The sequence below is a fragment of the Aristolochia californica genome, unplaced genomic scaffold (genome assembly GCF_029961685.1).
Source record: "Aristolochia californica isolate CCGP_79_NKW_82.1479 unplaced genomic scaffold, dmAriCali1.0.hap1 SCAF_15, whole genome shotgun sequence".
Classification (NCBI taxonomy): Eukaryota; Viridiplantae; Streptophyta; class Magnoliopsida; order Piperales; family Aristolochiaceae; genus Aristolochia; species Aristolochia californica.
In genome coordinates this window covers 3,638,758-3,782,936 of record NW_027181826.1, presented here as the reverse complement: position 1 = coordinate 3,782,936, position 144,179 = coordinate 3,638,758, and the positions used below count along the sequence as shown (strand labels likewise).

Genomic DNA, 144,179 nt, shown 5'->3' with positions numbered 1-144,179 from the left:
ACATGAGCCCAGGTCGGTCCGTGGTTCAATCATGTGCCCAACTCGGTTCACAAAGATATAAAAACAAAATTGCCTCTCTTCAAAGTCTACGGCCAACTCCCTCATCTCTCCGTCAAATCCATGACATTGATCTCGAAGGGTCAAAACGTGGAGTAGTCGGTCTCTCTGGTCAAACCTCAATGGTCTCTAAATATTTTTCTCATCTTCTCCTCTTTCATATCCAAATCCACATGATTGCCATTAAACTCTCCTCCACAACCTAACTCCTCTAGAAAAGCCAACTTCTTCCCCTTCTTGAGAGTCAAAATCTCTTTAGTTATGTGAACGGAACCCTCGAGCAACCACCTGAGTTTGTCGCCGTGGATTCTACCACCCCTATGGCCAAATATTTGGCATGGAAAGCAATGGATCAACGCTTTTTCAGCCTTCTCCTTTCCTCCCTCACCTAGAAGGCAATGGCCAAAACTATTGGCCTCTCCACTGCAGTAGAGGTCAGGCTCGTCCTAGAAAATGCCTTTAGTCACTAGTTAAAGGCTCACGAAATTCGTCTCAAGGACGACCTCTAGTAGTTGAAGTGCAGAAATGAATCCGTTGCAGCCTACTCCCGCCTTTTCAAGGGTCTCTGTAACTAGCTTCACGCGATCGACAAACCTATCGATAGCACCGACAAACTCCACTGGTTTCTCAACTCAGCATCAATTTCTCCCCCTTCTCCGTCACCCAAATGGCCCTCACGCCTCTTCCCTATTTCTCCAACCTCATCTCCAAAGTCAAGAGCTTTGAGCTCTTCCTGAAATCTCTTGAGAGCTTTGTTTCTCCCGTTGCTGCTTTCATTGCCGCATCTCGTGGTTCAAACTGGTCAACCTGCCATGGCTTTGGTCACACCCATGGTCATACCAATGGTTCTGGGCACCATTATGTCAACCAAGGTAGAACTCATTCTGGTCAAGGGTGTCGCCCTCCTCACTGCCAAATATGTCATCTTAATGGTCACTATGTTGATCGATGCAACCAGTGTTATGCCCGCAGTGTGTCCGGTGAGTCACATGCCCATCTTGTTGAGGCTTTCACTAGATTGTGCTCTCTCAATGGATCTAACCCCTCTGATTAGTTCTTAGACACGGGGGTTTCCACTCATATGTACAATGACCCATCCATCCTGGATCAATCCACTCTGTACACGGGTAAGGACTTTGTAATTTTTGGGAATTGTTCCTCCTTATGTATCTCACGTGTTAAGATGTGGAACCTAATTAACACCTTACACTCTATCACGAATCAACCTTCACGGTAAGGTTGTCGTGGGGATTGGAAGGGGGTAGGGACCCCCCTCATGGGGATTCGGGGGCGGAGCCCGGGTGGGTCCACGATATATTGATTGTTGTGTTATTGAGGGTATTTTGGAGATTTCACACTTATAATCCGCTTGCCCTACTTTTTTATTTATATATGGGGGCACCATTGTTAAGGTTTTATCACCTTGACGAGGATGAGGATAATTCATCTGAGGAGCATCTTGAGTTACGGCCCAAGAGAGAGGTTAGAGAAAACACTTATAAGTGTGTGCAATTTCTCTTGTAAACTATTTCATCTTCATAGTGGATTACTATAGCGACGGAAGACAGGACGTACTCTCACCTCAATGTGAACCTGTATAAAACTTGTTTGTTCTCATGCTTGTTTTTTTCCTTCTTCCACGTTTATTATTATTGCTCTCGTTAATTTGGAATTAGGGCGTCTAATTCCTAACAAGTGGTATCAGAGCTTTGGTTCGTGATTGGGAGCAATGGTTGGCGGAGAAGGATTGGCACTGGGAATCAACAAGTTTGATGGTATAGATTTTACGTTCTAGAGGATGTAGATCGAAGATTATCTGTACAGTAAAAAGTTGTACACACCACTTCTGGATATGAAACCAGAAGGTATGAAAGATGATGAGTGGAATTTCCTCAATAGACAAAAGTTGGGAGTAGTCCGATTAACATTGTCGAAAAACGTTGCTCACAATGTGGCGTCAGAGAAAACCACAATGGGGATGATGAAGATTCTGTCCGACATGTATTAGAAGCCTTCCACAAATAATATGGTACATCTCATGTAAAAACTCTTCAATTTAAAGATGATAGAAAATACATCAAAGGTATCACATTTGAATGAGTTTCAGACGATTGTTAATCAATTGACTTCCATTCATATTAAAATTGATGATGAGGTTTGTGCTTTAATTCTTTTGGCTTCCTGCCAACTTGTTGGGAGCCTATGAGGGTTGTGGTTAGCAACTTTGTAGGCAACGAGAAGTTGATTTTTAATGATATTCGAGATTCCATTCTTGTGAAGGAAGTTCGTAGAAAGGACTCCGGAGAACCGTTGACATCTATTTCTACCTAAGGGTTGATACTAGGGGCAGGAACTTCGAGAGGAATTCCAACAAGGGCAATGGTAGAAGGAAGTCAAGGAATGGAAGAAGCAAGTCCAAATTCGGAAGGAATGTGGACTGTTAGAATTGTGGCAAGTCTGGTCACATAAAGAAGAATTGCAAAGCACCGAAGAAGGATGAAAAAAAAGGCGATAACCAAAGAGTTACAAGATGTTTTACTCTTGTCAGTTGATAGCCCTTTTGACTCTTGGGTGTTAGATTCAGGAGCTTCTTTTCACACAATCATACATCGTGAGATCATAGAGAATTATGTTATTGGAGATCATGAGAAAGTGTATCTTACTGATGGAGAACCTTTGGATATTGTCGGTATAGGTAATGTCAGTTTGAGGATGTCAAACGGGTCTGTGTGGAAAATTCACGAGATGAGACATGTACCAAAACTTATGTGTAATCTGATCTCAGTAGGGCAGCTTGATGATGAAGGTCATAATGTAACTTTTAATGGTGTTGCCTGGAAAGTAACAGATCCATGGTTGTTGCACGAGGACTTGAAACTAGAATTTTGTACATCACTTCCAGTTGCAGTTGTTGATGCTGTTACTGATTTTGATTTGTGGCATTATAGGTTTGGTCACATGAGTGAGAAGGGAATGAAAGTGCTTCAGTCCAAAGGGAAGCTACCAGGGTTGAAAACTGTAAACAACTGTTTGTATGAAGGCTGTATTTTTGGTAAGCAGAAAAGGGTTAGATTTTCTAAGGCTGAAAAGGGGCAAAGGACAGCAAAATTGGAGCTGGTTCACAATGATGTGTGGGGCCTCAACTGTTACCTCCCTTGGTGATTCTAACTAATATGTGACATTTATTGATGATGCAAGCAGAAAGGTATGGGTTTATTTCCCAAAAACTAAATCTGATGTCTTTGATACAAATTTGAAGGTGAAGTGCTTGCAATTAGATAATGGAGAAGAATACATAGATGATGATTTCAAGTGAAATTGTGCTAATAATGGAATCAAGATGAAGAAGATTATTCCTGAAAAACCTCAACAGAATGGTGTGGCTAAAAGGATGAACAAGACTTTGAACGAGCGTGCTAGGAGCATGAGATTACATGCGGGATTGCCAAAGATGTTCTGGTCTAAGGCTATTAACACCGCTGCCTATTTGATCAACAGAGGTACCTCAACACCATTGGATTACAAAATGCAAGAAAAGGTTTGGAACAACAAAGAGCTAAACCTTTCTTTCTTGAAAGTTTTTGGCCGTGTTTCTTATATTCATATTGATTCTACTTTTAGAAGTAAATTTGATGCTAAATATAAGACATGTTTCTTTATTGGCTATGATGGTACTGAGTTTGGTTCTCACTTTTGAGATGACCAAAGTCATAAGGTTATTAGGAGCAATGACGTGATCTTCAATGAAGGTGCCATATATAAAGAATGGTTGAGAACAGAGTTTGAGAGCACAAGTGATGAAGCCAAGAAATCTGAAGTGATTCAGTTCAGAGATCTACCAGTTATTGAGATAGAGAATATTGCTCAGGAAGACCTGGAAAATATACCCCCCAGAAGTAAATCAGAACATTCCTGTGACTGAACTCAAGAGATTTGCCAAAACTAACAAACCACCACAAAGGTACTCTCTTTTACTGAATTATATTTTATTGACTGATAAAGGTGAACCAGAGAGTTATGTGGAAGTCGTTCAAGTTGATAAATTAATCAAGTGGGAGTTGGCCATGAGGGATGAGATGGATTCACTGTTATCTAATAAGACATGGCAGTTGATCGAGTTACCAAAAGGGAAGAATGCCTTGCAGAATAAATGGGTGTACTGAATAAAAGACGAACATGATGGCAATAAGTAGTACAAGGCAAGACTGGTAGTAAAGGGCTTTCAGTAAAATGAAGGCATTGACTACACTCAGATTTTCTCTCCAGTAGTAAAATTGACTACTATTAGAATAATGCTTGGACTAGTGGCAAATGCAGATTTTCTCTCCAGTAGTAAAATAGACTACTATTAGAACAATGCTTGGACTAGTGGCAAATGAAGACTTGCACTTAGAGAATTTGGATGTCAAGACAGCTTTTCTTAATGGTGATTTGGAGGAAGAAATTTACATGATGCAGCCACAGGGTTTCAAAGCACAAGGAAAGAAGAAAATTGTATGCAAACTTCAAAAGAGCGTGTATGGTCTTAAACAAGCTCCAAGATAATAGTATAAGACATTTGACACCTTTACAAGTAGTAATGGTTTATTGAAGTGCCAAGCAGATCATTGTTGTTATGTAAAGAAGCTTGATAACTCCTACATTATTCTACTGCTATATGTTGATGACATGTTGATAGAAGGTGCTTGTAAATAGGAAATAGATAAGTTAAAAACGGAGTTGTCCAATGAGTTTGTAATAAAGGATTTGGGTGCTATAAAACAAATCCTTGGGATGAGGATTACTAGAGATACTGATGTCTTGAAACTATCACAAGAAGAATATGTGAAGGTGTTGAGCAGATTCAACATGAATGATACAAAACCAATGAATACTCCTTTGGCTAGTCACTTTAGGCTATCTAAGGAGTAGTCACCTTCTACAGAGCAGGAGCGAGCTCACATGGCCAATGTGCCTTATGCTTCTGCTATTGGAAATCTCATTATGCCATGGTGTGCACTAGACCAAACATAGCTCATGCAGTGGGAGTTGTGAGAAGATATATGAGTAATCCGGAAAAACAACATTGGGAAGCAGTGAAGTAGATTCTCAGGTATTTGAGAGGCACCGCAGACTCAGCCTTATGATTTAGAAAGTCATACTTGGGAGTACAAGGTTATGAAGATGCTGACATGGCTGGAGACATTGATGGAAGGAAGAGTACCACTGGATATGTATACAAGTTGGGTGGTACAGTAGTTAGTTGGGTCTCTAAGTTGCAAAAGATAGTTACTCTCACTACTGAGGCAGAATACGTCACCGTGACTGAAGCCAGCAAAGAGATGGTATGACTGCAATATTTTTGGGAAGAATTAGGTCTCAAGCTTGGGAAGAATGTGGTATAATGTGACAGTCAGAGTGCATTTCATTTAGCAAAGAATCTTATTTATCATGCCAAAAAAAGCACATATAGATGCGTTATCACTTCATCAGATCGACTCTGGAGGATGGAGTCTTAGCACTTGAGAAGATTCAAGGAAGTCATAATTCAGTTGATATGTTAACAAAGACTGCTACGATTGAGAAACTAAAGTTGTGTGCAACTTTAGTTGGACTTCTCTCTAAGGATTGAGAAGTTGTTATCGTTGCAGAGGAGATATTGATGATGGATTAGTCTCCAAGTGGGAGATTGTTAAGTTGTAAAGCCTAATTAACACCTTACACTCTATCACAATGTTATTATTGCTCTCATTAGTTTGGAATTAAGACATCTAATTCCTAACATCACACACTTGTATTCTCTCTCCTACCCCAAATATTTGATTGTTAAATGTTTTAGTTGCCCCTCATCTCACCAAAAATCTTCTCTTCATCCGTAAATTAGTGTATGATTTTCTGTTATCCGTTATATTTACTAATAATTGTTTCATTGTTCAAAATCGTCTCACAGGAATGGTGGTGGAAACCGGTAAGAGAGATGGGGGCTTATATGTGTTGGGGAGTGGCAACCCTGCCCTTATTTTTGTCCTTAAAAATAAATCTTTACATGCTTCCTATGATTTATGGAATGCTCGCCTTAGACATGTAAATCATTCTGTTATTTTTTCTTTACATAAACAATGACATCTTTATCTTACATCTTTATTGCCCTCTCCATCATTATGTTGTACATGTCAACTTGTGAAAAATCATCATATGTCATATCCACATCATGAACATAGGTAGTCTCATGTATTAGATCTTCTTCAATGTGACATATGGGGCCTTTCACCTGTCAAATCCCATTTAGAATTTGCTTATTATGTTATCTTCATTGATGATTTTTCACCTTTCACTAGGCTTTATGCTTTGAAATTCAACTCTGATTTTTATGTTGTTTTTACAAAAATTCAAAAACTTGTGGAAAATCAATATTCTACTCGTATTAAAATTTTCCAAAGTGATGGCGGGGGCAAATTTACTAGCACTTGTATTCATAATCTCCATTTTGGTATTCATCATCAACTTTCTTGTTCATATGCCCCTACCCAAAATGGGCGTGCTGAACACAAACATCGTCATGTGATTGAGACTGGCCTGACACTTCTTTTTCACTCGCATCTCTCTCCTTGTTTCTGGGTTCAAGCCTTCAGTACTGCAGCTTACATCATCAATGGTTTGCCCACATCACTTCATGAAGGTAAATCATCATTTGAACTTTATATGGTTACTTTCTGAACTATGAAAATTTTCATCCCTTTGGTTGTCGTGTTTATCCTTGCTTACTTGATTATATGTCTAATGAAATTTTACCTCGCAGTATTCCCTGTATTTTTTAGGTTATAGTTCCTCTTATAAAGGGTTTCGCTACCTTAGTCCCATCACTTTTTGGATCTACATCACCCGCCATGCTCAATTTGATGAACAAAAATTCCATTTCATCAAAACATCTCAGGCTCAACCCCCTTCCTCTCTCCATTTTTCCAACTTTCTGGAACCTAGTCCATACAGAACCCCCTCCTTCCTCTACACACCATTCTCCGCCCATTACTCGATCCAAATTTACTCCATGTGCTATTTGTATTGATCCAGGTAATGAGTTCATGCAGGTCATTGATTCTTTTGCAGGGCCCTCCTCATTGCCCCAAGCTTCTACACTGTCATTGGGTTCTCACACTATGCTTACACGACCTAAAGCTGGTATTTTTAAAAATCGTCATCCGTTCAACCTCGGTATCGTAGGATCCTCCAGAGTTCTCTCCACTCTCCTTGTCTCTATTGCGCCTAAAGGATTCAAATCTGCTGCTAAGAATCTTGTTTGGCTTGCTGCCATGGATGAAGAAGTTCAAGCTTTGCAAAATAATTGAACCTGGATTTTAGTCCTTCGACCTGCCAACACCAACATTGTGGGCTCCTAATAGGTGTTTCAGATCAAATATCTACATAATGGATCCATTGACCATCTCAAAGCACACCTCATTGCCAAGGGCTACACTCATGTACTTGGCCTTGATTACACTAACACCTTTGGTTCTGTTGTAAAGGCTACCAATGTCTGAATTGTGCTCTCTATTGTTGTGACCAACAAATGGCCTCTTCACCAACTTGGCATCAAGAATGTGTTCTTTAACGGTACTCTCACTAAAAATATTTATATGGAACAACCTCTTGGGTACATTGACCATCTTTTTCCACATCGCGTTTTTTAGTTTTAGAAAGCTCTCTATGGTGTCAAGCAAGCTCCTTGTGCCTGGTTCCAGCGCTTCAGGTCTTTTATAACTCAACTTGGTTTCTCCTGCAACCGTGCTAATACTTCTCTATTTGTCTTTCATAAGCACTCAGATATTATATAGTTGCTCCTTTATGTTGATGATAACATTGTTACTAGCAATTACTCCTTTCTTATAGCCTACTTCACTCGTAAGCTCAATTCTGAGTTTTCCACTAAGGATTTGGGTTTCCTCAGTTACTTTCTTGGCCTTGAGGCTTTGCCAAATATCAATGGACTATTTATCAGTCAGCTCAAATATGCATGGGATATCCCAACTCAAGCTCAGTTACTTGATAGCAAACCTGTCCATACGCCTATGGTCATTTCCTCGCATTTGTTTGTTGATGGTTCGCTACTTTTGAATCCCACTCTTTAGAGGTCTCTTGTTAAAGCACTTCAATACTTAATCATTTTTGGATCCCACTCTTTAGAGGTCTCTTGTTGGCTTACTATTTATGGTCATTTCCTTGCATCTGTCTGCTGATGGTTCGCCAATTCTTGCGTGCTCTCATTGAAGATCATTTTCTTGCTATTAAGCATATACTTCGCTATGTCAAAGGCACCATTCACTTTGGCCTTAGCTTTTGCCCATCTGCTACTCTTGATGCTCTAGTTACTTACTCTGATGCTGACTGGGCAGGTTGTCCTGACACTCATCGTTCTACCTCTGGTTACTCCATTTATCTTCGAGACAATTTGATTTCTTCGAGTTAAAAAAAAACTATTGTATCAAGTTCCAATTGTGAATATGAATATCGTGCTCTTGCACACTTCAACTGAACTTCTTTGGCTTAGGCATCTCCTTTGTGATCTACATGTTCTTATTCCACAACAACCTCTTCTTTTATGTGACAATAAAAAGTGCAATCTTCCTGAGCTCCAATCCAGTTTCTCACAAGCAAGCCAAGCATGTTGAATTAGATTATCATTTCCTTTGAGAACTTGTTGTTGTTGACAAACTTCACACGCAGTATGTGCCACCTCGCCTGTAGGTTGACGACATTTTCACCAAAAGTATTTAACGCCCTCTTTTGAATTTTTTTGCTCCAAGTTTCACATTTGTTCCAATATGATGCTTAGCTCAAAGGGATCTGTGAAGGATACCTCGCAACAACAGCTAAAGACCAGTTCCCATTACCGAAAATAGAGGCTGAAGACCAGATCGCGCAAGATGTAGAAAACTATTGTAAAATTTTGTATAAATAAATGAGTCTCCTTGAGCATGGTTTGAAAATTTTAGCCAAGCCCTCATACAGCTGGATTTCACAGATGTTCGGTAGATTACTTCATATTTATTAAAGACACACCTAAAGGCAAGGTAATTTTGGCAGTATATGTTGATGATATTATTTTAACCGGAAGCGATCCCGAGGACATCCAGGAAACCAAAGAAAAAATATGTGCAGAATTCAAGACAAAATATCTTGGAGTACTTAAATATTTTTTGAGTATTGAAGTACTATAGTTCGAACATGGGATTGTACTATCTCATAGGAGGTATGTCCTTGATCTACTGGAGGAGACAGGAATGATGGGGTGTAGACCAACAGAAACTCCTATGGACTCAAATACAAAGTTATGTGCAGGTACTGGAGAAGATGTGGATAATGGAAAATATCAAAGGCTTGTGGGAAAACTTATTTATCTCTGTGTAACAAGCCAAATATTTCATATATAGTAAGTGTAGTGAGTCAATATATGCACAAACGACAACTCAGTCACTGGCAAGCACTAGAAAGGATATTGCTATATTTGAAAGGAGCTCCAGGAAGAGAGCTTCTCTATAAGAATCATGGTCAATTCAACATCAAAGGATTCTCAGATGTAGATTGGGATATTGTACGAAGGTTGGAGAAATTTTGGTTACATGAAGCAAGAAGTAGAATGTGGTTGCACAGTCAAGTGCAAAAGCAGAATACAGAGCCATGGCACACACTTAGTGAGCTTTTATGGATCATATCTCTTTTCACTGAAGTGGGATTCTATAAAGAAGCTCCTATGGATCTATATAGCAATAATCAGGCAGTCATACATATCACGTCAAATCCAGTCTTCCATGAGAGAACGAAGCACATTGAAGTAAATTGCCACTTCATATGAGAAAAATTCCAAACTTGTATATTTTCTCTCAAACATATATCTTCACAAAGCCAAGTTGCAGACATTCTCACCAAACCAGTCACTCATAAAATTTTGTTTACCATCTGCAACAAGCTGGGCATTTACAATATTTTCTCACCCCCAGCTTGAGGGGGAGTGTTACATATGGGACCCATCATGGTTGCACGAGTTGGTAGGACCCACCATGAGGATGTGAGAAGCCAAGAGGAGTCATCACACAAGTTGGCATGATTTAGAAGATAAGAAGCATGAGCTGGAATGATTTGGAAGATTTGAAGATCAAGTGAGACCCACAAAGATACCATGAGTTGGTATCTTTATCACATGAGCTGGAAGATCAAGTGGGACGCACAAAGATAAACCACGAGCTGGCATATTCAGCCTATGGTCACGTCCTTATAGAAGAGTTAGAGTTTGAGTTATGTTAGACTTCTAATTATGTTGAGTTATCTTATCATAATAGACTTATATTTAAGAGTTAGAGTTAGAATGAAGTTTAATTATATATGGACTCTACCACTTTCTTCTACTATAAATAGAGGAGTTTGTACTCGGAATTAAACCATCAAAGTGAAGTAGTTCTCCACTTTTCTCTCGTGTAAAATTTTCTTTTTACTTAAAGGTTTTCTTCCCATTTTCTTCTTCTCTTGTCTCTACCCGAGAGCATTCTTTTTTCTTTTCTTTTTTTCCTTTTTCCTTTTCTCCCTCTCTCACTTTCCTTGAGATGTTAGTAAAGGGATCCTAAATTCAACAGTTTTTTTATGATTAACTTGATTTAAGGGAGTTTGTTAGAATCCTAGACAAACTTAATTGCAAAATATGGGTTTGCTAGAGGTGATGGGTGGTCAAGAGAGAGAATCCTATTAGAAGATTAGTTTCTATTTAATGAAAGTTTAGTTGCTTAAGTTTAGGAGTTCGGTTTTAGTTTGCTTATAAAACATGTAAGGCCAACATATATAAGTTTGTACGTGTTAAGTTTTTGAATAAAAGAAAAAACAAGGAAACTATAATTGTACTTAGATTCCAAAAAGGAATTTCTCTTCCTCTATTTTCAAGCTCTTAGGTTTTTATCTTTCACTTTTTTATAATAAAAAAAATTATTTTTTAATATTTCAACACATTTAAGCTCTTGTAAAAAAATTATAATACTTCTCTCAAGTTTTAAAAGGTGAAAAATTTTCAATCAATATTTCCTGTCAAGATCAGGCTAGGAAAATAATTTTTTATTCCTAAAATATAGAAGCCATGAAAAATTAAATCAAGAAAGAGAAACAAAAGAAAATAAGTAAAAACGAATAGTTTTGATAAAAAAAAAATCTTCATTATATTGTCTTCTTATGACGGCAAAACACCATAAACTGTCCCTAATTTCATATTCAGCAGTTTCTTCTTGAACTTTGAAACGTTCATTTAGCAAGGACTACAAGTAGGGGTGGCATCGAGCCGAGCCGAGCCCGAACCTGCCTATGTTCGAGCCGAGCTTGATTTAAATATTTCGAGCCGAGCTTCGAGCCGAGCCTCGTCTCGAGCCTAAAATTGTTATCGAGCTCGAGCCCAAAAATCTTAACCGAGCTCGAGCCGAGCTTCGAGCCGAACTCGAGCCTCAACATACATTTAAAAAATTTCAAAAAATATATATCAAATTAATTATATATAAAATTATACATACATTTTACATAAAATTGGACATGACCTCTACAAAAAATTAAGCATAACCTATATATATATAATACATGTATAAGATTGAGGCATAATCTCTTCTTAAAATTGAATATAATTTATGTATATAATACCTATATAAAATTCGGCATGACCTCTACTTAAAATTGGACATAATCAATATACATAATACTCCATAAACACTCCATAAATACTCCATAAATACTCCATAAACACTCCATAAATACTCCATAAAATTATCTATACATTCCATAAACACTTCATAAAATAGTCTAAACACTTCATACACTGCATAATAAACTTCATACAATAATCAAACACAACAAAATTAAATGAAATATCACTATCAATTTACAATCACCCAAATAAAAACTATAAATCCATTATAAAATTACAAACTATAATTGTTTCTCTTAATGCTAGAAAATAATATACATCCCTGCATGAGCAAAATCTCCACCTACGACAAAAACAAAAAAATAAAATTAGTTATTGTCAGATAAAAAAATACTCTTCCATTACTAGCTACTTAATGTCGTTAAAAATATTAAAATTACCATGATGAGAGAAACATGAAAAATCATGTAGCTGGTAGCATTATCTCTACACTCTTCTTCTCAGGCTGTAATCATAAAACAAAATTTTAATAAATAAAACTAAAAAATATACTAAAAAATATCATAATAAAGAATTGATCAAAGAAATTCACCTTTTGATTTTTCTTTACACCGTGAAGAACCCGAATCCAATCACTGCCACAAATCAAAGCTTGAACTGTATTTGGTGCCAAGGAAGAACGATATGAGTCTATTACTCTACCACCATCACTAAATGTAGACTCTGAAGCTACTGTGGATATAGGAATTACAAGGATGTCTGCTGCCATCTTAGATAATACTCGAAATTTCATATGATTCACTTTCCACCATTCTAAAACATCAAAATCATATTGTGAAGTTTCCTCACAACTATATACACCTTCTTCAAGATAAATTTCCAATTCTGACCTTGGTAAATTAACTGCATCCTTTTGTTTCATATAACTCATCAACTTTGACCAACCTGAACTTGATGAAGGCCTACGACTTGTGGAAACACCCATAAAGCTACTAGTACTTGAAACAATCTCTTCATTTCTAATATCCACATTATATAAGGATACATATTCATCGTAGATCTCATATAAGGTGCGTCGAACTAAATTTATATTCATTGTAGCTTCCTCCATAGAATATATCACTGGAAGACACATTTCGATCAACTTTAATTTGATCCTTGGATCCAAAACTGAAGCAACAGCCATCAATAAATTGCATTCACCCCAATACTTCTCAAATTTCTCTTTCATTCTACTAACCATTGTCCTAATGAAAACATTTTCATTTGTAGAATGAAAATGCAGAACTTCTTTCACCCTATATACCTCACTAAGGTACAAATTAGAAGTAGGGTAGTCACTCCCATAAATTATATTAGTAACTGCATTAAAAACTTCTAAAATCTCACACACCATGTCAACTTTTTCCCATTCATCAAAACTTGGCAAACAATCATATGTTGGTTCTCTAACTTTAAATCTAGAGAATGCTTCTTTGAATTTTAATGCAGAAGACAACATGTCATAAGTAGAGTTCCAAAGAGTTGGACAATCAATAACCAACCTTTTTTCACCAAGTTCTAATTGTTGTACAATTTCAAAAAAAGTGCGAAGTCTAGCCTCAGACAGATTTATGAATTTGACACTTTCACGCACATTATCAATGATATCTTTAATCTGAACAAGACCATCTTGGACTAATAAGTTCAAAATATGAGCACAACAACGCACATGAAACAACTTTCCACCACAGACCAAATTTTTTTTCCTTGAAAAATCTTGTTTCAAAACTCTGATACAAACATCATTATATGCAGCATTATCAACTGAAATATTAAAAACTTTATTTTCAATCTCCCACTCTTTCAAACACTTGTAAATAGCATCTGCTATATCAACGCCACGACGAGGAGGAACATGCACAAAACTCAAGACTCGTTTTTGTAGCTTCCAATTACTGTCAATAAAATGCCTAGTAATAACCATGTATTCAATTTTTTGATTTTGAGACTTCCAAAGATCCGTGGTAAGACTAATCTTGTTAATCTCTTTTAACAAAATTTTCAATTTCTTTTTCTCTGCCTCATACACCTCCATACACTCCTTCTTAATAGTCTTCCAGGATATTTTCTCATAATTCATATTTGCCATCTTCATTACAAAATTAAATCCCTCCTCTTCTACTATCATGAATGGATGCTCATGCATAAGAATCCAATGAGCAATGAGTACTCTCATTTTAGCTTGATCAAAATTTCCTCCAAAATTCATAAAAGGAAGTCCAGATGGACTCTGATCAACATTAGACCCCGCTCCCATTGGTTGAAAGTTTAAGGTTTTTTGTTTTCTCATTGCCACTTTTCTACTAGTGCAACGTTTCAAATGTCGACTTATATGTGTGGTCACTCCACTACTAATAACACTCAAATTGATTTTACAATGAACACACTGAGCCTTTTTTGTACCATTAAGTGATACTTCTTTGAATTCCAACCACACATGAGACTTTTTTTGTCTTTTGGAGGTATGAGTAGAATCACCTTCATCCTCATTTATGGTAATTTCATCTGGGCCCACTTCTATGACAGAGGGTAGTGACTCTGGTGGAGTTGAGTCACTATTTATAGTTACACTAGAACTAGTGTTAATTATTGATGTCAATTGAGGAGGTGTTGACATTCTTACTTCTACAAAAAAACAAAATTACAAATTAAAAACATAAAAAAAAGAAAGTTATCCGAACAACAAAGATCCTACACATAATTTAAGATACTTGTTTATTCTTAGAGGAAGGTATGTGACATTGTGACAATCGGGAACGACCCTTGTCTTTCAATGCAGCGGGGTCTCTTTGAGCCAATAGCCCTGCACCCAATAGTTTCCAGTCCAATATACCGATCCCTTTTTTATATATAAATTTAAAAACTTCTAAGATAAGGAAATAAGCACACCAACATTCTCTTCTAATATTCTGATGAAATTAAACCTCAATACCAAGAAATTAATGATAAAAATGAAAAAAAATAAAATTCAACCTCAATACCCCACTATACCAAGAACAGCAGTAGATATAAGTTCAATGAGAATTAAGAAAGAAGGACGAAAACTAAATTTTTTTATTCTTTTTTATAATAAAGAGAATTTGGATGCAATTAAGAAAGCTCCTGATTCCATTAACTATAATAGAGTATTATTGAACAGAATATGTTATTAACACTCAAAATCATGAAATAAAATTCCATTGCTAAAATATATCAAGTAACAATTTGAATACCATTGCTGTTTATTGCTGAAATATATGATAAACGTACAAAATTTTATAAGAGGTCAGACACCTAAAAATAAGAAGGCAAAAAAGAAACAAGATCCCACAACATAAAAATATTTGAAAGTCTAGAATAATAACTTCATTTATGAAGAACAATAGAATTTGAGCAAAAAAATCGTTGACAACCAACCAACTATTTTCCAAACATTATAGCAATTGAGCTTAGTAAGTCATTCTGAGATATACAAAAACATAACAAATGACAAGGTGGGGGATTTTTCTCCCCCACCCTTCCTTTCCTTCTTGAATGTTAGCTCAGTATGAAGTTTCCTGGCTCTCAGCCAGCTAGAATGCAATTGATGGCACACTCAAGCAAAAAAATAAATTAAGAGAATAAAATAGGTCAACCTTATACAATCTGTATAAAATGATCTTCTTACATTCTACCCTTAAATCAAGAACTCAACATTTCAAAAAATCAAACAGTATCAACACTCAAAATCATGAAATAAAATTCATACCAGTTTTCTTACAATGATTTCTTCCCGAGTGTATTTGAACTGTCAGCTGAAAATATCGGAAAACAAAAAAAAAAACAGAGCTGAGTTTGCTTACAGAAACAGTGTGCCGTTCGGATATCCAAAAAAACTTTCCAATAATGAAGGAGCACTACTGAGAAACGAAGCTGAGAAACGAAGCTTAGAAACAAAGAGAGAGTTAGAGATTTTTTAGGTTAGCTCGGCGACGAAAAAAAAACAGAAAGATTAAATAAAAATCTTTCCTCCTTCCGTCGGACCGTCGATTTCGTCTCGTCGGTGAGGAAAAGCTTGGATGAAGAAATCGAAGAGGAAGACGAGAAAGAAATCTTTGAGGAAGGAAGACAGAAATCGTAGAGGAATAAATCAAGGAATCGAAGAGGGAGAGGGAGAACGAGGGATTTGAAGACCAAATCCCCCATTTCCCCTGAATACCTGCCGATGGACAGCGATTTCCGCAAGAAATCACGCTGAAACGGCATGGAAATGGCAGACGGAGGTATGGATTTCGCAGAGAAATTTCCCGAATCGAAGAGGTCTCCGTCTCTCGATCCCCGATCCCGAATCGCTCGTTATATTAACGAGTCGGCTCGCGAGCCGACGAGCCGAACCGGGCTCTGCTCGAGCTCGACTCGTTAATGTAAACGAGCCCATCCCTGAGTTCGAGCTCGGCTCGAGCTCGAAATATAACGTTTCGAATTGAGCCGAAACCGAGCTGAACTCGAGCGGCTCGCGAGCCGGCTCCGTTCGAAGCCACCCTTAACTACAAGCATATTATATCTTATTTTGAAGTCTTCTGTCTCTTTTCCGAGATTCCCTTTTCTTCCCTTACCTTGAATTTGCGTACCCTCGTTCCAACCTCCCACCATTCGCTGGACTGAAGTTTGAATTGACGAGCACCACTAGGCTGAAGTTTGAATTCACGAGTCGCACTATCCTCTCGCCTACCAGAGACGCTTCAACGAAGAAGAAAACTGCTTTCTACTCGTTCAGTCAGATCTTCTTATCACGACTTTTTTACTCGCGACTGTGTCTGAGCTAAATAGTGTACATCGTTTTTCACACGTCCACACTGGTCGGTGGAAACCCTTTTGGCAACTAAGCGAAAAGATATGCTCCATTGTTGAACAGCACCAAAAAGGAGATTTTGACCTGTTATTAGTTTGCTAACAACTTCGAGGAAGAAAATATGTGGAGGACTCCTCTTGTCGTTTGGTCGAGCAAGTTATTTTCCTACCAATCTACATCTCTGAGATTTCCTGAGAAACAAACAGTATAGTTCATTCGCGTGGAACTGCATAATAAATGATCCTAATTCCTTTCTCATGCTGGGGCGCAGTTCAAGACACCCTGAGTCAAATCTATACTGGCTGTCAAAAAATTTAATTCTCTTCTGGTACTGGAGTAGAAGATGGAACACAAAAATCAAGAACTTTGTTCTTTACTTACCAATATTTAATCCTTTTGACAAAAAGTATTGTCGAGACTGCCTGATTTCAACAAGCTTGCAAGTGATTCATTTGTGTATAGAACAATCAAACTCTTCAAAAAATTGTCTACTATATGACCACTCTGAAGTCGTTAGAATCTCTGAAACAGAATCCTCCGACATACTTTGGCTTGCTTAAATTTATTTTTCCTCACATAAAAAGCCATCGTGGGAAGAAGAAGACTATTCTGATGCGCCGTATCTCTGAGGAAGAAGATACGGAAATACTCAATTCAGAGTGTGAATGCCATGTTCAATATTTAAGTCGCAGCTTCATCTTTGACGAGATCACGACTTATGCAAGTTTAAGGCTAGCAAGGTGTTTAAAGATTTACCTCCATTGCCATCTTTGTTTATTCACTCGCGTAACTATTTTATTTGCTTTTCTTATCTGGATTTGGAGTTAGATACTCGAACATACACACGGATGGAAGACGATCCAGGTATAAAATTTATTCATCATCAGAATGATTCGGATGCTTTAAATGTGGGATCTGTATCTGCAAATCTGACCCTTCAACAGCCTTAAAACTAACGTTATCTTTTCTTTCTTCTGAGGTTTAATGGCGAAGGGACCTCACACGACTGATTCATTTATGATAAGCAGTTAAAGGGTATAATTGTTTTAAAAAAATGAAGAGGATGAACAAGGTGATCTCATCTCGGCGGGTGAACGATGTTTGCCTGGGCCATGCAGCTCTTTCCCATAGTCCCGAAAATGCTTCAGAGAGAGGTTTTACAGAAAATAGGTTAAAAAACTTGCCTGGGTTTCCCATGCTACAAATGGAATTAAGATTATTGATTCATACGAGCCCTGCACGGCCCATGCAGACTTGACCGGTTATTTTCAGGCCAGATTAACTTAAACTAGTTATTAAACTGTTCTAAACAGCTCTAAACACAGACGCGGTTTTATACCAATTTTTTGGTTTCTGCATATAGAAAATGAAGGATACTCTACACAAATATGTTGAATTTATTAGGATAGGCATTGACCCAATTTCAGATGGTATAAATAAGAGGTTTATATGCCTTGGATCCAACTTTGTGGATTCATCAGCATCTCTATTTACCGAAACACCTGAAATTAACAAAAAGATGAAGACCGCGTAGATCAGGGTGTGGAAGCAAAGACATGCCGTCTCTTCACACTTTTTCCTCTCCTCCACTTGTGTTTTTCTTCTGCAAATGGTAGGAAATCAACACCAGCCCCCACCATCGCTTTCGACAATGCGTGCTTTTGAAAAAGAACACGAAAGCGTCGGTCAAAGCACTCAATCGGGAAATAGAAAAAGTTTCTTCTCACGGTCGTTCCCCAACTGGAATTTCTGTATAAATATGTGGCCTGCCTAGGCCTCGATGTAACAGAGGCAGCTCAGACGATCTACAAGAGTTTTCTTTCTGGAGCGAATAGAAAACAGAGAGAGAAAGATGAGCTGCGGGAAGAGCTCAGCTTCGATGAAGCGTTGGTTGATTTTTCTCGTTTTCGTAACGTGGGCTTGTCTTCCTTTGGTGTGTGCGCGGCCTTTAATGGTGAGAGATGAGATCGGGTGCAGGTCAGATGGTTTTGACGGTAGTATCAGAGTCCAGCCAATAGCCATATCTCCCAACGACAAGAACAATCCATTTTTTCAGAGTTTTCTCCTTAATAAGGCCTCGGGGCCGAGCAAGAAAGGTCCTGGACACTAGCCATTTCCAAGCCTCTGATTGAAAGATGTATTTTTGACTCGCTTCCTTTTGCTTTTCTTCATTTTTTATTCGGGTTTCCTTGTAAATGAGGAACTAGTTGGGAGCAACTACCTGGAAGTTTTTTTTTTTTTTTTTCTGCTTTAAATTCATATATACAGGGTTTTGTGTTCATCTGTATTCGAAAATTGGTGTGATGAATATGAATGAGACCTCGACTTGATCAACTCAGCCTTCCCTTTGGTTTAGTAATGAAATGCGATTCTCCAGAATCACTCTGTAAGCTTTTCTCCAGATACGCAATGCCGAGAAAGCAATCCCAGTTATGGAAATTATGAAGATGATTTTAATATGGAAAATATCTTATAGAAACCTTTCGGAAATGTGCTTCTGGTTTCTCTTATTTACTTCATTTGCAGAGCCTTAGGAAATCTAGTTAACATCTTATGACACCGTCCAGTCTTCTTTCACGATCAATGGATCGTTTAAGTGAAAAACCAGGGCAAAGAGATATATTTCTTATCCTGACAAAGGCATCTTTCATGACGTGAGAGTAGTTTCCAACTGCCCAAGTCTTTTGGAACTAAACTATATTCATATAAAACTCTAGTCAGCTAATCAAGCTTATGTAATGGCATAAGTGAACCCACCTAATTCATATTCTAAACAGGTTAAAAACTCTGGGATTGAATATTGTATTTGGATCTCCACTGACAATTCTTGCCAGAATTTCCAATTTGGCCATCTTGGAATAGATAGAAATTGGATTTATTTATAAAATTAAGCCAAAGTTGAAAAGGATAGCTTGAGTTGGCTTGGAGATAAATTCATTTTAAACAGTTTTTTGAGCATTATGGTGTTAAGATTTACTCTGAGATTTCTTCCCTTAAGGAGAAATCATGTAAATATTCTGTAAATCCGGTGATTGTGTAATCCAGTTAATCACTCATAATTCTCCCATGTATATTCTGTAAAATAGCTATTTAAGTTGATAATGTGAATGAGAAAATATGACTGAAATTGAAGTATTATTTTTGACTTGGTATCAGAGCCGGTGAATCCTTCTCCTTCTCCTTCTCGTCGCCAAAGAACAGAGCAAAAGCCATGTCCCGTAGTCTCTCCCGTAGCTAAAGAACAGAGTTGCAACTCTGTCGCCAAAAAAAAATAGAGCAGGTCTGCTCCGTGAACGAAGAAGACGTTGTTTGTTTTTCTCTTCAACCATCGCTGTAACACAAAATCGCCACCACCCAAACTCCTAAAATCCACCGACGAACCGTTGTCGAACCACCTTCCAGCAATCGGCACCAACGTCACCAACGCGGAAGACGAAGACCCACACCAACGTCTCGAGCTCAATTTATCTCCGTCGTCGCCCCCACTCCGACGGACCGTCCGGACTACGCCGACGACTGAAGCCGAGCCATCGCTCAGCCTTCTAGCATACCACCAGCCCGAACGTCGTCGGCGAAGAAGAAGTTGCACCGTTGACGAAGAAGACGAAGGTACAAAAAAGAAAAATCGCTTCCGTTAACTTAGGTCCCGCATTTTATTTTTCTTGTGGGTCGCGACAACTTCTTGAACTGGATAGGAAATAGAGACCTGGACCACTTTTCAGACCGGACAGAAAAAAAATTCTTCAGAAAGCAGACTGGACCTGTATTTTTTAGGTGATCATCACCAATCTATCGATCTTCTTGCATCATGTCGAATGAATCAAAACCAGAGCATATTTGTACTCACTGTGGTGAGACTGGGCATACAAAGTCAACATGTTATGAACTTATTGAGTATCCAAAATGGTGGGATCCTACTAAAGCGCTTCGCAAACGGAACACTAAACTAAATAATCATGCTTCCGCTGCAGTAGCAGAACCTTCCACCTCTGCTACATCCGGTAAGGTTTTTAAAACTTCCACTCCTAGTAGAAATAGTGAATGGATAATTGATTCTGGTGCTACTGATCATATGACCTTTGACAATCATCATGCTGAAATTATGAAACCATCTTAACAACATATCGTATCTACAGCAAATGGTACTCCCTCTCTCGTTATTGGAGAAGGTTCCATCACCCTCACTGAAAATCTAAATCTTGATTTTGTATTAGTTGTTCCAACCCTCAATCATAATTTATTATTAGTGGCTCAAATAACTCACACTTTGTATTGTATTGTGATTTTTTTGCCTAACCATTGTGTGCTCAAGGACATTCAAACTCGGAAGACAATTGGTTATGGTACTAGAAGGGGGAAACTCTATTACCTTGACCTGAAGCCAGAGAGTTCTCATCAGTCAGCTCAAACATTCTTCGTGAATATATCTGCAGAAAATGAGATTTGGTTATGGCATAAAAGGTTGGGTCACTCATCTTTTGGTTATTTAAAGAAATTATTTTCAAAACTATTTGCTAGATTATCTGTTTCAGATTTTATGTGTGGGGTATGTGAATTGGCTAAAAGCCATCGTGTTCCATTTCAAATAAGCATGTATAGGAGTCCAACACCCTTTTATGATTATCCACTCTGATGTATGGGGTCCAGCAAATATAGCCTCTCTGAGTGATAAATGGTGGTTTATTTCATTTATTGATGATCACACCCGGACGACTTGGATTGGCTTAATGAAATCAAAAAGTGAAGTTAGTTCACTGTTCAAAAAATTTCACAAAATGATAGCCACTCAATACCATTCTACAATACAAACTCTCTGTAGTGACAATGATGGAGAATTTGTTAATCAAGGTTTGAAATAATATCTAGATGATCATGGTATTAGTTATCAAACTACTTGTCCGTACACCCCTCAGCAAAATGGGGTTGCAGAACGAAAGAATCGCCACCTTCTTGAGGTTGTTCATACTTCCTTGTTTGAAGCTCATATGTCGACTAGTTATTGAGGTGAAGCCATCACTACTGCATCTTATTTTATCAACCGAATAGCCTCGAGTGTGTTACAATTTAAGAGTCCCTTGAGTGTACTTCATGAAACTATAGGTTCACCTGTCGTGCCGAATCTGCCACCTAGAGTTTTTGGGTGTGTAGCCTTTGTTCATCTCCATAAGTCATTGAAAAATAAATTGGAACCCCAACCTCTCAAGTGTGTCTTTGTTGGTTATGCTCAACATCAAAAAGGTTATCGTTGTTATCATCCTCCCTCTCGCAAATTGTATGTCACTCTTGATGTGGTATTTCATGAAGATCACATATATTATTCTACTCCGAATCTTCAATTCAGGGAGAGAACAGGATTGAATTGTAGACCCTTAATCATCATTTGGATATCTTGGATACTACAAGTGGTAAGTATTCAGATTACAGTAGTGAACATCAAAATGATACAAATGAGCATGATTCACAGGATGGAGACAGACAAGACCAGATGGAAGTGATGCAATCAGAGTCTCAGCTGACATCTTCCCCCCTTCATAATGTACGAATGGATCAATTGCCTCATGAGTCCGAGTCCATGTTTGAGCCTCAGGTAAGTTTCGAAACTCAATTAAGAGTGCTACCTCATCTAACCATAAGAGGTAAACCTAGAGTCAATTATGAACCTCTTCTCACTTTAAATCTCAGTATCCCATGCATAATTTTGTGTCTTATCATAGATTATCAAAGGCATATGAAGTATTTGTGAATCAATTATCTGTTATACCTATTCCTAATAGTGTGCAGGAAGCCTTGAAAAATCCTAAGTGGAAAGAAGCCATGAATGAAGAAATGAGGTCCCTCCAAAAGAATTCAACATGGGAAGTGGTTGACCTACCTATAGGAAAGACACCAGTCAGATGCAGATGGGTATTCACCATCAAATATAAAGCCGATGGCACCATTGAAAGGTTCAAAGCAAGGCTTGTCACCGAAGGATATACTCGAACCCACAGGATCGATTATATGGAGACATTCGTACCAGTGGCCAAAATCAATACTGTTCGAATTCAACTATCTCTGGCTGTAAATCTTGACTGGCCCTTATATCGGTTTGATGTTAAAAATGCAGTTTTGCACGGAGATCTCCAAGAAAAAATATATATGGAATTGCCTCCTGGATGTATTATGCAAAACAAAGAATGCAAACAAGTATGTAAACTGAGGAAATCCCTATATGGTTTGAAGCAGTCCCTGAGGGCGTGGTTTGGAAGGTTCACAAATTTTATGAAATCTATCGGATACAAGCAAAACAACTCAGATCATACTCTCTTCCTGAAATATAACAAGGAGGCCATCACAGCTCTTATTGTGTATGGTGATGATATGATAGTAATTGGGAATGATCCAAAAGAAAAGAAAACATTGCAAAGTCATTTTGCTAGAGAGTTTGAAATGAAAGATCTTGGCTACTTAAAATATTTTCTTGGTATTGAAGTGTCAAGATTTAAGGAGGGAATTTGTTTTATCTCAACGAAAATATGCTTTGGATTTATTGAAGGAAACTAGTATGACAGCATGTAGTCCAATCAGTACTCCTATGGAAGAAAATTTAAAACTGGGAACACATTCAGATCAAGTCCCTGCTAACAAGGAACTTTATCAGAGACTAGTTGGGAGGTCAATGTATCTTACACATACAGACTAGACTTAGATTATGTACTAATTGTGGTTAGTCAATTTAGGCACTCTCCAAGTGAAGAACATATGAATGTTGTCTACCGTATCCAGCGCTACTTGAAATCATCTCCAGGGAAAGGAGTTTTATTTAAAAAGGGAGGTGACTTGAAAATTGAAGGTTATATTGATGCCGATTAGGCTGGGTCAATAGAGGATCGACGGTCTACATCTGGATACTTTACATTTGTAGGTGAAAATTTGGTCACTTGGAGAAGTAAGAAACAAGAGTTGGTGGCTAGATCATCAGCTGAAGCCGAATACAGGAGAATGGCCACGGCAATATGTGAAATATTATGGATAAAAAATATGATACAAGAACTACATATTGAGCAAACAAGTCCTATGAAATTATACTGTGAGAGTAAGGCAGCATGTGATATTGCCCACAACCCAATCCAGCATGATAGAACTAAACATGTTGAAGTTGATAGACACTTTATTAAAGAAAAGTTAGAAACAAGAATCATTGAAGTCCCTCATGTTCGATTTGAGGATCAGCTTGCCGATGTGCTAACCAAGGCAGTGTCTTACCGAGCTTTTAACAATTGTCTTGACAAGTTGGGCATGAGTGATATCTATGCACCAACTTGAGGGGGAGCGTTAAGATTTACTCTGAGATTTTTTCCTTAAGGAGAAATCATGTAAATATTCTGTAAATTCGGTGATTGTGTAATCCAATTAATCACTCATAATTCTTCCATGTATATTCTATAAAACGGCTATTTAAGCCGATAATGTGAATGAGAAAATATGACTGAAATTGAAGTATTATTTTTTACTTATGGTTAGTGATCATCTGTCATATATGGAATTGAAATTGGAAGTTCTATTGATAATAAATTTCTACTGTCTAAAAATATGATGCCTTTAGCTTCATTTTCTCGTTTTGAAAATAATGAAATGACATAAAACATGGTAATATAGGAAAGTAAAAATTGACATAGGGGGGAAATGAAACTTAGGCTATTACATATATCCCAATGACATCATTTTTAATTTAAAATATTTTAATAGTACAAAATCCAAACCAATGAGGAGTTTGTTTGTTCTTTTTTCTCTTTTTCTTTTGTTTTTTTTTTTTTTTTTTTTTTTGGGGGGGGGGGGGGGGGGGGGGGGGGGGGGGGGGCAGAGAATGGGGGAAGGGGTGGTTAATATTTGTACAAATTTGGTTTTTTTTATAGTTTTAATTTTATTATGATCTTATTTTACTAAAAAAAATTCATTTGCCCAATTATTTACATGTAAGAAGTAAGACAAATAAATAGGTACTCGAACACTTTTTACCGGTAAACTAATTGACTAATTAAACTAAAAAACTTGGCTTGGACAAACAAGTTAAAAGGTGACCCAAAGAAAGGACTACGTATGATTGAACCCAATTCAACCTAATCCAGTTCATCTAGGTTTTATTAGCATTGTTTGGATATTAGTATAAGTTGGATGTTAATAAGCAACTCAAAGCATTGGATAGAAACATAACTAAGATGTATCAATGGGAGTTCAAAATAGAAATATAAGAAGAAAGAAAGATAAGAGCGTAAAAGAAGAGGTTCATCTCCAAGTACATAAAATTTGATGATAACAGATACATATGTGTTATATTAATCCTGGAATAAGAGTTTTGCAAAAGAGAAAGAGTCTCCATATTTTATTAAAAAATGATTGAATCAATACATTACAAACCCTTTGGAAGGCAGAAAAAGCAAAAAAAAGGAGATAAACCACACATATATTAAGTTTCAGAATGAAGGATGGCATTGAATCCTCCATTGGATTCAAACCTAGTAGGGAGTAGGATCCTAATCCAAGGTCCGAAAGAAGTCTGAAATGAAGGATTTCAAACTCAACTAACAGGAAACCCGTAATGCAAGCAGAAAAAAAGGAATTGAACCCTAGTTATAGAAACTTGTGGAATTAAAAGTGGATTTGACCTTGGTACTAATGAAGCACACTATAAGAGCCAAACCCATGGTTGGATTCGGCCCCTATAGGAAGCAAAAACCGAAAGAGTCAAACCCAAGGCAAGATTCGATTATAAAATCATACCATCAGAAGAAATATCGGACTCGACCTCAGGGCATAGGATTCAATCCCATGTTGTAGAAATCCATCTTTTCAAAATGTTAGAGGTAGATTTAGAAAGCTATAAGTCATCAAGTTTTGTAAGTGACCTACCAATATGTTCAATAGAAAAATTAGGATTTATTGATTTTTTTACAATTTTTGGAGCTTGTTTTCATATATTTTTGTAAAATTCTAAAATAGCCTTATTCCTCATAAAGACTAGTTTTTAGAACATTAGAAAATGTTCTATATATATCAAACTCAGCCAAAAATTCTAGAGATGCTTGATCATATGAATTTGGAAGCTCCCAAGTGTTCCTAAAGTATTTTCTCAAGTGTTAATGCTATTAAGAGCCCAAGACGTACTTTTGTTAGTTTCTCATTGAAATGTAAGTATTTATGAAGATTAATTTTAATCTCAGGTTAGAATACCTGGTTTCTTATTTGTGGAAGTTTGGTCTTACATTGTCACATCATTATAGAATTGGTCAGATCTGAAATGCTTCCCATATGGCCACCTTGAGCAAAGTTTTCAATTGCATTTATTTTGATATCAATTGAGTTGCTGAATTTCTAGTAGGTTCAATTTAGAATTGGGTAATCATAGGCTTGATTGTCATACTTGCTAACAAGAAGCTTATTTGTGCTTCAACTAGAAAAGAAAGTCATCTTTTCAACCGACCTAGACCTATATAAACTGATTAGAAGTTGTGAAAAAATATCCCTTAATTGGATTTAAGTGCTTGTACATAGGAGTTGTTGACCATAAGTCCCAAAAAGTTTGCGTAGGTGATGTAATTGAGTCTTTTGAGGCTCTTTACTATAGATGTCATTTGGCTGATCATAGTGGAAATTTTAATTCCAAGACAAGGGCTCCCTAGGAGTGGAGTAACAATCTGAAAAGTTGATTGTAAACCACTATAAAAATTCTTGGTGTATTGGTTATTTACTTTTGATGACTGAGCGTTGACTCTTTTCTTTATTTTGATGATAACAAAATTTAATTAAGTTAACAAATACAATTCTAGAATTTCATATACATTTCCTTCAAGAGGCACAAAATTCAAAGGTTAAAGCAATAAATTGACACAAGCTTCTCAAAGACCTCAAGCTCCATGGAATGTCAAAGTAATCTTGAAGAAGCACCCTAAAAAAGAAGAAGAAAAATTGAATACTAGAGCTTAGGAAGTATTGAGAAATATCAAAATATAGTCTATGTAAGAGAGCAGTCTAATTCTTTCAAAACTCGAGGTATAATGTAAAATTTGAAGCTTTAAGATATATTTGTATTCAAACATGTTTTTATCAAAGCATATACACATTTCAGCCATGTTAGAATCATTTAGGATAACAAATTCCCATGATTTAAAACTTCACATAGTGAATTGGTATTAGAATGATCGATCAATATCAACCAATGATCAATCAACCAAAAATGCACAGGCTAAAAATATAATGCATGATTCGTCAACCAAGGTAGATTGATTGATCTTCCGGAACATGATCAAACCGTGATATAAAGCATGATCGATCAACCCAAGTGGACTGATCGATCAATATTATCCAAGCAAAGAAAAATCATGTTAACTGATCGATCATACTTGTTATGCACTGCCTGTAGGAATTCTGACTAATTGATCATACCATGTACATTGATCAATCAACTTAAAATGTCAAATCCAATAGGAAGATACTAATTGATCATACCATCGATCAATAAGTCACTTTCTGAAAAAAATATAGTTGTTACACACAGTTGATCAATCAATCGCTTTATACTGATCAATCAATGTAAAATCAATTTTTTTACAAACAGGCAAAAAATGGCTAGCTTGGTTTAGGAAACTTATAAATACCTCCCATTGAGAAGTTAATGAGCTTTTATTGGCATATCTACTTTGATTTATTCTCAATCATTTGGAAATCCTTCCTAAGTTCTATTTTGATAAACAGAGAGTTATACTTTTCAAATCTCCACCATTTCTTTCTCATTCCAACTCCTTGCATTCATAATTATTCTAGTTCTTATCTACTCCATTGTGCATCAAAGGCTGGAAGCTTGGAAGTCTAAGAGAGAAGTGTATCTATCCACATTTCAAGGGTGTAAGTTTTACCTTTCTTTGTAATTTTTATTTTCTGATAAGTTCATCTAGAACCTTGATAAATCTAGATAGAAAGGGTTGCTTAAACTAGAATCTAATTAACCTCTTAGGGAGATGAAGTTGTAATCATGTCTTTGAGCATAAGTGTGGCTTCAAAGAGAGTCAAAATCTCTTTCTTGTAGTTCCAAGCTAATAGAGTGATCATTAGTAGAATTTTCCAAGCATTAGTTCTTGGGCGTTGAATACCAATATTAGAACATCGATAACAAAATATTTGGTGTTCAATTGTAGTGTGTGATTTTTCTCTTTTTACTTTCTTATTTGTTATAATTCTTCCACACCTAAAGTTTTAAAATTGTAGAAACTCAATTCATTCCCCCCCTCCCCGCGCCTGTTGTGAAGCCACCTCAGCTAACGACTCTCTCTTTTTTTGTACATTTTGAGCGCAAAAAAATTTAATTTAGTCATATAAATTAGTTTAATAAAAGTATTCAACCCTCATTAGTTTTATCCTTATAGGACCTTTTAAAGAAGAGGTTAGTTGCATGAGCAATTTCAACTCATTAAAAGTCATCACCTTTCATCAGACTGCTAATCATTCTAGTATATCAATAAAAAAGAATGATTTCTATGTTCTATGTATGCCACTCATTATGAAATATCTATAAAAATAATCATTTATATTTATCATCCAATAATTACAATAATAGATTGACAATATGACCACATAGGATTGGGGAAAAAGTATAGGGTACACTACAAAAGATGGAGCTACTAGATCTGAAAGTAATGGATAGGAAAAATTTTGTTATTCTCTTCACTCTACATTATAAATAAATATATATATATATATATATATATATATATATATATATATATATATGCACATACACATTTTTTTTTATTTTTCTTTCAAACAAGGGATTCGAGTTTCAAAAAGGACATATGTTTTATTATTCTTAAGAGATGATGAAATGGGATATGGGAAAAATGTTGGAAGATATATTGTAATTTGAGTGTCATTGATGTAATTAGTTTATATTTCTTGTCTCTTCTTCACTCTTACTAGGGTAAAGGGTATGATTATAATATTTTACTTTTAGCATCTATAAATATAGCTTAAGGTTAAGGGTGGCATCAAACCAAGCCAACTCGTGAATAGATCTAGCTTGGTTCGATTCGATTCGAATAAACCCGATCTCAAATCGAATTTGAGATCGGGTTTTTGACTCATTTAAGTAAATGAGCCAAAATTGAACTAAGTTCGGTTTGGTTCACAAGCTCTTGAACCAACTCGTTTACTTAAACCCAGAGTCAAAAGTCAAGAATCGAGACCAGAGTGCGAGCTGGACTCATTTCGTCCAATGTTAACGATGTGTGCATCAGAATACCCTCAAAGGCATGTGTTGCATGCACCAACGTCGTGCATCAGAGGTAGTCATCGTGTCAATGTGGAGAATGTGATGGAGGACAATGCAAGGGCACAGCTGATGGATAGCAAAGACCGTCTTTAACTATGTTAGCGTTCGGTATGCTCTCGTGTTGACTTTATGGGAAAGAGAAATACTTCATTGACTTATCATAATCAAAGTACATGAACCTCTATTTATAATAGAGGTAGTAGAGTCCAATTACAATAAAACTACTTTTGTCCCAATTACACCCAAACTCTAACTCTTGAAGATAAGTCCTAGCATAATTAAATAACTTAATATAGGTAAAAGACAAACATTACTCGAACTAAACTCTTCTAGGACGTGACCATAAGATAAAGATGCCTTTGTGAGTCCTTCTTGATCTCCCAACTTATGTGATAAGGATGCCAGCTAGTGGTAATCATGGTGGGTCCATAGATCCATCTTGTGGGCCTTTCTTGGTCGTGTGGCCCATATTATAAAACTCATAGATATGTGGGCCTTCCTTGGTCGTGTGGGCTGGAGCCCATCTTCCAACACTCCTCCTCAAGCTGGGGGTGAGAGAATATCATGAACTCCTAGCTTGTTGCAAATGATGTATAAATTCTTTTAATATAAAATAACATATATTCCAATATGCCTTCATCTTCCAACACTCTCCCTCACACTATTGCGCCCTTCCATGAGGCCTTGATGGCATAATATAAGTGAGAGTAAAACCCACTCCTAGCCAGTAAGACATTGCTCCATACTCCAGCCCTAATGTTGGATGTAGGGCACACTCCATCTTCTGTTGGTAGTGTCTCTACCGTCATTGCTCTGAAGTGTCCACCACCGTGTCTCTCCATAGGACAATAACTCTCAAGTGTTAGGAGTAATAAAATCCATTACAAGGGGGTTGTGGGTTTATTTATAATGGTGTCCCAATTCGAACACCGACTCTCATGGTATCCCAACCGTGATATTTTTTAGAGTTAAATTTATCATGGTATCCCAACAGTGATATTTCTGAGAGTCAAATAAATTATGGTATGAGAAAAGGTACCGAGGCCACGCCTTCTTAAATAATAATGTCCCCAAAGAGACATAATAATTGCAACTGAATATAACACGACCATCTTCCAACTCATATAACACGAACCAAAATAATAAACCTTGTAGAAGGACCTATGAAATAATCAAAATCCGATATAAATATTTTTTTCTTAGATGCAGAAGCTTCATCTTTTTTGCACCCCCTTTCTTGAATATTTTGGTCACATAAACTTATCCACAATATATGGAATAAAATACCTCTTTCTTGTACATTCTTCTACTCCCCATCAAGCTTGGAGGTAATGGCAGTGATCCCAACTTGAAGCAAATATCATAGATGTAGTCATAAGCCCATATAACAGAGATTTATAGATAAGCTCTCAAACCAGGGAGAAGTGAGATATTTTTTTGATATATCAACTCAAAAAGTGATGCAAAACAATGGGCATAAATTCGAATTTTTCAATACAACAGAATACCAACATGACCTTTGATTCTTCCAATGCGAATATATCTTTAAATATTGATCATATTGATATGAAATTTTCTCATTTTGAAACTAGACTTAAAATAATTTCATCCAAGTATAACTTCTCTTCATAAAATATATTTATAAGAAGATAAATAATATGATAGATTTCGATCTCTGTTATCTAGCAGAACTAAGCACTATTTCTTTTTTTTTCCAACATGACCATTGACTCTTCCAAGATCAATATCTCCTTATATAAAAATAATACCAAGAATTGGTTGAATAGGTAAGAAAATAGACATACATATATTTCTTTTGATATATAATTCTCCTTATAAAGTCTCTTTCTTGATAGCATAAAATACCTCGGAATTTGAAGCTTTTTACTGATGCTCGAACCTCTTTTTCAATCTGACCTTTGATGTTTCCAATATCGATTTCTCTTTGTAGATAACTCAGATAAAAAATTGTTTGAATATGTAAAGGAATATACTTATAGATCTTTCTTTTGATATATATTTTTCCATATAAATTCTAGTTCTTGATAGCATCAAATACCTCGGAATCGAAAGTTTTCTGCTATTGCTTGAACCTTTTCACAATATGACCTTCACTCATTCAAATATTGATATCTCCTTGTAGATAATTCCGATTATAAAAAATAGTTTTTCTTTGGAAATTAGACTCAAATATCTTTCCGTAAATATATAATTTTCAATATGAAAATCTCATTATAGAGGTGAAAAACGCAAAGAAATCAACAGGTGTAGGGACAGAAAAAAAATAACTATGAACGTAGACTTAGGGTTTAGGGTTAAGAGAAAACGATCTCATTATCTCTGTGGGTTGACCAAGTCAACTCATAGAACCTAATCTGATACCATGTTGAATTTATGGGAAAGAGAAATACTTCATTGACTTATCATAATCTAACTACATGAACCTCTATTTATAAAAGAGGAAGGTAGTAGAGTCCAATTACAACAAAACTACCTTTGTCTCAATTACACCCAAACTCTAACTCTTAAAGATAAGTCCTAGCATAATTAAATAACTCAATATAGGTAAAAGATAAAATTTACTCAAACTAGAACTCTTCTTGGATGTGACCATAAGATAAAGATGCCTTTGTGAGTCTTTCTTGATCTTCCAACTTATGGGATAAGGATGTCAGCTCGTGGTAATCATGGTGGTCCTTGGGGTCCATTTTGTGGGCATTTCTTGGTCGTGTGGCCCATGATATAATACTCTTAGATATGTGGGCATTCCTTGGTCTTGTGGGCTGGAGCCCATCTTCCAACATCTCGGTAGAGCGTTGCCTAGGCCGGGAGAACCGGTATTCGTACTCTCCGGCTATCCCCCAGCTTTGTGCACCAAAGTACCGATCATGATCTTTGTGAATGGCAGGAGGTTGAAGACAACCTCCAATGCACAAAAAAAATAAAATAAAGAGAATGCATTCATTTTGTTGAGGATGTGACAAAGGACGGCGCAGGGGCACAACTGATGGAAAGTTGTGACCGGTGTTAACTGTGTCAGCATTCGGTATGCTCTCGGCAAAGCGTTGCCTAGGCTAGGAGCGCCGGTATTCGTACTCTCCGGCTATCCCACAGTGCTGCACACTAGAGCACGGATCATGCTCTCTGCATGTGACTAGTGATTGAAGACAACCTCCAGTGCACAAAAATAAAAAAATAAAATAAAGAGAATGCATTCATTTTAATGTGTGTGGGGGCATTAAGTGGCAAGTTGGTTTGCAGTGTTTGGGTTGGTTGCAACTTGCCCGATCCAAACCGCCTAACTGAGTCGTTTGAGCAAAGGCCGGGCCAACTCGGTAATCCTAAAAAAGAAAAAATTTGTTGAGGGTGGGATTTTAACCCATGACCTTAACTTAAATTTTTTGGAAATGACCACTTGCCTATTGCACCTTGAGTGTTATCATTGGATATATTTAATGGATATTTGAATAACTACAAAATTAATATATTTGTTTTTCATGCCATTTCTCATTTATTTCATATGAATTAAATCATTTTACATGCATATATGAAATGTATAAATGAATATTTCTTATCATTTTTATCTTAATAAAAACAATTTAGGTTTTTATGTATAGTTAATTTTCTAAGCATATTTTTGGTTGACTTAAATATAAGGAATCATTAATTGGCATAAATTTTTAATCAATTATTTTGGTGTCATATTTTTGTTTACATTTGAATAATTGAGTAATATTCACATTTTCTTAATTATGAAAATGTCTAGTGACATTAAACTTAATCACATAAAGTTAATGACATAAAAATTGTGATTAATCATGGAGATATTATAATTTAATCCCACAAGTTAAATGTTATATTTAGGTGATTAATTAGGATGGGATAAAAAAAATCTAAATTCTAGTTGCCCATAGGCCTAGAAAATTCCTTTAATGATAATTTTTTAATCCCATCATCAAGTGACAAAAATAACTTATGAATTATAATATAAGCCCATAGGAAAAATTATAATGATATGTTGGTTTATCTATGTTGAATTTATGGAAAAGAGAAATACTTTATTGACTTATTATAATCATAGTAGATGAACTTCTATTTATAATAGAGGAAAGTAGTAGAGTCTAATTATAATAAAACTACATTTGTCCCAAATACACCCAAACTCTAACACTTAAAGATAAATCCTAGCATAATTAAATAACTCAATATAAATAGAAGACAAACATAACTCAAACTAGCACTTTTCTATGAGGACATGACCACAAGATAAAGATGTCAGCTCGTGGCTATCTTTGTGGGTCCCACTTGATCTTCTAACCAGCTCGTGGTTATCTTTGTGAGTCCTTCTTGATCTTCCAATCGGCTTGTGGTTATATTTATGAGTCCTTCTTGATCTTCCAACTTATGTGATAAGGACGACAGCTCGTGGTAAACATGGTGGGTCCTACTTCTTATGTGTTTGGGTCCATCTTACAATACTCTTAGATATGTAGGCCTTCCTTGGTCGTGTGGCCCATCTTACAATACTCTTAGATATGTGGGTTCTTCCAACAATCCCCCTCAAGGTGAGAGAACATCATGAACTCCCAGCTTGCTGCAAATGATGTATAGGATATTTTTGTATAAAATGGCAGTTCTCCATATATTCCAACACTCCTCACGCTGGTGGTTTTGACACTCCTCCGTTGATTTTTCCATGAGGTTCAGCTGACATAAGATAAGTGAGAGTAAAATCACTTCAAGTGTATGATAGTGCTTCAAACACACTCCTATCTTATGTAGGTAGTGGGTCTATACACAATGCTCAGAAGTGTAATAAAACTCCTCCGTCACCGTGTCCCTCCATAGGACAACGAATCTCAAGTGGTAGGAGTAATAAATGCCAATTCAGGGGGGTATAACATAGATGTAGTAATAAGCTCTTCCATCACTGTGATGTAACATAGATGTAGTAATAAGCTCATTCATCACGGTGTCCCAACCCAGGCACCAACTTTCATAGGTGGTAGATGTAGTAATAAGCTCCTCCATCATGGTGATGCAACATAGATACTGAGGCCACCTCTTCTTCAATAATAATGTCTCATCCAAAGAGACACAATAGCTGCAGCTGAATTGGGTTTAGTCTCATATAACACGACCATCTTCTAACACATATAACACGAACCAAAATAATAAACCATGTAAAAGGACCCATGAAATAATCCAATATAAAAATTTCTTCTTTGATTCACAAGCTTCATTTGTGCTCCCCATTTCTTGAATATTTTGGTCACAGAAAACTTATCCACAGTATATGGAATAAAATATATCTTTCTTGTACTTCTTCTACTTCTCCCCCTCAAGCTGGGAGGTAATGGCAGTGATCCCAGCTTGAACCAAATATCATAGATGTAGCAATAAGCCAAAATAACATAGATGTAGTAATAAGCCCTCAAACCAGGGAGAAGTGAAATATTTTCCTGATATAGCAACTCAAAAGTGACGCAAAACAATTGGCTTAAATTCGGATTTTTCAATGTAACAAGATACCAGCATGACCTTTGATTCTTCCAATGCAAATATATATTTAAATATAGATCAGATTGACATGAAATTTTCTCCTTCTGAAACTAGACTTGAATACCTTTCATCAAATTATAACTTCGCTTCATAAAATATAATTATTAGAAGATAAATAATCTAATAGATTTCGGTATCTTTAATCTGGCCGAACTAAGTACTGTTTCACCTTTTTCCAGCATGACTATTGACTCTTCCAAGATCAATATCTCCTTATAAAAAATTAGGAAAGAGAATTGGTAAATATTTAAGAAAATATACTTACATATATTTCTTTTGATATATAATTCTGCATATAAAGTCTCATTATTGATAGTATAAAATACCTCAAAAGTTGAAGCTTTCTACTGCTGCTCGAACCTCGTTTGTAATCGGACCTTCTCTACTTCAAATATCGATTTCTCTTTGTAGATAACTCAGATTGAGAATTTATTAAATAGGTAATAAAATAGACTTACAAATATTTCGTTTGATATATAATTCTCCATATAAAGTCTCATTCTTGATAGCATAAAATATCTTGGAAGTTGAAGCTTTCTGCTGATGCTCGAACCCTGTTTTTTCCAATCTGACCTTCGCTGCTTCAAATATTGATTTCTCTTTGTAGATAAGTCTGATTGGAAAAAAAATAGTTTTTCTTTGGAAAGTAAACTCGAATATATTTTCATCAATATATAATTTTTAATATGAAAAGCTTAGTATTGAGGTTAAAAACATAAAACAACTAACGGGTGTAGGGACTGAAAAGAGAAAAAAAAGGTAAATACGAACCCTAACTGTTAGAGATAATAGATTAGAAAAAGGATTTCATTATCTTTGTGGGTTGACCAAGTCAACTCACAAAATCTGCTTTGATACCATGTTGAATTTATAGAAAAGAGAAATACTTCATTGACCTATTATAATCAGAGTACATGAACCTTTGTTTATAATAGAGGAAGGTAGTAGAGTCCAATTACAATAAAATTATCTTTGTCCCAATTACACCCAAACTCTAACACTTAAAGATAAGTCTTAGCATAATTAAATAACTCAATATAAATAGAAGATAAACATAACTCAAACTAGAACTCTTCTATGAGGACGTGACTATAAGATAAAGATGCCAGCTCGTAGCTATCTTTGTGGGTCCCACTTGATCTTCTAACCAGCTCGTGTTATCTTTGTGAGTCCTTCTTGATCTTCCAATCGGATTTTGGTTATCTTTGTGAGTCCTTCTTGATCTTCCAACTTATGTGATAAGGATGTCAGCTTGTGGTAATCATGGTGGGTCCTACTTCTTATGTGGTAACTCAATATAAATAGAAGATAAACATAACTCAAACTAGAACTCTTCTATGAGGACGTGACTATAAGATAAAGATGCCATCTCGTAGCTATCTTTGTGGGTCCCACTTGATCTTCTAACCAGCTCGTGTTATCTTTGTGAGTCCTTCTTGATCTTCCAATCGGCTTTTGGTTATCTTTGTGAGTCTTTCTTGATCTTCCAACTTATGTGATAAAGATGTCAGCTTGTGGTAATCATGGTGGGTCCTACTTCTTATGTGTTTGAGCCTATCTTATAATACTCTTAGATATGTAGGTTTTCCTTGGTCATGTGGCCCATCTTACAATACTCTTAGAAATGTGGGTCTTCCTTGGTCATGTGGCCCATCTTACAATACTCTTAGATATGTCGACATTTCTTGGTCGTGTGGCCCGTCTTACAATACTCTTAGATATGTGGGATCTTCCAACAATCTATTTGAATTTATTTACATGGATACATATTTAATATTTGGCTTCATTGTATGTTTTAGTAAGTTTGTTGTTTATTTTGCAATTGTTAAAACTTTATTTGTTCCAAATTTTGATTCCCCCTATATTATTCCTCTAAATAGAGACAATTATACTGATTGGAAGGAGAAAATTCTCCTGTCATTGGGGTGCATGGACTTTGACTTGGTACTTCGAGTGGATGAACCTCCAAGGCCCATGGAATCTAGTACCCAAATTGAGACAAATTTTTAAATGTAGGTTTGAGCTCGAATTAGGTTAAAATTATTGGGCTCGAGCTCGATTCCAATTTTAGGCTCGAGGCTGGGCTTGGATTGAGCTCGAGTTCGAAGTATTTAAATCAAACCCAGTTCGAACATATGCAGGTTCAAGCTCGGTTCGACTCGATGCCACCCCTACTTAAGGGGGAGGGTTTGGACTAAGTCCATTACCCTATTCTTCCTCCTTTTTCTTCTTTCTCTTCTTTATCCAATATGTGATCTCTTTGTTGTCTTTGATGGTTGCTACCTTGCTGCTGATGGTATCCTGTCTTTAATCATTCTTTGTTGTCTTTGCTGCTAAGTTGAGATAGTTGTGTATCATGTCTCGTTCAATGCTTCCGGTTCTAGATATGACTGAAACAGTTGCTCTCAAGGTTGGTATGTCCTGTGAAGATTGAGTTGCCGCCCACAGTGGGGCTGATAGGACTCTTATTCTTGGGTAGAAGGGTCTGACTCTCTTGTTTCTGAGTTGACTCTGTTGGTGTTGATTTCAAGCAAAGGGAATCTGTCCATTCTAAGTTTATCTCCCCCTCAGAACTCGGACCTATTGAAACTCATAACTCAGTGAGTAACTTGGTGTCCTTCCGTTTTTTAGAAGACTTCGATTGGCCTTGTTTACTCTACCTTTTCTATCGATTTATTGGTATTGTTTGATCAGTGTCGTCTTCGATTTCTCTGGCATCTGCTTCTATATATTTTTCCGTTTCTCTCTGTTGTATCATATTTTGAAATACTCAGAAGCAGCTGCTCTTCTTCATGGTCCTTGTCTTCGCGGCAATCGCATTCGCAGGCGAGTCGTTCACTACTGCTGCTCCGGCTCCGGCTCCGGTTCCTTCCTTTGGCAATTGATAATCTGAATACAACAAGAAGACAACTCTCTGGCCGTTGGTAATTGCTCTCTGGCCATCGGAAGTATCTTGATTTCATCTATGATCTCGTATGGTGTAATTGCCTCCTGGTATCCCGATTACAGCACATAGTCTCGCTAGCATCTATCTCATTTCTAGTAGATTGTTTGATGCCAATTTGAGAGTATTCTCTTTAGCAGAGAATTTTTCGTGACTCGGTACATTGTTGTACTCCCGCAGCGAGTCAATTGTAATTCAGCAAGTCCAGCTTTGTCTCTGCTTATTTCTGGTAAAATTGCTTGTTGGTTTGTTTTTGGTATCTTGGAAGTCTTTCCAACAGCAAAGACAACTTCGTATTTGCTGGCGTGAATTATTTCTAGAACTTTGGTATCATTGACTGATTATTCCAGCAACCATAATCTCATTCCACAAATCAACATCCAGCCTCGTTGACATTTTTCTTATTTCTTGAAGTTTGCTCTGTCTTGTTGGTATATCGTGTTCTGCTTGATAGCCATCTATCTTCAGAAGTTATATCTTTGGCACATGTTGGCATCATCCCGTAGTCCTTGTTGATGTCTCGTAGCTGTCTTCTTCCTTCAGAAGTTTTTGGCTCATCTCTTGGCTGGCATATCGTGATTAGTGATTACATCCGAGCCAGCACATGATTGTTGTTTCGTCAAAAGTGTCTGCCGGATTGGTTTATTTTTGGAAGTACTGAGCTGGTTCATCGTTACTGCGTTGCTGTCCGATTTCCATCCCGAGCTGGTATCTCATGTTGCCTATCTCGCAACTCGATCCTTTTCTGGAATGTTGTTGTCATCTTGGTAAAATTGATCTTGCCGGAGCTGCAATCTTTGCATTTGTTACATTGTTTGGAATTTCTTCCGAGAAGTAGTACAGTGGCATCCTCAGTGCCAGTGATTGAGTAGAGTGAGACTGCAGCTCGGCGATCTCTGGTTCTATAGACCAGCGCCTAATCCATCGGAGTTGGACTCAGACTCAGTCTTGACTCAGCGTTTGGGTTTTTATTTATTCTACCGAGTGGTTTTCTTTCTTTTATGCTGAAGCTCGTGATTTTTATCTTGGAATTCCATGTGGGCTGTTTCTTTATAAGAATCACTACATATTAGACTAACTTGGATTGACTCAGTACCAGCGAGTTAACTCAGACCGGTTCAACTCGGACTCAAGTCAGCCTAACTCGGTCCACTTGCTCTCTTCCTCTGGTATATCAGTCCCGGTCGAGAGTTGCTGAGTTGGCATGTCATGCATACTTGTCTGATAGTTGCATTTTGGTATTGACTCGATTACATTGGTTTGAAACCAACTCAGTTGTTGACTGGGCTATTAACTCAGACCGGGTTAACTCGTACTCATGAGCTCATTATTCTGAGTCTCAATTTCTGGTAGAGCCAGATTGGTCCCTTGACTCGGTCCCTTGACTTCAGCTTGGATTATTAACTTGGATTATCACCAACTTATTATTTGGTACACAACTTCCTTATTCAAGTATGAACTCGTTGTAGATTATTTCATGTGTCCTTATTAATCTTAAGGACTTTCATTATTTACCGGTTATCCGGTGCTATATAACTGCATATTTGGTACATTACTACAACTTCTATTATGTCTCTTTGGTTGAGACATTATTATTGAGGATGAACTCTTGAGTTGTTTGCCTTGGGTTCATTATTTGTTGACTGTTGTCAACATTAGTTCATTGGTTCATATGATGAAGAATTTGAATTACTTAGGAAAATAAAGCACATGATGACCCCGACTTCTTCATCTTATCTTCCACATTACCCATTACCCTTTTATCATTTGGCAGCCTTTCTCACTTACCCTTTTGGCCAACCCTTTTTTGGATTGCTTTGGTTGGTCCTCCTTATATATATGGGTGTTTTTAAGTCCATTGAGATTTTTTATTGGTACCCATGGGTTTTTTATCACCTTCTTTTGAATTACAAGCATTACCCACTTTAGTGATTATTATCACAATATTTTTTCGAAATCATTTGAGGTTGGTTTCGACTTATGTTTTATCACCAAATTCTACTTTTCAAGAGTTTGTGCCAAGTTACGTACTTATCCTTGGGCCACCATGATGGAGGAGATTATTACTACATCTATGTTATTTGTTTTAAGATGGGATCATTGCCATTACCTCCTAGCTTTGTTAGGAATTAGATGCCCTAATTCCAAACTAGCGAGATAAATAATAATAATCACGGAAGAAAAGAAAAAAAATATATGGAAAAACACAACAAGATTTACATACGTTCACCTCAAGGCGAAACTACGTCCTGTCTTCTGCAGTTGCAGTAATCCATTATAAAGATGAAATAGTTTACAAGAAAGATCACACACACTTACATGTGTTTTCTCTAACTTCTCTCGAGGCGCAACTCAAGATCCTTCTCCAATGATGATGATGATGATACAATAACAGCAGCACCCCCAACCCCCGCCCCCCCATAATTATAAAGAGAAAATTAAGGCAACCACAATACAAGAGTGAAAATTTCAAATTTTCCTTAATAAAACAACAATTAATATATCATAGACCTTTCGATGGAAGTTCCACAACTTAACAAGCTTGAGGGGAGTGTTGAAAGATATGATGTGTCATTAATGTAATTAGTTTATGTTTCTTGTCTCTTCTTCACTCTTAGTAGGGTAAAGGGTATAATTATAATATTATACTTTTAACATCTATAAATATAGCTTAAGGGGGAGGGTTCGGACTAAGTCCATAACCCCATTCTTCCTCCCTTTTTTTCCTTATCTTCTTTATCCAAGATGTAATCTATGGAGTGCTTAAAATCAACAAAAAATATGTAGAATGCCCAAGAAAAACTAAAGCCACTAGATCTAAAAAACTGTTTAAGAAAGTTTTAGTTCTTCTCCACTAAGTCTATATATACTATTTTTTATTTCAATTTTGTTTCTAACAAGGGATTCAAGTTTTAAAAAGGATATATGTTTTATTATTCTTAAAAGATGACGAAATAGCAAGTGGAAAAAATGAGTTGCATACCGTAGAAAAATTGAAGCCACTAAATTTTAAAGTAACGGTTTAGTTATTCTAGCTAAGTCTATAAATTATTTTGTAAAAATTTATATCAAAATTTTAAAAAAGATAAGATGAGGAATTCAAATGTGGAGAAAAAATATTCGGTAGAAAATTGAAGTCATTATATCTAAAAGTAATTAATGGGGACTAAATTTTAGTTATTCTCCTCTAATATATGCTCGTTTTTTCTTTCAAATAAGGGATTCAACTTTCAAAAAGGACAAATGTTTTATTATTCTTAAGATATGGTAAAATTGGATATGGGAAAAAATGTACAATACCCTAGAAATAAAGCCACTCAATCTAAAAGTAATGGTTAAGAAATTCTCTCTCTCTCTCTCTCTCTCTCTCTCTCTCTCTCTCTCTCTCTCTCTCTCTCTCTCTCTCTCTCGATATATATACACGACTGATCCAATACGAAAATTTATTTGGTGTGAAACATGTGAAACGGCTATCTCAACCATTCGATCATCTGATCATGGTCAGACAGCTGAGATAGTTGTTGATCGGACGGTTGAAATAGCCATTGATCGGATGGTTGAAATAGTCGTTGATCATGATCGAATGATTGAGATAGTGTTTCGCATGTTTCGCACCAAATGGTTGTTTGTATTGGATCAACCTATATATATATATAGACAATTGATCCAATACAAAAAATTATTTGGTGCAAAACATGCGAAACGACTATCTCAGCAGTCTGATCATGATCGAAAGGCTGAGATAGTTGTTGATCAAACGGTTGTGATAGTTATTTATCATGATCAAATGGTTGAGATTGTCGTTGATCGAATGATAAACATAGCCATTGATTTAACAACTGAGATAGACATTTAATTGGACGACAAAGATAGTTGTTGATCATAATTGGACGATTGAGATAGTTGTTTCGCATGTTTTGCACCAAATGGCTTTTCATATTGGATCAGCCCTCTCTATCTCTCTCGCTCTCTCTCAGTCGTCTAATCATGAACAACGGCTATCTTAGTCGTCTGATCAACGGCTATATCAGTCGTCTGATCAACGACTATCTCTATCTCTCTCTCTATCTCTCTCTCTCTCTCTCTCTCTCTCTCTCTCTCTCTCTCTCTCTATATATATATATATATATATATATATATATTGTTTTTTATTTTTTATTTCTTTCAAAGGATTCATGTTTTTAAAAGGACAAATGTTTTACTATTCTTAAAAGATGACAAAATAGGGTATGAGGAAAAATTTAGAATACCCTAAAAGAATTGAACTCACTAATTTAAAATAGGGTATAGGGAAATAATTAAGAATATTTTAGGGTTTAGGGTTCATTCCCTTTTTGTGATCTTCTCCCTCTCCTCCCTCTCAGTCTCCTTAGGGTTTTTTAATCTCTACTGTCTTTTCTTCTATTTTTCATTTTCCCCTAATGACTCGGTAGTTTTTGATAGATCTCTTTTTCAATTGATACCCGCAATACTTTATTATTTTAATCTCTATCTTTTTTTAAACATTCTACTATTTGGTCTTCCTTTCGGCATGATACTCTTTCTTATAACTCTCTTAGTGTTTTTTTTTTTTTGCCTAATTTCTTTGTTTTGTATAGCCAAATAGAATAAACATATATGCTTTTGCTTCTATTAATCATGTTATGTAAATAGTTTCTTCATTTATTCCGTCTCTGCTTTCTTTCTTTTCCATTTGCTTCTTTATATGTTTGTGCTTGCAAATGGAAAAGAAACTAGTGAGAGAGATAGACCATGCAAACCCAGCAATTACAAGGCATGGATAAAGAGGGAAATAAGCCATGGCAGCAGCAATAGCAGCAGCCACCCATGGCAGTAGAAGCATCTTCACATGGCTTCTCTTGTCAGCTGTTTAGACCATTTAACTTCTTTATTTTGGGAGGTTTATTGAGCGGATTGTTGATGAGATTTTAAGTTTTTTCTTATTAAATGCTACTAAGATTGACAAATATTCTACTCCATTTTGGATTCTTGGTGTTTATTATCTAGAAGCAGTTGTAAAGTAGGTTCCATGTAACAAAATTTAATGCATTTTTTTCTCGATGTGGTGATAGAATTCTTAAAGTTTAATGTCTATTTGAGTGTCCATGTGAAACACAAATTCGACTAGTGATAGTAAACACCAAGTCATACTGTAGAAACTTTGTGGTTCCTCTTCAGACTCTTTTAATGCTTACATTGTCTGGTAGCACATATTTTGGGGTGCATTAGCTAAAACGTCAATGCATTATCAAAAAATTTGTTACCCATGATAAGATGAAACTTAATCCTGACTACTTAACATTTTATGCTCAATATTAACTTAGGGGCAATTAAATATAAATAGCAATTAAATTTCAACCTCATCCATCCTAGTGCAAGTCCTTTTTGTTATTTTTTTTAGTGCAAGGTTGACAACAGTATGCATATACAAGTTGACAATGAGGCTTTGTTACAGTTGGTTATATTTATGTTCCATTTTGCTTAATTTGGTACTTTCATGTTGATCTCAAGAACCTACCTGTTCATCACTTTAACAAGCTAGGAATGACTGACATTTGAGTAAAATTCATGTTGTTTGTCATTCATCCATTTAGACTAATGGTTATATACCATATCCTTGAATTTTCCATTATATGATGTATGAAATTTCATTTTATCCTCAACCATTCATGAATGAGACTAATTGCTTGGCTTTTGTTTACCCTTTCTCTACTTAAAAAATCAATTAATTTGTATCCCACTAGCGAAATCATAACTCAAAATGTTTCTCTAGAAATTGGAGCATAATGAATATGTGAAAAAAATCTTTAACATAAAAGAATAGTGTTTCTATCTCTTCTCCTAAGCTTGGGCTCACTTAATTAGTTCTATAATTAAATAGCCATGAGTCCAACTTTGCTTTCTTCTTCCTCAGAGTTGTTAGACTCATTATCCTTAGTATCTCAAGTTGAGATCAAGACCTTCTTCTTCTTGTTATTGTGATTTTTTCTTGAAGATGGAGTTCTTCCTTCTAGATTTAGGGGTTTTTTCCTTCAATGCCTTGGTTTACCGCACTCAAAAAAACATCAAATTTCTTAAATGATTTGTCATTTTGAGTTCTGATTTGGCCTTTCTAAAGTTTTTTTTCCTATAAATTCATTGCAAGTGTCTAGTGATGAAACTCACTTCTTCAACACTTTCATCACTCACTTTGGCCTTTAGAGAAATAGTCTTTCTTTTGGGTTGCTCTTCCTCAACTTCTTGAGGTTCCATCTCATAAGTTAGAAGGATTCCAAGTAGCTCTTCCGAGCTCATAGTTACAAAGTTTGCATTATCACGAATAGTTTTCTTCCTCGTGTTCCATGACTTTGGAAATGCCTTGAGAAGTTTGTCATTTTTCCTATACAATGAAATCTCTCCTAATTTATTCAATTAATCAATAATATGAGTGAACCTAGAGTTCATCTCAGGTATTGATTCATCCATTTTCATTTTAAACTCGTCATATTGGGCTATCAAAAAACTAATTCTAGAGTCTTTGACTCTAGTGGTTCCTTCATATGTGACCTCTAGTTTTTTCCCAAATTTCTTTAGCAGTCTTACATGCAGAGACCCTATTGACTCATTGGGTCCTATGGCACATAACAATAAGTTGATCTCTTTAGAGTTTGTTTTGAGCTGATCCTTGTCTTCCCTAGTTAGCTTTATGAATTCCTTAGTGATTAGAATGCCATTTTCTAATTTTTGAGGTTTAAATGGCCCATTCTTGGATTTTTCAAGTGTATAGCTCTTTCTCATAAAACCACTTCAAGAAGATTTTCAAGGATTTGAGAATGAAGGTGTTGGAAGATAGGCCCAAACCCACATGACCAAGGAAGGCCCACATATCTTGGAGTATTATAAGATGGGTCACACGACCAAGGAAGGCCCACAAGAGGGACCCAAGCACATAAGTAAGACCCACCATGATTACCACAAGCTGGCATCCTTATCACATAAGTTGAAAGATCAAGAAGGACTCACAAAGGCATCTTTATCTTACGGTCACGTCCTAGAAGAGTTCTAGTTTCAGTTATGTTTTTATTCTATCTATATTGAGTTATTTAATTATGCTAGGACTTATCTTTAAGTGTTAAAGTTTGGGTGTAATTGGGACAAAGGTAGATTTATTGTAATTGGACTGTACCACCTTCCTCTATTATAAATAGAGGTTCATGTACTCTGATTATAATAAGTTAATGAAGTCAATCAAGTATTTCTTCTTTCCATAAATTCAACATGGTATCAGAGCAGGTTTTGTGAGTTGACTTGGTCAACCCACAAAGATAATGAGATCTTTTTCTCTAATTCCTAAACCCCTAAGTCTAGGTTCATAGTTATTTTTTTCAATCCCTACACCCATAGTTTGCTTTACGTTTTTCACCTCTATAATGAGATTTTCATATTACAAATTATATATTGATGGAAATATATTTGAGTGTAATTTCCAAGGAAAAAATATTATTTCCAATCGGAGTTATCTACAAAGAGAAATCAATATTTGAATGATCGAAGGTCAGATTACGAAAGAGGTTCGAGCAACAGTAGAAAGCTTCAAATTCCGAGGTATTTTATGCTATCAAGAACGAGACTTTATATGGAGATATATATATATCAAACAAAATATATGTAAGTCTATTCTCTTAAATATTCAACCAATTTTAAATCAGATTTATATACAAAGATAAATCTATATTTGAACCAGTGAAGGTCAGATTGAAAAAAAAGGTTCGAGCAGGAGCAGAAAACTTCAACTTCTGAGGTATTTTATGTTATCAAGAAAGAGACTTTATATGGAGAATTATATATCAAAATAAACATGTGTAACCATATTTTATTACCTATTCAACCAATTCTTGATCTGATTTTTTATAAGAAAATATTGATCTTGGAAAAGTATATCATATTATTTATCTTTTGATAATTATATTTTATGAAGAGAAGTTATACTTATATGAAAGTTATTGAAGTCTAGTTTCGGAAGGATAAAATTTTATGTCAATCTGATCTATAGTTATTGATATATTCGCATTGGAAGAATCAAAGGCCATGCTGGTATTCTGTTGTATTGAAAAATCCGAATTTATACCCTTTGTTTTGCGTCACTGTTTGAGTTGCTATATCAAGAAAATTCCTCAATTCTCCATGGTTTAAGAGCTTATTACTACATCTATATTATTTGGGATTATTTTTGCAACCTATAATATTTGGTTCAAGCTAGGATCACTGCCATTACCTCCCTGCTTTTGGGGGAGAAGTAAAGAAGTACAAGAAAGTGGTATTTTATTCCATATGTTGTGGATAAGTTTATGTGACCAAAATATTCAAGAAAGGGGGAGCACAAAAGATAGGCCTAAGCCCACACGACCAAGGAAGGCCAACAAGATGGGACCAAGCACATAAGAAGTAGGACCCACCATGATTACCACAAGCTAACATCCTTGTCACATAAGTTGGAAGATCAAGAACGACTCACAAAGACATCTTTATCTTATGGTCACGTCCTAATAGAGTTCTAGTTTGAGTTATGTTTGTCTTTTCTCTATATTGAGTTATTTAATTATGCTAGGACTGATCTTTAAGTGTTAGAGTTTGGGTGTAATTGGGACAAAGGTAGTTTTATTGTAATTGGACTCTACTACCTTCCTCTATTATAAATAGAGGTTCGTGTACTCTGATTATAATAAGTTAATGAAGTCAACCAAGTATTTCTCTTTTCCATAAATTCAACAGAAGGTTTAAGAATATGCTAATAAATGCCCACTAACTTCTAAATAGGAGGTTTGGTGGGGCATTTATAAGTTTCCCAAGCCAAACTAGCCATTTTTGCTTGTTTGCAAAAGTCTGTCTATTTACTTTGATCGATCAAATCAAGTTTAACTACTATTTTTCTATCAGAATGTGTCGTATTGATTTATTGTATGATCAACCAATATCTTCCCATTGGGTCTGATATTTTAAATTGATCGATCAATACCAAGATATGATCAATCAATCAGAATTTCCTTTGACAGTTCATTGCAAGTATGATCAATCGGTGAATTTTCCATGATCGATCATGCTTTATGTCCCTAATAAGCAAAGTTCAATATGCTCAATCACTCATGTAGGTTGATTGGTCTATTACTGTAAAATTCACTTGCTTGGGATGATTGATCATGCTTTACTGCACAGTTTGACCATATTTTGGGTAATTGGTCAATCGATTTAAGTTGATCGATCATCCTTTATAATGTTAATATGTGCACTTCTAGATAATCTATCTTTGGCATATGCTAATCGATCCTTTCAGTGGCAGTTCAACTAATTTGACTTTGATAGCATGGGAATGAATGAGATCTTAAGTGCTTCTAACTTGTTTGAAGTGTATATATGATGGTTTTAAAATATATATGAATGCAAAGTATATCCTAAAGCTCCAAGTTTGCATTGTACCTCAAATTGAAGGAATTGACAACTCTTTTTTATATAGACTAAGTTTTCCACGATGCTTGAGATCTTTAAAAAGTTTTATTCGTTTTGATGTTTTTAAACCTTGAAATGTATGTCTCTTGAAGAAAAACTATATGAAATACTTAATTTTCAATTGTCAACTCTATTAAGTTTTGTTATCATCAAAATCAAGAAGGGAGTCAACATATGGTCAACACTCTACATCTCACATTTGTGAAGCATTGTAATCATTAGTCATTTGTAAAGGAACCTATCAAGCTCTGATAAAATTGGAGTCGACTATTCCAAGTGAATTGAGCTCCTCCCATAACTATTTCTACCAAATTAGTCTTCAATGAAACTCGAGAACCCTCTTATTGATGTTATAATACTTTCAACATGAGGCAATTTTAATGGTAATTTTGTATTTGATATTTTATTTACTGAAATTTTATCGAATAAGTATGATAATATAGTTTAGTGAACTCAATAACAATGATACTGAGTTCACTTAAAAATGGTACGAAAAACTCAATACCCTATGGTACCTAGTTCACTTTAAATCGGTTAAAAAAGAACTCGGTTTCGGTTGTACCGAGTTCATTTAAAAATGCTTTTAAATTAACTCGATACTACCTGTACCGAGTGTTGGAATATATGATGTAATTAGGATGACATTGATTTAATTAGTTTATGTTTCCTGTCTCTTCTTCAATCTTCTTTGGGTGAAGGGTGTACTTGTAATATTGGTAGTTTTGATATCTCTAAATATACCTTATGGGGGAGGGTTTGGATCAAGTCCATAACCTCTAGTTTTCTCCCAATGGTGTCTCTCTCATTTTTCTCCATGACCTAAATCATGGAGTCCTGAAAATCAACAAAACGTAAACTAATTACATTAGTGCCACCCTAATTACATCATATATTCCAACACCGAGTACACTTAAAAATGGTTAAAAAAAGAACACGGTACCATTAGTACCAAGTTCAATGTAAAACACTAACTAAGTCAGGGCCAAATGTATAGAGTCCTTACATTTCTTGAAAGTTAGTATTGCTAGTATCGACTTTATTAGCAAAATTCGAAGAAAAAAATGATACTTCTGCCTACATGAGCTTTGACCACTTACGTGAAACATGGAAACATGAGTCTTACAAATATTTGTGTTAAACTCATTAGTTGAACTAATTACTATAGTGATTTGTCTCATGGAGTTCTTTTTTAATAAGAGTTGCATGAAAAAGCTTACTTCTGTCAAAGTAATATATAGCAAGGACTATATTAGTAGATGAACTAGGCACCAATCATACCATCAATGCCGAAAGTTCAGTGATAAAGAGAGGACCCGCTGATCCCATCAGTCACTGGAGGGAGCATAAACATGTCTTATCCATGCTTTCTAAAGTAATTTGTAATGATTCGTTAAGAGTTACAATTAACTTAGTCTTTGAGATTTTAAAAATGCTCTTAGGGTTTGTTTGGAACCCCATGAAAAGAAAAGAAAAAAATGAGGATTTGACCATTATTATTCTCAAGTAAAGTTAATGAAAAAGAGAATTTGATCATTATCTTATATTCATTAATTATTTTTGAAAATAATAATAATCAAATTCTCAATTTCTTTCCTTTTATTTTCTTTTCTAAGGGTTCCAAATAGACCCTTAGAAATAGCTATTGGTTTCAGTAATAATTTAGTATATATAATATAAGCAACTACAAACGTCGAGACAAAATAAATGATATTGCTAAAAGGCAACATTTATGTGCTTATATAAATGATATTTACATATAGACGAAACAAAATAAGCTATTTCATATATATTTTTTAATTATCTTTTCATTATTATGCTTTGTGTCTAGGGGTGGCATCGAGCCGAGCCAAGCCCGAACCTGCTTATGTTCGAGTCGAGCTTGATTTAAATATTTCGAGCCGAGCTTCGAGCCGAGCCTCGTCTCGAGCCTAAAATTGTTATCGAGCTCGAGCCCAACGAGTTCGAGCCGAGCTCGAGCCTCAACATACATTTAAAACTTTTCAAAAAATATATATCGAATAAAATGTATATAAAATTATGCATATATTTTACATAAAATTGGGCATGACCTTTACATAAAATTGGGCATAACCTCTACTTAAAATTGAGCATAATATATATATATATATATATATATATAATACTTGTATAAAATTCGGCATGACCTCTATTTAAAATTGGGCATAATCAATATACATAATACCTGCATAAACACTCCATAAAATTGTCTATACATTCCATAAACACTTCATGAAATTGTTTATACACTCCATAAAATAATTTAAACACTCCATACACTGCATAACATTATAAATAAACTCCATACAATAATCAAACACAAAAAAATTAAATAAAATATCACTATCAATTTACAATCACCCAAATAAAAACTATAAATCCTTTAAATAAAATCCTATTACTATTACAAACTTACTAGAAAATTACAAGAAATATTTTAAATTTTTCTTAGGAAAGTTAAATGGACCTCTTATTGCCTTTTCTAAGGAAATAAATAAAAATTAATAATTAACCTAATATATTATTATACTTATCGATAAATTTTTAATCACATAAAATGTCAAACACAAAATTGCTATGAAAATTGCCTCATGCTTAAAGTATTATATCATCAACTGTCAAATACTTATTCAAAATTTTTCTATATGGTTTTCTAACCCATCTTGGCAAGAAAATCTTACTTGGAAAATTATATGATTTTTTAAAAAGAATTTATAATTAGAAAAATATTTTGAAAAAATATGAGGCACTAATGGTCCCTATATTTCTATTAAAAATGTCTTTTCAACATTTATTGAAAAAACCACTAATAGTCTCTAGAAACGTATTTCTACTAAAATATCTTTTCAATTTATTTAAGAGCCATGAGGAAGGGACAAAGAGTTGTTTTTTTCCTTGTTTATGATCTCGCACGTAGGGGTGGCTTTGAATAAATTATATATAAAATTATGCATACATTTTAAAAAAATATAATGATAGAGGCGGTTCAGGATTGAATTTCAATAATGGATTAAAATGCACCAATATTAATATTTTTTACTCCAATTGTTGTCTAGCTTGTTTTGTAATTTTTGAATCTGGCCATAATTTATTATGGCGTCCTTAGTGCCCCTAGATAAAAACTTTATATTCTAGGAAAAACTAAAAATATTTTTCCTATGATACATATTCCCAAAAAAACCTTTAAATAAAATCTTATTACTATTAGTGACTTATTAGAAAATTACAAGAAATATTTTAAAATTTTCTTAGGAAAGTTAAATGGACCTTTTATTGTCTCTTCTAGGGAAATAAATAAAAATTAATAATTAATCTAATATATATATTATACTTATCGATAAATTTTTAATTAAATAAAATATCAAACACAAAATTGCAATGAAAATTGCTTCATGCTAAAAGTATTACAGCATCAACTGTTAAATACTTATTCAAAAATTTTCTATACAGTTTTTTACCCCATCTTGGTACGAAAAATCTTACTTAGAAAATTATATGATTTTTAATAAAAAATTTCAATTAGAAAAACAAACATGAGACGCTAATAGTTTATAGAAAATTATTTCTATAAAATTTATTTTTAATTTTTTCCAGAGGAAAAAGTTTTTTTTTTTTTTTTTTTTATGATCTCGCACTTACGAAATAGCACGTGCGAGATCATCTTCTCGCGAGGGAAGGGGGAGATTATTTCTCCCCTGTTCTGGTTTTTCGCCGAGACGATGCGGAGGGAAGGGGGTTACGGTGCCGGGGAGGACCTATCATCGGGGATGACGGCCACGACGGAGTCAGCGGCGACGGAAGCGGCGGTGACGGAAACAGAAGCGACGACGAGGAGAGGAAGAAATCGAACGGACGGCCACAGAGGCGGCCGACGAGTAGCTGCGACGGTGGTATAGACGCCGACGAACAACTACGACGGCGGTATAGACGTCGGCGAACAGCTACGGCGGCGGTAGAGGCGGCGACAACAACCGATAGGAGGGATCGGCGGTGACTAAGGGGGAGGAAATTTTTTCCCCCCCTGGCATTCGCTCCCGCTCCCGCTCCCCCGTTCGCTCGCGACCCGTTACTGAGTCATATCGATCCGACTCATTTCGAGCCGGCTCGCGAGCCGACGAACCGAACCTAGCTTCGGTCAAGCTCGGCTCGTTAACGTAAACGAGCCGATTTTGGTGCTCGAGCTCGATAAATGACGAATCGAACCGAGCCGATACCGAGCCGAACCGAGTCGGCTCGCGAACCGGCTCGGTTCGAAGCCACCCCTATTTGTGTCAATCTAGTATTAATAAGAACATCATGCTTCCGTTTATCTTTCCCGTCATCTATGAGGTAAATGGGTCAAAAAATAATAAATTAACAAGAATTTAATAAAAATAATCACTTTTTGAAATTTTAAAAATATATGCACCTCACTTCGTGACACCTAGCAACACGGAAAAATAACATATAACAAGGTCCTTAAATAAAAATACATCTTCTTCAAAAGAGTCTATAAGAAGATTAATTTCTTTGTTTATCGAGGGAAAAAAAGCTGCATCTCCTAACTTATACCTTTAATATAATTAAAAATAATTTTATACCCTTAAGAGTTAAAAAGTAATCGGTAATCGGATTCAAAATCGTTATTATTCTATTCCACTTTGCTTAATAAATGATAAATGATAAACAAAGTAATTGGGTAATTATATGTGAATTTTCTTTCTATTTCTATCTCATTAGTCAATTTTAAACAATAAAATTTGATACCCTGAACGTGATGCATATATCAAAACATGTGAGATTATTCTTAATAAGTCTTTTTATCAAGATATTAAAATAAATACATATATCCCCAACATGGCAAACAGTCGAAACTAAACAACAATGGTGGCTAAGAGGAGATTTGGCCTCTCCATCAATTTCCTAACCTAACATCAGCAAGCTTCCAATAGACCGTGAATGGCATAAAAGAGAGATGGGTCCGAGAAGGAGCCTTGTACCTGGCTGTTGGGACCGACACACGCTACTACGTTGTCGGTTCTCGGTCCAACCGTTGACACACTGAAAAATCTTGCCGGACACCAAGCATGTTAGCGTTATCGGCCTCTCCTTTCTAGGCCATTTCTCGTGCCTGACCGACCTTATTCCTCCTCTTTCCTTTCGCGCGCAGGAGAGAGAGAAGAGAGTCGTCTTCTTTAACTGGGGACCAGAGAAAGGAACTAATAAGTGTCTGTGCCTATGGATTGTGCCCTTCTCGCCGATTCTCTCCGCCTCTCCGTTGTCACCACCTCTTTGTATCCCCAACGCCGAGCGCTTTTTCTATCCGCCCGCAATGGACCTCCATCTGTCGTTCGCTTTGTCATTCCAAAGTGTATCGCCGTATCAGTCACCGGAACTAAGAGAACGACGACAGTCTCTTTTGTGGCGAGAGGCATCGCTGCGATGGCCAATTCGACGCCTGTAAGTTATTTTGGTTTTAGTTGCTGCTACTCGTTGTGAGCTTTTTGGGTTTGTCAGGAGTAGAAGTCCGTTCTTGTGTTATCTTCCGTATTTATTACAACTTTGGGTTTCGATAACTTGTTGTGATGGGTTTAGTAGCATTAGTTTAACTGTGCCGGAGTGGAGGATTATACTGGAAATTCACGTTGAGGCTTTTTCTATTAGTTCTGAATATTTGAGGTGTCATGAATCCAAAGCTTTGGAGTTTGACATTATGCCTTTTTTTTTATTGGACACTGTCTCTACTGGAACTGTGTGATTAAAAAAAATTAAGTTGATACAATCTGGTCTTGATTGGTTCCAACTCGAAATGAAGAATCGACAGGAAGATGCCTTGACGCTCTCATATCGGTTTTCCTGAGAGGGCTTGAAGCTAATACGCCCTATGCATCACTATTTAAAAAAAAAAAAACAAAAAACAAAAAAAAAGCCTGTCATTAGTCTTAGCTTATTTCTTTACCATGTTTTCCTTAATTATATTTGGCACTGAATCAAATGAAAATAAGTTTTTGTAACTTTTTAGGGAAATTATTAGTTTTGTCCTTAAACCGGCTGTGAGCTTTCTATTATGAGCCTTAATGACTATGATTTGAATCAAGTTTCCCAAACTGTTCACTACATTTCACTAAACTGTGTTTGCTTCTTTCTAAAGGAGGTAATTTTTTTCTGCTTTGCTTTTTTGCTTTCGAATAATTAATAACGAGTCAGAAAACATAAATGTGGCAAATAAGCTTCTAAAAGAAGAATATTCAGCACTTGGAGTCAAGTCTGACTGGGGAATGGGGTGTAGTGTGTGTGTGTAATCTTTCTAGTCAAGTTTGACTTATACTTCTACTCTTCTTTTGGGATCTGCAGCCACAAAGTGGATTATATACGGTTGGTGAATTTATGACTAGAAAGGAGCATTTACATGTTGTAAAGCCTACAACTACTGTTGACGAAGGTATAGAAACATTGATCACACTTAATCATATTCAGGGCATGAATAAGTCTGTTACTCATATGGTTCTGTTCAAATAAGCAGCTTTGGAGATTCTTGTGGATAACAGGATTACAGGTTTTCCTGTGATTGATGATGATTGGAAGCTGGTGAGTACCCTTCTCTAGGCATCTGAATTTCTCAATCAATTACCTGTCTTTGTTCTTCATATGTTTCATCTTTGTTGTTACGCTCTATGTGGCAATTCTAGTATTTTCTGCTCTGAAAGTTTTATTTGGTCTGTTAGTTACAGTCCACAATATTAAATTATGCAAGCCCTGGAAGTTCTGAATGTAAAAAAAAGCACCCAGTCCTAGATAGAAGCTTCAACGTCTATCTTTAATAATTAGCCTCACGCCCATCTGTTGCCCATTACCTTTGCTGTAGTCCTATCAGCCTAATAGGAAACCTTTTGCAGAAGGAGAACCTTTTGTGAGGGTAGCTAGCATGTAGATCCTTTCATCTGGTCACTGCATTTATGATGTTTCCATTTTGTTACGACAAGGATACATCAGTGTCCTGTTTTCCACTTTTGGACTTTTTTGAAGAGGACACCATGATTGGAAATTTAGTCCTAGTGGCGGGAAGAGAACAAAAGAAATGAGTAACAACTTTGCGAAAGTAAAATCCATAGCAATATCAAGTATTATTTGTGAATGATTTTATATTCCTCTAGCCATTAGCTTTTTGCCTTCTGGTCAATTTTTTACATATGTGACTTGAAAAATATGTGATTTGGAGAGAAAATTGAAGAGGACAAAGTGTTATGGAAGAGGAGCAGTTTTTCTGCCTTGGGATTTGAGGCAGAAAGGCCCGTCCAGCTTCTTTATAATTAGGGTTTAAGTGATAATTTGCAAAAGGATAAAAATACCCCTCAATGCTCAAAATTATATATCTCCTAAAATACATGTCTAAATTGAATGAAAATTTAATTAGAGATAAAATAAGACATTTTCTATCTAATAGCCATACTATTAGAGAAAATGTGATGTGGAAAATACGAGAAATGACCAAAATACCCCTGTACTTGTATTTTAACACTCCCTCTCAAGCTAGAAGAGTAGATATCAAACGACCTCAGTTTGTCTTGAAAGGATACATGTTCACGTCTTCCAAAAGGCTTGGTAAATATATCTTCCAATTGGTCTGAAGACTTTACATAAGGAGTTACCACCTTCCCATGCATAATTGCATCTCTAATGAAGTGGCAGTTAACCTCTATATGTTTCATTCTCTCATGGAATACAGGGTTGCTGGCAATAAAAATGGCTGCATGGTTATCACAATTTGTAACCATAGGGTTAGGTAACTTAAAACCAAACTCAAGAAGCACAGATTAAATCCACATAAGCTCCCTAACTATATGAGTCATTGCTCGATACTCGGCCTCTCCATTGGACCAAGCCACAACTGTCTGTTTCTTACTTTTCCAGCTTACCAGGTTGCCTCAAACAAAACAATAGTAACCTGATGTAGAACGTCTATCCATCTTACACCTAGCATAATCGACATCAGAATACCCAAGTACATCAACTTTCTCATTCTGAGTATACAAAAGACCCTTTCCAGGTGCACCCTTCAAGTACTTCAAAATCCTTTGAGTAGCTTCTAAATGGACTTTCTGAGGATTTTCCATGAATTGGCTCACAATTCTCACAGCAAATGAGATATCCGACTTGGTAACTATAGCATAGATCAGTTTACCTACTAACCGTCGGTATTGAGTTTTATCCTTGAGTGTAGGACCCTGGGTATCATGTAGATTATGATTAACTTCCATGGGGGTGCCTATGGGTTTAGCACCCAATAAACCATACTCCTATAACATATCCAAGATATATTTTCTGAGAAAGAACAATACCTCGCTTGCTACGAGCGACTTCAATGCCAAGGAAGTACTTGAGAGAGTCCAAATCCTTTGTCTGAAAATGTGTGGCCAGATATTGTTTAACTTCTGTTATACCATTAAGATCATCACCAGATAACACAATGTCATCTACATAGACAGCCAAAACCACCATACCAATCTTCCTTTTAAGTAGGATCATAGAATTATCACAATGGCTCCTATAGATCCCAAACTGTAGTACCACATCAATAAACTTTTCAAACTAGGCATGTGGACTCTATTTAAGCCCATAAATAGCCTCTGCATCCTACACACCTTTCATGTTTCCCTTGAGCAACATACCCAGGAGGTTGTTCCATATCACTTCCTCATGTAGATCACCATATAGAAAGACATTCTTCACATCGAGTTGAAAGAGAGATTAACCCTTATTAACAACCACATATATTAAGATACGTACCGAAGTAAGTCGGGCCACAGGAGAGAATGTCTCAAAGACATCCACTCCAAAAGTTTGCATATACCCCTTCGCTATTATCCAAGCTTTGTATCATTCAATAGAGTCATTAATATTACATTTGATAGTTAAACCCAAACGACACCCCACAATAACTGCTCCTGCAGGTGGATCATATAGACGCCATGTTCCCCGAATCACCAAAGCATTCATCTTATTCTCCATAGGTTGTTTCCATTTTGGAGAGCACAAGGTTTCTTGCACTGAGTGAGGTATATGAGAAGTAGACAATGACATAGCAAATGACTTGAAGGATGGGGACAAAAATAAGAGACACAAATTTGGATATTAGATGAGAAGTACAAGATCGTTTACCTTTTCGTAGACTAATAGGCAAATCCAAATCAGAGACAACAAGATCTGCAGGCAATGAGGAAGTTGGTGGATCATGAGAAGAGGCACTGTAGGAGCATGAGAGCGACTACTATAAACGCGAAGAAGCAGTGAAAAACTCGATCAAGCTGGTACATCCAAAACTGCAACAAGAACATGATTGTCTGAAGGATATTCAGATGATATAGGAAGTTCAATAGATGATGAAAAATATGGAGTATGTTCAAAGAAGGCACATCGACTGACACATGTCTTCCATCGAATAGGATCATAACATTTGTACCCTTTTGTCGACGAGAATATCCTAGAAAAAACACATTTGACAGATTGAGGTAACAACTTATCAACCGAAGTTCCAAACATATGAACAAAACAATTACATCCAAAAATACGAGGAGCCACATCAAACAATTTAAATTGGGCTTTAAAACCTGAAGAAGAACTTGACCACTCAAAACATATACAGTAATAGTGTCCTACGATTAACCAAGTAGCACGAAGCTAAAACTGCATCTCCCCAAAAAGATTTAGGGACATTCATATACAGTAATAGTGTCCTTGTAATCTCAAGGAGATGTCTATTTTTACGTTCAGCCACCCCATTTTGTTGTGGTGTATAAGGGCAGTTTGATGGGTAATACCATGAAAAGTACAAAATACTGAAAATTTATGGTTGAGATATTCCAAACCACATGAACACAAACACCAAATTGATTTTTTATTTCATTGAAAAAATTGAGGAATGCATCAAATACTTCGAACTTCTCCCGTAGGAGATACACCCAAGTGACTCTACTGAAATCATCAATGAATGACACAAAATATTTAAAACGAAATGGGTTAGGAACCCAACATGGACCCCATACATCAGAGTGGACTAATTTAAACAATTTTGTGCTTTGACTAGAACTAATTGGGAAACTGGAGCGATGATGCTTTCCTAGCTAACAAAATTCACAATCAAATGAAATATTGGCTGGCAAATAAAGAAAAGATTGATGCAACTTTGCTGGTGAGGGATGTCCCAAGCATAGGATGCTACAGCTCGAGAAACAGATACATCATCCAGTATGTAGAGCCCTCTCTTCTCATGTTCTAAACCAATCGTCCTCTTCGTCTACAAGTCCTGGAAAACACAAGAAGTAGGATAAAAGGTTACTGAATAGTTTAAGGATTTAGTTATATGACACAGACAAGAGATTAATTGGAAACTTTGGTACAAATAAAGCATAATCTAAGGATATTTATGGAGTAGTGTGAACTGAATCCTCCCCCTGAATGAGAGAGGTGGATCCATCAACTAAAGTAACTCGACGATATGAATGAGATGGACTAATGGACTGAAATAGGGAGGGTTTACCTAATATGTGTGTAGAGGCTCCTGAATCAATGTTCCAAGAGGGGGAATGAGACACATTCAGTGCATTTATTCCTGTACTAGCTATCGTGGCACTCGCTGAGGAAAAAGGAGGAGGCTCGGTAGTTTGAGAAGCAGTAGATGAAGCAGTCAGTTGACCCAGTCAATATAATAACTGATGAATTTCCTCATAGGATCCAGTGTGTGAGAAGGTGTCCTTATTTGTGACTATAGAGTTGGCCCAAGTAAGCCTACCAAATTTTTCTCAGCATTTCTCAGAAATATGATTAGTCCTACCATAATGAACACATTTCCGATCCCCCCGATCATTTCGGCTACGACTATGGTAGAGTAAGAGCGACCTCTACCTATATTATTACCACCATGAAACTAACCATCAAGCTTACTAGTAGAAGAGTAAAGGTTAAGAGCAGCTGCTTCGGAGAATGCTCCACCTGACTCATTCTTATTTACAATGCACCTTCAACTTCGAAGAACTCTGTTAAAGGCTTACTCAAGGGTGGTCACATCCTCATTGACCAATAGTTGGGCTGTAGTAGCATCATACTCAGGCCCCAAACCATCCAAAAATCGGGCTACTTAAATTTGATTTTCTTTCTTACGAATGTCTTCAACATTCGTAGTAAAATGATGGAATGTACTAATCTCCTATAGTACTCCCATCATCTCAATGAAATAATCTGTCACTGATCTACCTCGATGCTTTATATTAAAGAATTTCACATATAACTCATAGAACTTTGACAAATTACTTTTTTGAGACAAATGGAAGCCAAGGTAGTCCACATTGCCTTAGCAATACTGCAACTCAAAATCTGGTCACTAAATCTGGATTCCATACTGTCGACCAACCAGGTCATTACTAAATTATTTTCTACCACTCAATCTTTAGTAACAGGAGTCGGTGGATCATCGGTTATATATTTCACCATTTTTTTGGCCTTCAAATACATCAAAACTGAAATGGACCAGTTTACATAATTGGATCCATTCAACAGGATATTAGTTATCTGAATAGATTGAAAGAATTTCACATCTGAGCTCTTGGCAGTCTTTTGGACAGCAACCCGTGTGCTGGAATCAGCTATTAAATATCACCAAACACCATAACTCAGTACACTAGAGCGTCAATTAACCAAAGGGAAACACTTTCTCCAAATTTCTATGCTTGTGCAGTAAAGTGGGCCCAACACCGAATTCAATTAGGGCAATTCAGCACCCAAATCAGTCAATTTCGAACCAATAGTAATCAATTTTAGCAATTGAGACTATAAATCGATGAAAGCATGACCTAATTGCAAGAAACCAAGTTGTTGCAAACTATACAGATGGTGATGCAAGCATTGGGTTGATGACACAGGCAGATTTGAGAAATTTCCTCAAATTGGGATTATCAAACACTTCTAAATCTCAATAATCAATCAAACAATAGCAGAAATCATTAGCCAATAGACTAAGATAGGCAGAAAAAAGGGAAAATTGGAAAAATCTGGGAAAAAACCTTCAAGGAGATTGCTGAAAATGGAAAGAAAATCCACAAAATCGAAAGAAACCTAACTAAGAATTGTGTAATTGTTCTGATACCATGAAAAATATGTGATTTGGGGAGAAAATAGAAGAGGAAAAAGAGTTCGGGAAGAGGAGCAGCTTGTTGCCTTGGGATCTGACCCAAAAAGGCCCGTCCTGCTTCTTTATAATCAGGGTTTAAGTGAAATTATATAAAAGGACAAAAATGCCCTTACATACTCAAAATTACATATCTCTTAAAATACATGTCTAAATTGAATGAAAATTTAACTAGAGAAAAATAAGACATTCTCTATCTAATAGCCATATTATAAGAGAAAAATGTAATGTGGAACTATGGGAAATGACCAAAATACCCCTGGACATATTTTAACATGACTAATGTTATTATTATTATGGTCTTTCAGTCATTTAGGTTATAGATTGTTTATTTAACCAACATCCAACATTTTTAAATAAGAATGGTAAGATTGAACCTAGTTCCATCCTAAAATAACTAATTACTTAGGAGGCATATTGTTCAACCTTATAAACCAAACTTATCTATTTGTGACCTTCCCACTAATGCACCTCCTTATGCCTAGACTTATCGATAAACAGATAATGGGCCTGAGATATAGACAACACAGACAAGATACAAACTTAATGAGGTGCAAACTGGGTCCATCTGGCAGAGGTCCTACTTTGATGCCATATTAAAATCTAACCTAGTTCTATCCCAAAATGACTAGTCACTGAGGAGGTTTGTTACTCAACCTTATAAAGCAATCTTTTTTTAACACTTATCTATTTGTGATCCTTCCCACTAACGCTCCTCCTTATGTCTAGACTTATCGATATACAGATAATGGGCCTGAGATATAGTCAACACAAACAGGATACAAACTTAATGGGGTGCGAACTGGGTCCATCTAGCAGAGGTCCCGCTTTGATGCCATATTAAAGTCTAACCTAGTTCTATCCCAAAATGACTAGTCACTGAGAAGGCTTGTTACTCAACCTTATAAACCAATCTTTGAACCTTATAAACCAATCTTTTTTTAACACTGATCTATGTAAAACTGTTTCCACTTACAAATAAAAGGTGACGACTGACCCAAAAAGACTGAAAACAATTGACAAAGAAATTGTGATGGTATGTGTGTAACTAACTTTCCGAAATTAGAAAAGGTTAGCAGTAGCTCAGTAGGGCAGTGGTGGAAAAAAAATGGCTCTTTTCATATGCTAATGATTTTTGTGTGGCTACTTATTGTCACTTTAACTAATATTATCAGTTCATAAGGTGCAGCAGAGGAAAATGCAAAAAAATTGGAGTAGCTATTGTATAGACAAATAGCAGAATATATGAACATTGATACGCATACAAGCAAAGGTATAAATGCTAGGAAATGAGAGAGGGAGAGAGAGGGATGCAGATTTCAGACGACCAAGAGGAAGCCCACAAGAGCGAGGATGGCGACTTTGCATAAGGCGTTAATTAGGCTCTACAACTTAACAGTTCTTGTCCCCTATCCCCACTCTCTATGGATGCCAGCTGGCCAGGTGGCATGGATCTCTCAATAGAACCAAGTTTCATCGGCCTCAGCGGACTACAAGACTGAACTCCACTTTCCCTTTCCCTTATAACACCCACACCACAGCAAATAAACCATTCACCCAAGAAACGGAAGCAGAAACTGACATACTTTTCCCCATTGATAATGGTCACGCATTACGCCGACCCCCTCTTTGGAAATTTGGCAGCCGACCCACTTCCCTCTTCTGCACCTATTACCAAAAATATACCAGACAATCACTGAAGCAGACCTCTCCAATTAATTCAAGATTCATGGTCTACCTCAATCAGCCACAAGCCTTCGAAAATCTGCCTCAGAGACCTCTTCAAACTGGCCAGCAAATATCCCGGAACATCTAGAGCGGGTTCTTCTTTTGCTAAATGAACTAGACTCATACAAAACTTGGGATACTATAGTGTTGCACTAAATCCCACCACCATAACATTATCCCCTAAGAAGGAGAGGATAGGGAAGACCTCAGAAAGACTTTGCAGCTCAGAAAGGTAAGGAGATGGAGGTAGAGTGCAGCCATAGACAAACAAGAACTTCCAGCAAAGGCAAAGAAAAAGTATTGGAGCAAGATACGTGGAGATCCAAAAGTTGGTGGAGGCCCTTCCAATAGAAAAGGACAAATATGACTTCCGCATATCATGGCAGCCACCTAGAAAGGACAACTGTCAGGGTGCGAATAGAATTTTGGTGATAGATGATTATAATATCATGGAATGTGCGGGGGATTGGGAACGCCAGGAAAAGGGCAGTAATGAGATACTCCATCATGACTCACAAAGCAAGGTTGATCCTCCTTCAGGAGACAAAACTTCAAACCATATTGGAAGCTATCATTAAGGACCTGGAACGGGGAGTATTGAAGGGAAAGCAATTAGCCCAATTGGACATGCTAGAGGACTCCTTATCATGTGGGACGACAATCAAATAGAAGTGTTGGCCATAGAAACAAGAAATCACTCCATTCGGGCTAATCTTGAGTGATAGAGTGACAAAGACATGAGCACAAATTGTTGCTTCGCTGGGCTATGGCCCTATCTGGTATCGTTCGAGAGCTGAATTTTAGGAGGTGCTCATGGACGTCATGCAAGTTTGGAACCTGCCATGGCTATTTGCTGGAGACTTCAATACAACCAGATTTTGCAACGATAAATCTCCGCCAGCCACTAGAATAACCTCCTCAATGAGAGGTTTCTGTGACTTCATTGGTGCATGTGAGTTAGAAGACATTCCCACCTCTAGAATGAACGTCATCTGGAAATAAATGGGCAAAGGAACCCTATTATCAAAGCCGGATCATTTTCTAACCATGTAAAATTGGAAACACCTTTGTGAAGATGCAACTGGTTGAATGATAAGCAGCACATCCTCAGATCATAGTCTCGTTCTGCTTGAAAAATAATTTGACAAGCTGATAAAACACTAGGGTGAAATTGAGATAGATGGGGCTTTGGAATGGAGATTTGAGATGAAACTAAAAGAGCTCAAAGCTAGGCTCAAACCCAGGTCAAAACAGACTCAAGCTGCTACAGCTTGTAGAAAAAACTCCATCCTCTTCCAAATTGTGGTCTTGGACTCCACAGAGGAAAGTAATACTGTCACCCCTTCTGATCTTCAACTTCGAATTTCCGTTAACACCGAGCTACAAACATAATTAATACTGAAAACACTCACGGGACGCAACATGCTCGGTATAAATGACTGGCTGAAGGGGATGGAAACACAAAAATTTCCATGCCATAGCATCAGCTTGTAGGCTGTCTATCCAGGTTACCTCTCTATCCATAAATGGAGAGATAACAATGGATAGAACCACAGTTAAATAGGACATTTGCTTGATTGATTTCTATATAGAACTCTTTAAAATAAAATCTAGTGGTGAGGCCCGAGCTCAGGTCTCTATGTTTCAGCAAGATCCCTGAAGCTCTAGCAAGAATGATTGAGCTTCCATTCTCGGAAAGAGAAATTGAAGAAGCATTAACAACAATGTCAAGTGACAAAGCACTAGGCCCTGATAGCTGGGGTTCATGAAATAGGACATATATAAATTTGTTTGGAACTTCTATTCAAATGGAATAACAAGCAAATCAGTTGGCCCCACGTTGATAGCTTTGATTCCAAAGACATCCCAAGCAGAGTGCCTAAAAGATTTTAGACTAATCAACCTTGTCACTAACTCATACAAGATCATAGTAAGACTTTTAGCTAGAAGACTTAAAAACTGTCCTCCCTTCGGTCATCTATCACAGCTAAAATGCTTGCCACTCTGGTAGAAGTATCCATAACTTGGCCGTGACAGGCATGAGGTTTTTGACAACATGAAGCGAGGAACGGAACCCAAAATTGCTTTAAAACTTGACTTGGAGAAAGCTTTCGATCGGGTAAACTGGAGCTTGCTTGACCAATCCCTGGGGAAGATATACTTTGGGAAGAAATGGAGATTTTGGCTTAGAAGTTGCATCACCTAAACACCTTACTCCTTTCTCATCATTGGTACTGCCTTCAGCCACTTCAAGAGCAGGAGGGGTGTCCAGCACGGGGACCCCTTATTCCCTCTACTCTTCAATGTAATTGAAGAGCGTCTCACATTCTTTTCCAAGCAGCCCAATGAGAAAGGTGGCTCAACCCAATTCCTGAGAATGAGAGAATGGACATCCCAATCATTCAATATGCGGATGATACCATTCTCTTTGGCGTTGGTGCAGAGGAGCAAAATCTCAAAATGAAGGCATTGTTTGATCTCTTTGAGCAAACCTTAGGCCAAAAAATAAATTGGAGATAATCGACACTGTTTTGCTTCAAAATTGAGAAGCTTAAATGACGATTTCTGGGGAGAGGAGAAGGTTGTTTCAACCATCATCTTGGTAAATGGGGGATGTATGCAAGCCAAAAAAGATGAGAGGTCTGGGCCTCAGATCCATCAAGGAAATCAGCCCGGCACTTCTCTTAAAATGGTTCTAGAAATTCAACATGGCCAAGCATGTTATATGGCCTGAGATAGTGACTACCAAGGTAGGAATGGAGGATGGTCATTGATGGCTGGAAGGTGGATAACGTAGACACCTCTCAGCAATTGGGAGAGCTATCTTTCCCCTCCTCCCACAATTCCAAAGTGGGATCAAATTCTATGCCAGGAAGGAGGAACTATCAAATTCTGGACAGACGGGTGGGTTGGAAAATCCCTCCTTGGCTCGAACTTTCAGCTATGCTTCAGATTAACTACTGAACCGATTGCAACAATTCAAAGCTCGAGGTTGACAACTCAACTGGGGCTGAATTGGAATCGGGGTTTCAGATGTGCTCTCAATGATGAAGAATCTTTTGAGGTATGAAGGCTTCTGACCTCCCTAGGGGATGTATGCCTGAGGGATCGAGCCAATGACAAGCTCATATGGAGGCTGGCAGACAAGGGCGAATTCCAATATCTTCAGCATACCTTATGCTTGTGGGTGGAAATAACCGGACCTCCTACACTGCTAATATAGCATGGAAGTTCCCTGCCCCCACCTGAGATCCGTTTCTTCTTTTGGAGTGCTCTTTGCGATTGGATTCTAACATTTGATAACCTGAGGAAAAGAGGTACCACTGTCACACAATCCTTCCACCCCCTTTGTAACAATGAGGAAGAAAGCATCAGTCATCTTCTTCTTCATTGTACTTTCACATGGAGTATATGGTCACACTTCTTCAACTTGCCTACCATGCAACCTCACTGACCTAATTCATGGAGTTCTAGATGTCTAGTCAAGTTCATGGAATTCTAGATGTCTCCCCGTGAAATTCGGGTTCAAAGTTCATCCCAAAATGACTAGTCAAATTAGGAAGCCCCTTTCCCTATTAATAAACCCAAGATCATACTATTAGTTCATCTATGTGGTGCTATTATTTAATGACCATAAACTGACAGCAAGATGGTCCTATACTTGATAGTTAATAAACCCAATTAACTTTGTTTAGACTGCCACCCAAAAGGACTTCCAATTTCAAATGGCAGGATCATGAGAGGTGATTGGAGGATTACTGCTCAGATGTCCGACCCAGAACATACCAAGATCCTAGATTGGATTCCTCCTCAAATTTGGGTCATTAAGCTAAACATGATGGTAGTGCATTGGGTTGTCCCGGGCCAGCAAGAATAGGGGGAGTATCTAGAAATCATGAAGGTGTAATTGTTGCAAGCTACTCAGGGCCAACTGGTATTGCCAATTCCACTACTTCTGAACTCCTTGTCTGCAGCAAGGGCTACAAATTTTCAAGGATTCTATTGGCAGACCTATTTGACGTCAAGGGTGTTCTAGCAATGTGATTGGCTGGCGTTCAAAATCCCAAAGTCCCTCTTGGAAACACTGGTCTTCCTTCCATGAAATTTTGGACCTGATTTCTGGTTTGAATTGTATGTGAGCTCATGTCCCGAAGTCAGACAACTCCTTGGCTGATTCTTTAGCAAAATCAGGGGTTCCCTCCAATCCCTCGTTGTAAGGGAGCCCCTTACATACGTATTATTGTTTTGTTTGAAATAAAATCACATCTTTCTCACAAAATAATCCTGTCACCTCCACCAGATGCATAAAGCAGTTTATTTATTTATTTTTTGAAATGGAGGAGAGCTTTTAGTGATCAAAGAAAATGAAGAGAACAACAGGGATCAATGGGAATGGAATCCCTGACCAGTAAGGAAGGCCTGGAAACACCTTCCTAGCCCATACATCTGAAATGTTATTTGTAGCACAAGGCATATATCACCATGATACATCCAAAGTGCACATAAAACTTTGATTTCATAAAAAAAATAACCGAAGTGCCATGGAGGCGGAGAGTTCTCCTTCATCCACTAATAGTTATGGCTGAGTCCCCTTCTATCAGGAGAAGAGCTGAAAATTCTGCTTGAATAATCTTAAGCCTTGAAGCACCACTGTTATTTCAGCTTCAGCTGAGTCTGCAAAGCCAATAAGACCTAAGAGGTTCAGCAGGAAGGATTCTCATGATCCCAAATTACGCTCCCAATTCCGTTGGGCCTAATGTGGCTGAAGGAGTTGCTGTAAAAGTAGAACAAGCTAAGTTTATTGGGAATGGCCTCCCAGATAATATTGGGGTTGCTTAAGGGGCTAATAATGTTCTGGTTTGTTAAGTTGTCGAGTCTAATTAACGCCTTACGCAAAGTCGGTATGCGGAGCCCACGAAAGGTCCACGATATATTGACTGTTGTTTCATTAAGGGTAATTTGGAGATTTCACACTTATATTTCGGTTGCTCTAGTTTTCTCTTTATATTTGAGGGCACTGCTATTAGGGTTATCATCGAAAAGGATCATCAGTTGCAGCTGAGAGGGGTTAGAGAAAAGCACTTGAGTGTGTGTGATTTCTCTTGTAAACTACTTCATCATCATATTGAATTATTGTAGTGGCAGAAGACAGGACAGAGTCTTACCTTGAGGCGAACCTGTATAAATCTTGTGTTTTTTGTGCTTGATTATTTCTTCTTTAGCGATTATTATTGCTCTCGTTAGTATTGAATTAGGTCATCTAATTCTGAGATAATGTTCTGGTGAGCTAGTAGCCTTGCTAAGCAAGGGGCCTTCCTCCAATCTCTAGTTGTTACGGGAGGTCCCCTCTAGTTGTTGTTTTCTTTGTTGCCTTTAACATATTATCACTTTTATCAGCAAAAAATAAAATAAAATCTGAGATGTTTTGGGAATCAAGTACATATGCTGAGTTTATCTGAATGCCCCTCCAAACAGCTTGGCTGAATGTGCAATGTAAGGGAGTATGGTTGGCGGTTTCTCCAAGTTGCTTTCAAAGCTTGTCAAGAGAGTTTATGATAAGCTGTCCTCTTTTGTTTAACTCATTGCATGTGAGTATTTTTTCTACAGCTGCTATCCAAACAAAATGCAAAACTTTTGCAGGCCAAACTAGCTTCCATGAGGCAGATGCCAAGTTTGTCTGGATAGGTTATTCAGCATTCTGCTTTTGAAAATTAATGACCATTACTATATTATATAGCCTTTAGGAAATATATAGTTACTGATGTATTCGATTTGTTGTTCTCTTCAAGTACGCTATTGAAATTATGCAATTATCATTGAAATGTTTTTTTACAAATTTCTATCCAAGTGCTTCTTTTATCTGTATACCTCCACATGGATGATGGAGTTTTGCTTCATATGCAGGTCGGAGTAGTTTCAGACTATGACTTGTTAGCACTTGATTCCATATCAGGTTTTCTCTCTAAACTTTAGTTCTGCATAAGCTTCTCTCTTTGATTTCAAATAGGGTTATATGTGTTTTTTTTTTCCTTCTTGTTGGATCGTTCTTGTTGTTAAATAACTTGAAAGTTCGGAGAGCATCATCCTAATCATAACCCTTGACTGTAGAAGAAATATGGTTAAATTATGATGCTATTTGCCTACTGGAGTGCAAGCTGGCGTACAGTTGTTGAGTTTGGCCAACTTGATGAGTTCCATCAGCTATGATGCTTGTAACATTCAAGTAAACAACTGAAATTTGCAAACAGAGGAGAGTATGTCCCTTGTTTGACTCAAGAGGACTGGACATATTGAAGGTTACTTCTGCCAGTGTGAGAGTTAACATAAATGAGGTTACCTAGTGTAAGTGAGAACCACTGGTAGGTAGTATGGAACTTAACACAAAACCATAGTGGTTTATCATGCACCTGGTGGGGGCTCAACATGGAGTATGGGCAGCAAGTTGGGCCAGCCTCACATTTGATTGGCCTAACAGTTCAACTTTCTTATGACTTCAAGTTATAGGGTTCTAATAGGTGCTGAGTTAGATCAGAAAGGAGCTGACTAAATAAATCAGGAAATGGGGTATATTACATGTAGGCTAACACCGTAAGAAAATACACTGAAGTCACTACAAAGCATACATAACAAGCGCAAACTGTAGGAGAAAATACCTTAGGGATGAAAGTTCTCCACAAATCTGGGAGGATAAGGAAAATAAAGCTCCAAAAGGCTCAAAACATGTTAGGAAACAAAAGAGATGCAATTTTCCTAGTCTGTCCTAGTTTGATTTAAGCAATCTAAAAACTGCAAAAGAAAATTTGATGCAAAAACTAAACGTGGATGTAAAAACTAATAAAGAGATGCTGTGATTGAAGCAAATAGTCCTGGAATTAAAGAAAAGGTGCCAAAATTGGAAGAAAAGAGGGTCAAAAGAGAAAATAAAAGAACAACTTTAGGGTTTGCTACAATAAAAACGAAAAACTGGCTTCTTTCTTGCTGAAATAGAATTGGAATTAAAGTACAGCCAAAGAAGATTTTTTTTTTGAAGGCAAAATGTAGATAAAAACAAAGAAATGAGAAAAAGGTGTCACACCTAATTTTTGAGATTCATTTCCAAGAACGTGCTTCAATTGCAAATTCGCAAGAAGCAGCACGACTTGGGAGCGGACGACAAACAGCGTGACTGGAGCTCCTATCACAGATCAAACAAGGAACTCCGATTGACCTCAACGGTGATCATAGAAGAATCCCCCCTTTGCTCTAAAGATGTTGACATGATCATCACTCCCAAGCTCATGCGAGGTGCCTCTTCGGCTCTCCAATAGGACGACGAGGACGAAGAACGTGGCAGACTATTGGATAGTGATTGTAATGGATGGACGATTGCGATTGTTCAAAGGCGGAAACAATGGAACCACATTCTGACTCGAGACACCAGTTCTCTTTTGGCAGCACAGAGTTGTGGTTGCGAGACTTTATGGACAGGAAGCGACGATTTATTCACATTACGGTAAGGAACGATGAAAAGTGATCCTTCATCTCGGTTCCTTTGTCTACAGGGAACCTCTTTTTCCAATATTTCGACAATATTACCAAGGATGCTTCCTCGGTGCCAAAACTCAGGGAATTTGGTGTGGGGGCGATATCTATTTTTCTCCCTTTCTGTCTTTTGATACAGAAATACTAGAGAATGCAAGATTGTTCAATACAGAAGCAACCTCATCATGGCCAGGATCTACTTTCCCGAGTTTGTGGAAACTTCCTTTTGCTGGTCTTCTTTCCACATTAGGTTTGGAGCCATTACATTGATCCAACCATTCCTAATCCCCTCCCCCCCCCCCCCCCCCCCCCCCCCCCTCTCTCCCAATCAACACATTACTGCCCCCTGCTTTCTCTGAACTGGCCCAACCCACCATCTCTCTTCCACAGGATTCCCTCTCTGCGAGACGACATGGCCTTCGTCTGGCTGTGGTCATTGAGTTTATCTTTGTCGGGATGATATCGAAACACTATCGCCACTTGGTTCAAGGAACTTCTTGGAATTGATTATTGGCTGACTGTTTCCCTTTTGAGCTCTCTTCGATGGCTCATACGGTTTCAAATCTGCTTCTCTTTGCATTTCCCAGAGCGACCATACTGGTCCGGCAGCCATATCAAAATGTATTGATTGAACTTTCGTTCTTCGAAGACCTCTTAATGATACTGAAGCCATTGAGGTTTGCAGCATGATCAAGGAGATGGAGCTCGTTTATGCCAAACGCTTGCAGAATGACAAGCTCATTTGGTGCCCTGCCCATGATGGTGCCTTCTCGGTCTCTTCTTGCTATGCCCTGTATGCAGCCAACTTGCCAGAGTCATCCTCCACCATTGCTAGAGCTAGCCCTGCTGGGTGCTTATCTAGCCCATATAAATTGCAATTCATTACATGGAGTGCTCTCCATGGCAAAATTCTAACCCAGGACAATTTGCGGCAGCGTGATTCCCAGCCCGCGTCCCTCTCTTGTGAACTCTGTGGGCAGATTGAAGAAAGTATTGATCACTTGTTCATTGCCCCAACTCTTGGCACATGTGGTGCTCTTCAACCTTTTTAAGATGCCAATCTGCCTCCCCAACTCCTCCAGCTTGATTGATCTCTGCATGGGTGGCAGTCCTTACCTCGGGAAGATCATGATGAAAGCATGCCTTGCTCACATTCCCTGGAATATCTGGCTCGCAAGAAATCAGAGGATCTTTCAATGTAGAAAGCTCCCCTTGCTCCATTGCCACAGACAGAACTCTGACGCTCCTCATTGCTGGGCTCCACACTCTTGAGGCCTTCAGCTACAGCTCTAGCAGCACTCTGAGAAGCTCCTGGTCTTCTGTTGCTAGGCTCTCTGCCCCCAAGTCTCCCCCTATGATTGAATGGCAGCCTCCTGCCAAAGGGATCATCAAGCTTAACTTTGACGGCTCTTCCCAGGCACGCTGGCTGTAGGGGTGTTTTGATGACTCTTTTGGCACTGTTCTCACTTTCTTTGCTGCCCCGCTAGGAGTGTCCGACTCAACAGCAGTAGAGCTGCATGATCTGAAGCATGGTTTGAGGATTTTCAATCATCATTCTAGAGACTGTTGGCAGTTGAGGTTGATTCGGCGGTCATCATCAGCCGGTGCCTTTAGAAAAAAGACCCTCCCTAACGCCTGTGGTCTTGTTTTTTTGAGATTCAGGATTTATGTACTTCTCTGTTCTTGGGCTCATCTTCCTAGATCTACTAATTGCCTTGATGACTCCTTGGGTAAGGATGATCTCGATGTACAAGGTCGATGATGTGTTATATGTTGTGCATTGGTAGCAACTCATCAGGAGTCCTCTTGGACCACATCAGAATATTTGGCGAGCATTTGTCTCATCTCAGGTATATCACAGTTAATGTTGTCTTGAGGTTCATGGCTTTCCTTTGCCACTAGTGCTAATAATACACCATGATATTTTGCTTCTATTCGAACTGCTTATGATTGAGTATGAAGAGACTTGTTCCATAGACTTGGGTCACTAAGTTTCTCTGGGATGTTTTTCATTTTCTTGCGTGTGGATGGTTTAAGCTTTATTTTTTGCCCTTCGTAAAAAAACACACAAGTATTTGATCTCCCATAATGAGTGAAATTTATATTAAAAAGCCATGGTCTGCCTAAAAGATATGTGCAACATCCAGTCCCATTATGCAATCATTATAGCAACAAATTGAAAAGGAACTAAACATCTGTAGTTGACTGGAATGGTGGTTTGGTCAATTTTCTCAAAAAAGTGATGGTTTGGTCAACCCAAGCCACTTTGTAAGGATGATAATCACTTTGCAGTTTTTATCACGTTTTTTGGAGACAGCATTCATGCTACTACTTTTATCGATGATCACATTCCAGTTTTTAGGTTGGGAGCCACGCACCTCACAACATTCATGTAAGTCATCTCATCTCTTGGTTTTAACACCACCCTCATACTGGCTCCTTCTTTGGGTTAATGAACAATGCGTTCCCCATTACATTCCTCTTCATTTCCATCTTCAACCTTAGTATAGAAGTTCCTAGTAGGACACTGATAGGTATAGTGGCCTACACCCCTCAACCTATAAGAAATTTGTTTGGTGTTGCCCTTGGAACTCTTAGCTATAAATCCTTTTTCCTTTCTTGTCTTTAACTTGAGGTTTGAACCGGTTGTTGCCCTTTGACACTGTTAAGTTTTTAACAGTTGACCGAATATTACAAGTGAATTCCCCAATTAGGGAGGTAAACCTTTTGTTGAATTTCTGGAAAAAGAGAAATACTTCACTAACTTGTTGTAATTTGAGTATATGGGCTCTTTGTTGAAGGGGACTCCCGGGTGGTCATTAGATGGTGCTCCTCCTCTACATTCCCGCCTTAGCGTCATTGCCAACTATTTTTTTATATTATGGATGTTGTCTCCTCTATTCCATGTACTTTTTTTTTAAATGATGCTGATTTTTATTAAGATGAAAGCTCAAAAGAGAAAATTACAAAGGAGGGAAGCCTTCCCAAACAATGAGAAATTGCTGGGAAGTTCCAAATTTTGCCAATTTATCGGCCAAAGAGTTGGCTGATCTAGGAATGAGATTCCAATTACTATGAATAGAAGATACAATGTCAACAATACTATCAGTGATGTGCCAGTGGTCTATCCCATGTACTTGTGTACTTAGATTAGCTAAGTTGGGTCCGTCCCTTCAATCTCTTGTTGTAAGGGGAAGCCTCCCTTGATGTACTCTTTTCCTTCTTGAAATAAAATCATCACTATTTCAAAAAAAAATTGAGTACTTGAGCCTCTATTTATATTAGAGGAAACAAGTAGAATCCAAATATCTTTGAATTTTGTTCTATTTGTTCCAAACTGTCCTTTTAATCTTTTCTTTAAGTCATATCACTAAATCTCTAAATTGTTCTATATTTTCTTTTCGAATACTTGTGTCTTTTAGGACTTGCAAACGATTGGTTCCAAACATGAAAAGGGGGGGGGGGGGGGGGGGGGTCTATTTGTTGAATGATATATCTGTTCCAAAGGGTGTGACACTTACAACTAAAGATTCTCCATACCTATGACATTTGCATTTGGGACATCCATTACCACTAGTCCTTTCCTTCTTTGCCAGCTAATATTTCTTTTGATTGTGAGTGTGTCAATTCAGAAACATTGTCAAGCTAGTTTCCATGCTAGTTGTAGTCGTAGCTCTTGAATTTTTAAACTAATACATTCAGATGTATGGGGTCCATGTCGAGTCCCTAGTCTGTTTGGTTTTTAAGTACTTTATTTTTTTTATAGATGATTTTACTTAAGTTATTTGGGTGTTTCTCTTGTGAGAGAAATCTGAAGTTTTTGATGTATTTGTGACATTTTTTAATGAAATAAAAAATCTATTTGGCACCAATGTTCATATTTTTCATATTGATTATAGACGAGCTTCTCGATCGCAAATTTACTTCATTTTGTGTTCTCTGCGTGGTATTACTCATTAGACTTTCTGCATATATTCTCTCCAACAAAATGGGGTTATTGAATGCAAAACCATACATCTTCTTGAAGTTATTCGTACTTTACTATTCTACATGAAAGTCCCTAAATCTTTTTAGAGGGATGTAGTGTAAACGTCATGCTTCTTAATCAATCGTATGTGTTCATCTGTTTTGCATAGACATGTTCCTATGTAGGTCCTAAAACCCTAGTGTAAATTGTTTGATTACCTTCCTCGTATCTTTGGGTCCATATGTTTTGTTCATTTATTTTGTCTCCTTGCTTTGTTAAATGTGTTTTTCTAGGTTATCACGTCATCAAAAAGGATTTAAATGTTATTATCCTGTTAAACATAAGACGTATGTGCTTACTGATGTTACATTTTTTTAGAGCACTCCCTATTTTGCATCATCTGATGAGTCTCAGTCTTCATCTAGTCCTTCTATGGATAACCCAGTGCCTCTTTTTGTTATGGAAGCACCAGCCACAGGTTCCTCTCCGCTACTTTAGGTGTACAGTCGTCATTCTCATCATCGATTACCAGCACCAGTGTCTCTTGACATTCTAGCTAATTAGCCCTCTCTTTAGGACCAACTGTCTTCCTCTTTGCCTACAGGTTCAGTTCCTTCTAATTTGGGTTTGCCTATTATTCTTCGGAAGGGTTAAAGGTCATGTACTTCTCATCCCATATCGAAATAGGTTTTCCTTGATTTTTTGTTCCCATCCTATAGATCATTTGCTCTATCATTATCTATGTCCACTACACCTCTTTTCAGTGCAAGATGTTATGGTTTCACCTAAGTAACAACAAGCTATGGATGATGAGATGAATGCTTTGGTGTCTAGGGGGACGTGGAGTCTTTGTGATCTATATACAAGGGCCGCTATTGTGGGATGTTGATGAGTGTACACAATTAAGTACAAAGTCGATGGGATTATTGATCGGTACAAGGCCAGGTTGGTGGCTAACGGATATAAACAAACCTTTGGTGTTAATGTGTTTGAAATGTTCTCTCCAGTTGCTCGACTCACCTCAGTTCGTATTTTGGCTTTTGTGGCAGTTAACAAAGGATAACCACTATTTCAATTGGATGTTAAAAATGTTTTCCCATATGGTGCCTTAAAGGAAGAGGTTTATGTGGAGCAACCTCTTAGGTTTGTTGCTCAGAGGGAGACAGGGAAAGTGTGCCTGTTAAAGAAGACTATCTATGGGCTTAAGCAAAGTTCTAGAGTATGGTTTGAAAATTCAGCAATGTCGTTATGAAGTTTGGTTTCTATAGAAGTCATTGTGATCATTTTATGTTTTTATCTGAAAAGAAAGATTGGATTGTTGTTTTGGTTGTGTATGTTGATGACATTGTTTTATCTGGAAGTGACCTTGAAGGAATTGAGCAAGTAAAAACGTATTTGGCCACACATTTTCTAATAAAGGGTTTAGTACAACTGAAATATTTCCTTGACATTGTACTATTTGAAGGATATAAATGTAAGGAAGAGGGGGAGCTCGTCTTCGTTCTTGAGGGAGACCTCTTGTTCTCTCTCAAGCTTGTCTCCTAACCCTAGCTTCTTCTCTTCTCTTCTTCCTTCTTCTTCTTCTTCTCCTTGTTCTCTCTTCTTCTCTTCACTACTCGGTTAATCATGGATACATAGATTAAGGCTCTAGAATTTTTTGATCCAATTGCATAATACTAATTCTTGTTTTACATATGAGGGCCTTTTATAGACATATTGATCAACAAAATAGGATACCTCTATGCTGTCTATTCTAGGAATTAGACTCTAATTAAAACTTACTAAATCTATTACTTGGTGGAAAAGAAACTCAAAAACAGGAAATAGTTTTTAACTTAAAAACTTGCTTACTTTAAGCTACACATTGTGGTGTACTGCGTCAGGTACTCAGCATACTAGACATCAGGTACTCAGCGTACAGATTAGACCATAAATTGGGTGATGAGTTTTTTACACGAACATTAATTGCTGTTTGTAAAGCCTCAAACATATAATTAGCTGTTTATACTGAATTTTGCATCTGAACATGTTTTTACTGGAATGTATGAATTTTGAAATTGAATTCCTTTATATTTTACAATTGGTAGGTTTCCTTCTAGCACTATTATTATTTTTTTAATAAATCATGAGTGATTTTAATCGAGGGATTACAGATTACATGAATGACGAGCTGGGCACTATTAGAGTTATAAGAAAAAAAAGATTTGCTTTTATAACATAATCTTCCAAATTATCCTAGACAAAAGAACAACAAAAGGAAATACTAGAAATTCTGCAATCTGTTCCCATTGAACATGCTGTTAGGAACTGATATTGGATAAAACACACACATATGTAAGTTCATGTATACAGACAAACATAGTGTATTCACACTCTTCTATGAACATTGAACATTAACATGCTAATGCTCACTCTCTAATTTCAAAGTGTTGCTGTATTCCCTCCTTATGATCCTCGACGCCCCAGGGGGGGGGTCAAGTTCACTGATTAGTAAATCACAAGCACCTATGAGAAGTAAAATGCATCACTTTTATCTCTCTAACTGGGGATTTTTTTGGGTGATCAGGTGAACGAACTGACACAGACTTGTTTCCAGAAGTTGATAGTACTTGGAAAGTATGAAATATACCTTTTTTTTTTTTTAATTTCCATTTTATTTGTTAAAACACTAGAGAAGTTGTTCTTTAAATTCAAGTCATCGATCTTGTGCTTTATGATAATCTGTATGTGCAGACATTTAATGAGATACAGAAGTTGCTGAGTAAAACCAACGGGAAAGTGATTGGTGATGTGATGACACCAGCTCCGCTGGTTGTTCGTGAAACCACCAACCTCGAAGATGTTGCAAGGTTCTCCTTCTTTTTGTTCCACTGTGAAGTTACTTTATTTCAGGGCAGGTTCTCGTATGCAATAAAATTCAAAAAGAAATTTGGTGCAGATTATAATAATTATAACCTTTATAACAAGTCAATATTTGTTCCAAGTTTACTGTGGTACCTCATACCCCTTTGATTATTTCATCTCTAGGGGCTCAAGAAACACCTAACCACATTTAAGATGATTTGATTTGTGAATTTGATAGAAGCATACCTGGTTCCTGGTGAAATTATGGATGGTCCTGTTCCTTGAAAGGAGGAAGCTCAAGCTCCTATTTGATTATAAACAAACAGGTTTCTTGTTGCTGCTAAGATTATTTAGCTCACCCATTTGTTGCTATACCCTTCGCTACTTTTGTAAGACCAAATCAAGGATCAGGATCACCATTGAATATGAGTTATCATATTTTATTTAAATGTGAGTAAGGGGTTAAAGAACAGATGAAGGCGACTCAAACTCTGGTATTTTCTTATCAGTTTGAGAAGTTTTTAGTAAGTTTCCTCTTTTTTCGTTTTTTTACAGATTACTACTCGAAACAAAATTCCGGCGACTACCAGTTGTAGATAGTGCTGGCAAACTGGTGAGAGTAAAATCGCTCTCCCCTATTTTGTGCTTCATTTGTTCTCTTTACGGAGGCCCTGCTTACTTTTGCATTATTTTTAGGTTGGAATTATCACAAGAGGCAATGTCGTGAGAGCTGCATTGCAGATAAAGCGCTCTTTTGGAAGATGATCTTAACTGTTGGGAACAGGAAAAGCAAATCTCAAGTGGAGAATGATTCTGGAGTATTTGTTGATTCTCTTGGCGAAGGTTGTTCCTATTATTTAAGTCAAGGCCAATTTTAGAGCAAGGGGTGACAAGCGAGTGTCACTTTTCTCCCATCTCTCTAATAATATATAGATGCAGAGAAAGTACGTTTAGTTTCTAGTTCTGACTGGAACTTGAGAATAGTTTCAAATGGATACATTCCATGTAATCTCTGTGATCGATTTATTTATTTTAGAAGATAAGAATTGTTGTTTGTTGTTAGGAGGTTATTGTCCAATACAAGGAAATTGACATTCCACTGATTCACAGGTCCTCCAGCTTTTGCTTGCTATCTTGGTCTACTTTTTAAAACTTGGATAGTTGAGTAAGAACCTCAATATCATGAGGAAGGCTAAGGGCCCCTTGGTAGGATGAAATGAAGGGAACCCCTTCCCTATTTTGGTCCTTCTCAAGGTTCAAAACTGCCAAAAAATTGTATTTTTAGATCATATTCATAATACTTGTACTTATTTGTAACATATATAATTAATAAGATATATTATTATGTGTAGTATAAATAATATTAGCTGTAAAATATAGAAAATAACAATAAGCTAAGATAAGTCGATTAGAGTAGATCAACATGTCATTTGACAGGGAATCAATCGTAGAGAGCGAAGTGATTCTAAGAGAAATTGGTTAAGAGGTGTGAGCTTATGAGGATTCGAATCAAGAGACCAAATGATATAGATGAGATCAACTTTTGGATCCATTTCCATGCTACTGGATCCAGTACAAATTTGAGCAGATTATATAACGAATTGCAGTGGAAAATAAGTAAGAGCAAAAAAAAAAAGGTATTTAATATATCAAGATATTAGAGAAAATAAACAAAACCCATAACTTATGAAATAGAGGTATACTAATCAAACAAGTCATGCTTCAATGGCTACAACAATTGCAAACTGTTCTAACTTTAGCTGCTTGAAGACAGATAATAGGAACATATTTTAGGAAGATGGACCATGGTTCATGGTCCCTTGCATCCTCAATTACCAGCAGTGAAAAGTTTTCATTTTGATCATCTATGAGAAAACAGATAAAAATTTCCAGCAAGAACAACTCATCTTTCACCTCAAAACTTTCCAGATTTGAATCAGTAAGAGATGTTATATTCTAGATAAATGTTGCCGAACAGTACACCCACAATCATTAAGCCAATGAAAAATAAACCAGAGTTAGAACTAAAAGCACATATATCACAAAAGACACAACTGAGAAGTAGAAAACCCAGCAAGTCTCAAAAAACAGATGGTCACCAATCAATCACGATGTTATGGTGGGTCAGTTGTCTCATGCCAAGGAGAGTTGGCTACTGAAACGCTAAACTATGTATTCGATTCCACACTTTTTAAATATATACCAACTGATGATGATCCAAGAATATCAATGTCCGAATCAACACTTGTCGTGGTTTTTCCCCACTTATACCTAGATTTGAGGCGGATACTGTTTGGCTTGCTGACGAACCCTTTTCTTGTACTCAGCAGGTTCCTGCTCATTACTCAATTATATTAGAATAAAAACAACCAACATGTTTTAGAAGCAGAATAGAACAGAGAGCAAGTCAAAACCTGGATGAACAGGTGGTATCCATCAGTCTGTGCAGGATCACCAGGGTTTGGCTGGTCTAGCAAATCCTGTATCCCGACAAGAATCTGTTTTACTGTAATAGCCGGTCTCCATCCCTGCAAGCACACAATAAGAAATGAATCGATAGCTTTGATCTTTTACACCTTTAAGCTGTGGTAGTAATCAGTTTACTTACACTATCCTCATTAAGGATTGACAGGCATACAGTTCCAGAAGGGTAGACATTAGGGTGGAAAAAACCTTGAGGAAACTTGCACTTTGGAGGTTTACTCGGATAGTCTTCACTAAAGTGCAGTGTAATTGGAAAATAGCCACCTTCCCAGTCAGTCTGCAGCAAAATAAAGCAACTAAATTGTTTCCTTTTTGAAAAGATAGCCACCTCTGACACTAAATACACAATCCAGTCTTGACTTCCGAAACCTACAACCTACTTTAAACACAGGAGGACAATCGAGACCACGGACCTACAATGACGTTCTCCACCCTTACGTAGGATGTGAACTACAGCATTTTGCGACAATTTTTATAAAAAGATCAAGCTTGCATTCATAGCTTCAGATACACAATTCCATGAATGTTTTCATTTTTCTTCTCGCTTTTTATTTTTCAGGGAATAGCTCCAGCTATTGACCAAAGATACAATTGGTCCCATTATAATGAGATGCATTTCACATAATTTGGATATCTAACTCTCTTGGGCTATATTAAGGTAGATCGGAATCCTACAAAGCAATGCAGATATGCAAATGGATAAAATAAAACAATCAATGGTAGGCAAACACCAGGAAAAAGACACTCACACCAGCTGCAATTTCTTTCTCAAACATCACATCTTTTATTCCCCCAAAAACCCCTGAAAATAAGTGATTTCCAGAAGCTTGTAAATAGGAAGAGATCCACATCGCTTACCAAAAGCTGAACTGAAAAAGCTTTTAGGAATAAAAGTTTGAACCAAAAAGGGTAAGTAAGGCAGCTAGCAGAATTATATTTGCACCTCCCAACCATTTTGCCGCACGATGAAACAAGAGTTATTTTATTAAAAGGAGCAAAGTAGAGCCACCAGCCACCCACTAGTCAAGGAAAAAAACTACAGAAGATGACTACATGTTGAATATCTGTGCCACTCAGACATTGATTAGAAAAACAAATAGCCAGATTTGAGGTTGTTGATAAAACATGCAAAACAATTCTCATTCACTTTACACCGCAGCACCCACTCTTGCTTAAGAAATAACCAACTAGTAAGAGAACATCACAAGCATTCCAAACATAAAGTATCCAAAAAGAGAGAACCAAAAAAGACAATGGATGAGCATATAACATGAGTAGAACAAGAGATGATCCAAAGTTTATTTTTTTTTATATGGTGAGAAAAACTATTAAGAAAAAGAGAAGTCACAGAAGCTAAAGGGGGCTTAACATTCACAACAAGGTGTTGGAGAGAGTGAGATGCCCCAAAGTTGACTCATAAAAGCCACCCCAGCAACCAGTGGCAACAAACTTGGCATCTCAGAATAAAAGACCAAGTTGCAAAAAATGCAGCTTGGAGTCCATGATTCCTTCAGAATGCTCCACTCAATGCCATGGCAACCTTGCCAGATTTTTAAAAAGAATTTACCACTTGGAGTAAGAAGGATAACTTTATTTGCTTCAATTAACAAAAGAAGTCCAAAACATCAAGTCCTTCCAATAACTCTGACTGAACATGAACAACGAGCAGAGGCCCCAGACTCAGCAAGCACTGTGTACTAAGCAACAAGGGCAAGTAAACAAAACTGTCCTTAAAATGTACAACAGTGAAACCAATTTGGTATAAAAAGAATGGCAAACTCCTGGATCCATTAAGACATTTGGTTTTAAAAATCATGTTGGAAATACTAACTGATACAGCGTATGGGATACAGAAGATCTATCCAATTTTAACTGCCGAGTTTCAGATTATATGAAACTATATCTCCATGATATGATAGGGTGGGTGTGCACCAATTTCACAGTGTTCAGTAAGCCAAATGACTTCAAAGCACCTTGATAACATCAGTTGAGCATTTAATAGAAAGAAATAAAAATAAGATGCCATCTTGGAACACTGCTCCTAGCCAGCAAATGAAACCTTTAACCCACCAATCGTTGGATCCCACAGCCAATATGTAGAGCAGAATAATGATTAATTTAACGTTGATAGCAAGGAGATAGCAAGGACATGCTAAATCAACCAACCCACTAGATAACCTCAGCAAAAACATAAGACAGAGCTATTCCACAAATTTAGTTTATGAACAGCGTAACCTGATTCGATAAAAAAAAAAAAAACACATGAGCAGTAATTTTTTTTCCAAAAGGAAAAAAAAAATTGCCCTCTTAATAATGTAGAATAGAAGAGACAAGCCTAGAGAACAGAAGTATTGAGAGTCAATATACAAAAACATTCTTTTCGATTTTTTATCACTCTCTATCTTTTTTTTAAATGGTTATTGCTTATTTTCGGGGGGTGTGACGCCCATCATTTACTTCAAGGATCCTTCATTTCCCAGCCATTCTATCAAATCCTTTCGCTGCCGACTATGTATAAGCAAACAATTACTCATGAAAACAAATCCAGTAAATACGTCCCATACACAACTATCGAGACCACTGTTCAGCGCCAAGGCAGTTAACAAACACTAATCCGCAACTGTGAGGGGATATAAAACACGGAAGAGACACAAAGATAAACCATCACATACGCATTCTTGCGAATTGAAAAATAAGAAAACTAGGCTAGCGAGCTCATAAAGGAAACAGAAACAAGGATCGGAAAAGTAGAGCGTGTGTGTTCTGCCTTTGTAAAGAAAAGAAAGACTTAAGAAGAGAGTCTTACGCCGGCCTTGCCAGGTATAGTGCACTGCCACACCATCAAATTCACCGAACCATCAGGCAGCGTTTCCGGTTTCGCGACAAAACCCTAGGATGACAACAAGAAACAACAACGGTCACCAAGAAACATTCCTGAAAAAATGCAGATTGGAAGAAGAAGAAGAAGAAGAAGAAGAAGGAAAAAAAAAAGGAGAAAAAAAAATTGAATTTTCTGGTGCAGAGTACGAACATGAGGATGATTCTTCCGCCAAGCCTTCCTCTCTTCGGCGAGACGACCACGAGCTATGCCCCCAGACATTGTACAACTACGCAGAGCAGGTAGCCAGCCGTCCCTTGGGAGGATTGGTTCGCCGTCTTCCCTTCTGGTTTACTAATAGGGGAACCCAACGATGGTCGAGGGAAAAGAAGAGTCCCCTATCTGCGTGCAAATCACGCTACCACTCGCGAACGCACGTGATTTGCATTACTTGCCACGTGGTTAGAAATTGTTCGGCCACGTGTCGGGTCGCTGTTGGATTCTCTTCGATCCTAATCAAATATGGCCTGTTTTTTAGGGCCGAAATAATGTAACCTCTTAATTGATATAAATGGTCTAATTGTTGAAATTTTTTACATAAAAATTTATTCATTCTAAGACATAGAAGAAAAAATAAAATAAAAAATTATTTTTTATTGACTAATTCTCTGATTATTTTTTTATTTAAAATAATTATATCGAGCAATTTCTTGCATTTGTCATAGAAAATTAAAAAAAATTAATTATTTATTTGTGTTTACACTTGAAATAAAATTAAAAAATTTATTAATAATAAAATAATTCCTAGACATAAGAAGGGAATTATTTATATTTAGTTTTCTTATAGTTTTTTTTATTTAAGTAATAAAAACCCCATTTTTCTTCCCACTTAATAATCAAACAAAAATTTTGTCCATCCTTAAAAATTAATATAATCACAAAAAAATTTGGTCAAATGATAAAAATTTTGCTAGTCATCTTTTCCTGTGATTTTCTAGTACACAAAAAATACCCTCAGTACAAGCACAAGTCATTGATCTCCTTCCTATCTCCGAGCATAAACCTAATTACGTAGAGCATGACATCCTCAGAGTTGGAAAAGTAAAATTTTATAATTAACAACAAATTGGCGAGTTAACAAAAATTTTAAAAAGTCAAAATATAGTATAGGAAGAGGGACACCCCTAGTTAGTCTCAAAATCTTCGTTCTTCTAATTTTGATGATAACAAACAACTTTAAAACTAATGTTATGCCTTGAAAGAATTTTTAAACAGCTAAAAATCAACAATATCATTGTTCGATCAAAGAGGTTTATTTAAACAAGCCTTCTATACAATAATGGTTGAGAAAATACTTATTTGAACTAGAGGAGAGTGTTCAAATGAAGTGCTCCAAGGAGAATGTTTGAAAAAAAAGGTGGATTTTCAAATAAAATGCACCAACGGAAGCTCAAGCAGAAGAGAGATAGTTTTGACTAAAGTGCACTAACCAAATCTCTAGCAAATATGAGATTGTTCAAATAGAGGATGTTCAAACAAAGCACACCATAAAGAGGGATAAGCCTGGGGGGTGAATGGGTTTATCGATTTTCAATGGCTATTATGAATTTTATAATCAAATCCAAGTAGTTAACTTTCAATCAAAACAATCACCCATGAACACAAAACATTTTTATAGTGATTCACAACCCTCTCAGTCCACTCTCAATAATCAAAAGTCTTAAGTATTCAAGTCAGATTTGAAAATACTAGCACTAAAATACTTAGTTTTATGAATAAAACTATGAAATTTGACTTCCTTTTGAATTTTGATAGAGGTGAAAACTTTTCAAATCGTGTGAAATGGCTTAAGAGCTTTGAAAACCATTGTAGCATGTTAATTTCAAGTTTTGGGGGTGAGTTTGGGTTCAATATAAAGCTCACCAATATCCAAAAACAAGTCATTATAACTAGAGAATGACTTTTTGTCAAGTTAAAAAACTGTCCAAATCAAGTCTAAAGAATATGATAAATTGTACATTAAATCCCATTTTTTTCTTCTAAACGTGGTTGTTGGTTTTCAAGACTCCATGGATTTAGCTCATGGAGAAAAAGGGAGAGACACCCATTTGGAGAAAACTGGAGGGAAAAAAATGTTATGGACTTGTTGTCCATAACCCTTCTCCTAAAGTTCAATTTATAGATTAATGTTCCTATTACAATAATACCCCTGGAACTTTAACTTTATTATATCAATGCCATCTCTATGAGATGACTCTTTATTTACCATCTTGCCATCATTGATGACAATAAATACTCATTAAAATAGAAAGTGCAAGTATCATAATGTAAATGCAATTCATGGTAATTTTGAAAATTTCTCGCCCTTGCTAGTTATTTTTTATTATTTTTGTAGATTTAACTTCTTTTTACTTTAAAACTTCAATTCAAATTGAGTACATCATTTTAAAATTACTAGCTCCCCCTTAAGGGTTCTCTTTCATTCAGTCACTATATTCTCCCCCTTTTAGCATCTTCAAAATCAGATATGGTATGGAACAATAAGCAATGAGATATTGAGACCATAATGTGAGAACAAGTTAAAAGAAGAGGTATGATAGAAACCCCTTTGGAGAAGGTCCTATATCTTCTTAAAATTGCAAGGAAGAATTGAACATGAGGGGTTAAGAGAATTAGCATAAGAGAACAAGGGAATAACAAAGAAGTAAAGTAGAGAAAGAGAAGGAGATAGAGAGACAATTAGAAGGAAAGGAGAGGAGAAAAAAGAGGAGAGGTGCTAGAACATGAATTTGAGAGAGAAAGAAGGAGAAGAATATCGAGGGAGAGTAAACTAAATAAATTATTTAGCCTTGGATGATTTGTCTATCCAGCCTCCTCTATTTATAGTTTTTTTCCTTTACATCTATTAGGTTGGGGGGTTGAGGTGGGTGAGTGTGTGAGGTTTTGGCCTTGGGAAATAGTGAAGTAATGTGTGGTATGGTTAGTGGAAGAAATAGGATGGGCATCATCATAGGGGTGGGTGGCTGGAAGTGTAACTTCGTGATGTATGATTTAGTAGATGTTTCATGATTGTAATGGTGGGGGTGAAGATGATTTGTTTGGGGAGGAGAGGGAGTGACTGGGATAGATGAAAAATATGACGGAGTTGGGTGAATTGTATGTAGATAGAACATCGATGATCTGTATGAGTTGGGGTGAGAAGAAAAATTGTGAAGGTTGTTTTCTTGAGATGTAATGTGAATGATTTGATTCATGGGTTAGTTTAAAGGTGGTTGAATTGAAAGTGAAAGTGGGATTAAGTATTTTTGGTGCTTGGGGTGGGTTTGAGCTATCGTGGCATCAAGGCGGGTAGTGGTAGGGTATATGGGTGGTGTTTAGAATTGGTTAAATTTGTGGGGTAAAATTGTAAATAGATAGGTAAGATTTCATGGTTGGGTGGAAAAGTATGGATGTGGTGGTAATAGGTCTGATGGCTAGAACGAAAGTTTATAGAAAGAAGGCTGAAGTGTTGGGTGGTAATTTTGGCTTTGTGGGAATGACATAGATAATAAGGTTAATGAGAAAGTGAGCGGCTAACCAAAAATAGATTTTGTTGAGGTTTTATGATCCATTTCTTGTTGAGAAGAGGAAGGAGGTCTTGGTTCTTGCTTTCATGAATGATTTACATGTTTGTTAGATGATACACCTACCTTTCCAAATTAGACTGCTTGTGAGTAACGACAATGTTGTTGTTGTTGTTGTTGTTGTTATTTTATGCATCTTGTATTTACTATGCTTTCTTTTTTTGTGAAGGTGATTTTGTAGAAGGGAGAGAGTACTTGGGGTGGGGGGATATGATTTAGAAGGGTTAGGGTCATGAGTCACTAAAAATAACTTGGAAGAGACTGAGGAAAGTTGGGAGAGAAAATGGGGGGAGGGGGGAAGTTGTTTGTGTGAAGGGGGAAGAGAAATAATAATGATCAAAATTTTATTTTATTTTCTTTTCCACCGTTCCAAACAGACCGTTATAGATTCCAAAATGAAACGAAGCCTCGTACGCTTTCGGTGACCATTACTGGGAGAATCATTCGTCGGAGAACATGGCTGCATACCACCGCCCGCCTGCTCCCCCTCACCACGACCATCCCTACCCTTATCAGCCACCACCTCCATCACCGCCCCCTCCACCGGCTGCTTATCCGCACTCATACCCGTCTGCCTATTCTCCGCCTCCTCCCTCACTTTACCCTTCTCAGGATGAGGTCCACACCTTATTCGTCACCGGCCTTCCTGAGGACGTCAAGGCCCGGGAGGTGTGTAACCTCTTCCTAGATTTTCCAGGCTTCCGGTCCTCTCATCTCAATTCTGCATCACAGGTTATTCTTCGTTGTTCTTTCTTTCATTTCTTTTAATTATTTCTATATATTTTTGGAAATTTCTCTTTCGATTTATTACGTTGTCTGTTTCAAGTTTTTAATTTTACGTTACAAGATGAGATTCTTTATGGCCTTGTGCCAGCTTTAGCTTATGGTATTTCCTGTCGTTACCTTGATTTTGAACCCGGACTACTACGCAGTTGTAGTAAGACTAGCCGCCGATCAAACAGAGATGACTTAAGTATCTGTAAAAATATGAGCCTATTAATTATAAATGAAGACATAGTGGTAACAGATACACTCACTATATGTTCTCACAAATAAATATTATAGTTTTGCAGAAGGGATTGAGTTGAGACCTTATAAGTTAGGGGTACTTATTTCTAATTTACCCAACAGATTCAGATCTATAGCTTAGAATTATCTCTTCCCCTTCTATACCATTTATCTCCTATGTCCACTAATGCTTTAAGCTTCTTTTGAATTTTCTAAAATACTAAGAGATACATAGAGATAATGACAATATTGTGAATGTGGTAGTAAAGATGGCAGTTAAATATTTTTTTGCATCTTCCTGCATTTGAAATTTGTGTGCAGCTTAGCATGACATGAGGCCACACTCTTTGTGTTCGTAGAGTTTTCATGGCCAGAAAGAATTACTTTGCTTTCTCTCTCTCTCTCTCTCTCTCTCTCTCTCTCTCTCTCTCTCTCTCTATCTCTCTCTGTGCAAAGTTTATGTTTCTGTAGAAAAATATTTTTGTAATTATTCAAGCATTTCGCTGTGTTTTGTCAAATATCTCAAGTGATCACATGGAGACACATTCATCAAAATGCTCATGTCACATGTATTAGGCATGCTTGCACGCTAGAGGTGCTGGCAGCAACTTGCACATGCCTAGAATGGGTAATTCTACTTACAACATGTACCCACCCACACAAAGGTCAATCACGCACATAGCTTATGTGTTATGGACTCCATAGCATCCCGGGTAATAAACAGGCGTAGAAATTAAATTATGGAATTTTCCTTTTTATGTATGTTGGTTTGATTGTAATTTTCGTGAACTTAGTGACCCATGGGTCAGGTTTGTCATTCACGTCCCTAATCCTATTTATAGGGGAGAAGGGCTTAATGAAGAATTAAGCATTGAATCAAGTAGAAAGTTAGAGGTCGGATTCTCCCTCTTGAGGTCCAGGTCGAGCCTCCTTCAAGGCTTAATTCGCTGTCACCATTCCACGTTCCAAACACCGAAAACTCCTTCCCACGTCAAGGGCAAATCTGGAGGGAAGAGAAGGAAGAAGGGTGATGAGATCCATGGCCCGGGAAGATCCCAACATCTTGCCCATTCTAACTTTCAAGTATCTTTCCTGTGCATTCAGTAATGTTCTTTCAATTTGTTCAGTTACTGCCACCGCACAGTGAGCTCTTAGCAGCAGCCCATGCATCTCTGTCTTCTGATATGCAATTAGTACTTTCCTTCCTAATCCTCAAATCTTATATTTCTCTAATCGTTGCTTTACTTTGCTGTGTTCAGTGTAGGAAGTTTTTATAGCCAAGGCGCCTATGATCCAGGCTATCACAAATTAACTGTGAGGTTTACTTTCTTTATCATTTTTTTACTTCTTTTAATTGTGATTATATTTTTGGCAATTTTTGTCAGAAGGTATTATCAAAATGTGCAACACTATTGTAGTTGGATGTTGATGTTAACAAAACTAAAGTTTGATCTTCCTTTGAATTGTTTGGGATCGGGGGAACCAGTCGAGGCTGGCTATCCTTTTACTTGATGCTGGTTATGTAGGTGGATCTGCCTTCCCATGGCTGTTTGCTACCTTATTTAAGATACTTCTAGACTTTGTCTTATTGTTTTTGTTTTAGTGTAGGGACATTAGAGTCCCACTTAGATTATGAGTCCTAGTTAAAATAAAAGATTGCAATGTGTAAGTTCTTTTTAATCCTTCTCAAACTGGGATTTCCAAATGTACAGAAGTTATACATAAAGCATTGCCAGGTCAAGATAATGGTTGGCCTCTACACGGAAACCTCTTCATCCTCTTCTCTCTTGATGTCACTGTTTTTTTTTCTCTTGCTTACTTGCTCCTATCTACAATCAGAGTGAAGTAAAATGACTTAATAGACAATTTTTTCTGATACAAGCACTCCACGTAGGACTGTTTGTTTTTGATAGCTTTAACTTTTGTTGTAAAAAATATTTGCTGATCATGTATGGAGAGTAGATTGACTCATGCGAATAGGTTAGCAAGAAGCCATGATTTTAGGAAATAATTCAAATTGGTTTTGCACTGATGGAGTTTTTCTGTTTCATTGACTGTTCACTGGTAATTGCAATTAGTTTTTATGCCCTTTTCTTCTGTCCTTTAGGTTTATTTGTTTAGTTTTTTATGAAACTTCATAATCTGAAAAACTGTTTCACAAAAAACAGAGATTTCTTTAAGCTCTACAGTCTATACCTAGAAGCTGGTGTTAAAAAAATAGTGAAGGGTAGTTTTGTCTTTTTACATATGCCATAGTCTCTAGAGTTTAGATTATCTCATTCAGCATGTTTAGATGTGTCTCTAGATTTATTTTCATATAATTTAAGCATGTATATTAGGAGATATAAGCGATTAAGTTTAAGTGAGTAGGGGTATTTTTGTAAATTGTATATCTTATTTAATAAAAGGGGAGGAGATCGTGCAATATCCCCAAGGAGACTCTTTTCCAGAAGTCTCTTCATTTATCTCTCTTTCTCTTCTCTCTGCCTGACCTTTTTTAGCCTGAAAGGTTCACCTATGGTCTTGAGGCCACATTAATGTGTTTTCTGACATAACCTAGGTAAATGTGGTAGAAACTGCAATGCAGTGTATCATGAGTTCTAGGCCCTCAGGAGAGGATGGGACTAGTGCAAAGATGTCCTTATAAACAAAAGTCATATCACAGTCTCAGTTTTTTTCTCCCTCTTTCAACAAAATTCTCTCATCTTTCCAGTAAAAAAATTTATATAATTTAATTTTCCTAAATGTTACAATCTCTTCTCTTTGATTGGTGAGTTGGATAAAGAGATGATCACATAGTATTAATAGATACACAACGATGCAAAAGTGGCAGAAGAAACAAACAAGAAGAGGACTGATTTCATTGCTGGGATCAAGGAATAGGTTTGTTCAGGTTAGAGGGTGTTGAATTTCTGGAAAAAAAAAATATTTCACTAACTTGTTGTAATTTTAGTACATGAGCCTCTATTTATAACAGAGGAAACAATTAGAATTCAATTACAATTAAACTACCCTTATCCTAATTACACCCAAAGTTAAACACTAAAAGATAAGTCGTAAAATAATTGAATAACTAAACATAAATAGAAGACAAATATAACTGAAACACCTTTAATTGAGACTCTTCTGTGAGACTCGTATAAGACTCCACCATATTAATTCTGGCTCTGTGAGACTTCTTATTGTGAGAGTCATGTAAGACTTTTCCATATCTGCTCTTCAACACTCCTCAAACTAGAGTTTATAACTTCAGTTTGCAATGAAAAGGATTCTTGGTTTTCAATCTTGGTCTTCAATCTTCATTGGCTAAAACTTTTTCATAGATGTTAAATCTTCATCATTTATTCTCCTCTTTTATTGAATATTTTGGTCACATAAAAATTACCATTACATGTGGAACAACATACGTATTTCTTGTACTTCTTTTTTTACTTCTCTTCACAAGTTGGGGATAAAAAGGACATAGAGATCCAACTTGGACAAAACGTAATGTGGGAGAAGAAATTCACTCCTAGCCGTACAACATAGCTCCATACACCAGTCAAAATGGTCATAGTCTGAACACACACTCGACTCAATTTTAAAGGTGAAAAAATGACCAAACTTTAAGGCTTAATAAAGAGACTACTCACTTTTTAGGGGTAGTTCAATTACAAATCACCTCTTGGGTGAAGAATAAAAGATTTGACTCAAACTAGATATTGGACACACTCTTATACTTTTTAGGTAGTGGGTCTAGGCATTACTCTAAAGTGATAAAAACACAAGAAGATAAAATAAATACTAGAGGAAAACAACTTTTACTGGAGGGAGGCGACTATGCAACACTCATATTTCCAAATGAATCAAGACTATGACCTTTTTTTTTTTTTGAAAAATTAGGGAAGACTTTAATGGTAAAACTTAATATTTGACCAAGTATAATTTATTTTTTGGGTGACCACAATTTTCGAAGTTGACGATCCAAAAATGCAAAACTTGAAAACAACATTGAAGTAGGAAAATTTTGCATGCCTTGAATGAGCACATCATAGAGTGATTAATTTTGACCAAAACTCTTTGATTAGAAGAGAAATTTGGCAAAAAAAAACTATGATTCTAGGAGACAAGAAAACTCAATTCACGCCAATGCATGGAGAGATAATAGGAGAGAAAATAGAAAAAAAAAAGATTTTTGATAAAACTGATCTTTAGTACTTCTGATATCAAAATCTCCCACAATATAGATCTGAATCACAAACTGTTTGTTTCTTAAAAAACTAGACTCAAATAACTTTAATTTGATACTTAATTTGACATAAAAAGTTTCATTCTTGAATATGTTATGATCTCTTTATTTTCTTCATTCTATAGCTTGATGGTTACAGACTCCAATGCGAATATCTCCTTACATATAGATTAAATTGACATAAAATTTTCTCCTTTTGAAACTAAACTTCAATACCTTTCATAATATTTCTTCATAAAATATAATTTGTTTGAAAGAAAGAATTTGATAGATTTTTGACTCTGTAATTTGGCCAAACTGAGTGCTCTTTCTTCTTTAGCCAGCATGATCATTGACTCTTCCGATATTGATATCTCCCTCTGAAAAGCTCAGATTGAGAATTGGTTTAATAGGTAAGAAGATAAACTTACAGATCTATTTTTTGACATATAATTCTCCATATAAAGTCTCGTTCTTGATGGCATAAAATGCCTAGAAAGTTGAAACTTTCTGCTGTTGCTCGAATTTCTCTTGCAGTTTGACTTTTGCTACTTCAAATATTGATTTCTCTTTGTAGAAAATTCCGCTTGCCAAACTTCTTTTTGAGTTGGAAAGTAGACTCGAAGATCTTTCCATCAATATTTAATTTGCAATAGGAAACGCTCAATATGGAGTGTGAACGTCAAGAAAACACCGAGTACTAGAACAGGAAAGAAAGAAAAAAGATAGAATACGAAGCTAAACTACTAAAGATGATAAATCAGAAAAGGATCACATTATCTCAATGGGTTGACTAAGTCAACTAATAGAACCCGCTTTGATACCATGTTGAATTTCTGGAAAAGAGAAATACTTTACTAACTTGTTGTAATTTGAGTACATGACTTTCTATTTATAATAAAGGATACAAGTAGAATCCAATTACAATTAAACTACCCTTGTTCCAGTTACACCCAAAGTTAAACACTAAAAGATAAGTCGTAGAACAATTGAACAACTGAATATAAATAGAAGACTAACATAACTAAAACACCTTTAATTGAAACTCTTCTATGAGACCTCCTCCTGTGAGACTCCTATAAGACTCCACCATAATAATTCTAGCTCTGTGAGACTTCGATATCTGCTCTTCAACAGAGGGTAAAGATCGAGACGATACCTTAGGTGGGAATGATATCAACTTTATTTAACTTCTAAAACTTAAGTATGTCTTAGGAATTTTTTTTTCCAAAGATGGTTCTTTTGTGAATCAAGTTGTCACTCTCTCTCTCGCTCTGGCATATAGAAGATGATGAGGAAATATGGTTGTCCTTGTTGTCTTGAGTGTTTGATTTTGGAGTTTCAACCTCACAAATTCTATATATAGAAGTTTTCTTCTACTGTGACTAGGAGGGTACCCTTCTTTCACTTCTGGGTAAATCGCCAAGTTTGTGGAAGTGTTTGGTGATGTGTATTTTTTTACCCATTCACTCTTCACTTTCTTTGTTTCTTATGGCTTCCTAGTCTTTTTATTAATGTTGACTATTGTGATTTCCCAAATGGGTATTGCTGCTAGTTCTCAATGATTGTGAATAATGCAATATTCTTTACACTGAGACTTACATGTCGTGAATTTGTTTTCTTAAGTCTGTTCATTTGAAACAAAAAATTCTTGTCTATTTGTTAGTAGATCTGATGTTTTGTACATTCACAGAAGGACCCTTCAACTCCATGTTTTCCTCAAAGTACTATATGCGCGACACTTTTTTGGCTAATTTGGGCCCAACTTGTACTGAGCAAGAGCTAACTGAAATGCTTTGGAGGTGCAGAGAGAAATCAAGTCCAGTGTTTAGAAGTATTGAAGACTAGGGTAGATTTTGTTGCCTGATGGGATTTTCTTTTTTCTTTTTTGGCTAGATGCCCCGGGTTTTTAAAGGTGAAGATGCGGAATACACATGGAGTTCCAGTTGCATTTGTTGATTTCAAGGTACTTCATATCGATACCATATCACTATCGTAAAATGTTGGAAGATGAAAGTCCCATGCTACAATCTCTTGTTATGTTTCTGATCAAGTATTCAACATTTGAGTAGTCCAACCTAACAACATCAACAAGTATCTGACATGAGAAAGAGAATGCTGTGGTGTAGTAGTTTATAAAACTAGAAGAATATCTAGTTGACTGACATGTTTCCTTGATGATAAGAAACAATGGATGGTGTTGATTTTCAGAACTCCATGAATTTAGCTCATGGACAAAAAAGGGAAAGAAACCCATTGGGAGAAAACAGGAGGAAGAAGGGTTATGAACTTTTTTTTAACCCTCCTCCTGAAGCTTTATTTATAGATTTATGTAACTACTGTATTACAATAATACCCCTGAACTTAGGGTTTAGGGTTTTAACCCTAGAACTTTAACTTAATTACATCAATGCCATCTCTATGAGATGACCCTTTATTTACCATCCTGCCATCTTGTATGTGGACCTATGGGCCTTCTACTTGATCTGTGGGCCTTGAGCATGTCTTCTATATCTCTTGGTTGCATGTGTCTTCCTTGGTCTTATGGGCTTGGGCCCATCTTCTAATACACTTGGATATGTGGGTCTTCCTTGGTCGTGTGGGCTAGGGGCCCTGTCTTCCAACAGATGGAGAAAATCACCATTTACTTTAGGGGTTAGGGTTTTAATCCTATAACTTTAACTTAATTACATCAATGCCTTCTCTATGAGATGACCCTTTATTTACCATCCTGCCATCTTGTATGTGGACCTATGGGCCTTCTCCTTGATCTGTGGGCCTTGAGCCTGTCTTCTATATCTCTTGGTTGTATGTGTCTTCCTTGGTCTTTTGGGCTTGGGCCCATCTTCTAATACACTTGGATATGTGGGTCTTTCTTGGTTGTGTGGGCTTGGGGCCCTGTCTTCCAACAGATGGAGAAAATCACCATTTACTTAAGTTAGAAAAATGTAGATTACGAAATGCTTCTGTTTTGCCTATGGAGGCTTGCCTGAAGTGGTCATTCATGGTAGGAGAGGGGCAGTTCAAAGCAGACTGAAATATTCTCACTGAAACCGGTGAATGACACTGGTAGATGATGCCAAAAATCTTTTGAAGGATTTTATGTTATGGGACCCAAATAATTGTAAAACATTTCAAACTCTCTAAATTTCTTTGTTTCGATGGAGATTAACTATTGCTTCATATCCACTGAGCTCATAAATTTAGCAGCAAAAAAAGACTATTTTTCATGAGATTCTGTCTCCTATTTTGTCTATGCTTTAGCTGTAAGAAGAGTTTTGCAGATGTCTGTGGTTCTGTCTTGGTATCTGAGTGATAAGCTGCTAATTGTAGGATGTTGCCTGTTCAACTGGGGTTCTTAATCATTTGCAGGTTACGATGCTCTACTCATCAGATGGTGAGGGGATGCAATTGGAGTATCCTTGAGACCACGTCTCATTATTTTTGTCCATGCATTTATTACTTCTCTCTCTTTCTCTCGCTCTCTCTCTCTAAAAATGGATGCTAAATGATCTTAACAAGAAAACTAGGTACGCTAAGTCACGGATAGGACTGCAGAAAAGTGAAAAAACATGAGCTGATATTGTTGTGATGCTTGTTATAGTTCAAGATGGATTCTGTATTTAATGTTACTCTGTTCACATGTGGGAGTCCTGACTTCTGTCTGTGTTTGGCCAGAAGTTTTACTGAATGCGTGCACCAAATCATGGTGTATCCATGGACATCATGTAATGTCTTTATTAGACGTTTTCTCCATTCTCAATTTGTGTCTCAGATAGCTTTTGTATTTATCTTTAGTCCCTTTTTAGGTACTTGCAATTTTCTTATTCTTATTACCTGTTCTAGAAGGGGTTGTGACTCTCATGACTAATGATTATGTTTAGAGAAGTGAATGAATGAATAAAGGTGTGAATATAAGTTGAGGGTATTGATTACTTGGTTGAAACCACTTGTTCCATATCTTTCTCCATCCTTCATTTGTACAGGTACACATAGAAAGGCTAAAATCTCTAGCCATCTCCCTTTCAAACTTGACAAAAGAACATCCAGAAACTCCATTTTATTCTCATCAGTCAAAGGTTCCTTTTCAGAGAATTTATGTTTTTTCCACTAGAGCTTTCAAGTCTTACATTGGCCACCCCATTTGAAAGCAGTTGCATTCCAAGATTGACATTCCCTAGCATGCACCGGCAACCTACTTTTTCTTTCATGCTTACTCCTTGATGCATGTTTAAATTATTTTAAAGGACTACAATTGCCAGGGCCTCTGGTCCAATGGAGATATTATTTAATAGAGGAACATGGTTGATCCAATACAAAAAGCTATTTGGTGCGAAACGGTAATCTCAACCCTCCGATCAACGTGATCGGACGGCTGAGATAGTCGTTGATCAGATGGCTGAGATAGCCGTTGATCATGATTGGATAGGAGATAGTGTTTTGTATGTTTCGTACCAAACGATTTTTTGTATTGGATCAACAGTCAATGGAGGAAATCTCAAAGTCAATGGAGGAAATCTCAAGCTATTTTACTTTTTGAAGTTGGAATATCTGTTCTGGATGTCTGTTTGTGTAAATCTACCCGCATTGCAGTTTTGACCTGTTTCACTGAAATAGAAAACAAAGTGAAATTGGCCACAATTTGGAGTCTTTGTTTTTTATTGAAAAATGGAAATGATTCCTCTTCGCTTCTGATTATCCACCGTGATCGATCAGTCAACAACAAAATCTCATAAAAAAAAGGGTTCGAATGGAGTACTAAACATATTAGACGGTGTACAAAATTTGTAACGGAATCGTGCGAATACATTTGCTTGTTTGCAACTTTATTGATGCTTCAAGAACAGAGAATGTAATAAAAGAATTTTTTTTCTTCTGCTTTGGATTGACGTAGGAGGGTGGCTTTGGGATCAATTCAAATTCGTCATGAAGACGTCTTCCACCTTTTGAGTCTTTGAGCTGAGCTGGGGAAGTGAATGCTGCTTCTCTTTCTTCTCCGGTGAAAAACTCTGTTTATCTTCCCTTTAATTCGATCTATTCCGGTCTCAAACGAATCCATGGATCTAACATTGTGGTGGCTGATAATTGATCTTGATCATATCCAGGTGATTCCAGTTTTTCAATCTGTGATCCTGTTCGCAACTCGAAGCTTCTGCATGTGAAGAAAAGTTCCAGCTTCCCGTCTCTGTAAAACTTGGCTATAGAGGAAGACCACGATCATCCAAAACAATTTCGAAAAGGTCTTCTGATTCCACAGTCATGGTCTCGTCGTATCCATTTTTCCTTGAAGACGACCATTGAGAGTCGATTCTATCCATTGAGAAGAGCTCTCTGCTGTCTTCGTCGTAGCCTAAGCCCGGAGCAGATGGAGCATCTGTTAGCGGGCGGAGGAAGCAGGGATTGGGCGTTCTCTGTAAATTTGCTGGCCTATATTTGAATGAGCTCTGGCCTAGATTCACCAATAATGTTACGTTGGCGGTGGCGGCAAGAATTGGATACAGTGGGCTTCCAAACTCCTCCGTTTTACAGTAAATTTGATGAACCAACTTAGAATCTACTGTAAAAATAACCTTCTTCTGGGTTGGATCAAATCCACATCCGATCACCCTCTCTCCCATACTCCAATCACATGGCTTTGTTTCAGAGACGAGCTTAATTCCTGCAACAAGATTGGTCACCATTTTGATCAGCTCATAACGTTATGATACTCTTGAGGAAAGTGATTGATTGAGTGATTCACTTACCATCAAGAAGAAGTGAACCATTAGAGTTGAATCCGATTGAGCCCCGGTAGCTTCCTGGGAACTTGAAAGGAGGTGAACTCGAACTGGACAGCCCCAAGGACACAAGACCTGCCTTGTCTTTCACTCCATCTATCTTTCTCGAGTTGTTGTTCTTATCACTCTTGCTGCTATTGACATGAAAAAGAGAGTTTGATTGGGCCTTTATCGATGCATCCGAAATGAGTTTTATATTCTCCCCTTCCCCTGAATTCCCAACCTCCCCTTCGCTCAACATGGTGATCTCAAAATATGCTTCTTGAGGAAACGATGTGTTCCCAAGAGGCGGACCTGGCAGAGGCAAAGCTGCTTTGGCAAAACAAACGCCACTGGGATTTTCGCTCTTCGAACCTGGACTGAGCCTAACCTTCTGCATACATTCCGATGCTCCCGACGTCACTTCCCAGCCGAATTCGGCCCCTCCTTCTCCCCTACAATCGCAGACGGAACAAAGATCCCATATCACAGTCGTCGAACGAGGTAACGAGGAAGACGAGTAAGCAGAGAAAGCGAACCGTGCCCATCCATTCTCAACCACTTCAGAAATAAGCCATTGGTGATCAGCCCAACTGAACAGAGATTTGGACAGGATCCCATTTCGTAAAACATAGTAATTCGGCATTGTCTTCTCTCTGACATCGTAAACATCCTCCTTCAAACTAGAATTCTTATTCGCAAGATGCAGAGGCTTGATCCCGTCTTGCAGACTCTCCGTCCTCACTGTTGTTTGTGCAAAATCCCCACCTTTCCTGAAACAACAACGCCGGAGAAACACGATCAGAAGACCCAGAAGGACCACAGCCGGTAAAACCGCCGCGAAGATTGTAATCCACCTTTCCATCCCTTGTCCTCTACTGTTTGTAGATTTTCCTCAAGTTGATCTCTCCGTCGACAAAAGGAGTTTTTCAGATAAAAGTTCCACTAGAAGTTGCTCAAAAGAACCCAGAAAGAAGAGCACGAGGAGTTGGAACTTCAACACAGCCGGCCTAGACCGACGACCTGTTCAAAAAAGGCGGACCCCAGAACAGTAGAAAATTGAAAAGTCGTCTCTTGTGTGAAGATTAATGGAAGACGGCTGGGTAAAATCCATCTGAACATACATTTTTTTCATGTATATAGAGGAATAAGTTACCCAACATGAAAATCAAAATTGAAAAAATCAAGTACCTTATTATTATTATTATTTCACTTTGAAAATGAAACTCCCAAACTATTAGATAAAACAACTATGTCAGCTTTTTAAATTATCAAGGCACAAATTAAATCAAAATTTCCAGAGATTTTTTAATGATGAATTATTAATTAAAACCCTAGGCTCAATTAAATAGTCATTCTTAACTGAATTTAATAAAGGTAGCAAAGAAAACCACAAAGACTTCTAATGATGAATTATTAATTAAAACCCTAGATTCAATTAAATAATCATTCTTAACTGAATTTAATAAAGGTAGCAAAGAAGATCACAAAGACACTATGTCTATATGTGCCTATAGCTCTTCCAAAGAAGTCAATGACCAAGAAGGTGATAATGAAGATCATGATGATAAAATCAGTTCCGTTCCAAATTCTCAAACTGAAGAAGACAATGTTTCTATTGGAGATTATTGAGATGCAATTATCAAACAAGTTTTAATAAAATTAAAAAAAAAAATTATTTCTACAGAATGATGGAGTATCTTTACTCAAATGAATGTCTCATTTTCCTGTTCAGTCTGGATCAACAAACTAGAATGTTGTTGTTGGACCCACAACAGTGAGAATAACAAGAAAATTAAAAAAAATCAAGAATATACAATTTGTTTGCAAAAACTACGAATAAAACTGTTATGAAAAGCGACGATGATAAAGTGAAATGTAAACAAGTACGACTCAAAATTTTACGTGGTTCAGCAAATTACCTACGTCTACGGAGTTGTAGAGGATTTTATTTCTTCTTTAGAGGAACCACAATATAATTTCTCACAGCATAAACACAACTACTTGCAGTTACAACAAGCCATAGAGTTCTTTGTATCTCACGGCAGCGGCGCAGCTTCACACGACGGTGAGGAGCAGCAACATCGTCTTCACTGCTCGGTCGAGTCTCAAGCTTCTCTTCCGGCAATAGCGTCGAGCGGTAGTGCTCATGACACAGAGTCCCGAGCCTCCACGACTCTTTCTTATTCGGCAACAGCGTCGGCGTTGCTCGAGCCTTCTTACGGTAGTATCAGAACAGTGTTGCCCAACAACACTGCCTCTTCCAGCACGGGCGTCGCCCGTGAGTGCTCCCTCTTTCGGTCCCGAGAGTCTCTCCCGAATAAACCTCCACTCTCTGCTTCTTCCGACCACGACGACGCAGTCCTCTGCTCAGCCACAACAGCATCACGACTTCACGACTCTCTACCTCTTTCGGCAACCGAGTCGTCCTAGTGAGAGTCTAATGGTGTATCTCACATTGGCATACCCCGTGACCCACATACAGAGGTCCCAACGAATATATTTCTCTCTCTCTGTAGGCTTCCCCTATTTTTTGGCAACAGAGTCGTCCTGTCAAGAGACTCTGTTTAGGCAACAGAGTCGAAGACCTCCTCGGCTTCGGATCTCTTGTCGAGATTTGTTATCGTTCGAAACCTCCTGACGGTGGACCAGACTCCACCACTCAACAAAAATAACAAAAGATGAGTCGTCATTGCAAAATAAGATTCCCTATCAAATCAAGCGTCCATCAAATATTTTGTCTTAGTGTGTAAAGTTCAGCCCTCTATAAGTACAAAACCATGTAGTTTGTTAGGCATGACTTGGATTGTTCAAAGTTTATCTCCAAGGTTGTCGTAGTTGTATGCATGTAAGCTCTCCTTCCAAGTTGTTTTATAAAAGCTTAAATTTTACTTTCCTTGTATTGGCTTCACTTGATTATAAGTTTTATTGTGAATAGTGAAAAAGGACTGGAATTATTACAAAATCTTCGTTGCAAAAAAACTTAGCTAATTTAGGTAGTATAAAAATGTCTTTATCACCAAGGTAATGCAATGAACATATGCCAATAATGAGTAGTGGAAATCAAAATTTACCCTACCGCTTGTTCACCCATATAGGAATGGATATTTTCTCTTGTTTGTGATTCTCTATTTGAGTACTAAGGGTGATAAACCTAGAATGTCAATGTGAGGGGTTCTAATAATAGAACATATTAAACCAAGAATTGACATAATCCCAATAATTATAACCTTCTTCATTGGATGCATATTCTTCATCAGAAAGATTATGCTTTACCCTAATTGATGGAGATAAAGATTTATTAATAGTACATTGATTATAAGCTATTAGACTGTCAAGATTTTTGATATTTGACAGTGTATGATGATTAGTAATGTGATTAGTGACTGGGAAAAATAAATCCTTCAACCACTTCAATATTATTTTCCATGGGTCAACTGTTACGAGCATGTCTTCTCGATTGATAATCATAATTTATTTTGTAATTGAAAGAGTGGTAAAATCAAGTTCAGATAATAATACTTCCTTCTTTGAAGTAGAAGTCGAAGCTTCAAAAACTTTATTTTTTCCCTTATTATTGGAGGTAAAGGTGCCAACAAAGTGAACAAGAATTGTATTATTGAGGGTATAAACAACATCTTCATCATTTGATTGTGTGGCCTAGCCATGTTCATTCTTAATAAATGTTTTGGAAGAACATATTTCGTATTATTGTAAAGGGGTGAGAACATTATCCCACCATCCCTTCAAGACTCCAGAAAAGCCTGAAGTAATCATCATAACAATTTCTTTTTTGAATTACCATTTTGTTTGCAAATAGTACTATTCAGAAAGGCCATTTATGTTCCATTCATAGATGCTATTACCATAATAAGGTTTTTTTTTTATCAAGGAATAAATTTTATTCACAAAGAAGATAAATAGGTTTTTTGTCTAACATCCCATTGCCTTTGGGATTGTTGATTTCTAGAGTCAACACATAAACAAGATAGATCTCAAGGGAAAGAGAGAAGAGATGAACTCTAGCTCTTGGGAGAGAAGAGAGGAACTCTAGCTCTTAGGAGAGAGGAGAGAAGGAAGAGAAAAATAGAGAGAGGTGTGTGGTCGAAATTGAGCCAAGAGGAAGAGACTTGAATTCTCTACCCCATGCATTGAGGTTATATTTATAGTTGTAAGAATGTGTTTACAATGACTACAATACCCTTAGGGCTACATGATACAAAAGGAAAAAGAAATAGGAAGACACACACCAACTTGCTTAATTACAATTCTATGCTATCCCTATGGAACTTCTCCTTATTTAGTAGTCATGCTTGTTGGCGGTACTTGTTCGCTCCTAAGAAACCGGTCTTTGGGTTGTATTGGCTAGCTGTTTGACATGGTATCAGAGTTGAGCACCATGTTCCGCGTTCGAATCCCAGCAGAAGCGGTAGGGAACGGGAACAGTGGTTGTCAGAGCTAGGTGGTTCTGTCCATCACTGATGGGTTAGGTACTTGGCTTTCCACACTTAAGAGATTGGTCTGTTAGGTAGTATTGGCTAGGCATGTGACATGGTTTTCACACCTTTCATTACGTTCCGCGTTCGAATCCCGAAGTGCAGCGGTAGGGAACGGTAACGATGGGTGTCAACGGTAGCATTCCGCTCCTAAGAGACCGATCTTTTGGGTTGTATTGGCTAGGCGTTTGACAATGCTATCCCTACACATGTGGTTGTCTTTTAACACTCCCCTCAAACTGGTGTTTGTAATTCCACTTTGCAAATAATCTTGATCAAGAAACTTGTGTGTTTGAAAAGAAATTCTAATTTTGTGTGGCTTAAAAAGAAATTTTGATTGCTTTGATTTCATTCATCTTCTTCTTGTTCACATCTTGTTTGTAGTCTTCATCTTATTCTCATCTTGTCTCCCCCTTACTTGGATATTCTAGCCACATAAAACTTGATAACCACAACACGTGGAATTCTTCATTGTTGGTTACCTTTGTCTTGTACTTCTTCTTCTACTTTTCCCCCTCAAGTTAGGGATCTCTTTGTTCTTTACCAAGAGACCCAACTTGCACAACATAATGGTGAGAAAAAAAATCACTCCTAGTTGTACGATAAAGCTCCATACACCAGTGAAAACGGTCATAGTCTGAAACACACCTTGCTATTTCAATGGCAGAAAATAGCCTATCTTTAGGGCACAACAAAGAGACTATTCACTTTCTAAGGGTTGATCAAACAAAAAACACCTCTTGGGTGAAAAATAAAAAGACTCGACTCAAGCTGGATGTTGGGCATACTCTTATACTTTTTAGGTGTGGGTCTATAGGCATTGCTCTGAAGTGATTTTAACAAAAATAAATTGAAGAAAGTACTTTGAGGAATTAAGGGTGTGAATAAAAAGATAGAAACTCTTATTCTTCAAAAGGAAGGAGGCACACAATGCAACTCTTCATACTTTCAAGTAAGAAGGAAGAGCTTTTAGACCAATTGATAGATAAAAAATGGACCAGGTTTTACTCAGGAGGGAGGTAAAGAATTATTCCTCTATGAACACGTTGATTAAAGAAACTTAAAAAACCCCAAAAGTTTATAAAAATATACTTCTCATATAAGGCAATTACTTTTTAACACAACTTGATCAATTTGCAAAGAAAATATTCAAGAGATAATTTTTGGAATGAGAGAGACTTAGGACACCAATATTTGGAATTTAGAATGAACAAACGATACTTTCTAATTCAAATTTTTTAAACTTTGTTAAAAAGGAAGCTAAACTTATATAGGGAAAAACTTCTCTAAAGGAAACTAATGTGATGTGAAATTAAAGAAAGAAAAGTTTTAATGAAGGAAAGATACTTGTTGGTAAAATATTGACTAGACTTTGAAAACAAATAGGAAACTTAACCAATATTAGAAACTCAAAAAGTGAAGAAAAAAATTCGGCTTAAATTGCATCCAACTGGATACCAGCATTACCTTTGATTCTTTCAATGTGGATATCTCTCTAGAAAGATCAGATTTTGAAATGGTTTATTGGGGATAGAAATTAGACTCACATATATCTCCTTTGATATATAATTCTAAATATAAATTCTTAGTCTTTCTGGTAAAAATCATTCAAAAAGTTGAAGCTTTTTGCTGCTACATGAAACATTTATGATGCTTGACCTCTACTGCTTCAGATGTCGATTTATCTTTATAGAAAAATCTGATTTCAATTATTCATTTTGATTTGGAAATTACATTCAATTATCTCTTCAAAAGTATATAATTTTCTATATGAAACATATGTTACAAGAATGGAACATCCAATGAAAAACTAGAATTGTGAAAGAAGACTAAGGAAAAAACAAGAAACTCCTCTTTTTTGTTTTTGTTTTTTCTTATTCTTCTTCCTCCCTTTCTTCTCTATATTCTTCTCCTTTTCCATATCATATCTTTGCCCGCTCTGGTACCATATTGATTTCTAGGGTTAACACATAAAATAAGAGATCTCAAGGGAAGGAGAGAAGAGAGAAAGTCTTGCACTTAGGAGAGAGGAAAGGGGAGAGAAGAAACCAAAAGGAGAGAAGAAAGATGAAAAGAGATAGGTATATGGATGAATTTGAGCCAAGAGGAAGAGGCTAAAATTCTCTACCCCATGCCTTGAGGTTGTATTTATAGTTGTTGGAAGATATTTACAATGACTATAATACCCTTAGGGCTACATGATTTAAAAAGAAAAAGACATAAAAGGACATACACCATCTAACATAATTATAATTTTATGCCATCTTTACGGAAGTTTTCCTTATTAACTAGTCATGCCACCCCTACACACGTGGATGTCTTTCAACATGGAGTTTTTTTTTGTCATAATCTAACTTTTGTATTGCAGCTTCACGTACTATTTATTGGAGGGTTCTTCAATCTATGCAACATCATAATTAATGTTGTCAGTTTCAATGTTTGATTTAAACAGATTGGTCGAGTGTACAAACTCGAAGGTTGATGTAGAATGTTGGTCTAAAATGTTGATACTTAGATTTTTCATCCTATCTTACAATTCTTGCATATATCTTTATTTGAATTGGTCTTAAAACTGAAAAACAACAAAGAAATGTGAACATACAAAGACAAGTACAAGAAGATGCATTATTCCAAGCAATACCATAGCCCTTCACTACAAAGGAAGACCATGTTCATTTAAAGGTCGCACAAGAGGCAAAGAGGGACAAATCACCCATGCAAAACCATGCATGGGTGATGTCTACCTCATCCACTCAAAAGAGGATGTCCCCATGCATGGTTCTAGAGAATTCAATCCATTGAATCTCTCACATGCGGGTTCCACTACATCCAACTCAATGATCTTCTACAAATCATGATCAAATCAATCAAGGAGACAAGTTATCTCAAATTACTCAATCAAAGGAAGAAGATCAAAGCAAAATCAAACAAGGAAATCAAGATCCAAACTAAAAGGAAGAAGAAAGGAATGATTGAACTCTATTTTGAATTGATTTATGTAATTATTTAAAGACACCTAGATTACAACTTGTAAGAGGTAGTCCTTGTGATTTATTTCTCCTTTAAGGTTTTTGAAAAACCTATATAGACCATTGCAATCCTTCTACATTTCCTTCAATACAAAAAATACTTTGCCTTGGCTCACTCTCTCTTGGGTTTTGGTCTTGAATGTTTGAAGCTCTCTCATTCCTACACTCATTCGTGGTGGCTTAAATTTTTTCATGGTATCAGAGCTGGCAGTTTGATCTTAAGGAGGGCGATCTCATTTAAACAAGAAGGTATTCTTCCATTAATTCCATATCATATTCTTATATTATCATTTTTTTTCATAAACAATGTCATTACATTCTTTTTTTTCTTCTTGAATTTGTTCTCTTCTTAACACTTCAGTCAATTGTCACAATATTCTTACTTCCATCTCTTATTATAATCATCATGAGTACCAATGCCATATCAATATATTCAAATTTGCCTCTCATGTCTGTTACATCTATTACTACACTCATTTCAATTAAAATCTCCTCCGACAACTATGTGTTATGGATAAGTCATTCCAGTTTTGAAATCTCAAGGCCTCATGGGATTCGTTGATGGGTCTATTATACACCTTCACAAATTACTAATGATAATCCATCCATGATAAATCCATCATTTGAAGAATGGGATCTTAGAGACCAATTACTTGTTAGTTGGTCCAATGCTACAATGGCTGAAGAAGCCCTTTGCCATGTGGTTGGATTCAAGACTGCAAGTGATATATGACAAAAATGTGAAATCATTTTTTAAAATCACTCAGAGGTGCGAGAGTTACACGTTCGTCACACTTTAAAAACAATGAAGAAGATGGAAGATCAAACTTTGAATGACTATGTCACAAAATTCAAAGGAATGTGTGTTGCTTTAACAACCATACAAAGTCCTACTTCAGAAGAGGATAAATCTTTTTGGCTTTTCCATGGGTTAAATGCCTTGTATGAATCCTTGGTCACAACAATGTTATTATTTTGAAGTATTGGCAGCTTATTCCTTGGTCAACATATTATTTGGTGCACAAACTCGCATTGGATTATTTTATGGGTCTTTTCTTAAGAATTTTCATTATTTGGTACGTGTTATTGGGCCCGGGCCTATTTTAGTTGTTGTTATTATGTCTCTTTGGCTGCGATATTATTATGGAAGGACTTCTCAGTTGATGATTGTTGTCAGCATTGATTATTCTGATGAAGAAGAAATCACATAGTGGCCCCAAAATATTATCTTCTAGGTGATTACCCATTATCCCCCCTTAATTGGCATTTATTACTCCTACCATTTGAGGCTCGATGTTTTGTGGAGGGACACTGTGATGGATGATTTTTATCACACTTTTGAGCAATGCATATAGATCCACTACCTACAGAAGATAGGAGTGTACCCAACATCCAACATGAGTTATTTGACTGGAGTATAGAGCAATATCAGACGGCTAGGAGTAATTTTACTCTCACTTACATTATGTCAGCTCGACTTCTTAGAAGAGACCACCAACTTGAGGGGGAGTGATGGAAGATATGGTGGACTGCCATTTTATTCGGGAATATCCTATACACCATTTGTAGCAAGTTGGTTGCTCATGATGTTCTCTCACCCCCAGCTTGTAGGGGGACTATTGAAAGATGGGTCTAAGCCCACACATCCAAGTGTGTTAGAAGATGGGCTCGAGCCCATAAGACCAAGGAAGACCCACACATCCAAGAGATGTGGAAGATGAGTTCAAGGTCCATAGACCAAGGAAAAGGTCCATAGGCCACATAGTGATGGTAGGATGGTAAATAAAGAGTCATCTCATAGCGATGACATTGATGTAATTAGTTTAAGTTCTAGGGGCATAATTATAATATTATAAGATTATTAATCTATAAATTGAGCTTAAGGGGAAGAGTTAAGACAATAAATCTATAACCTCTTCTTCTTCCTGCTTTCTCCCAATGCGTGTCTTTTTTTTTTCTCTCTATGAGCTAAATCCATAGAGTCCTGAAAATCAACATTTTTTTCTAAGCCATTTAACATGGTAAACACCGACTAAGAGCTTGCACACATACAAGGGTTCAATCCAACACTTCTTGGAGTTATGAGCTAAGATAGATTAGGATTCTTACTATTAGTTCCGTAGTTTAGTTAAAATTGGCTTGAATGAGTTGTTTATTTTCCAAGTTTAGTTTAAGAAAGTATCTAGGTTCAATATATTTGGATTGTATTTTTAGTCTCACATGGAATAAAGAACAAAATATGTTCCAAAAATAGTTTATCTAATATAGGGGATATGATCCATTAGAATCAAGTAAGCAATGTAAAGCACAATTATGCCTTGTCAAGAAAATCTCTCCTTTATCTTCTTGTTCTTACTTCTTTTCATTTTGCTTATTTCTTTTTCGTTATTGTGTTGATTAACCCAACACACACCGGCTAAGTCTGTCCACACATAGGAGGTGTAAGCATGGTCAAAGTTACATCCAACATTTGGTATTAGAGTAGGATGATCTGGAGGAAATTTCCGTTGATTTGCTTGGAGTTGATCTGTTGACTCGAGGTGAAATCCAAGAAGGTCAAGTTCACTTGAGCTTCCTACCAATGGAGAAAAGGATGGAAGATCACATATAGACATCAAGATAGTCCATCCAATTGATTGGATAGAAACAACAAACAAAAGGAGAGGGTTTCAGTGGAGCAATCATTGTAGTAGCCAGACTTGCCGGATTTAAAGCATCAATAGGATGATCGATACTTGACAATGTAAAACCTAGTATTGAAACATTAAAGGAGAGCTACCAAGCCTAGATTACCTATATGTGCGGGAAGTAGACAACGAAGACCCACTAGCATCAATAAGTTGATGGATCTATCTTAGATGTTAGTAGACGAGTTGAGTTCTATGCGAGTATATGAGTAGAGACTCTTGGAGAAGATAGAGTTGATAATGGATGATGTTGCAGTGTTAGTTGATGCTACAGGGGGACAAAAACAATTCATTTACCTTAAGAAAGATGAACAAACAGTCCAATGGCCAAGTAGACTCACAAAAAGAAGAAAGATTAGGGAGAGACAAATCTACATCCAGTGTTTTGTGTAAGCAAGATGACCATTACAAGTCTCATAATCTGTGTGAAAAAAGGTATTTAAAGTTCCCAATGTTCAAGCAAGAAGAGCGAAACATCCAAACAACATGTGAAGTTCTCTAGCTCTAGTGTAGAAGGGCAAGACTTCGAGCAAACATTGTTATAAACTTTTGTATGACAGGCTTAGTTTCACGGAGCCAAGTAGAGTCGTAAACTGAGGAAAATCATCAAAATTATGTCAACTTAATTAGGAGATATGTGTTTTAGTCTAATTAGGAGATTTAGCTCAAGGGAGGCTAATAGAAGTCATGAGCTAAGCCAGTTTCTTAGTTTAAGGAAAATTTGCTTTTGTGTAATGGTCTTATCTCAAGGGAGGTTGTTGGAGTTATGAGCTAAAGCAGATTATGATTCTTACTATTATTTTTTTCTATTGTTACACCAATCTACCTAGTATATACTGGCTACGTGTATGAGGTATGAGGGCGTAACCTTAACCAAGGTTACATTCAAAATATGGTTTAGAGTGAAATGATTATGTGGCATTTTTTGCAGATTGGTACGATGTAGGAGATGATCTCAAGTAGAATCAAGGTCATATACCAGAAGGTTGAATCATCTCGAGCTTCCTAATAGTGGAAAATAGGGTAGAAGAAGACATCTAGTTGGTCAGATAGCAACAACAAGAAAAAAAGTTTCAACGAGGCAAACACTACAGTTGCAAGACTTGTTGGATCTCAAGCAGACGACCCCTTCATGTCATACTGATCAATGCTATCATCATGCTCGAAGGTTTCATAAATGCAATCATTCTTTTAACAATTAAAAATACTACTTTGATGTTTAGATTAAAATCATCTATGTGATATAAATTAAATTTTAGGTTCTCATTTATCTCTCTCCATATCAGCAATTGTAATCTTCAAAATGGACATATAAGTAGGTACTAAACTGTTGAAACAAACAACTTTGAAACTTCTCATATGAATTTGGTTGTTGGTAAATAATAGATAACTAACAGATAAGGAATTATCTTCCCTTCGTTTTAGAGATAAGCTCTCAGTTGTATTTATCCCTCTATTGTAATTATCCCTTAGGTTAAGCTTATCGTTGTCAATTGTATGTAAATACCACTCTTAATCAATGCAAAGACATAGTTCAATTCAGCATCTCGTATGGTATAAGAGCAGATTGATCAATCCTCTGCATCTGCCCTCTTCCATTTTTTTTTAAATTGCTTCCCTTGTCTCTTTGCCCATAACGCTCTCTCTACAACACGTTGTTCCTCAGCGTACCAGCCGAGCTTTGGGCGAGCTTTTGTGTGCCTCCGATGACCCCAGATGAGTCATCGTAATGGAGGTTTGATGTCCCGCAACATCCTGGTCTTTCAACTCCCACTACTACCTTTACTTTGAATGATGTCCTTTGCATGTTGGAAGATGGGCCTAAGCCCACATGACCAAAGAAGGCCGACATGTCCAAGTTTGTGGAAGATGGGCTCAAGCCCATAGACCAAGGAGAAAGCCCACATGGTGGTGGTATGATGGTAAATAAAGAGTCATCGCATGAAGATAGCACTAATGTAATTAATTTATGATTTATGTCTCTTATTCACTCTTACTAGGGTGAAGGGTATTCTTGTAATAATAATAATTTTGATATCTATATATACAACTTAAGGCGGAGGGTTTGAAAAATTCCATTGCTCTAATCTTCCTCTTTTTTTCTCCAAATCTGTCACTTTTCCTCTTCTCCTCCTAAAACCTTCTCTCCACAACTCTTCTTTTTCTTCTCACCCCTTAATCCTCATCTATTGTGATTATACATCATGGAATCCTAAGTTTCAACATGGTATCAGAGCGGCCAATGATTTGAGATGTAAAAGGAAAAGAAAATGGATAAAAATATGGAGAAGAAAGGGAGGAAGAAGACGAAGAAGAAAAAAAAAAAAAAAAGTGGAGTTTCTCGTTTTTCCTTAAGTCTTATTTCTTAATTTCCATATTTCATTGGATATTTCACTTTCTTCACTTTTTTTATATAGAAAATTATATACTGTTGGAAATATATTTTAGCCTAGTTTCAAACTCAAAAATAATCGTTAAAATAAGATTTTTCTAGAAAGAGAAATCGATATCTGAAGCAGCAGTAGAACGCTTCAACTTTCGATCCATTTTATGCCATCAAGAATGAAAGTTTATATGAAGAATTATATATAAAAATAAATATCTGTAAGTCTATTTTCTTACCTATTCAACCAATTCTCATTATGATTTTTTTAGGTGGAGATATCAATCTCAGAAGAGTCAATGGTCATGCTGGCCAAAGAAGAAAGAGTACCCAATTCGGCCAGATTACAGAGTCTAAAATCTATTAGATTATATATCTCAAAAGAAGCATATTTTATGAAGAGAAGTAATACTTTTTTAAATATATTTAAGCCTAATTTCAAAATGAGAAAATTTCATATTAGTTTGATCTATATTTAAGGAGATATTTGCATTGGAAGAATTAAATGTCATATTGGTATACTGTTGCATGAGAAGATCTGGATTTAAGCCAATTTTTTTGCTTAACTTTTTGAGTTGCGGTTATTGTTCATCAATATCAGAAAAGTATCCCATGATCTACCCTTGAATTTTTTTTGTTTGTTCACTAAAAATATCTGGAAAGATCATCGTAATTTCATAAATTTAATTTATTCGTTAAAGATTGCCTTGCCTAAAATTTTAAGGAAAAAAAAGGCAACGAAAGGTGTCTTCTTTGATTGCTAAGTTGGCACCAATTGAAGTAGGTAACTATTATTTAGAAGATTTTTTCAGCCACAAATTTTGTGAGATTTTTTTGGTATTTTGAAAGATTATAAAGAATTTGATTTGGTATCCTTGCTAAAAAAATTAAGGCAAAAAAAGATTGAAATATTTAGCTTGGCTTGAGTTACTTGGTGTATAATATTTGATCTAGTGAAGTTGTTGATATTAGCCTTCTTTTACTTGATCATACAAGAGGTAAATTAGAACTTGAGCTTGCAAAATATTTGTTGACTTCAAATTAGGATCATTGACATTATCTCCCAACTTGAGGGGAAAAAATAGAAGGAGAAGTATGAAGTATGAGCACAATGGATATTTTTTGATTTATTGATTATCAAACAACACTTGGTTCAACTTATTATTGACAGTCTATTACTCGGCTTGACTCACTCACTCACTGTCAAAGCTACCATCTGCTACCGGCTTCTCCGACTTGATTATTACCTTGGATTATCTTCAACTTGTTACTTGGTGCATAATTTCTTTATTCAAAATTAGAATTGCTGCAAATTATCTTTTGTGTCCTTATTGTTCTTAAGGAATTTTACTACCTATTGGTTATTCACTGTTATATGACTGCCGATTTGGTACGTGTTATTTGGGCACAAACCCATTTCGGTTGTTGTTATTGTGTCTCTTTGATTGAGTTATTATTATAGAAGGACTTCTCAGTTGCTGATTGTTGTCATCATTGGATATTCTAATGAAGAAATCACATGGTGGCCCCAGAATATTATCTTCAGGTGATTATACTTTATAAACACCCCCTCCCCCCCACTTATTTGGCTTTTTTACACCTACCATTTGAGAGTTGGCGCCCTGTGTTGGGACACCGTGAAGAGTTTATTACTACACTTCTGACCAACGCCTATAGACCCACTACCTATAAAGGATAGGAGTGCCCAACATCCAGCGATAGTCAAGTCTATTATTCACCCAAGAGGTATTTTTTTAGCTATCCTGAGATAATGAGTAGACTCTATGCCCCACAATAGGGCTACTTTTTTGCGTGTGAAATTGAGAGGAAAATATTTTTTATTATGACCATTTGACTAGAGTATGGAGCGATGTCTTACAGCTAGGAGTGACTTTACTCTCTCTTATATTATGCTAGTTGGGTCTCATGGAAAATAACAAAGAGACCCCTAGCTTGAGAGGGAGTGTTGGAAGATATGGTGGATTATTATTTTATACGGGAAGATCTTATACACCATTTGTAGCAAATTGGGCATTTATGATGTTATCTCACCCCCAACTTGAGGGGGAGTGTTGGAAGATGGGCACAAGACCACACGACCAAAGAAGACCCCCACATCCAAGTGTGTGGAAGATGGGTTCAAGCCCCCCACAAACCAAAAAGAATGCCCACATGCCCACAAAGTGGTGACATGATGGTAAATCAAGAGTCATCACATAAAGATAGCACTAATGTAATTAGTTTATGATATATGTCTCTTATTCACTCTTACTAGGGTGAATGGTATTCACGTAAAATTAGTATTTTTAATATCTATAAATACAACTTAAGGGGGGAGGATTTGAAAAAGTCCATTACCCTAATTTTTCTCCTTGTTTCTCCAAATTTGTTACTCTTCCTCTTCCCCTCCTAAAACCTTCTCTCCGAAACTCTTATTTTTCTTCTTCTCATCTCTTAATCCTCTTCTACTGTGATTATACAACATGGAATTCTAAGTTTCAACAGGTATCAACCATGCAAAAAAACTTAATCTCTATATCTCAGTTTTGCGTTACTAATAATGTTTTCATTGAATTTTTATCATCTTCCTTTCATGTGGCACAGGGGTAATATGCCCTATAAAACACGAGTCAATAATCGTTTTTGGGCATTGGCTGGAAAATTCAAACCCCATAACCCACAGTTGGATGATGAGAAGAGATGAAAGAGTTCGGCTTATGGGTTATGTCCGAGTGTCAAAAAGAAGTTGCAAAGGAAATTTGAGTATTCAATAATTAAGGGACCGAGACCTGGTTCTTTATTTCTTGCAAGGATTCTACAAAGGATCTGATTCTAGATATGTGCAGAAAAATCTGATGAAAAAGATGATAACTAAGAATCTGAATTTTTTTGTGGCCAGATGAAACATAATTAAGCTTGTAATTATTACCAATCAACTAAACCATTTTTTGTTCTTTTGGCAACATGTCATGGACGGTAAGCTTCTCAGTCTCAAGGATTGTGATTTACAAATCTACAAAGAATTGCATAAAAGTGACTTCTATTATGTGGGTACTTTAAAACCCCAACCTACCCCATAAAGGCCATCCCTAACACATGCCAATGTCCTAAATACCCAACTTTGACCTGGCGACTGCACATGTGTGGTAACATGCAAACTTTGTCCACTTAACACCTTGAATAGCCTAAAGACATGTTACCCGTCCGTCATCGAAAAGCCACATCAACATCCAAGTAAGATACCATGTCATCATACACATCATTGAGCGCCACATCAACTTATCTTTTTTCTCCGTTTTCTTTTCACGATTGATTTAAATTAAAAAATTAGTTATTTGTACTATTATTTTTAAAAAATAGATAATATAGTAAAATTCCATATAAAAGTTTTTGAAAATTTGAAAGCTTGCTATCGAGTTGAGGTGGAAGATGAGAAAACTCTCCCCCCCTGAACCACCACAGGGTTTTACCCCTCACATTATCTTGTCCCTGATAATTTGAACGTTTGCGATCATGGGTTTCCGTTTCGGATACAGGTCAATTCTCAGGTTGAGTTCCCATTTAACCTGACCAACCCTTAATCGGCATGATCACTTTTTGGACGAAGTAGCGTGCACCTTCCCTCTTACGGAGGGGGACGATGATGTTCTGGAAAGTAACAAAGTTCATCGCAGTAGATTTGTCTTTTAAGCTTCTAAAGAGTAAAAAACACATGGATTGCAGCTATATATTTAGAGAATCGAACTCAAAAACGAAACAAAAGGCAACACACTCAATCAACTCAAATATGGAAGAACGTCTCAATTGAGGACCACCCTTTCCTCGTTTTTTATCATTCTCTTTGCTTTTTGTCTTTTTCCTTCGTTTTCTCGATGTCTGCAAGTCCTCTCCGTCATGTCCGACGAACGACGCCGAGCGCCGAGTCTGTAAGATTCTTCACCTCCGTTGGACCCGACTAGGTGGAAGAAGATCACGTGCCGAGGGGACCAATATTCCTAGAACTCCGGTTGATGACAGTTGGGTTAACTACCCCCTCTTCCAGCTTTTCTTTTGTCGGCCGGCAATAGTGACGGCTACGCTGCACACGTGAGAAGCGAGTTGGACCCAGAGTCGTGGTGGTATTGGTTCCCCATGTTGAACCGAACCGTCCAATGTCATCCACTACTGAACCGAACCATCCAAACGTCAACGAAGCAAAACCGACCGCCTCTGTTGGTCGGTGGCAAACCGCCACCCAGCCGCCCACGCGAATCCGCACTATAAATTGTTGAAATTACGGGAGTGCCACTCCCAACCAACTCTGCCACTAGGCTTTTAACCTCATAAACAGGGCATGATTTGCGTTCTATCTCAGTCTTCCAATTTCGCAGTCTTTTCTCACAATTAAATAAAAAAAAAAAAAACGAAAATGTGATTTATGGAATTTGGAACTAAATTAAAAAAGAAGAAAAAAAGAAAAGAAAAAACTGATTGATTCTAACTTGCGCCGGTATTGCTCTGCACAAAATTCGGCCTCCTGGTGGCACGAGCCGTTTGCTCACGACGCCGGAGGAAAGGGAGAATAGAAGAAGATGATCAGAGACGATCGTCTTCTTCGTGGTCTTCGTCATCTGAACTCTCAGGCATCGGCTCCTCGTTCAGATCAGGCTTTTTCCACGTCCGCGAATATCGGAATTCTTTGGCCCGGAGGCCCGTCTCGGCCGCGTCCACTCTCGCCCCCACCTCCGTCGCCTTCTTCCTGATCGCCGCCGCCGACATGTCGTCGAGAGCCGCTTCACCCGCCACCGAAGACGCGTACTCCGGAAAGTTCAACCTCGCAGAAGGCCCTCGCAGGTAGAAAACCGCCGTGTCGTACGCCCTCGCCGCCGCCACCGGCGTCGAGTACGACCCTAACCAGATCCTCGATCGCTTGTTCGGTTCCCTGATTTCCGCAACCCACTTCCCCCACTTCCTCATGCGAATCCCCCTGTAAGGCTTCTCCCCGCCTCCCGCCGCCGCTTTTCTCCCTCTCCCCCCGGTGACGCTGCCGCCGCCCTGGGAGCGCCGGGCAGGGCCGGCGCTGGAACAGCACTTGACCTCCATCACTCGTCAATCCAACTTTTCCTGAATCGGTTCGCGAATCGTCGCCCGTCGCCCGTCGCCCGTCGCCTATATATACAGCACCGAGAAGATTTCGTTGCGAGTCTATCGGCTTCGCAGCAGAAAGGGTTGGATCGACAAAATAAAAACCAAGCACGCAATCCTCCAACTTGTCCGTGCCGTCGTCAGCCACGTGGCACATTCGCCGACATACAACGGGCAGTGCTCTTCACACATGTCACCTGTTCGACACGTGACCAGGCTATGACGTGGAAACGCCACCGTGGCTCCGATGTTGACGTTGCGGAATCGTTGCCCTTGGCCGGGATTTCGACGGAAAGGAAAAAGACGGGGTGGGGGTGGGTCGGTGGTGGTGAGACCTGAGAAGCATTTTTATATTTTCGATTTTTGTCTTTCCGTCCACGCGGACGTTCCCAATAAGCGGAAGAAATTAAAAAAATAATAATTAATTTCTATAAAAAAAATACGACAACTAATATTTTAAAAAAATAAAAGAAGGAATAGATGTTATCTAAGAGGATCCTCCAACTAAATAAAGATTAAAAAAAAAGGAAAAAAGGTGGCAGTGGCATATGATTTGGAAGGTGGGGGCCATCATATTCTCGCCTCGGCCAGCTCGTAATTTGATCGTTATCTCAATTTTACTAACTATTTTTAGAATAATAATAATCATTTTTTTTTCAAAACATACCCAAGAAAAAGGCGCAATCCAAAATGAAATTTTATTTAAAGGAGAGGTGAAGCTTGATTTTCTCTTTCCCATTTTTTACAAGAAACTTGAGTTTTTTTACCCTTTATTTTCCAAAATCTGAGGACAAAGGGAGGTTATACAATCTATCTTCCATTAGAGTGGTTCCGTTCATTCTTGTGAGAGTTTGACTTTTCGTTCCCTAACAGGTCAGTTTTATTGACTACAGAAGGGCCTCCAAAAGACAAGAATCCTTGCTCTTTCCCCTTCTATCACCCCCATTCATTTATGGAATTTTTTATTTATTCTTAACAAAAAAAAAAAAAAAAAACCTCTCTTAAGGGCAGTAAGGAGACAGGTCTAACTCGTCCTCATTAAAAAACATGAAAACCCTCTCCTCCTCTTTGTTAGAGAAATATATCTTAGGATTGGAATTTGTTTGTTCATGAGCTAAGCTTTAAGATTAGTTTTATTGTGATTATATAAGGAGAATGAATGAGACGCGAGAGACCTGTATTCGTATTGCAGTAGAGGAAACAAAAGAAAAGCTTCCCCTCCTGTACGCCGTCGGCAATCAGAGGCGGCGAATCATAACAATCAAGTCAGTTTGTTCAACCTCATACCGAACCTCCACCTGCAGACTGCAACGGGTCCCATTGAGGAGGCGAAGCGCTCTACTGTTCTTCTCACGACAAAACTGGAAACGATAAGCCGAGTGATTGAAGATGAATGGAATTAATTATTAAGAAAAAGTAGTTAATGGCCGAAAAGGATTCAAAGGGGCGTCATCGCCATCTTGTCGGCCCCCGCCTCCCACCAAAACACGACCTGTAACCTGTACAAAACCCACTAGTAGATAGAGAAATGTTAAAGCTGATGTCAATATCTGAGTTTTTGTTTCTTAGCTGGTTTGGGACACGATTACGAAACCCTTTTGACGGCCTTCTTCTTACACATGATGTTGAATGATGAAACTGGATGGGATTGGTATGCGGTCAGGTTCATTTCATCGATATCGTCTTCTCACGCCTCTTTGTTTTTTCTCTGTTTCGTTTTTTCTTTTCTTCCCTCCACCCCAGATGTTTTTTTCACACCGTGATCAGGATTAAGCCAGGGCGATGCTCTGTTTGTTCAATACCCGGTTTTTTCCTTCTTCTTTTCCATTAACGCCGCCCAAACGAAAAACTGTCGGGAAGACGAAAGAGAATATGTTAATAGCAGTCACAGCCTGTTTTTTTTTTTTTTCGATTAGGATTCTGGGTTTGCCTTCGAACAAATCCAATTCAACTGAATCATAGATCAACCGGATAAATAAAAAAAGTAGGGACTACAGCAAACTGAATCATAGATCAACTGGATGAATAAGAAAACCATGGTTACAGGTCGACTAGGTGGGGGTGGTTGGAGACCCTGCCTGTTTTTACTGCTTTTCTAGCTATCCACTGATGGCTTCTCCGTGCCTCAATCATTTCTTTACTTTGTTTCGGATTTAATGGCATGGGACCACAAATTGAAAGAGAAGAATCCCACGTCGCGGTGGAGGGAAATGATTCAAGTCAATCAAGTGGGAGTAAAAAGAAGACAAAATTGGGGTGAAGTCTAGGAAAGGAAGACGAGACAGTGGGTCATCATCGTTGAACGAAGTTGGATTCATACACACTCTTTGTTCTGAGTCAGTGTTTTAAGCCAATTTTTGCCGACCATCGGAGGACGATGGATAACGAAGGCTACTCAGTCAACTGAATCATAGAGATGCTTCATTTGAACTCATCATTTCTGCTTCAAAATAGATGCTAGTGGACTGTCGCAAGATTTAGTTGATTGCTGGAAAGAAACCAAGAGTCTGTTTCTCTTATCCTCGTAAGCCCAAAGAAAAGGGAAGGACGATAATAGTCAGGTTTAGGCTAGATCTAGAGTTCTTGGTTTGGCTCTCACCTAGGGGTGGCCTCGAACCCAGCGGGTTTGTGAGCAGCTCGAACTCGGTTCGGTATACCTGGATCTTGAGCCAAGTTCGAGATCTAGGAACAGCTCGTTTAAATTAACGAGCCGATCTCGACCAAATCAAGGTTCGGCTCGAAAGCTCGGGAGCCGGGGTGCGGGATGCGGGGGATTTGGGGGAGTCGGGATCGGGGAGCGGGACCAGAAGCAGGAGCACCGAGCGGAGCAGGAGCGAGAGCGAGGGGGGGAAAATTCTTCCTCCCCTCATCACCGCGAAACCCCTCCCGTCCGTTGTTGTGGCCGCCTCTGTCGTCGTTGACAGTTGCCTCGTCGGCCGCCTTTTGCATTTCCATCGCAGCTAATTTTGTGGCCGCCGCTCAATTTCTTCCCCCTCGTCTGCCTTCGCCTTTGTTTTTCATCGCTGCCATTATCCCTGACGAAAGTTCCTTGCCGGTGCCGCTGGAAGCTTTTATCTCTGCGTCGTTCCTCGTCCTCAGTGGAAACCAGAGGACCTAAGTTAGAAGAGAAAAATAAATTCCCTCCCCCCCCCCCCCCTTGAGAAGACGATTTCGCACGTGCGATATCATAAACAAGTGAAAAAAATAATAAAAAATTCTAGGGACTATTAGTGGTTTTTTTAATAAATATTGAAAAAAAATATTTTTAGTAGAAATATGTTTCTAGGAACTATAAGTGATTTTTTTAATAAATGTTGAAAAAAATATTTTTAGTAGAAATATGTTTCTAGGGACTATTAGTGCCTCATGCTTTTTTGAAATATTTTTCTAATTGGAAATTCTTATTAAAAAATCTTATAATTTTTTAAGAAGATTTTCTAGCAAAAATCATATAGAATTTTTTTGAATAAGTATTTGACAGTTGATGCTGTAATACTTTTAGCATGAGGCAATTTTCATAGCAATTTTGTGTTTGTCATTTTATTTGATTAAAAATTTATCTATAAGTATAGTAACATATTAGATTAATTATTCATTTTTATTTATTTCCTTAGAAGAGGCAATAAGAGGTCCATTTAACTTTCCTAAGAAAATTTTAAAATATTTCTTGTAATTTTATAATAAGTCACTAATAGTAATAGGATTTTATTTAAAGGTTTTTTTTTGGAAATATGTATCCTAGGAAAAATATTTCTAGTTTTTCCTAGAATATAAATTTTCAACCAGGGGTACTAAGGAGGTCAAAGTAAATTTATGGCCAGATTCAAAATTTTAAAAATAAGCTAGACTACATTTGGGGTAAAAAAAGATTAATATTAGTGCGTTCTAATCCATTATCGAGATTCAATCCCGAATCTTCTCTATCATTCTTTTTATAAAATGTATGCATAATTTTATATATAATTTATTTGACATATATTTTATGTAGAGTATTAAATGTAGGTTAAACTCGAACTCAGTTAGAGCTCGAGCTTGAACTCGGTTAAAATTATTAGGCTCAAGCTCGATTACAATTTTAGTCTCGAGGCTAGGGTTCGCTCGAGCTTGAGTTTGAAATATTTAAATCAAGCTTGGCTCAAACATAGGAAGGTTCGGGCTCAGCTCAATAAGTTGGGGTAATGCCCAATTTTATGTAGAGGTCATGCCCAATTTTATGTAAAATGTATGCCCAATTTTATATACAATTTATTTAACATGTATTTTTTAAAAAGTTTTAAATGTATGTTGGAGCTCGAACTCAAGACATGTATTTTTTGAAAAGTTTTAAATGAATGTTGAAGCTCGAGCTCGGTTAAAATTATTGGGCTCGAGCTCAATAACAATTTTAGGCTCGAGGCTGGGCTCGGCTTGAGCTCGAGTTCGAAATATTTAAATCAAACTCAACTCGAACATAGGTAGATTCGGGCTCGGCTCGGCTCGATGCCACCCCTATTCTCATCGAAGATGCCTCTGCAATGGAAGATAACTCTCGTTTCAGGGGTTAGAAATTAGTTTTCTTATAAGTTGGAGGAAGTCTTATGCTCCCTTGTTTGACAAATCATTAATTTGCATTTAAAGGTGTACTTGCTTTAAATTGAGAATACTATTTGAAGAGAAGTTTTAAAATTCAGAATAAATGTTTGAATACAAAGTATCAAAACTTCTTTCAAATGAAAAACAAATACGAGTACCTATCTCTTCAAAGAAAAACCTTGAGAAGCTACCTCCTTGGAATTTGAAAATCTAAAGACTTGAGAACCACTAAGAATAGACAAGGAAGTTTTGAAAAATCATGCAAACAATATGTTTAAGCTAGAAAGGACTTGGGTATTTATAGCTCGAAGTCTTAACTAAAAAAAAACTAATCATACCATAAGATTAGCCATGTTTCTTCCTCTCCGGCCGAGGGTATTTATGTTACTTCCTCTCCAACTAGACTCTTACAACACACCCTCTTTTTTGATTGAGTATGGGAAGACACATCTACGGATTTCATAGAGGGCCTTACCTCTGTTATTTTGGTGGTAGTCGATCGACTCAACAAGTATGCTCATTTTTGTGGTGAGAAACATCCTTATATAAGCTAAGCTCATCGCTGAATTGTATATCACTCAAGTGGCTAAACTCCATGGCAATGCCTTGGTCAATAGTCTTAGATCATGACTCTATTTTTCTAACCTCCTTTTGGAATGAGTTTTTTTTTCAGGACATAATATTTCAAATGAGCACCGACTATCATCCTCCAATAGACAACCAAATTGAGGTAATGAACCGTTGCTTGGAGACGTACTTGCAGTGGTTTATTGGAGAGAAGCCCAAGTCATGGTTATCTTTCCTTCCATGTGTTGAGTTCTCCTACAACACTTTCTTCCATTTCTCCTTGAAGACTAGACCATTTGTAAGTTTGTATAAGGGCGACCTCCCCCTTCCAATACATCTTATGTTGTTGGCACCACTAAACTTGCCACCCTTACAAGAAGTTTTTGGTGGAACGTAATCGTCCCCTCAGGGTTATCAATCACCACCTCCTCTTTGTCCAACTACGTATGATCCTCCAGCATGATAAGAAGCATAAAGAGGTGGAGTTCTAAGGAAGGTGGAATAAATAAGAAGAAATGAGATGGAAGGCTGCACGTTTTTGGCATCCCCAATTCTCTCACCTTCTCTCATCTTCTCTCCCCACTCTCACCCTTCATTCTTCTTGGATTCAGTCCATCTACGTATATGCATGTTAATGAAAGAAAATTATAACCTAGAGCAAAGAAGTGTATTCTTCTGGATTATGCTTTTGGTGTTAAGGGATACATGTTGTGGGTCCTAATTCGAGATCACTAAAATTTTATAATAGCAAGATATTACTTTTGATAAATCTAGTATGTTTCATGCAAGGAAGGCACCTTTTGTTTCTCCGGAAGTATTGAAAAGGTTATGTAGGAGACCAATGATCCAGAAGAAGAACAATCAGAACATGCAGAGCAAACATAAGAGTAGAGTGTAGCAAATAATGAATCAAGGAGAGTGATTAAAAGACCTCAAGGATACAATCACGCGGATTTGGATATATATATATGCTTTGCCAGTAGCAAAGAAGTTGATGATACAGAGCCTTCCACCTATTCAAAGCTATTTCTAGAGATAATTTTTATAAGTAGTTGGTTGCTATGAATGGGGAAATTGAATCACTCCATAAAAATCATGCAACTTGTCAACAAACCTATAAGGGAGGAAGATTGTTAGATTTAAATCTATTTTCAAGAAAAAGTGAGGTGTCCTAGGATTGGAAGATGCAAGGTATAAAGCATGATTAGTAACTAAAGGCTACAATTAGGTACCTGCTATTAATTTTAATGATGTTTTTTCCTTGTTGTGAAGCATTCATTCATACATGTTTTACTTGCACTAGTAGTTATACATGATTTAGAATTAGAGCAACTTGATGTAAAGACTACATTCTTGCCTAGTGAATTTGAAGAGCGAATTTATATGCATCAACCTAAGGGCTTAGTAATTGAAGGTGAGGAAGACTGCATTTGTTTGCTTAGAAAATCTTTATGACCCTTGGGTTGACCATAGGTTGACTCCCACATTGCTTTTGATGATAACAAAACTTAATTGAACTAATAACTTGAAAAGCTAAGTATTTCATATAATTCACTTTCAAGAGCATCTCAAGGTCTAAAGCATCAATTCCTATTTTAAGACCTCAAGCAAAATTGAAGAACATCTCTTGAATAAACCTCCACAAGGAAGAAGACAACAAAGGCAAGCATTATAGAAAAATATCTAAATTTAGTCAATTTTTGTAAGAGAGCAAAACTTCCTATTCCTTAAGTACATTTGTCAAATCGAAACTTTAGGTTATAAATTGCATATAGATGCATCATAAACATCATTTAGAAACATATTAGATCACTTAGAGATAAATTCCCATGCTTTACAAAGTCTACTTTTTTAAATTGGCATTAGAATGATCGATTAGCTATTAGTAATGATCGATCATCCAGAACAGGGTAGGCCAAAAATATAAAACATGATCTATCAACCATAGTCAATTGATTGTTATCCAATACATGGCCATTTCATACTATAACGCATGATTGATCATCTCACTTGAATTAATTGATCATTAATGTTCAGGCAAGCAGAATTTTCACGGAATGATCGATCATCCCTCATGATTGATCGATCAGTCAAAACCTTGTGAGTAAGGGACATAAAGCATGATCGAACGTAGAAAAATACATTGATCAATCATACTTGAACTGCATAGCCAGTGAGAATCTCAATTGATCAATCAACTTAACTTTTTCTAACCAATGGTAACATATTAATCGATCAGTCCATCATTTAATAAGTCATTGTCTGAAAGAAAAGTAGATGTTATGATCTATTGATCGATCAATCACTTAACAATGATCGATCAATCAAAGTACCATTTTTTAAAAATGGGCAAATAACAGTTAGTTTGAGTTGGGGAAGTTAAAATATCCCACCAAACCGTGAGTAAAGAAGTGAATGACCATTTATTGGCATATCTTCAAGTCACTATCCTTTATCTTTCAAATTTCCATCAAAAGTGATTTAGAGAGAAAGTGAGAGAGCCACATACTTTTAAAAATCTTATTCTCTTTCAATCATCATTGCATTTATCATAGTACAAGCTCCTTGATTATTTCACAACGTGCTACAAAGGAGGAGGCAGCTTAAAGCTCTCAAGGAGAAACATCTCTCCAAGTAAGGGTGTAACTTTTCCTTTTCTTTTTATGTAATTGTGAAAGGTTCGTGTATAACTTATAAATCTAGATAAAAAGGCCTAGCTAATAGTAGACTCTAGAAACAATCTCTTGGGGAGATTGACATTGTGTAAAATTGTGTATTGAGCTACACGTGACCAAAGAGAGCCAAATAATTTTCCAGCTATTAGAGCTTAATAGTGGAATTTTCTAAGCAAGGGTTCTTGTATGATGACTACCACTAGGGGGATATTGTGGTGTGTGCATGTTGTTCTTTACGCTGAATTACTTTTATGAACGAATTGTTAAATCATACTTATAAGTTATTTTTTTAATTTGAATATTTAATCCCCCCCCCCCCCCCCCCCCCCCCCCCCCCCCCCCCCCCCCCCCCCACACACACACACACACACACACCTTGAGAAGCCACCTAAGCCAATAATTGGTATCAAAGCAGACAAGGAACTTAATTGAACTCAAAATCCCTTAATTTTGGAAAAAAGATAAATAAAATCTCAAGATAAATTGCTCCTTCCCAAAGGACAATTAATTGAACTCAAAATCCCTTGATTTTGGAAAAAAGATAAATAAAATCTCAAGATAAATTGCTCCTTCCCAAAGGACAATCTCTCAACCGTCCCACCTTTGTTTAATGGAACAAATTATAGATATTGGAAGGTAAGAATGAAGTTTTTTCTTCTATCTATAGATTGGAACATTCGGCATGTAAACAAGAATGACCCTTTTGAGCCTAAAATGATTGAAAATGGTATTCCGGTTGCAAAAGAATTTAGTGAGCTGACTAGGAAAGACAAAGAGCAGCTCAAAACAAACTCCAATACCATAAACCTCTTGTTATGTGCCTTAGGACGAAACGAATTCAATAGGGTTTCCACATGTAAGACCGCTAAAGAAATTTGGGGAAAACTTGAGGTCACACATGAAGGAACTACTAGAGAAAGACTTTAAAATCAATTTATTGATAGCCCAATATGATGAGTTCAAAATGAAACCGAGTGAGTCAATTGTTGAGATGAACTCAAGGTTCACTCATATAGTCAATGAGTTGAATAACTTAAGAGAAAAGATTTCTTTATATAAGCAAAATGACAAGTTATTCGTGAGAATGCTAATTTTAGAACTAAAGCTCGAAAGAGCTACTAGAAATCCTTCTCACATATGAGATGGAATCAAAAGATGTAGAGGAAGAGCAACCTAAGAAGAAAAATACTGCTCTAAAGGCCAAAACATTGTTGAAAGTAACTCTAGTGAAGATAGCTCAGATGAAGTGAGTTTCATCACTAGACATCTTCAGAGAGTATAGGAAGAAGAAGAACTTCAAAAAAGGCCAATTTAGAACATAAAATGACGAATCTCAAAAGAAAACTGATTTTTGTTTAGAGTGTGGTAAACTAGGACATACAAGGAATAAATGTCCTAAATTAGATGAAAAAACTTTATCCTCAAGCAAGGATCCCAGAACAAGAAAAAGAAAGTTTTGATCTCAGCTTGGGATGCAATGGAGGAAGAATCTAGCCACTCAAAAGAAAAAGAAAGTGACATTGGACTCATGGCTTTTGAAGACATTGATAATGAGTCAACAAGTTCAAAAGAGGTAAGTGACCCAGACTATGAACATGAACTTGAATTAATTTTGGAAAAAAACCATTCATAATCTAAATAAGTATAAAGAAAAATGCAATGCTCAACTACACGAGATTGCTAAGCTCAAGGAAGAGCTAATTGTCTTGGAGGCAAAAGAAAGCCACATAACAAATGCCTCAAGACAAAGTGGATGGCTAGACTTGCTTTTGAGAAAAAAAAACATAGATGTAGAACAACAAGTCAAACTTCTATCTCTCAAATCCACATCCAAGAGGAAAGTTGGGAAGAACAAAACAAAGCAAAATAAGAAGTTTTCTCCCATTCCTCACATTAGATGCCACTATTGCAATGAATTGGGTCACCATGCCCACATTTGCAAAATAAAGAATGAAAATGGCATCAAACAAACTTGCGTACCCAAATCAACCGAAAAGGTTGTGGTAACCCAAAAGAACTAGGGCAAACAAATTTGGAAACCCAAATCATCTAGCACCTCAAATGTCATCCCAAAGGGAACCAACCTTAAATTCAAGGGCTAAATCTCTTATGGTGTAGGTATGTTTTCAAGCCAAGGCACCAAAAAGTGTTTGAATTTTGGATAGCTGTAGCTCAAGGTGCATGACTCAATCCTAAAGATGGAGGTCATGTAAATTTTGAAGATAATAGCAAAGGTACCATAAAAGGAATTGGTAAAATTGGTGCCTCAACCTTTTTCTTATCTGATGTTTGTTACATTGAAGGGTTAATGCATGACTTACTTAACATTAGTCATTTTTTCATAAGGAAATAAGGTTTCAAAAAAGACAAATGCTTAGCAAAGAATAAAAATGATGAACTAGTTCTAGAGGAACATAGGAAAAAAAATCTCTATGTTGCTAACATAGTCAATATACCCTCAACTAGTGTCATCTGTTTAGGTGCGAAAAATCGATGAATCTTGGTTATGGCATAAGAGATTAGGACATAAAGGAATAGATTCCTTGAACAAATTAGTGTTAAAGAAGTTGTGAACGGTTCATCTAGAACATGTTAAATCTAAATAGAAAGGCCTAGCTAGAGCAAAAATCTAGCAGTAATCTCTTAAAGAGTTTGACATTGTGTAAAATCATGTATTGAGCTACACATGTCCAAAGAGAGTCAGAATCTCTTTTGTATTTTTTCTGTTTTTAGGGCTTAATAAGGGAATTTTCCGAAGCAAAGGTTTTTGGGTGGTGACTACCACAAGGGGAACCGATAACAAAAAAAATCTATTTATCCCTATGGTGTGTGCATATTGTTCTGTACACTGAATTGCTTTCGTGCATGAATTTTTAATCACACACACAAGTTGTTTTTTTAATTTGAATGTCTCAATTCACCCCCTTCTTGATTTTCAGGACTCCATGATTTAGGTCATGGAGAAAAATAAGAGAGGCACCATTGAGAGAAAATGGGAGGTTATGGACTTTATCCAAACCCTCCCCCATAAGGTATATTTATAGATATCAAAACTATCAATATTACAAATATACCCTTCACTCTAATAAGAGTGAAGAAGAGAGGAAACGTAAACTAATTACATCAGTGCCACCCTAATTACATCATATATTCCAACAAATTTGAATATCTCAATTCACCCCCCCTCTTGAGAAGCCACCTGGGCCAACACCTTGAAACAATGGTATAAGATGTTTGATTAATTTATGGTGGAAATTGGTTATTCTCATAGCAAGTATGACAATTATTGTTATTTCATAAATCTTTTAGATGGATCTATTTTTTTTTTTTTTTTGTTATTTTATGTGCAAAAAACATGTCTAAGATTCACATATTAATGGCTCGGTAGAATGGTGAATTTGAGATGAAAGCTTTAGGAGCAATAAAGAAAATTCTTGGTATGGAGATTAAGAGGGGCAAGAAAGGAGGTATACTTCTCATAGAAGAAATATTTTGAGAAGGTTATCAAGCGTTTTAGCATTTAGAATCCTAAGTCAATCAACACTCCTTTAGCTGCTCACTTTTGACTTTGATATGGAGGAGAAAAATTATATGTCACACATCCTTTGCTCTAGTTTAGTTAGTTATGTTGATGTATGTCATGTTTTACACTCATCCTATGTTATATATATTATGGCTTGCACTCATCCTATCATTTCTCATACAATGATTGTTGTTTGAAGGTTTATATCAAATCAAGGGAAGGCATTTTGTAAAGTTGATTCATCAATACATGAAAGGTATACCTAGCACTTGTTTAGAGTTTAAGAAATGTAGTAGCAAACTTGTTGGTTATGTTGATTCAAATTATGTTGGGGATCTGGATTGTCGGAGATTACTCCCAATGTAATGTATTCTCTCTTGCAAGTTGTTCTATTAGTTGGAAAACTGATTTATCTACCACTAAAAGCAAAATATGTCACAATGATAAAAGTAGTTAAAGAAGCTATTTGGTTGCGCGATTTGTATAGTGAACTTAGTTTAAATCAAGAAATTACTATAAGATATTATAATAGTCAATATAATATATCTAATGAAAGATCATTTGCATAATGAGAGAACCAAACATATCGACATTAGGTTTCATTATTATTGCTCAAAGTGATATCACAATGTTAGGGTATGTTTGGAAACCCTAGGAAAGAAAAAAGAAAAAAAAATTTGACTATTATTATTCCTAAAAATAGTTCGTGAAAATGAGATCATGATCAAATTCTTTTTTTTACTAACTATTTTTAAGAATGATAATGGTTAAATTCTTATTTTCTTTTCTTTTCCATGGAGTTCCAAACACATACCCTTAAGATATAGGTAACACTTATGGTCAGGGCATGAATATGGATGTAATTCTTTTATCATTAATGGTAGCTAGAATTTTACACCCTTTGGTAAGAAAAACACCATTGAGGTTGTACTGTTATAGATTTGATCCTCTGCATAATAGAAATTTTCCCTCTCCTTTGCCTATGGAAGTAGGCATAATTGGCATTGCTGTTTTATGTGTGATTGCTTTTTTTCTTATTTTGCATGCATGGTTTTCCTTTTGTTGTAACAGAGTGAGAATTAGAAAAAGAGTTTCTTCTCCAGGTTCTGGAATTCCAGTTTCACTCCATGGAAGAAAAAGAAAACTTTGGTATTCTATCAGAACAAAAAACTTTGGTAGTACTTCATCCTCACCACCTGATGAACTATTGCCACCTGCAAAGAAGAACATTGTCACCTGCAAAATCTGTGGCAATGGGCATAGCAGGAGGAACTGTAAAGAATTGCATCAATGTACATGTCCAAGAGGGAAGGATGATATGCTGTTGTGAATCACAATCAAGAAAGTCAAATTCTAGAGATAGAGGGGAAGCAAAAAGCTATTTTCATAGCACTCAAAGATCATCCATGAACAAGCGAGCTTAGTCCTATCCAATATCATTTTTTGCAAGTTGCTGATAGTGAAGTGGAGTGGTGGAGTTACCACCTTGAAGTGACTAAACCAATGGGCTCTTATGAGAAGATAAATGGTAGACATTGATCATTTACTTACCGCACATTTCTACATGAAGAATTGCACTTGTTCTGTTCATTATGAGCATACACTAGTCTACTTTAACACCAATGGAAAATTAGGTAACATGTGAATGAGAGGAAAGCAAATTAGTGGTTGTATACAGTAGCGACTGTTTGGAACCCCATGGAGGGTCTATTTGGAACCCCATGGAAAATAAAATAAAAGAAAAGAAAATGAGAATTTGACCGTTATTATTCCCAAAAATAGTTAGTTACAAGGAGAATTAGATCATTATCTCATTTTCGCTAACTCTTTTAGGGAATAATAATGGTCAAATTCTCATTTTCTTTTCTTTTCTTTTATTTTCTAGGGGCTCCAAACAGACCCTGGATGATTAAGCCAAACAATTGTCACCAACATTGCTAATATCTAGTTTACAAAAAACTTGCTAGCTGGAGTTTTGAAAGCAAAGAATGATATTGATAATATGTGACAATTACTTGCCTTTAATAACTTCCTATAACATCTTGTTATCTCAGTTTTTGCAGTGATGTTGCCAAGCTTATTGGCCAACTTACTAAAACCAAAACTCCTTCATGTCATGATGCTCTCTCTCAGTGTTTGGTTCTTTCAGAATGCCTTAATACACAGAACAGCAAACATTAAAGATCAAAAGGACACAGAGAAAATGACAGAGTATGCACAGAGCGGTATGAAGCTTGATCATATTATTCATGAAAACCTCCTACGAAGACCACTATAGCAGTGACATGATTCAGTATCATATGAAGAATAACTTAACATGGCCCACCAATTTTCCCTAAAACCAAAATTTTCACTAGTCAGCATTAAACAATATCCCACACTCAACCAAGATTCATTTCCTTACATATTCAAAATAACAGCATCCCAAACTAGTAAATAAATCAGGTCCCTTCGCAATTTTTATGAGAAATATATCTTTGGTAGGTCCAAAATTACATTTGTTTCACTTGCTACCAGAAGTCTAGTTTACAATCTCTTCTAAAGAGACCAGAGAAAGTGCATTAAAAACAAATTAGGCTCTGGCAGCTATACGAGTTCAGAAGCTTTTCCATGATTAACATGTTGCTCATAAAGCACTCAAATCAATAACCACTGCTACTGAAAAGTGTTAAGTGCTGATGGGTTGGATGTTTTACTGCATTTCCTTCTATTACCAGCTTGTTGTTCTCTCTATTCTCCATTTCTTTCTTGCTTCCTTTCATTTATTTCTTATAATTTAACACAAGTTGCTTCACTGTTACAAAGTAAAACTACAAAACAGTAATGATTTTATGTTCAGATAACAGTAATTTAGATTTTAAACCTGAGAACTGTTGGAGCTTGCAGTGACAACAACATCAAAGGTGGTCAGAAAGAAGAAAAACAGGCAAGGAAGCTGTATTAGCTTCTTCTTTTTTAAGTTACTAGGCGCTTTAGCTGATGTATAACATTAGATTGCAAATGTGAACACGAGTTTATAATACCCCAAAACCATAGAAACCAAAGACAGTTTTAAGTCTCTCAATTGCCAATCAAATAATAATCATGTTTTACCTGAATGATAACCTGTTACATGCATGCCATTTGCTTTGATATGCACAATTTACCAAAACAAATCAAACCTAATACACTAATGGAAAAACAGAAAGAAAGCAGTTTAAAACATGAGTTTTTTTTTTTCAAGGCATATCAATCATCTAGAAGTGATTCATTCAAACAAAACATTCTCAACAGAAGTATAAAGGCCGGTGAGAAACCACCATGAGGTCAAGTACAGTGTGTAGTCAATTTCACTAGTTACCCAAGGATTACTTATGTTTACATCTACTTAAATAAACAGGCCAAAGACCTCTGTTTAAGAAGAACTAAAATGCCAACAAGTTCTGAAAATGCAAACTGATCATTGGTTTAATAAGGGTGGCAGTCATTGAGACATATCCATATACCAAACCAAAAATTAGTCCAAACTAAATGTGGGTGAGTAAGGTGAAAGACAACAATGCAAAGCATCCCACTCTGCAATCTTCTTCGGACCTCACGACTAAAATGAATTTTTTGACTCTCCACAACAAGTTGGATGGGTCAAGAACCTCAACCGATGATCCAGATTGAAACCTGTTTTCTCTTCCAAATTTGATATACAAACTTATTGAGCAACAAAACTTTTTCTGATATTTTCATACTCAACTTATTACTTAATAGGAACCAGTAATTACGGAGTATAGCATTCTTACAGAGCACAAGGTTAAAAATTAGCACCTGAGGACAGCTGAACCCGTCAGTGAAATCCAATGTCAGCATTACAGACTTGATTCTCTTACGTATAGATCAGAAGTACTCATCTTCCCCTTCGCTCTCATCATCATCCTTGTCTAACCCCGCAACATGAATCTGATGGTAGTCCTTTAGTCCATCTTCTCCTACCCATCCTTCATCCTCCGAAAAAGCAGAAATCCGAACTCTGTCAAATCCCTTGACAACAATCTGATCCACAATAGCATCCACATCACTCTCCTCATCTTCATCAGTTTCAACAAAATCTGCAGTTGTGAAGAAGCCTTCTTCATCTCTCTCAAATTCCTCTTCTCTTCCCCCTTTCTTCAACATATCATCACTTATCTCCCCACTCTCCACTCCCAACCATGGGACCCATATATCAGCTTGCCGACCCAGTGCTCCCCGTCCATCACCAATCACCACAGTCCCCAAATCAGACTCTCTCGCCCGTCTCAACGTATCAGAGAAATCCGAGTCGTCCGACACCAAAAACAGCCAATCAACTCCACTGGTCATGGAATGATGCATCTGCCGCTTCAGCACTGAATCAGCCGCCTGCGGCTTATCCTCCACCGTCTTTACAAAAACCCCAGCTCGCCGTAGCTCAGAGGCCAACCCATACCCGACCTTGGGAGTCAGTAATTCTCTGGCAGCCTCGTCGTACTTGTGGTTTCCCGAGATAAACCTTTCCTTATACTTCTGGCGCTTCTTCCCCTTGAGGGACCTCATGCGCGAGAGCTTCTTTTGGCGCTCCCGCTCGTGTAGCTGCTTAAAATGCTTTCTGAGATCGAGGTGGGTGCGGCACTTGCGGCCGCAGACGGAGCAGACGTAGGGCTCAGAGGGCGCTGCTCGGCCCTTGCGCTCGAGAATGTTAAGTTGTTGGCGTTCGCGGCGCTGCTGAAGGACCCAGTTGGGGAGGTGGACAAAGGCGTGACGGTTAGCGTAGGCAGATATGTCGACGACATCGCCGAAGCGGGAAGCAATGCTGCGGAGGGCCATAGCCGCCGAGTAAGGCGGGCCGCGAGGGGGCTTGTTATCGAGGTCCCACAGGACCACCACTCTCTTGGGCTTCGCCATCCAGACGCCGTTGTCATCTCTGATCATGTCTACGTCGATCTTCCATTTCTCCGGGTCCGGCGAGGAGAAGATAGCCCGTACAATGAGCGGAGGCCGCCTCCTCTTGGCGGCAGGTGGAGGGAGAGTAACGAAATTGGGCGACGGGGGGATAAGCGAGGAGCGGAGGGAGATGGAGGGGAAAGAGATTGAGGGGGTTGGGTGATAGCAGAGAGGAGACATCGCGCTTTGGCTCGAGTTGAGAAGATGAAGGTTGAATCTTTCAGTCTCCCAGCTGTCTCGGAGCAGCCAACAGCCATGGCCCCCAAGACATCCAGAGCACCGCTGTATACTTAGAGAGTAGATAACAAGAGAGATATTTCAGGATGACAGAAAACGGGCCGACCCAATCACTTGTACAAATGGGCCGACGCAGAAGCGAGACCAACATAAGTGGGCAGATAATATAAGGACAAATTATTTAATCGTTTTGGTAAGGGGGTTATTCAACAAAACGAAAATTTGATCTTCATCTTCATCTCATGCATATTCGAAATGGGTGTTAGTGTAGACAAGTTCATCTTCATCTTCATCTTCGAAATTTAAAACCATTGATTTTATTAATTATAAAATTGAGTTAATTAAACCAAATTAAGTGTACTTTTAAAATAAATGTGAAATGGAAAGTAAAAGTGAAAATGAAAGTGAATAAACTAGTGAAAGTGAATTAATTTTTCCTGTTAGGGCCTTTTAGTGCACCCGAAAGGTAAGTGAAAGTGTAAGTAGTTAGGGCCTTTTAGTGCACCCGAAAGGTAAGCGAAAATCGTCACTCTCTCCTATCTAAAATGAGTGAATCAGGATTCTGACCCAAATCTTGGTTCATCCACTTGAACATGTTCGCTCGACGCTCTCTGCTGCATCCCGTTGCTCATTCTCTCGTGGCCATCTCTGCATCTCGACCTTCTCTCTCTCGATCTTCCCTGACCTCTCTGCTTCTTGACTTCTCTCTTGGTCCCCTCTGCCCTCTCTCTGCATCTCGACCCTCTCTGGCCTCTCTGCATCTTGACCCTCTCTGGCCTCTCTGCTTCTCGACTTCTCTCTTGGCCCTCTCTGCTTCTCGACTTCTCTCTTGGCCCTCTCTGCCCTCTCTACTTCCCCTCTCTTGTATCTCACTCTCTGTTGACTGTCGGAACCTTGTCTCGGTCCTCTCTCGCCTCTCGCACCTTGGAGGGTAATAGTTTTATTTTTTACGTAATTATATTATTAATTTATACTATATAAAAATCTATCTTATGATTTTAAATAAAATACTATATTTATTTATGTTACTATATTAAATTAGTGACTTAAGAGTGATAATTGAAATATTGTTAAAATAAGCATATGATCATGTATTTTGTTTAATTATTCTATTTTTTATAATTAATTTAACTAATGATTTCAATTTTTGGGCAATATATTATTAATTTATACTACGCTAAAATCTATCTTATGATAATAATAAAATAATATATATTTATTATATTCATCTGTCAAAAAATAATATATATTTATTATATTCATCTGTCAGAGTGGTTCTGTCCACTCTTGTTAGAGTTTGTGGTTTGAGTTAGGTACTTAGCTTTCCGCACCTTAAACAGCTAGTTTTTTCGGGTTGCATTTGCTAGGTATCTGACACAGAACTCCGAAGTTAAGCGAGTTTAGGTAAGAGTAATTTTAGGATGGGTGACCTCTTGGGAAGTACTCTTGCCTAAGACTTTAACATCACTATTGTCATTACTATATTATATTAGTGATTTAAGAGTGATAATTAAAATATTGTTAAAGTAAGAATTTGATCAAGTATCTAGACATTATAAAACTATACAGTTTTGTTTAAGTATTCTATTTTTAATAATTAATTAGTACACCTGTTAATTTTAACATGTAATTATTGTATTAATTTCAACTAAATTGTAATCTATCTTAATTTATTAATGAAATATCTTATTTAATTAATAATAATATTAATATATTTTAATATCACATTAAATTACTTATTATAAAAGTAACCATGTTTGCATAGGTTTATTATTTGTTTAGATATATGATCTATTTAGGTATATTATAAAAAGTAATTCATTTTTTTCATTTTGGGCATTAACACAAAAAAGTGTTTTCCGGTGCACTTTACATCTAGTACACTAACACGAAAAAATGATTCACCTTCCATTTCACTTTCACTTTCACTTTCATTTTCCCTCTGCCCCTAAAAGTGTATTAACCCCTCCTTAGTATGCTCAATGGAAAGTGCAGCGTAAAGTATTTTATTGTATTATTGTATACAATGGAAAATATAGTGAAAAGTGGAAAATGAGTTTATTTATAAAATACTCTGATAGATTTAACTTTATTAAGATAGTTTTATTTAACTTTTTAATTAATCAAATAAACTAAATAATTTTAAAAATAAAATAAAATATTAATTTAATTAAATATAAAAAATAATATACCTAAAAAAACATGATTAGTTTTATAATGTCTAGATACTTAATCAAATTTGACTTTTACAATATCTAAATTATCATTCGTAAATTAGTAATTTAATAATATTAAAATTCATTAATATAATAAATAATTAAATGGGTATTTTATTAATAAAATAAGATAGAATTTAGTTTAGTCTAAATTAATAAAATAATGAAAATATTTTAAAATACAACATTTTAAATATTTAATATAAAAAACATCAATTCATGATAAGTAACACAAATACAACATGTTTAAATATTTAATATAAAAAAACATCAAGTTAGTACCTGTAAAATGTAACCTATATGTTCATATTCATTAAAATACAATAATCAAGAACTATGCCATATATGAGTTGCTAACACATCTCGAAAATATCATGCTCTTGCGGATTGTATTGCACGATTCCTTTGAATATTTCTTTGCTGGTTGTCATCATCCACAAAATCATTACTATCATCGCTATCTTCATCATCATCTACACCATCATCCTCATCATCTTCTCCACCAAACCCATCACTTAAATCATCCTCTTCATTTTCAAAGACATCTATACAATCCTCTGTGTGTACATAATTATATAATATACATCAAGTAATTATAATTTTTACCTAGATATCAAAAGTAAATGGAGGAACATCTTTCAATATTTGAAATCGAGCTTTTAAAGCTTCAATAGTAGTCCTCAAGAATGAGTACCTTCAGTTAAACAATTTTCTCTTATTTTTAGGAGGATTATCTCTAAATTCTAGCATATGATAACGAGTGCCTCGATAGGGAGCCAAGAATCATGGAAGATTTCCATAACCAACATCTACTAAATAATATTTACCTACAATATAAGATATATTCCACATGAATTAATTGAAAATAATAATACATAAAAAAATACTAAGTAAATAAATGTTATTTACCTTCAGGTACCCAAAATTGATTTTGTCTTGTTAATACTAACTTAAATACATTTGAATCAGTTGTTGATCTTTCCCATCCATCAAATACATAAGTGAATTGCATGTCAAATCGAAATGTTGCCATTATATTCTGTGAGAGAAAACCCTTTCAATTCCAAAATCTTATTTGTTGATCAAATGGGATGTGAACTTTGATATAAGTTCCATCAATAACCCCAATACAATCCTAATGACATAATTTCAATTAATTTAAATATGCATTTGATATTAACCTAAAATTATTCATTAGATGGATTTGTTGTTACATTAAAGTAAGGATAAAACATGGGGTTATTCAAAATTTTCGAGTGAGTATGTCTCGAAGGCCGTTTCATGTTCTCATAATGTAATTTGACAATAACATCTAACATGTTATTGACATATTTGCTTATGGTCCAATTTGATCTATCAAACATCCCTAATATCACAAGTGTACAATTGTTGTTCATTAACAGTTAAGAGAAAATATGCAAGTTATTCTTCTATTGAGATGGTCTTTGTATCTTATATGAATCTTCTACTCTTTAATATATCAGCCAATTTGAGAAATACATTTTGATTTATTCTACAAACTTTTCAAAATTTAACAGGTGACTTTTCTAATGCCTTTTTCAAATACAGTGGACCACCAGTCCCATAAGAAATAGATAATATCTTACCATAAAGAACACAATTATGGTGAAGCCAAACATAATGTCAATTTTTTCTTTGTCACAATTATGGTTTTGCCAAACATAATGTTAATCTTTTCTTTGTCAGACAAATTATACATGATTACCTGCAAAGGTACATATTTAATAATGAAAAGAAAGACACAAAAACAAATCACTATCTTAACCACTAATGTTTAAATAAAAAAAACCACAATTTGTATCACCAAAAAATACAACTTATACCAACACATTGATATCATTAATTTGTATCAACAAAAAAACAAAACTTGTACCAACACTTTTATATCATGATTTGAAACACAACTTGTATAACCGCAAAAAGTAGTTGTATCAAAGCAAAAGAAAAAACTTGTACCAACACACTCATATCGTTGTTTGAAATACAACTTGTATCAACGCAAAAACTTAAACACAAACACATCCCTATCTTCACCACAACCACATCTATATCAACAACCACATCCATATGTATTCATACACCCACACATATTCATCTATAAACACAATAATTAACAAAAAGCATATTAATTCAAAAACATAATAGTTTTGATAACAATTTCATCCAAGACTTACAATGTCATAACTAACAAAAACATAATTAATGAAGAGCAGGTGTCTCAAATTCAATACAATCATTCATCTATGATTACGATTCACGGTAGTTAAAATCTAGTCAATTGCACTGCTCGTCCACTATCATCCTAAAGAACATGTCCTTATCTTTAGTGTCCAACCACTGAGGAGTGCAATATTTCAATTCTCTCAAGAAGTCAAGTATTTCTAAGGGAACTTCGTACCATGGAAGTCTTGTTTTTATATCTTTAGGTTTGAAGACATCCATAAATGATTATGCAATACTGGTCATCACATCAATTAATCTATTAGTGTCATCAAGGGACAATTGAGACATCTTCCTATGACAAGTAGAATATGTTGCAAACTTGGATTGCGATGATGGTTGGCGTCTTCATTGCTCCTCGTGTGCATATTCATTACTATTAGGGATGGCGAAGGGATCTCCCTAATTGCATCAAACTCATCTATCTGGATCAATATCCCTTCTTGCCCATGAGGGAGGTCATCACCTAGTTCCACGTATGTTTGACTAGTTCTCATGGCAATGGAGTTTCCAGCAACCAAAGCCAATTTGTCGTATAGCGGGCACCCTTCTTGTTTATATTTATCAACATCCATGTGTTCCTACAAGAAAAAAAATCTTTTAGAATACTTGGAATGGTGATTAGGGTTAGGTTTAGGTTTAGGGTTGGGTTTAGGTGTTAGGGGTTAGGTTTAGGGTTTAGGAGTTAGGGTCAGGGTTAGGATTTAGGGTTTGGGGGCTAGGGCTTAGGGTTTAGGGTTAAGCCCTAAACACGAAAATTTGTATTGTGTATTAAAAACATAAATCAACTTCAATAAAGTATCCATTGGAATAAAATAATCATTTAATCAACATAAATAAAATATAACATTAAAATAAGTCAATAAATAAATACATTCAAAATAAATTCTAAATGTTAGGAATTAGATGCCCTAATTCCAAATTACCGAGAGCAATAATAATAAATGTGAAAGAAAGAAAAAACAAGCACGAAAACAAACAACAAGATTTATACAGTTCAAGGTGAGACTATGTCCTGTCTTCCATAGCTGCAGTAATCTACTATAAAAATGAAATAGTTTACAAGAGAAAGCGCACACACTCACAAGTGTTTTCTCTAACCTATTTCGGGCTGCAACTTCAACTCCTTCTCGGTGATAATAAAACCCTAATAGAGGTGCCCCTCAATTATAAAGAGAAAATTAGGGCAACCGCGATACAAGAGTAAAATTCCCAAATAGCCTTTAATGAAACAACAGTTAATATATCATGGACCGGAGTGGGGACTCCGCCCCCACACCCCCAAGACGGGGGCTTCTTGCCCCCTTCCAACCCCCACAACGACCTTACCATGAAGGTTGATCTGTTATGCACGCAATAATATTATTATTTTAATTATTTTTCTTTAATTTATTTTATTTTATTTCCATTAAAGAATTAAAAGGTCACATGGGCACTTTTGGAATATTTTATTTATAGGACTATTTTTTAAATATTTTATCTTAAACCTTGTAAGGGTCAATCCTATTTTAGGGGTAAGAGTAATGAGAAAGTCAAACATTGATTTAGAGTAAACAGGGTTATGAGTTCTCCTCAATGAGCTCAAGGGTGTGCATTCTCCTAAAAAAACCTAGGGTTTTCAAGCTTCCCTTTGGCTTGATTTTTCGTCTTTCTCTTCAAATCTGGGACTATAACAACTGGTATCAAAGCGGGAACACAATGAGCGATTCTACGTTCCAAGAAAATGGATTGCCATGCGCGATCAATTGGAAGAAATATGCGCAAGGTGTAGAGCATTTGACGAAACATGGTGTGCATCTTCCATTAAATTTTCTACAATAGAGAAATCCGTTGCCGCAGAAAAGGTCACACGACCTCAAATCATTGTTGCGATAGAGAAACTCGTTGCTGCAGTCGCTCGAGATGTTCTCTTGAACGGGCAGAATGGCCAAGGGCCAGAGAATTTCACCATCTCCGAGCATGAAATAAGCACTGAACGAGAAGTAACAGACACTCTCTCGGACGGGCAGAAAGGCCATGCTTCAGAAATTTTCAACATCTCCATACAGGGAAGTCCAGTTACGGGCCAGACAAATTTAATTTTTCGAGCCCCTAGAAATCCAAAATCGGAGGCTTGTACTGCAAACACTTCATCGATAATGGCAGATTTGCGTTCAACTTCAAAAAAACTTTTCTCAAAGGAGGCAAGAAAAATCCGAATAGGAGACATCCGAAATTGGGAAAAAAAATTCAATAGCCCTCTGTCTTGGAAAATCTACAAGCAGCGAAGCCCCAATAGACTGCTATTCACCACTGGGAAAAGAGGAGGCACTGACGGAAACAAATCCGGTGGGCTTTGGCTTCCGGATTTCACTCTCACTCTCAATCTCGCTCTCCGTAGTCCAGTAGGGAACCAACTTCAATGCATTTTGGGGGAAACTTCTGAAACGCCATCGATTTTTAGGTCAAATCGGTTGTTCCATGGGGTTGATGGGACTCCAAGGGCCTAAGCAGCAGCAACGCTGCTCGAAAATTGGGGAGGGAGGTTCACTGTTCCGTGAAGCAGAGAAACAATGCCCAATTGATGGAATTCGGGCTTGTGTGTATGAATTCCGAGATGGAATTTTTTTTGGAATTCCGGGAATTCTAAAAAAATTTATTGGGGTGATTTATTTTGTTGATGCTCACAGTACATGTGCGTATGTTCGTTGTCAAATTGAAAATGTGGTGCTTAATTTTTTGGGTTCCATATTTGCTGCTTGGGCACTGTTTGTGGAAATGTTTAAATTCGATGGGAGTTCTGAAAATGAGAAGGTAGCTAACGTGGGAAAAACGGGAGATATAATTTTTTTGGGTGTGCTAGGAATGGTCTTGTGGTTGAATGATATCAAATTTTATGGAACAAATTATATTGTTGTTAATGAACATCTCAACAATGTGGCTGTTTCTGGTCCTTTTTCCAGCAGTATCAGACCAATTCTTGTTCCCAATGGGAAAATGTTTCCAACAATTGGGAGGATACACTTGCCTCCCTTCAGCGATGAATTTTTGTATGTCGAAATTGCAAACAAGTGCCTCTTTAGGCAGCAACATAATTACTATGGGGTTGATCTTACCCCTTTACATGGACCTACTGATGGATCTACTGATAAAGAGGAAGTTGAGTCAATCAGGATATTGAAGCTACTGAAGGGTCTAGTGAGAGAAGGGAACTAGTGGTTAATGATCTGGATACTGAAACTATTGATGGGTTTGCTGAGAAAGGTGAATTCGGGGGGGGTGGGGTTGGTTGTTGAAGTTCATGTCCAACATGTCAGTCATGTACATGAAGATCATCTTCGCACTGGGGGGGGGTTAGTCAACAATGAAGTGGAAATGAAGTGGAAAATTGAATTGAAGTGAGATGAATTGCTTCCACTTCAACTTATGTTTGGGTGTTAGTCCATGCCAGTTGAAGTGGCTGGAAAACAGATTCCAGTGTTAGTGCTTAGAAAACAGATTCCAGTGTCCTTTTCTAAATAAAGAAGAGAATGAGTAACCTTTTATGATTATAGTTTATTATAAATTAAAACAATAATTACGTGTGACTACAATAAATTATATAAAATTAATTAAAAAATAACATAAGGGAATATAATAAATAAACCTATTTTTAATTAATTATAACAATTGGATAATTAAACAAATTAATTATTATATTTTATTATAAATTAAAACAATAATTACGTGTGACATGAATCAATTATATTAAATTAATAAAAAAATAAAAAATAACATAAGGAAATATAATAAATAAACCTAATGGTTTAATTAATTATACCAATTGGATAATTAACCAATTAATGATTACAATCCATTATAAATTAATATACTAATTACGTGTGACTAGAATAAATTATATAAAATTAATAAAAATTAAAAAATAACATAAGGGAATATAATAAATAAACATAATGGTTGAATTAATTATAGCAATTGGATAATTAACCAATTAATGATTAAAATTCATTATAAATTAATATACTAATTACGTGTGACTAGAATAAATTATATAAAATTAATAAAAATTAAAAATAACATAAGGGAATATAATAAATAAACCTAATTATTTAATTAGTTATAGCAATTGCATAATTAAACCAATTAATGATTACAGTTTATTATAAATTAATATACTAATTACGGGTGACTAGAATAAATTATTTAAATTACATAAAACAGTTAAAAATAACATTAAATGAATATAATTAATAAATAAATTATTTTGTAATAACATAATTTATAGTATAAAAATACTTAATAAATAAAATTAAAACACGTGACAAAAAGGTATAAAATGACAACAACAAATATAATTAGAGTAAATTATTTTTAACAACGAGTTTGTGCGTTTAACATCACCAACTTACTAGTTTAGTAGATACGAACGACAACATACATGTTCAAATGCAATAAAGTACAACCACTAATAATCACTCCACATGCTAGTTGTTATGGTATCTCGAAATTGTGTAGCTCTAGTGGATTCTAATGCACGATGCCTCCGCATTGTTGTTGATAGGTTGCCTTCATCCCCAAGATCATCGCTATCATCGCTATCTTCATCCAAATTTTCACCTGATAATCGGACTTCATCACCTCCTCCACCTACCTCATCATCGGAATCATCATCTTCCAATTCAAACATATCATTGTAATCCTCTTTACATATATAATTGAGTAATATGCAACAAGCTATTACAATTTTCTTCTGGATCTTATAAGAAAATGAAGGAGCGACTTTCAACATTTGGAATCGAGCTTTTAAAGCACCAAAAGTTCGTTCAATAGTATTCCTCAAAGATGAGTGCCTTCGGTTGAATAGCTCTCTATCATTTCTAGGAAGGTTGTATCCAAATTCTTGTAGATGATAACGAGTTCCTCGATATGGAGCCAAAAATCCTGACATATTTGTATAACCAGCATCAACTAGATAATATTTACCTACAATACAAAATATTTTTCACATAAGATAATTGAAGATAAAATAAAAAAATTACTACATAACAATATATTATTTACCTTAAGGTACACAGATTCTATTTTGGCGAGTCAATGCGTCCTTCAATACACGAGAATCAGCTGCTGATCCCTCTCATCCAACAAGTACATAAGTGAATTGCATATCAAATGTACATGCTGCCATCACATTTTGTGAGAGATAGCCTTTTCTGTTCCAGAACCTTTGTTATTCTTCAAGTGGGATGTTTGCTTTGATATGAGTTCCATCAATAGCCCCAATACAATCCTAATTATATCATTTCAATTATACAAGTAACTCTAAATATTAATCTAAAATTGTTCATTATATGCCAATTGATGTTACCTTAAAATAAGGATTAAACATTGGATTGTTTAAAATCTTCAAGTGAGTCCGTTCTGAAGGCCGTTTGATGTAATCAGGCCGAAGTTTGATAATAGCATTCAACACCTTATTGAAATACCTACTTATAGTCCAGTTTGATCTATCAAACATCTCTGCTATGACACTATAGGCTTGTCCTTGACCAACAGTTAGGAGAAAATATGCAAGTTGTTCTTCCACTGAGATGGTCTTTGTAGGTGATAAAAATCCTTTACTATAAAGTATCTCTGCCATTTTTTTAAACACAATTTGATTCATCCTGTAAACTTTTTGAAATTTAACAGGTGATTTCGCTAATGCCTTTTGCAAATAAATCGGACCACCAATCCCACGAGGACGTAATGCACATCTATACCTGTGGTTGAGATAGTATCTTCCCATCATGTATATAAGACATGTCAATAAAATCATTCTTGTATTCCTATTTTTGTCTTCCATGGAAACCTGCAAATACAATCACCACAACCATAATGACGACTACAACAATAATTTATGTTTCTTCCTAAATGTTATAAACACAAAAACATACCATTATCTCCAATCATAACCTATTTTCAATCACACCTATATAAAACCATCTCCAATCACACACCCACAATATTCATCCACACAATAAGAACACAAAAATCATGAAAACCCAAATCTTAACCATAATAAGATTCATAATCTATCAATGATATGTCTTATAAAGTCATAATTAAAAAAACATAATTAAACTTCAAAACAATCGTCCCAAAATACAGTGTACTTCAAACTATTGACTACATTTCACCAGCACAGTATTTAAGCCAATTAAGTCGCTCTTCCACTGGCAGCTTCGTAAACCTGTCCTTCTTCATTGGTGTAACTAACAATAGAAGAGCACGAAACTTCATCTCTACCGACAGGTCCGGGATTTCTGTGAGGGCTTCACACCAATTCTCTCCGACGGTTTTATCATATTTAGGTTGTAAAGATTGCAATAGGGTGGCAATTCTTGTCATTGTATCAGCGAACATAATACTATCATCGGTGGCCATTTGCGGTCTCTTTCTACGACGACTTGAAGTTGACGGGTTAGTACTTGGAGACTGATCAGGTACCGACTCATTTTTTGTAAAGAATGGTGAAGGAGTACCTCTACCTAAATCGACATCCTCGAGCATGTCCACGCGCTCATTTTCTTCCTGATGTTGGACATCATTGCACATGTCTTCGTCAGTTTGACTTGCTCTCCCCAAGGCTATTGAGTTTCCCACTACCAAAGCCAATTTGTCATAAAGAGGGCAGCCTTGTTGTCTATACTTTTCAACTTCTTTATGCTCCTACAAGGATAAAACATCATTTAGACGACTTGACATAGAGTTCTAGTAATGCGAAAAACATAAAAAATATTTTATAGTCAATCATAATTTACTAACCTTGATATAGTCTTGCCATACAGAATGACATGCAATAACTCGATGTGTGGTTGCATCCCAACCGAACCCACTAGTGTTGAGACAGCCTGTTACTGCTTGGTAAGTTTTCTTCCATGATCTTGTTCGATTCTTGACCTGCTCAATAGTTTTTTTATTAGTTGTGTCTTCATTGAACCTATTGACACAGTCCAAATATACTTCATGCTTCCAAACCCCATTCGGCATCCTGTTCCCCATATTGACTTGCTCAACCAACAGATCGAGCATTTTGTTGTCATCATCGAAGGTCCAAATGTCATATGATCGAGGAGTTTGTTGTCTTCTTCCAACCATTTATAATCTAAATCGGTGATGGTCCTCATGGAATTTTTTTTTATTAGACAACCATTACTTGACGTAGTAACTAGGGACACATAGAAACACAACCAACAAATAACAAAATACCATGTGGTGGATATTTATAACACCAAAATCTCCTCACCACATGGCAAGAGCATTTCATAGCACTTCAAACATATTCAACAACATTCTAAAACATTTCAAAATTAATCTAACTAATTTCATTGAAGATGCCTAGAACAATGCAAAAACAAACTCATGAAGTCCAAATTCACCGAACACCCCTGGTAGAGCCCCATACGACTTTGCAGTCACTACGAACCGTACATCATCATTGATGGGGGTCGGGTTTCGTTGGCTAATGGACGCCCGTATAGGCGACTCAGCCTTGCTTGAATTGGACCATGTGGTGGATATTTATAACTCCAAAATCCCCTCACCACATAACAAAAACATTCCATAGCACTTCAAACATATTCAACAACATTCTAAAATATTTCAAAATTCATCTAACTAATTTCATTGCAGATGACTAGAACAATGCAACAACAAACTCATGAAGTCCAAATTCACCAAACACCCCTAGTAGAGCCCCATATGACTTCGCAGTCACTACGAACCGTACATCGTCATTGATGGGGATCGGGTTTCGTTGGCTAACGGACGCCCGTGTAGGCGACTCAACCTTGTTTGAATTGGACCATGTGGTGGATATTTATAACTCCAACATCTCCTCACCACATGGCAAAAATATTCCATAGCACTTCAAACATATTCAACAACATTCTAAAACATGTCAAAATTAATCTAACTAACTTCATTGCAGACGACTAGAACAATGCAAAAACAAACTCATGAAGTCCAAATTCACCGAACACCCCTAGTAGAGCCCCATATGACTTCGCAGTCACTACGAACCGTACATCGTCATTGATGGGGATCGGGTTTCGTTGGCTAATGGACGCCCGTGTAGGCGACTCAGCCTTGTTTGAATTGGACCATGTGGTGGATATTTATAACTCCAACATCTCCTCACCACATGGCAAAAATATTACATAGCACTTCAAACATATTCAACAACATTCTAAAACATGTCAAAATTAATCTAACTAACTTCATTGCAGATGACTAGAACAATGCAAAAACAAACTCATGAAATCCAAATTCACCGAACACCCCTGGTAGAGCCCCATATGACTTTGCAGTCACTACGAACAGTACATCGTCACTGATGGGGGTCGGGTTTCGTTGGGTAATGGACGCCCGTGTAGGCGACTCAGCCTTGTTTGAATTGGACCATGTGGTGGATATTTATAACTCCAAAATCTCCTCACCACATGGCATAAACATTCCATAGCACTTCAAACACATTCAACAACATTCTAAAATATTTCAAAATTTATCGAACTAATTTCATTGTAGATTACTAGAATAATGCAAAAACTAACTCATGAAATCCAAACTCACCGAACACCCTTGGTAGAGCCCCATATGACTTCGTAGGCACTATGAACCGTACATCATTAGTCTTGTTTGAACTCGACTAAACCCCCTAAATCCTATACCCTAATCGAGAAACCTACAAATTAAAATAAACCCTAAACCCTATTCCTTAAAACCCCTAGCCCCAAACCCTAAACGCTAGTCCTTAAAACCCCTAAAAGTCCCAAACCCTAAACCCTAGACCCTAAAAGCCCCAAACCATAAACCCTAGACCTTAAAACCCCTAAAAGCCCCAAACCATAAACCCTAGACCTTAAAACCCCTAAAAGCCCCAAACACTAAATGAGAGGGAGCAGAGAGAGAGAAAACGAGAGAAGAAGGTCGGGCGAAAAAATTCGTCGGGAGACGAGGATCGAGCGAGAGGAGAGGAGAAGAGGAAATGAGAGGGATTTTTAGTTTCGAAGGGAGGGGGTGGAAGAAGCGTCGTCGTCGCTTGTGGTAAGTGGATGATTTGAAAAAAAGGGCGGAATCAATTTTCCGTCGTTTTTGCCTGAGGAGATGAAACGGTGTTATCTCGCTTCAATTCAAATCATTTTGCACTAACGCCTTATTTGTGATGACCTAGGTAATGCGGGGGGAATTCATTCCACTTCATTGCGGATTAACCCCCCCCCCCCCCCCCAAACCCTTACAGCACACTTAATTACAACATAATCCTGAAACCCCAAATTAGGTAAAACGACCATTATTACTACACGAATAAGTTATTTAATGTATAATTAAATATATTAATATATGTATTAATTGAATTTGATATTTTATTGTACATTAATATGGTAATGAAATGAGCCAATGAAATATGCATATGATTAATTATAAATAATAAATAAACAACATTATAAATAACAAAAATGAAAGTAATACGTTGAGTTATTAATTTATTAATAACATATGATATACTTTAACCTAAAAATAAATAATTTAAGAGAAAAAATTGATCTAATCATAAATTTAACACACTATATATTTTTACATAATATATTTTATGTATTATTAATTAATAATATATTATCACAAAATTTAAAACCATTGGTTTAATTAACTATAGCAATCAGATAATTATGCCAAAATAATTTATCAAATATTTATTTTATTAATATTTTATATATGACTATTAAATCACTATTTTAATATAGTAATTATAAAATAAATTTATTTTATAAATAAAATAATTATTTTATAAAAAAAATTAATGATTTTTATGATGATAGCTTAATTTTTCCTAACTTAGGAAAAATTAAACCATCGTCGTCTTCCTAAGTGGCGAGCCAGCGGGCAACGGCGACATGCCAGGGGGCAACAACGACGGCGGTGGGCAACACCGACAGAGGCGGCACTCAGACGGTACGCCGAGAGGGAGAAGAGAGGGAGGCCGAGAAGCTCTGCAATAGATGCTCGACCTCCCGTGCTCTACCACGGAGGTCGAGAGGGAGAGGAGAAGAAGGATGGCTGACGGGGGGGAAGAGTGGAATGCCGAGAGAGAAGAGAAGTCGTTGCAGAGCCTCTCGGTTTCCCGTGCTCTACAACGGAGGTCGAGAGGGAGAGGCCGTAGAGAGGGAGATCGAAGAGGGACGGTGGAGACGAGAGAGGGAGCAGAAAGCTCAGGGTTTAGGGAGACGACAGAGGGGCTGCGGGAACGAAATGGCAAAAATGAGCGAGAGGGTGTGCGGCAGAGAGAGCCCCGCGCTCGTTTCATGTACATGATTCTCAAAATATGGCAGAAAGCACTTTCAGCCGTTTACTCCTGGGACATGATCTCTTGAGTCATAGATGATCATGTACATGACATGAAGTTTGGCACTCCCTAACGACTTCAAGACATGAACTAAGTAATGCGCATAAAGATCATGTCCTAAGTCATATTGACTAACCCCCCTAGTGATGAATGATTC

General features: G+C 36.7%; 5 protein-coding genes and 1 long non-coding RNA gene across 9 annotated transcripts; 2 read left to right on the top strand and 4 right to left on the bottom strand.

The window, feature by feature from the left end:
- The first annotated feature begins 51,934 nt into the window (after nucleotides 1–51,934).
- On the top strand, nucleotides 51,935–76,198 carry LOC137951797 (CBS domain-containing protein CBSX1, chloroplastic-like). Its single transcript, XM_068798713.1, has 8 exons — nucleotides 51,935–52,303; nucleotides 53,198–53,285; nucleotides 53,367–53,431; nucleotides 66,657–66,705; nucleotides 74,807–74,856; nucleotides 74,974–75,089; nucleotides 75,640–75,697; nucleotides 75,781–76,198. Exons 1-8 carry the CDS (start codon nucleotides 52,082–52,084, stop codon nucleotides 75,847–75,849), a joined length of 717 nt encoding a protein of 238 aa, XP_068654814.1. The 5' UTR covers nucleotides 51,935–52,081; the 3' UTR covers nucleotides 75,850–76,198.
- A 619-nt stretch (nucleotides 76,199–76,817) lies between these two features.
- LOC137951781 (SUMO-conjugating enzyme SCE1) lies at nucleotides 76,818–80,752 on the bottom strand. Its single transcript, XM_068798691.1, has 5 exons — nucleotides 80,600–80,752; nucleotides 80,375–80,458; nucleotides 77,693–77,845; nucleotides 77,499–77,612; nucleotides 76,818–77,418 (listed from the first exon to the last, which is right to left on the bottom strand). The coding sequence occupies exons 1-5, from the start codon at nucleotides 80,666–80,668 to the stop codon at nucleotides 77,356–77,358; spliced, it is 483 nt and encodes a 160-aa protein (XP_068654792.1). The 5' UTR covers nucleotides 80,669–80,752; the 3' UTR covers nucleotides 76,818–77,355.
- Nucleotides 80,753–84,353: 3,601 nt separating this feature from the next.
- Nucleotides 84,354–94,894, top strand: LOC137952224 (uncharacterized). Of its 4 annotated transcripts, none has more exons than XR_011112203.1 (4): nucleotides 84,354–84,741; nucleotides 86,277–86,331; nucleotides 94,119–94,223; nucleotides 94,330–94,894. It is a non-coding gene; the product is annotated as an uncharacterized lncRNA (long non-coding RNA). The 4 variants fall into 4 exon arrangements; XR_011112201.1 differs by lacking the exons at nucleotides 94,119–94,223; nucleotides 94,330–94,894 and adding exons at nucleotides 92,597–92,640; nucleotides 92,755–93,034; XR_011112204.1 differs by lacking the exons at nucleotides 94,119–94,223; nucleotides 94,330–94,894 and adding exons at nucleotides 92,597–92,640; nucleotides 92,755–93,034 and having other exon boundaries at nucleotides 86,277–86,336.
- A 66-nt stretch (nucleotides 94,895–94,960) lies between these two features.
- Nucleotides 94,961–95,845, bottom strand: LOC137952179 (uncharacterized). Its single transcript, XM_068799250.1, has one exon. The coding sequence runs from the start codon at nucleotides 95,843–95,845 to the stop codon at nucleotides 94,961–94,963; it is 885 nt and encodes a 294-aa protein (XP_068655351.1).
- Nucleotides 95,846–112,150: 16,305 nt separating this feature from the next.
- Nucleotides 112,151–112,657, bottom strand: LOC137952178 (ethylene-responsive transcription factor ERF011-like). Its single transcript, XM_068799249.1, has one exon. It carries the CDS (start codon nucleotides 112,655–112,657, stop codon nucleotides 112,151–112,153), a length of 507 nt encoding a protein of 168 aa, XP_068655350.1.
- Nucleotides 112,658–125,010: 12,353 nt separating this feature from the next.
- On the bottom strand, nucleotides 125,011–129,213 carry LOC137951957 (uncharacterized). The gene is made up of 2 exons (XM_068798960.1): nucleotides 127,835–129,213; nucleotides 125,011–125,250 (listed from the first exon to the last, which is right to left on the bottom strand). The coding sequence occupies exon 1, from the start codon at nucleotides 129,146–129,148 to the stop codon at nucleotides 127,904–127,906; it is 1,245 nt and encodes a 414-aa protein (XP_068655061.1). The 5' UTR covers nucleotides 129,149–129,213; the 3' UTR covers nucleotides 125,011–125,250; nucleotides 127,835–127,903.
- Between the last annotated feature and the right edge of the window lie 14,966 nt (nucleotides 129,214–144,179).

Coding starts and splice junctions, on each gene's coding strand:
- LOC137951957 (XM_068798960.1), bottom strand. CDS start 129,148: ATGTCTCCTCTCTGCTATCACCCAACCCCCTCAATCTCTTTCCCCTCC.
- LOC137951781 (XM_068798691.1), bottom strand. CDS start 80,668: ATGTCTGGGGGCATAGCTCGTGGTCGTCTCGCCGAAGAGAGGAAGGCT. Junction 80,459..80,599: donor GGCGGAAGAATCATCCTCAT/GTTCGTACTCTG, acceptor TTGTCATCCTAG/GGTTTTGTCGCGAAACCGGA. Junction 77,846..80,374: donor CTATACCTGGCAAGGCCGGC/GTAAGACTCTCT, acceptor ATTTTGCTGCAG/ACTGACTGGGAAGGTGGCTA.
- LOC137952179 (XM_068799250.1), bottom strand. CDS start 95,845: ATGGAAAGGTGGATTACAATCTTCGCGGCGGTTTTACCGGCTGTGGTC.
- LOC137951797 (XM_068798713.1), top strand. CDS start 52,082: ATGGATTGTGCCCTTCTCGCCGATTCTCTCCGCCTCTCCGTTGTCACC. Junction 53,432..66,656: donor TTGATGATGATTGGAAGCTG/GTGAGTACCCTT, acceptor CTTCATATGCAG/GTCGGAGTAGTTTCAGACTA. Junction 74,857..74,973: donor AAGTTGATAGTACTTGGAAA/GTATGAAATATA, acceptor CTGTATGTGCAG/ACATTTAATGAGATACAGAA.
- LOC137952178 (XM_068799249.1), bottom strand. CDS start 112,657: ATGGAGGTCAAGTGCTGTTCCAGCGCCGGCCCTGCCCGGCGCTCCCAG.